The sequence below is a fragment of the Emydura macquarii genome, unplaced genomic scaffold (genome assembly GCF_026122565.2).
Source record: "Emydura macquarii macquarii isolate MOO-44397 ecotype Brisbane River unplaced genomic scaffold, CSIRO-AGI_Emac_v2 contig_3692, whole genome shotgun sequence".
Taxonomy (NCBI): domain Eukaryota; kingdom Metazoa; phylum Chordata; order Testudines; family Chelidae; genus Emydura; species Emydura macquarii.
The window spans coordinates 7,585,697-7,722,305 of record NW_027133829.1 but is presented as its reverse complement, the minus strand read 5'-3'; the positions used below and the strand labels follow the sequence as shown (position 1 = coordinate 7,722,305).

General features: G+C 42.2%; 3 protein-coding genes and 1 long non-coding RNA gene across 5 annotated transcripts; 2 read left to right on the top strand and 2 right to left on the bottom strand.

Moving 5' to 3' along the window:
* The first annotated feature begins 28,066 nt into the window (after positions 1 to 28,066).
* Positions 28,067 to 34,854, top strand: SFR1 (SWI5 dependent homologous recombination repair protein 1). Its single transcript, XM_067537000.1, has 3 exons — positions 28,067 to 28,210; positions 31,943 to 32,335; positions 33,814 to 34,854. The coding sequence occupies exons 1-3, from the start codon at positions 28,115 to 28,117 to the stop codon at positions 34,003 to 34,005; spliced, it is 681 nt and encodes a 226-aa protein (XP_067393101.1). The 5' UTR covers positions 28,067 to 28,114; the 3' UTR covers positions 34,006 to 34,854.
* Positions 34,855 to 36,081: 1,227 nt separating this feature from the next.
* CFAP43 (cilia and flagella associated protein 43) lies at positions 36,082 to 114,204 on the bottom strand. 2 transcript variants are annotated; one of them, XM_067536944.1, is made up of 39 exons: positions 114,127 to 114,204; positions 108,290 to 108,543; positions 106,385 to 106,481; positions 103,048 to 103,215; positions 100,663 to 100,813; positions 96,284 to 96,443; positions 93,485 to 93,547; positions 92,661 to 92,740; positions 91,694 to 91,825; positions 90,617 to 90,733; positions 89,309 to 89,389; positions 84,100 to 84,248; positions 82,029 to 82,132; positions 79,815 to 79,955; positions 77,604 to 77,773; positions 75,167 to 75,319; positions 74,534 to 74,664; positions 71,006 to 71,171; positions 69,892 to 70,002; positions 63,912 to 63,989; positions 61,970 to 62,095; positions 61,167 to 61,271; positions 59,593 to 59,709; positions 59,016 to 59,228; positions 53,375 to 53,581; positions 51,218 to 51,307; positions 50,317 to 50,394; positions 49,033 to 49,158; positions 47,527 to 47,646; positions 47,338 to 47,445; positions 46,177 to 46,263; positions 45,355 to 45,443; positions 44,691 to 44,898; positions 43,792 to 43,904; positions 42,936 to 43,098; positions 40,970 to 41,134; positions 38,985 to 39,065; positions 37,996 to 38,149; positions 36,082 to 37,432 (listed from the first exon to the last, which is right to left on the bottom strand). In XM_067536944.1, exons 1-39 carry the CDS (start codon positions 114,198 to 114,200, stop codon positions 37,260 to 37,262), a joined length of 5,103 nt encoding a protein of 1,700 aa, XP_067393045.1. In that variant the 5' UTR covers positions 114,201 to 114,204; the 3' UTR covers positions 36,082 to 37,259. The 2 variants fall into 2 exon arrangements, with proteins under 2 accessions (XP_067393045.1, XP_067393046.1); XM_067536945.1 differs by lacking the exons at positions 106,385 to 106,481; positions 114,127 to 114,204 and having other exon boundaries at positions 108,290 to 108,341.
* Positions 114,205 to 120,973: 6,769 nt separating this feature from the next.
* Positions 120,974 to 135,916, top strand: GSTO1 (glutathione S-transferase omega 1). The gene is made up of 6 exons (XM_067537176.1): positions 120,974 to 121,058; positions 121,915 to 122,023; positions 126,648 to 126,870; positions 128,200 to 128,301; positions 131,722 to 131,828; positions 135,624 to 135,916. Exons 1-6 carry the CDS (start codon positions 121,025 to 121,027, stop codon positions 135,775 to 135,777), a joined length of 729 nt encoding a protein of 242 aa, XP_067393277.1. The 5' UTR covers positions 120,974 to 121,024; the 3' UTR covers positions 135,778 to 135,916.
* On the bottom strand, positions 125,921 to 128,260 carry LOC137146065 (uncharacterized). Its single transcript, XR_010917825.1, has 2 exons — positions 128,147 to 128,260; positions 125,921 to 126,148 (listed from the first exon to the last, which is right to left on the bottom strand). It is a non-coding gene; the product is annotated as an uncharacterized lncRNA (long non-coding RNA).
* Positions 135,917 to 136,609: the final 693 nt, after the last annotated feature.

Below are 136,609 nucleotides of genomic sequence, written 5' to 3'. Positions count from 1 at the left end.
TGCATACAGATGTACCAAGAGTCAATGGAGCTACAGCAATTCACACCAGCTGATGATCTCACCAGAGACCCACCCTGCACCAAAAAGGATGTCATCCTCACATACGGTAAATTCACAACGATATCTGTAAACGGGCTTCCAGACTTTGCCAGGGCATGCCTGTATCCTTTTTTTCCATACACAGTGTGTGCTCAAAGATAAATGTCCTAAACTGAACTAACTGGTCTGGTTATAGTGTGCTGTTGGTTCTCTCTTCTCACAGCTTAAAGAAAACACGATACATTCATATGCTGGAAATGCGCCTGGGAGCCACATATTGTTGTCATTCTCAACTTCAAAGACATATGTATAACCCATGATGAAGATGTAATGCTTGCAAAAAATTGTTCAGGCAATTCTGTTCCTATTGACATGTTTCCCTGGGGTTTGTGGCCAGTGATTCAGACTTGATTTTGATTATAACACTGCATGTCCACACAAAGACTGTGAACAAAAGAGTAGAAGACCACACCTATATCTGTTAGCAATGGCATCTCCTAAAGTACCTCTGCTTTGCACATTCAAGCCATGGCAGCAGCTTAACCAATCAGACCTCACTCACTGATTCACTCATTGACTCAATGCCCAGAGTCCACATCTTATGCATCACTTGAGAAATTCATCATGAGTAACCTACGGCCTGAAAAGAAGCCTATCGGTGACTAGCCATGGCCTCTGGGGTACCTGGAGGAGAACACCCCCAACAAACAGTGCTAGGATACAAGAACAAGATATTCACATGGTGAAGCTGTGGTCTGCCAAAGCACAAGAGTGGAAGTGCTGGCCTATCTGCTTTCTATGTTCGTTTCTTATAGGATGTAAGATCCTTGGGGCAGGGACCTTCTTTTTTGTGCTCTGTTTGTAAAGCACCTAGCACGATGGGGCTCCTGGTCCATGACTGGGGCTCCTAATTGCTACTGCAATACAAATAAATAATAATACAGCTACATATTAATACTATGTATTACTATGTATTATACTATGTATAAATAATTATACTATACTAATACTAATATACTATGTATTAATACTATGTATTATACTATGTATAAATAATAATACATGCACAATGGGACCCTGACCTCTGGTTGGAGACCATTGGCACTACCGCAATACAAATATATAATAAATATTAATAATAGGCAACTTATCTGTAGTTATTTCTTGACTGGGGAAAGATGCTTTGGTGGCTAAAGTGCTGCCCGGTGTCTCATGGCTATAGGGCTGGCTCTGATAATATGAGCCTTAGTGTTGGAGACAAAATAGACCTGTGCTCCTTTTGGTACCCTTTGTTCTCTGTGCCACTGATTTGTGTATGTGGACAATTTGGCACATGTATGCCCTGACAGGTGTCAGGTTGCATGCTGGGATTTGGCGGTCCGAGCCAGAAGTTATCACCGATGCCATCCTGGCCTAGAGTGGCATATAGATCGGAGGTTAATAATTTCTGCACTACTTCGTGAACTAAGGGTGAGGGGCAAAACGGCACTTCCCTCGTGACCTCGGACATTCCCCAGGATGTTCCAATCTTCCACGGTGACCTTGGCGATTAGAAACCTTGCCCTGCAGCCCAGGGAATCACAGAAGCTGCCTGGGAATGCAGCGGTGAAGCAACTAAATCTGATTGCTGGGACTCTGTAATGAAGTGCAGTGGGTAAAGGTTGAGATTAACTTTCCTTCTCTTCACTGCAGGTCTTGAGTGATAAGTAGCTGCTTTCACCTTGCCTCCTTGACCAATGAGCCCCCTGCAACATGTGTTGAATGCATATGACTTTTAGCCTCCACCTATATCTAAGACATTGGTCTGAAGCCGTTAGTTACACATGATGGTCAAAATCTACCTAGTATAATTGGTCAAATAGTGAAAAAATGGATTCACAGATGTTTCCATGTATGAAAGTACAGAATCTGGTTCATGGGGTCAGATAAAACTCCTTATTCATTAGCATTTGGACAACTTCTGGTAATTTGTGAAAGTCCTTGTGAATCCCAAAAAGTTTCACCAATTTTAGCATAAGTTCTTATTAATTTCAAAAAACTGTGCCAGAAAGTGATTCTCCTGTTTAAAATGTTTCAGTCATCCAATCAGTGGACAGAAACAATACACCATATGACTTCGGCAATCAAGCGGCACAGTACAAATAAAAACAGTGACTGGAGAACAGTCAAAGTGAACATTTTGCAAAAGGACCTTCAGTCTGAAAAACTGTTTATACAAACCTTCGGTGAGCACTTAGGAGTAACTAACGTGTTTGAAGCAAATCAGGATCAGCTTGTGAAGAGTTCACTGGGTGCAAAAGGGCCTGTAACAGGATGCTGGGTGGTGATCCCCCTGGCCAGTCCCCTGTCACGCCAGACTAAGCAGCTTCAGGGCAGCAGAGCTGGTTAGCTGGGCTGTTGCCTGATCGCCTGAGGGAAAGCAGCTGTCAGCGTAGGCGGGCTGAGCATTTGCCCAGGCTTGAGTAGGTAAGGGGCAGCAGCTGCCTAGCTGACCCAGGAGGGTTTATATGCTGGCCAAGAAGGAACAAGGGAAGCAAAGAGGGGGAAGGGGTGGAAGCTCTGCCTATCTCGTTGAACAGCTCAAAGACTGCTGGCCCAAGCAAGGCACTGTAAGGTGGTGGGGATTCACATGCACCGTGTAAATAAAAGCACTGGTGACTGCAAGCTGGACGGTCTTCGAATCCTTTGTTCCCCAGAGGGGAACCAAAGCAGAGGGGCTGTGGTGGGAAACCCCTTACAGGGCCAAAATTCACAGCAAGTGTAATGGACAATTCACCAGCTCTGCTGTCTACCTAGCCGCATGCTGCAAGTGTTACTGTTGTTAAACAAACACTAGGGAGACTGTGAAACGGAAAGGCCAAATGCAACAAGATGAGTTGGACAGCAGCCTGAGATGGTACATCTCTGACAATGGTTCCCTGGGAAATAAGATGTTGAGTGTTGGAGAAATGTCCAGAGTTACACCGCCCACAGAAAACAACGAAAATCCACATTGGCAGGACACCTTCCAGAGAAAATGTGTGCCCAACCTACCTACACTCATTCGGCAGCAATGAGCTGCTCTGTTCTGACAGGGATTCTCACTGGCAGGATGGGAGATGCACGGGAGGAGAGGAGCTGTCCTTTTACATGGAATCGTGGCATTAAGTGGAGAGTTTCACAGAGAATTTTTTTTTAAATGCCCCTTTTCTGTTAATAACATGGGTTATTTTCTAGAATGGATCGGTTTTCAAAAGATGTTAGGCGCACAGGTCCCGCTGACGTTCAGTCATTTAGGCACATTTGAAAATGTCACCCCACATCTTTAATCCAAGATTAACTCTTTGAGGTACTTGTGCACTGAGAGTGAAATTCACCCCAGCGCAGAGGGCCCATGCAAGGGTCTACGCACCATAGAAGGAACAAATATATATATCCCACGCCTAGTCTGAGTACGTTGACTAGCCACGGGGAAATCCACAGGGGCAAGGGAGGAGGATTCTCCCTGTAAGCCTTTTTAAAGTGCAAAATAAGGGCGTTTCTGAAGAGCCGTGTTCCATACCACGCTCACCCCCCTGCACTGACTCTCCTAAACTTATTCCTGTACAGCAGAACCAGTTCCACTGCAGGATGGGCCCACAGCACCAGCACAGGGGGGTGCAGAACTGGCCCTCACGGAGCAGATCTCACAATGACATCGCTTTGCAGGACACACCTTTTCCTGAATCATGTGAGTGTTTTAATTTAACACAGAAACAAGTAAAAATGGAAAATAAAGTAGCTCAGATCTAAGGGAGATTTAAAAAAATACGTTCAAATGAAAAAATAAATAAACTTCAGAGTTATGGGCCCTAACATGGAAAAAGTCCAACCCCCATAATATGGCAAATGTACAGAACATACGGCATCTCTTTCATTTAATCTCCTGCCCTATTTTCACCCTGCAAGGATCCTTTCTAATACTTCTACATAAGGTACCTGCTGTTTTTGAATTCCTGGTAGAAAGCAAGTGGTGACTGAAACTCAGTCTATTTTATTAACATAGCTCTCAGCTGTGCCTCATTGTATTTAGAAAATAAATAACCTCCATGCCATACAGATTTTTCTCAGATTCCCTTGTTCTATTACCATAAATGTTTGACATCCACAAGTGCCAAGGAGCTGCCTGCTTCCCAGAAAGACAACAAGGAAAATTATCAAGGGTAGCACCAAGCAAGTTAACACAGATTTGGCAGGGTCGCTGACATGTATCATTAGTTAACAGAAAAGCCAACTTCCAATGAGTCCTCGCTGATAGTCATGGATTGCCTTAAAAACTGTTTGGCTTGGAGCGAAAGGGACCAAACACAAGAAGTCATGACAAAAATATAACAAATGGAAATAGCCTCACCCTCTCCCTGAACCTTCTGGGATTTTCAGTTGGCCATTGGAGACTGATGTTATGCAATCACTGAAGTGCGTGTCTAATAAAATGCATTTTTTTCTGTAAGTAATAAAAAAAAATTTTACAAAAAGAAAAAAGAATAGTGATTAAATATGGAAGGCCAAATTCTGCTCTTTACCTACATGTATTACTTTAGATTTATGCTGGTTTAATTGAGCTGGATTTGGTTCTATGACTGAGAAATTACGTCAGTCAGAAGAAGGGACAAAAAGACAGATTTAGAATCAAAGTAACCGTCTCTAGTATTAACAAGATATGAAACCAAATGATGGTACAACATTTCTAGCTGGTCAAAAATTTTCCATCAATATTTTCTTTCAATGGAAAATGCTTTGTGAACACATTTAAAAAAAAAAATCAAAACTTTCATTTTGGATAAAATTTTTCATTTTGTGAGGGAAAAAAATTTGTTCTCTGACTTTTTTACCTCCTCATTATCTTTTGCCAGTGAGAAAAAAGTAAGAAAGTGAGGGAGTAAGTGGGTTTTTCCCACTTCAGTGAAATTTTTTTGAAATTTTTTTTTATTTAAAAAAAATTTCAAAATTATTTTACTTTTTTTTCAACATTTCATTTAAAAAATGTTCATCTAAAAATGAAATTTTTCACAGAAAATTTCCAAGAAAATAAAAAATTTTCATGTAATGAAAAAGTGATGACATATACTTACTTTTTTTAGGCCACCTTTATTAGCTAACTTCTTCGGACCAGGTTCTGATTCTAGGCACAAAACCAGCATAATATCTCCCCCAAATGAAACGGTATGGGGCTAGACTCAGGCCTGATAGTGGATGCACCTCTCTTGAGTTTCCTGGTCTAAATTTTGTTCATTTTTCTTAGGATTGCTCTCAAGAGGAAGGGAAAGGATGGCAGAAAGCTACTTTATACCATATTTTCATTCTTTTCTAGGAGTGGCAGAGAAATAAAGACATTTTAAAAACATACAAAGATTTCATGTATGGACTTTGGGTTTGATTCGCCAGTCTGCTCCACCAGCTATATGCTGCTGCGATTCCACTGGTGTAAAACTAGCATAATTAAGTGGAGAATCAGACCCTTTTTCCCCCTCACAACCATCATCCCACATTTTGGCATCAGTTTGATTTTTGTCTTTTGAAGTTTGAAGTCTGGAGAACTTGTACTGAGACAAGGTGATACTGCGGGAGGTGGGGGGGGGCGGTTCTTGTATTATCTGTGTTGTATAAGTGGCTTGACTAGACATTGGCATGGCAGGATTGCATAAGCCTATTTTGCTTGGTGTCGGAAGGTACAGTATGTAAAGTGGTAGTGTGAAGGGGTGTTCACCCCGCACCAGCACTGAAGGGGTTACGGTGGCAAGAGAGGCAGTGATACTGATTGAGAATGACACTCACCCGGGCAGGAACAGGCAAGGGCTTCTAAGCGTAGAAATTGAGGATAGAGGGGCTGCAGTCGCACTCTCTGATACAAGGGGGAGAGTAGGTAGGGCGACCAGATAACAAATGTGAAAAATCGGGATGGGGTGCGGTATAACAGGCATCTATATAAGACAAAGCCCTGAATATCGGGACATCTGGTCACCCTAAGAGCAGACACCTGAAGAAGGCAGTGGAGGAAGCAGTCTAGAGAGGAGCAGTAAAGTCTGAGGGAGTATAGGCCTGAACTGCTGGTTTGCGGGTCCCTGGACTGGAACCCGGAGGAGAGGGCGGGCCGCTGTGGGAATGGCGCAGTCAGCGCAGTGGCTAGGGAAACTTTGTGGAAAGAGACTCTGAAGAGACCCCAAAAGGGGAGGATGATCGTGAGTTGGTCGAAGAATTGGCGCTGCAGCTCCTGACTGGCGAGAGAGAGGGCCCAGGGAGCGACTGACTGAGGCAATGGGCTGAGCGACCAATGGACATGGTGAGGATGGTGGTGAGCTTATTCCCAGATGAGCCACGAGGCGGTGGTGCTGAGCAGTAAGTAGCTGGGTACTTTTAGGATGGGACCTTAACAGTGATGGGCTAGCCCAGGCAGGTCTCATATTTTGCTCTGGACTCACCACAGAATTCATTCTGCAGAGGAGGAACTGCAGTGGGTCCAGATCTGCGAGAAGATTTCATTTTTTCTAAGCACCACCGTCGGATTTGAGGTGGCATGTTTTGTTGCAGACACCCAGTATGCCATATTGTTTGGGATCCAGGCCTCAAAATCAGTAGCCAGTGGCTCAAATTTCTTGGGACCCAAACCTGAAATGTGCTGCCTACCTGTCTCCTGAGCCGTGCTGAGTGCTCTCAGCACCCACTTTCGGCAATTCTTTTGACTGGACCTTGGAAGACAATGGACTCAAGAGTGCTGTGAGATTTCTGTCCCAGAGACTGTCCGTCTTAGCCCAGTCAGCAACCCTGTTGATTTAGGACTTGTCTACACTGGGAATTTACATCGGCCTAGCTACATCTCTCAGGGGTGTGAAAAATCCACATTGAATGGGTATTTCCTGTGATTATGTGGTAAGGCATTCATTGTCTTTTAGGGTGGGGTTCTCTACTCCACCCAGAACAAGTCAGGAAGTGAGAAATCCTGGCTGCATTACTGGGGTTGTTAGTGTTGTGTCAAGTTGAATCATTTTCTCTTGGGATTCCACTGCTGCTTTATTTCTGGGTTCGCATAAAGACTACAGGTGAAATCCATCACTACGGGTGATTTCACCCTAGAGCTGCTGCCTATTCCAGCAGATTATTCATATTACAAACCAAAGTCATTTTTAGGCAGATCTTTGTGTGATTCAATAAGGGTATTAAGCAGAGGGGGCCAGATTCTCATTCCAGAGCAAGTCTACCCTTAAAATGCTTTTGCACAGCTGCGCTGCTGTGGTGTATTAATGAAGATGCTCTAAGTTGACGGGAGAGAGCTCTCCCATTGGCATAGTTAATCCACCTCCACAAGAAGCTCTCCCACCTACACAGTGCTGTCTACCCAGGAGGTTAGATCAGTATAACTATTTCACTCAGGAGTGTGAATTTTTTACACACCTGAGCAATGTAGTTATATCAATATAGGCCTGTAGTGTAGACCAGACCTCAATTACATTAGAGTAAAGCCAGATTCTGGTGTCAGTTATAATGGCTTAAATCTGGTTTAACTCCACTGATTGTGACGTAATGGAGGATTTACACTGAGCTCAGATTTGGGCGCAGAGTGCACAGACATAGCTAAGCTTGGTCACTTTCTATAATTGTTTTAGCTGCTTTGGGCGATCCTGTGAGCTCACTCCATAATCTAACAGATTGTCTTCTTGTTTCTATTCAGATTCAGCAATTTAACTGGTTTGCTGAAAGGCGTGAATTCTTCTTGCTGACTTCTGCCGTTGCTGCACCTGCTTCTCCTGGGGCATTCAGCCTCATCTGCCATGTATAGGCTTGCAAAACCCTAGCTTCATGGCACTCCTTTATTAAAGGATACATTCCAAAGGTATAAAATATTATCATCCAATATATATGGGCAGGAGACTGGAAACCTCAGCACACAAGGTAGGACATGAGCAGTCCACCAATAGCAATTCCCGGCCCCACGGCAGAACAGTCCATGGCCCCTCTAGAAAGAGATGGCTAAGGTCCGAGTGGAAGTTTTTACTTATTTATTATGCACCATGCAGGTTCCCGGGTGGTATCTGCTACTCAGCTTCCCGGGTCCCTTGGACTCCCCAGGGAGATTTCTGATGAACCTGGAAAGCTGAGTAGCAAATACCATCTCCTCAGCCACCCGGTAACCTGCCTGGTATGTAATACATCAGCTCAGCTCAGGGGAGGGGCGGAGAGCATGAGCAGCGGGGACTTCGGAGGAAGAAGGGTGTGTGGAGGGGAGGAGGATACATATCTATCCTCCCATCTGCCTGTGCCCTTTTAAATTGCCGGTCCCCTGGGCAACCGTCCCCCTTGCCCACCCCTGGAGAGGGCCTGGACAGGAGAGATGGTCAGCGGACTCCCTGTCTGTGTCTGCATCTCATGTGGTAACTGGACATTTTATTCCTCACCACAAGCTCACACACTCCTTGGTTTTGCCTTAGGGGGACCTGTGTCTCCCACTGTACAAATATCTGCTGTAAAAATGAATTAATAGTATGAGGAGCTAGTAACATTACTTGGGTGTTGTATCCTCTATATGGAACACTCTCTTGTGACAATGGACTATGCTGCTACCACCATTCTTCTCTCCTCCTCTCCCATTTGACCTATCGAGCATCCTTTCAAATATCTAACCATCCATTGCCCTCCTCCAGCTGATTTCACATATCTTATCTCTCTCTACTTCCCTTCCTAATGGGGGTAGGAGGATGGATTTAAAGCTTAAGTAATTAATGCATTTTGAGATCATAGGAGAAAAGGTGCTACATAAATGCAAATTACAACTTACACAGTTGGGTGAACTATTGGCATTGAATAATGTATTTGTTATTTAGCCCTTTTCCTGTTCTGTTCAATTCAGCCATGTCTTTGACTATTCCTATCTTGTAAAGCATGATTGGCCATCTGATTTATATGGTATTTTTTCAGGTTCCTGAGTGGATAGATTCATAGACTTTAAGGCCAGAAGGGACTATCATGATCATCTAGTCTGAGCTCCTGCACATTGCAGGCCACAGAACCTCGCCCATCCACTCCTGTAATAGACCCATAACCTCTGGCTGAGTTACTGAAGTCATCAGATCATGATTTAAATATTTCAAGTTACAAAGGATCCACCAATTACACTAGTTTAAACCTGCAAGTGACCTGTGTCCCATACTGCAGAGGAAGGCAAAAAACCCCCAGGGTCTCTGTCAATCTGCCCTGGGGGGAAATGCTTTCCTGACACCAAATATGGTGATCACTTAGACCCTCAGCATGTGGGCAAGACCCACCAGTCGGACACCAGGGAAAGAATTCTCTGTAGTAACTCAGTGTCCCATCAAAGGCCATTGGAGATATTTGCAGCCGATCGGCACCTGCCAGCAGCAGTCTACAGGAGGATGAGTGACCCTTTAACAAACAAGAGGGAAGTTCAAGAGATTTCGAAATGGCCATGAAAATTCTTGCACATCCGAGTGATTGTGAGACTTTCGCTTTCCATGAATATTCCTGAAAACAAAAATTCACTCACGCTGTACAATTTTGAATGGCAAATGTATACAAAGAGCTGCAAAAGGTGTTGAATCGAATTCACATTTGCAAACACTCTGGGGTTTTTTTGCAGTATTTACCCAGCTCTGTTTTAGAGTGCAGTTCATTCCTGGGCAGAGAGTCAGCACAAAGCTACTGCATCACGTAAGATCTATTTTGAGGGCTTAAGTGAAGCACAGGCCTTGCGCTGAAATAACTGAATTTCACTTGCACCAAGAATAAAACAAAATCATTAACAAAGAAATTCAACCCCTTAAGTGGAGCATTCACCTCTACATAGGGGTATTTCAGTCTTCATGATTTTCTTTTATTCTTGTTAGAAGTAAAATTCAGTTATCCAAAATCCCAGGTATCACACAAAGGGACCTCAGTTGCAATGGTGATATATCTGAAAGTATGAAAATGTGTGGCTTTTCAAGCTGCTGTCTATATTTTATGGTTTAAAAAATAAATGCACGTTGTTAAATTATGAAACAGACTTGGCATAAAACAAATGGCTTTGGACTGTGCCGCAGATGATCTATGAGAAGAGATCACAATAGCAACAGCCCTTGTAAAAAAGGCTTTTAATCTGCACTGCTTGTTAAACACAAATAAAATGGAGAGTCAGGCATCTGTGGAAACTGAGTTATGGTTTTATAGCACCACACAAAAAGCTGGCCCCAGAATAAAAGAGTCAGATAAAAGTTTTAAAATATCTTTTCATGAAATGCTGCCTTCAGCACGTATACGATGGTACAAAGGACGGAAACCTTCCAAGCCTCTGTACTTGGCATTATTCAGAGCAGCAATGCAGGGACAGAGGACAGGAGAGTACCTGAATCAGCCCCTTATTTACTGCACTTTTAATTACAAGAAAATGGGGACTGCCCACCTTTAAAGCAGCGGGACACAAAGGCTCATTCAATGTTTTGCATCCTTATTCACTAATAACAATAGCACTTACACAGCACCTTTCATCTACAGATCTCAGAACACCACAGTCACACTGAGATTTTGTTATGATGCCCCAGATCATGCAGCAAGTCAGTGACAAAGCTTGTCACAGAACACGGATCCCTGAGTCCTAGTATACCAGCCTCTCCCCTAGGCTATGCTGCTTCCTTAGATCATATGATAACAACCTCCGGTCTCAAGACATGCCAAATCCATTCACCTATTCTGCTCTAGCCTGAGTTGGGAGGATCGTCTGAACCCTAAATGCCAAATCTATGAACAATACAGGAGACATCTCTCTGATCAGCACTGTGGAGGAAGTATGGTGTGGATGGCGCTGGAAGGCAATGTGCTCTGTGCTGTCTGTCATCAGTCATAAGGCCATCCAAGCATCATGGAATTGGCATGATAATCAATGCCAGACTCTGCAACTGCAGATCAAGAACAGGCAATAAAGAAGTCATACTGTAAATCATATCTGAAGGCAAGTCTGTGCTTGCTCAGGTGTAATTCCTATAGGGGATGCGTAAGCTTCTTTGTTTAGAACATATTTTTCTTCTGACATTTAAAATGAAATCAGCATTTGCAGCATAGCCTGGAAAAATATGGTGGCTGTTGAACCTCAGGACAGGTATAGCAGGAGCCCGGAGGCATTGCAAGCTTCCCGCACAAATGTTCCTCACTCTGGGGTTGAAAAGGCAGCTCAGCTTCCATGGCCCATCCAGAAGAAGAGCACTACCTACTGAAATTGCACGCATTACCTCTGGCAGCAGCTGGGACTTCCTTAATGATCTTCCATCCAAAAACAGCTGAGGCTCAACTCTGCTTAGCTGATGATATCTGACATAACTATAACCAAGATGATATGGCTACAGATTTAACATCTTGCCAGAGTAAGAGGGACAGATGCATTTTTTACTTAATAATAGGGAAGCAATGTATTATTTTACTTAGCATGGGTGCCGTCTCTCCAATCACCATGAAGATGTTGACAATAGCTTTTCTTATTCAGCATAGGGATGATTTATCAGGTTTTAGGTAGCTGCTCATACTTAGTAACATGAATTATATGAAATATAGATCAGAAATATAATCTGATTACAAGTAAATTCAATGGCTGGGCCATAGCTCTGTAGTAGGCCATAATAAACACTGGATCCAAACACTGGAAATATTCACCCTGGAAAAATCTGAACTTTTTGGCTTGAGGTCCTCTTTAGTTACGAGCCTGAGAGCTTGCCTCAAAGCCATGAAAAATGGTCAAGTTTACAAGAAGAAAAGTCTATTACGACAAGCTTGTAAATTACTAATACCAATTAAGGACACCTTGCACCACTCCTGCATATTAAAATTGTATATAAAATGTTTGCCTTTCCCTCCTTTCTTTGTACATGTTCCATAATATTTGGCTTCTGTTGCTATATAAGAATTATTATTTTTAACAGTAACATTTTCTCACAGTGCCTTTCATCTCTAAGGATCTAGTGATCATCTCTAAGGCTTTATATATGGAGATACAAATAATAGATCATGTTTGCATTTTAATTATTAAAGCACATGTGGTTCTCCTGATGTAGATGTTCCCATACTTTGATCATGCTGTCAATTCAGAGGCCCTCATAAAGCACTGATTATGCTGTTGGCGCGGAGATCCCAATCAGGTAAAATTCGCCTTGAAGCTTTTTCTGCGAAAGAACTACAGATTGGGTGCACGATGTGCAAAGCCACAGAAAACACAAGCTTACGGCTGTGATCAGAAAACTCTCTTGAAAAATCAGGTGAGCCAATCCTGAGTAAATTCTCTTTTTCTTTACATCTGGAGTAAATTATAGTCTTTCTATCATTAGAAAAAAACAGAACAAAACCTGGAAAATACTTTAAGATTGAAAGATAAAAAACACTATACAAAAGCTAAGTATCAATATTATTAATGGGTTGTTGTGAGGTTAAACTTATGGTTTCTAAAGTGATTTGTCATCCTTGGAAAAAGGGATGCATGGAAATAAAAATTCTTAGTGTCTATTCCACTTAAATGTAGAGTCCTCTTGTGTCACCACTTTGTTCCAAAAATTTCCCGAATAGAGCTCATGTGTTCCCATTCGGTGTAAAGTACATATTGCTTACATGCATAATTTGGCTAAATGTATATGAGACCCATGTCCTGCCCTCATCTTTATTTTGCCTCTGGATAGAGTGTAAAAAAAAATGTATAAATGTGGCAGTCAGTGTAGTGGTAAAAAAGAATTTTCCAAAGGTTTAACTGCGAGAGAGAGGAGGTTATTGAAAAAAAAGATAACAAGGAAATTTTGGTGACAACTTCTGAGATTTTTGGTATAAATCAGAGCTGAGTGCGGAGCTCCTTAGGTCAGATTGGTGTCATATGGCTTTGGAGTGATGCAGATAAATGTTCTCCTATTAACTTCTGCCATTTTTCAGATCCTAATCCTGACCATTACAAGTAAAAGATACTCCGAGCCTGGGATCAACCTGGCTTATTCATCTTCTTTGCATAATCCTCCTTATAGCAGGATCTCAGTTTACAAATGACCTGTCTTCCATTTTGAATTCAGAGCCAGACAGGAGGTATGTCTTCAAAACCACAGAAGAAGGAAGACAGGTAAAGAGTGATGGCTAAGGTATGACACTGTATGCACCTGCTTTCCAGCCAGCCATGAAGAGGAAAAACAGAAACTTTACCAAACACGTTGGGAAACAAAGCAGCTTTTGTTTTAGTCGTTAATAAGGACTTCCGCATCTTGTCCGTAAATAGATTATTTTTACAAACAGTCAAAAGTCTGGGTCTGAGTATCAAAAACTTTGAGGAACTCGGGTCCAGGCTTTGTGACTGGCCCCTTCTTTCCATAATGGGCAGAACCAAACCCCATAACCAAACACCCCCAAATTTCGGGACTTTCTGACCTGGGTCAGGACTTTGTGGCTTGACCCATCTCTAGCTACTTTTAAATGTCTCTCCTTGAAAAATCTCTGTTCTTACCAAGGACGCAAAAAGCTCAGCCTTTCTCAAAAGGCCAGTCCCTCATACATCTCTCTGTCTTGGAAAACTGACTTGCTGGAAACTTAGTTATTATTCAAACGTTTCCTTTCAGAATGATGCAGATTCTCATTAATTCATCTAATTCTCAAGCTCAGCTTCTGAAACCTGTGATAACATGCAGCATTCACTTATCAACATTAAAGCACCCCAGGGCCCAGCCTCACTCCACATATTATGAATTTCAAATGTTCCTGCAGGGATGAATCATGCTGGGTAAATATATTGTTATCTTAGGGTTGCCAGCCCTGTGTTGCTGTAGGATGCATTACCTCCCCAGCACCTGTGAAGGAACCACTCTCTGGCTCCTTCCTTGATAATGTCCATAATTAAAGTAATCAGCTGAAGGTTTTGTAGCTTCAGCAAATAAAGAAGTTTGCTTCACAGCATAAATTAAAGTAATCAAAAATAAATATTTGTCCATGGTTTCACAGATTAGAAATCTGCACCAAGAGAATGTCATCTCTTGTGGTCTAATGGAAAACAGAAAACTAGGGAACAAAAACATTACTATGGGAATTTAAAATAATTAAATAAATGAAGGGCCAGTGCTTGCCTAAGAACCTGATTTAGCAAGGGGCTTATGTATATCTGTAGCTTCAAGTACTTGAGGACTTCCCTTGGCTATAATGGGGACCACTCATGTGCTTAAAGCTATACACATGTTTAAGTATCCTGCTGATTTGGGGACTACATTCATAGCATCACACGGGGCTGAAAATACATCCTGGGTCTGCTTAATTGCACAGTGCTTCATGCTAATGATTGTTTTCACAAAAACGATTTGGCAGCTTTACAGAGTGCTTAAACTTGTAACTGCAGGTACAAGATATCCTGTTTTGCTGAGGAAGGGCAGGCTGTACCAAGTTATAGCAGAGCTCATTTACACCCTACTGATGGACGCTGCTTAGCTTATGGCTTCGTAAGTGTTTGTTTAACAACAAGGACATAAGTATCATGTGCTTTGATAGCGGAACCTGTCTTCTTAATATATCCAGTTTCACAATGGTGCCTTTTGCCAGGTAACAAGGCATTTCCAACGTTTAAAGCCGACTCAGCCATCAATTAATCTGCATGACCCCCATCCGTGTACCAGTGATCGGTTAGACCTCCCCCGCTGTGCACATACTGTGTGAATGAATGAAAGAACAACAGTTGGTGTAGCAAATACAGGCCAAGAATAGGGAGTTACAACAAGACAAAGAAAACAAGAAGCTGATACAAGCATTTGAAATATCATAATAAAATATTAAGAAGAAAGAGACCAGGTGGAAAGGGATGGAGTGGAAACAGAGAGCAAACAATTACTGGTACAATTGGAGCATCAGCTCATATAAAGGAGGGTGGTGAGCTGTGATTAAATCGGTTTGAAAGGGTCTCTATTAGCAGTGGGTGGTTCTCCCACATGATTTATACTTATCCTTATAGCTATTTTCAGAGCCCATGCAATTTTTTTTACTTCTCTCAAAGTTCAATACCTTTTTCTGTCAACTACTTAGCATTCACAAACAGCTCTGCGATAATAAACCAGTGGACAGAGCCCAGCACTTATGAGCCGCTCTGCAACAACAAGCCATTGTGACAGCCCAACAATGAGAATCTCATTAATAAGAGATTAAATAATAAATAATAACTCAATAATAAATGTGAAGCAATTACACTGAGGAATCAGATGTCAGAGTCAACCGTTCAAGAATTATTATAGGTAACTGAATAAGAACGTTTTTAAAAATTAGGAAAACCACCTTGGCAGTGACCTTTTAATGCAGCTCTTCAATGCTTTATCTAAAGTTTGCGAGTTAAGATCGTTTTAATAAGCTTGCTTTGAATTATTGAATATCTCACATGAAGTAAAGTCAAAGATAGACAGCTGGCTAGGTGTGGGAATCCTCCATTTGAGCATTATGTTCTGAACATACTAAGGCTTGGACACATTTTAATCTCTTTGCATTGACTTCCATAGTTGCGGACCATCTGCTGAGAACACTCTGCCCCAGCTTGTGAAAGCTTCAGCCAGGGTTCCAGCACCCACAGCATCCATATTAAGCATAGCTTCAGTGTTTCAGTGGGTCACGGATGGAGACGAGGACTCTGAGCTAGCAGTCAGATCACAGTCTATTAATGGCCTTGGTAGGACCAGGACCTTGTGGTAGATTAGGAACTGAAAGAGTGCCAGTGGTGCATGTGGAGCACTGGTGTGATGTGTTCTCATCGGTCTTTCTTGACAAAAAGGCAGGAACCTGAGTATCGTCTGAATGGCAGCTTCTGCACAGTCTACATAGTCAGCTCCAGATGGAGTGCATTGCAAAGTCTGGATCCTCCTTTCAGAAGAACAGGAACAGTCATTGAGAAATTGAAAGTGGAAGAAGATATTTCTTGCCACTGTCACTACTTGTAAAGGAGGAGAGATGAGTCCAATCAGATTACCCACACTGTATGTTATTATATTAATAATGACATACCAAACATGGGCAAAGAAGGGATAGGTAAAATGGGAAGGAGAAACAGAGAATCCAGGGACAAAAACATAAAGCAATGCTTTGGCACTGGTGCCTGATTGTATATTGATTATATTACAATTTCGTTTTCCCAGTTAGCACTCTGAAATTTGGTAGGTTGTGGTCCCAAAATCAGGCCTAGTTTTATGAGAATTACTGTTCAATTGGGAGCCCAGATGTGCATGGTTGCAGCATTCACAACTTAGGAAACTTTATAATAGTTTTATTAATACACTTAGCAAATTTACAAACACTTTAGCCCAGAGAGGCAAAGATAATAAAGAATGAGCTGAGCATCCACAGCCTTCACCGTCCCTTGCAAAAACAACCTGACGAGTTAGTTGTTATCTTCTTCATCTCCCCCCTCACCATTATCACCATCACTATAAAAGAGACGTGTCATCCACTGAGGTTTTCTGCACAACACTGTATAAAGTCTTTCATCCCCATTATATCCTGAACTGCTTTACAGAACTGAAGAAATAATAGAGGAGGGAGGGAGAAATGAAAGGTATAGATAAGGGAGAAGAGATAAGACAGAGCTTGCTTTTGATCTAAGCATTTCTAAAGCACCTCTCCCTGTAGTAGCTAGGCCCGGCTCCCTTGAGTTCATACCTAAACAGTATCAGTTTTATTGTGCCAGACAACTGGAGCTGTTGTAATGAGCCCTAGAGGCAGAGGCTGTCTCTGATGTATGACGGTTCCAACCCATTTTAAAGACTTGGTAGACCAGAACTCAGAAATGGACATGAGTCGCGAGCAGGTGCAGGCTCTGAAGCACAGGCATAATATGGTGTCTTCAGCTCAGTTCATTCAGGGTGTTGGCTGCTATATGAGTCATCAGTTGTAGATTCAGTGTGAGCTTCTCATGTAAACCCATGAAATAAGAACTGCACTACAGCAGCTTGGCGGTGATGTACACATGAAGTACTATGGCCAGCTATTAGCAGAAGAATCAGAGACAGATGAAAGTTCTTTAGATGACTGTCCCTCTATGAGTGTCTAGGCTAGGCTCACTGATCAATCCAGCATGACCCCAGCTGTCACTACATTTGTTATTGATGGGAACATGTCTTCAATTAAGGGTGATATGGCAGCGCTTGCCAGTTACTAGAGAATTCCCCTCTTCCTGTCACCGTCACATCAGTCTTCCCTGAGCTCAATTCATTCTTCATCCATATTCCAGTTTCCTTCATGCCCTGAGATAGCTAGGTCGATTGCACTTTAGAGAGTAAACACTCATACACACCGGACACAGTGTGAAATGCTTATGCTAACTCAATAAGAGGCAGTTCCAGGGTCTTAGCAGCACAAGTAACTACCATTACTGGCATGCCATATGCTGCACTCTCACTGACATCAGTCAATACAGCATATGGGCCGGCATGAAACCACTTACTTTTCAATTATTTTATTGAATGGGAGACCAGTCCTGGTCCCGCTGAAATCAACAGGAATTTTGTCGTTGACTTATTTGTCAGGAGGATCATTCCCAACGTTCAGAATAATGATAGGGGAGGTTGAGGTCTCCTTCAAATATGTGCTAATAGATTGCAAGTGCGACAGTAATGCAAATTAGTATAATTATTATAAATAATCACCTAAATCCAGTGATGCAGCCCTGAATTTCCATCTCTATTTCTATGGTGACTACCATCTGGGCTCAGGATACACATTAGGAAGGGTTTTGATCTGAATTGATAAAACAACTCAGTAGCCATTTTTCACAATTCTTTCTTTCATTTTTTAAATATGCATCAAAAGAAATTATTTTAGATATTTTGAATTTTTCTGTAGGATTTTGTGCCTGAATTTGTTGCTGAGAAGTTAAAATACGTCTAGAGATGGATGGAGCTGTCTAACGAAACTTTAGAGTATATAGCTTTTCCTGTGTTAAGTGAGAGAGCCCATTTGAAAATTAGAAGTGAAAGGAAAATTTGGACTAAATTGCTTTGGAAATAAATGTAACAAAAATGATTTAACTCATGTACACTGAAATATCCAGCCTGAAAATGAGCCATAATTTGCATAGAGAGAGCACCAAATTTCAGAGGGGAAAAACAATGAAAACTGGAAATTATCATAAATGTTCATTTGATGGGTGGGACTAGATGAGGCACCCTTATTACGGCTGCCTACCTTTGAATATTTGGTGAGTGCTGATCGTAAGCCACTAGGCCGGCTGTTACAGTACGGGCTATCAGTTCTGATACTCAGTTCCCCCCTTGGTCTGCCAGCACCTGAGTCTGTTGATTTTTAGGGCACTTATTTCTGGCTTTTACTTGAAAGAGTAACAGTAGTTTGCATCACTGCCCATAGTCATTTGGGGGGTAGTTTCTTCCAGCTGTCACTTGACAAGTAATTTTGTGTGTGCTTTTATCTGGACCTGCCCTCCGTGCTCTTATAATGAGCACATAAAAAAACAAACTAATTAATACATAGATCAGGGTTCCCAAACTTCCTTCCCTGAGGCCCAGCTCCAGCAGGCATTGGGGCCCACTATTAACACGCGTCTGTCAGGGCGAGGGGCCCCACAGGGCGTGCGCAGCCAGCGAGAAGGTGAAGGGGCCAGGCAAGTGCCACAACCAGCCCCCCGCCGACACCCTCTGACTCAGCAGCCCACTGAGTGCCTTGAACTGGTCACCTGGCGGGATGTCCCAGTCACCCACCCAGCACCCTGGCAGGCAGCACAGGCAGCCCCTGCCCAGGAATGAGGGAAAGGACTGGGGGCTGCCAGTGCCAGGCATAGGCAGGCACTCAGGCCAGGCCCGGCTGTTACCTTGATGGTCCCAATCACGATGCTGTCCAGGCAGAAACAGACAGCACCACTGAGGCCTGGTCCAGAGGGCGAGGGACTGTGGAGCTGATACTCCAGGAGGCCCAACAGCCACAGATTGCAGGGTGCAGCAGCTCGGCACAGGAACCGCCACAACCCCTCCAGCCTCTTCCAGCTGACCTGGGAGCCGCTGCCTCTTGGGGCCATCCCCTTCTCCTCACACCCCACCCTCCGCCCGGAGGCTCCACTTTGCCCTCTGCTGCCTGCCTGGGACACTGGCTGGGCTCCTCTGGGCCTAGGCGGGGGCCGTTGCTGGCCACCCCTCCACCAATGTATGCAGTGTGGGGGTGCAACACCCTCCATGCCCCCCTGCACAAACTCCACCCACGGCGGACCGTCCCGGACTGTGTCACAGCTCACCTTTGGGTTGTGGCCCACAGTTTAGGACCCTTGAAAGAAAAAAAGTGATGCGATCCCAGGCAGTGGCCTATATTTACTCTTCTCTCCCAGAAAATGTAACAGTGTGAGATTTCGTAGGAGCCATTATCTGACACCTTGGCCCCTTTTCACTTTAAATGAGCCTTCCTAGTCAGCCATTTGCATGGACACAAAACCCCCTTGAAGAACAAATCCTCAGTATGTCTCAAACAAAGGACACATGTTTTATTTTTTAAGTTTTATGACAACATGCCTTTCTATAGCCTCAGGTAAGCGATCTAGGTTTTTTGTTTTTTTTTAAATAACAGGGTGTGGATTTTTAAATCCTGCTTGCTGCTGACACTGCAGTACTGTGAGGAGATGCTTGTATACACTATGAAAATTACCCATTGCTAACTGCAGCTGAACCAATATTGGACACAGTTTGCCCTTGTTTACACTTGCTATTAAACCGTGTCCTGCACCGTTGAGTTACACCAGTTGTCAGCGAGGTATGAATTGCAAAATGTAGGCAAGACTGTAGACTGTACATACCCAAGAACAGTCTCCTTAACTAGGGATGTGAGAAGATCAAACGACTCCATGATTTCTCCATGAAAAACTCCAAAAGATTGTGCCATACAAATCTACCTGGGCATTGCTTAGATATTACAGTCATAAGTACTACCGAAATCCAAAGATAGACTGGAAGCCCCTTTATTTTATCCTCAATGAAGGACTCTGTTCTCCTGATTTTTTACCACCCTCTCCATAGGTGTCATGGTGATCTTGTTTGGCTGAGGAATGTTGGATGAGATTCCTTTCAGAGCACATTAATTCTCCTTCTACATCAATCACGAGCAACATAAAGCAGCCCCTCCCACAGAGGGTTAGCAGATCGCAAGTGTCCATCTTTCAGACCCTGATGAGATATGGTAGGAAAAAGGGCTAATGCGATCCTTGGATGCATAAGCAGGGGAATCTCATGTAGGATTAGAGCGGTTATTTTACCTATGTATTTGGCACTGATGTGACTGCTTCTGGAATCTTGTGTCCAGTGTTGGTGCCCGTAATTCAAGAAGGATGTTGATAAATTGGAGATGGTTCAGAGAAGAGCTATGAGAATGATTAAATGATAGAAAACCTGTCTTATAGTGACAGACTCAAGGAGCGCTATCTACTTAGCTTCATAAAGAGAACATTAAGGGGTGACTTGATCACAGCCTATAAATATTTACACGAGGAACAAATATTTGATAATGGGCTCTTCAAACTGGCAGAGAAAGATATAACATGATTCAAAGGCTGGAAGTTGACGCTAGACAAATTCAGACTGGAAATAAATTTTTAGCAGTGAGACCAGTTAACCATTGAAACAATTTACCAAAGGTCGTGGTAGATTCTCCATCTCTGGCAATTTTAAAATTAAGATTATTTGTCTTTTTAAAAGATGTGCTTTAGTTCAAACAGAATTATTTTGGGGGAATTCGGTGACCTGTTATACAGAAGGTCAGATTAGATGATCATAATGGTCCCTTCTGGCCTTGGAATCTATGATCAAGGAAGCAAAGAGACCAGGTTCAAGCTTGAAAGCCAATACCTTGTTTTTCATATAAGTTACCCCAGGGAATATCCACTGGGCCATCCCCCTGAAATGCCACTTTTTGTTTTTGAATAAGTTTTGAAAGCGGAATGCAAAACAAAGATTTAACATTTTCCTGGGCTGTGAATTAAAATGCAAAAGTTGCACCTTTCTTAAGAAAACCAACATCTACCGAATATCTTTAATGCAACAAGAACATGCTTAGACAATCACAAGTGTCAACTTTTCTAGGTTGGCGACTAGTTTGGGCAAGGAGTTGAGGTGAAAATGTGAAAGGTTTGAATTTTCCTAAAATGATGCTCAGTCGGTTCCCTGCCAAACACAGAAACACTGGAGGTCTGTTTATTGTTTCCCTTCCCTGTCTCTTCTTTTAAAATCTTCTAAAGACTTCAAACATGTTAATAATTTTTGGCATGACCACATTGGAGAAAATCCCACAAACACACAGAAAGAGAGGACGTAGTCTGCTGCTGCTCCCTGTTATTACCACTTGGCATCACCTACTTAGGTATTCTGAGGTAAAGCAATAACAGGAATCAGGAAGTCCATTTTAGCTGATACTTAAGATAATCCTTTCTAATCGGAGTTGCAATGCCTCACAACTACAGTAAATTACACTGTTTTTCTTTCCAGGACAGATCTCTTATGAAATTGAAGAGTAGTCTCTTATGAAAAGAAGCCCCAAACAAACTTCAAACTCAAAACAGAGAAGGTGGGATCCTGCTCTTGTGTTAGTTTTACACTGTCGTTCTATTGACCTCAGTGGAATTGCTACCCATTTACACCATTGTGAGAGCAGATTCTGGCCCACTGGGTCAAGACCTGGTATTGGTTCATTCAGTTCCATGAATGTAGCCTATAAAGTCTTCTTTTAATACACTCACTTGCATGGGTATAAACAAGTCAGAACACTTTTCAAAGAGCAAATATTATTCAGACTATGCAGCCAGTAAAAAGACAGCCCTAGGCCTACGCTGTAATGGGAAGGACTTTGGAAATTTCTGCAGCAGCTAGTGGTTCAACATATAAAAACACTCCACCTTACTGCCTCCGGTATAGAAAATATGCAGAGTGTGCAGTGTGCTTTATGTGTCAGGGTAAATCATAAGACTTTCAATAAGACTTACTGATCTCAGAAAATGAGAAAAAGGTGGGTAACCTTTGCATGGACTGGGACTTGCTGCTTGGTATTTTGAATAGCATCAACATTACCCATCAATAAGACGTAGGTGGAAGATCCTAGCTTTTTTGCCTTGCAATTGGTTTCAAGGTAGACTTTGTAATGAAGCAGGAACTTTCAGAATGCAGAATCCATGACATTCAATCTGAGTCCTCTAGATCCGGGGTCTATATTATTTACTATTACGCCCTACATATCTCACAACCATTAACTGTTTTGTATGGACAATGTAGACCCTTATACTGGAACAGAATATGGGTAATGTTCTTGTGCAATCTGTGCCAGTGTTGGAAGGTTGGTGCTTTCTTAGGAATGTAAGATTTACAAGTGAGATCATGTTCTACAGTGCTCTGAACATGTACTGCCAGATTCTGGGATTAAATCTTCGTCATTAAACTGGTATAAATTGAAAAGAGAAGAGTCTAATGCATAAAGTGCCAACTAAGTGCCAAGAGGTAGAGGAAACTGAACCAGAGGTGCATTTGCTCCCTTGTTCCTTAGGTAACAAAGCATCACTGAAGTGATTCAAGGGACATCATATTCTGCAATTAGCCCGCAAAATCATTATCATCTGGTGAAGAATGTCCTGCAAATTCACTTCATTCCTCTCTGTCTTGCGTTGCTTAAACAAAATCACTCTATTTATGAAATGGAAAAAAAAATGAAACAATAGCCACTATTTACTTCCTAATTTAGCAGTATATTGTAATGAGATGGCTCGTTGTGTCTATGTAATAGTGCCTTCTACTGGATGCAATTAGAAGGGCTCTACAATATGCCATAAACCTTATAATACTGGTAACAGATAATAAAGATTCTCCTTTAGCTCAAGTAATAGGAATCTCTCCTTTTTGAGCGGGAAGAATTTGGTTTTATTCCTCTTGCTGCCATGAAGTACTGAATAGCCATACTATCCATTAGGACACATGGTTTTATGATTCATGCCCTAGATTGGGACGTACAAAGATTGCAGTTTTGAATCAGGACCATAATACCTTTGTAGCTGCACTCCCTATCTGTGAATAGGGATAATATTTCTTTTCTCCTACCCTTTGTCTAGTCTATTTAGATTATAAACTCTTCTGGACATGCAGCTGTTTCTACTTTCCATATGCATAGGCACCTCACACAATAGAATCCGGATTTCAGTTGTAGCTACTAGGTGCTACTGTAATAATAATAAAGTGTATAATGGTTCTGCTACGTATCTATATTTTTCATGTTAGGTTCTTGTAAAATCTTAATGGAATCTTAGCAGTTAAGAGTATCTAATATCTAAAACTCTGTTCATTTTGTGCAACTGAACTACTAGCATGTTTGCACAATGAAGAGTGAATAATCTAAAAAAAGTTATTATCACTAAGATGGAAGAAGCTTTGTTGAGAACGTTGAGATATGCTATATGGTTACTGTGCATTTGAATTTCCACCAGTTGTAGGCCTAAAGAGATAGATTTTGATATATTTAAAAATATTTATTAGATTATTTTTATTGCAGATACAAGAGGCGTAGGTCACATTTTGGATTTATTAGATGTAGCAAGATCCCTTCAAATCATAAGTAAGAATTCATGTGCTTGAAGAATAACTTATCCTGCTTGAATGTGAACTTTTTTTTACTTTATGGGCTATAACATCCAGCTCTGATCTCATTGTGAGATCTACATGCAAAAGAAGAGAACAGAAGACAAGGGCAGAGATCTGTTGCATGGAATTGAAAGGACTTTATGCAGAATGCAGTGATATACAAAGTATGCGTAGTTTAGAGTCTAGTTCTGCCATTGGATGCTAACAACTGGATGCACACCTATTCTTAAATTTAGTCTGAAGTTGGGCAAGTGGAGTTCTGTTCTGGGCTATTTGCTGGAAGACCACCTCAATGTGCTCAATTTTTGGTGTGAGGAAGAGAGAGATGTATGCCCATCTCACATTAATTCCTTTTAAAAATTACTTGATCCTCTTATTTTCCCTTTACAGCCTAATTATCCATATTTTCTGCCTCTCAACACCCCTTCCCCCCCCCCCCCCCCAGTCATGCCTCTTTATTTTCAATTCTTTCATATTCTCTTTTCTTTACTCTTCACTACTCATGTTTTCATTTAGCTTTGACTTTAGGGAAATCAGATTGCTCCTGTCTTTGCCCTTTTGAACTTCTTCTCTCCTTCTTTCCATGGGATAATTTTTAGCCTCCACATGTGCACAGGTAGTGCTATCTCTTGTCTGTAAGATTCGGCCCTCACTCTGAAGGAGCAGAGACCGTCTCCCTTTGAGGCTCATTTCCAGGCAATATTTCCCTTGATTGAAGGAGACGCTCACTGAGTTTCAGTGAGATCCCTGGGACCCGTTTTGTCAATGCAATGTCCAGATAGGGCAACCAGATTCCCCCATTTTTTAGGGACAGTCCACCCGGTCCCCATTTTTCACACTTGCGATCTGGTCATCCAATCTCACCCACAATTGTGCTGGCGTTTGGGGTGAGCAATGGCCCAGCTGTGAGGCTGACTGAGCGAGCGCCCAACTGCACGACGTCGAGTGGTGACAGGGCATAACCATGCGCCTAGCCACAGGACTTGATGCTGCCACTGGCGCCAGGGCTGGGCCAGCTGCCTGGCTTGGGTGGGCAGGGGTGTGCGGGGGTCCCCACTGGTTTGGGGGGACACACTGCATGATGGTGGGGGAGGGAGTATTTTCAAAATCTCCCTCCCCATCTCCCAAATCAGCCTGGGCCAGGTAACTGTAAAACCCTCCCTCCCGTGTGGGCCCCTCTCCTGGACTCCTATCCTGGCCTCTGCCTCTGCCTCTTCCCCTCCCCTCCCTTCAATTCCCGCCCGCCCGAGCGCCGACGGTTTGTGTCTTTCCCCTCTGGCCACGCCCAACTGGGGCACTTCCCGCGCGGGACGTATGAGTTTCTCCTGCCTTCGCGCGCCCGCCCGCATTAGTGTCCCTCTCGCTGGCAGGTTTGGAGCAGTTTCTCTTTCCTTCACGCGCCCGCCCGCCCCTTCCTTCTTCCCTCCCCCACCCGCCTCAAATTCGGCTCCCCCGCCCCCTCGTATTCGGGAGCGGCGGGAGGACGAATCGCGCTCTTTTGACCCGACCGACCGACCGGCCGGCCGCAGCGGGGCGGCGCGTTGAGGAGCCTGAGGTATGGAGGGGGAAGCCCCTCTCCTCACAGCGGTGGGCGTCATCTCAGCCCCCCCCCCCTTCACGGCCGGCGGGTCAGGTCCCGGCTACGGGGGGCCAATCCGGCCCCTGCGAGCCCCCCCTCCCCGTGTACATGGCGGGAGGGGCCTGGCCCCGGCCAAATGGGGTGATTCCCCTCCCCCACCCTGCACTGGTACTGCCGGGGGGGGGGAGGGGGCTGTGCCCCGTGGTAAATGGGGTGATTCCCCCTCCCCCACCCTGCACTGTTACTGCCGGGGGGGGAGGGGGCTGTGCCCCGTGGTAAATGGGGTGATTCCCCCTCCCCCACCCTGCACTGGTACTGCCGGGGGGGCTGCGCCCTGCAGGGGATGGCAGCGGGGGGTGCCCCGTGATCAATGGGGTGATCCCCTCACCCTGCACCTGCATTGTGCTGGGGAAGGCATCCTGCTGTGTTTTGGGGGGTGGGTCCCACAGTTCTGGGTGTTAGCAGTGGGTGGGGGGAGGGGCTCCCCGGGACGTGTCCCCTGCCCCGCACAGCACAGCACAGCAGGAAGCCGGGATCAGAGGAAGTGCTGGGGGCACCGCCCCTGCCCATGGGCTCCCCCAGCGCTGAGTGAGTTTATCAGGGTGCAGAGCTCCCCGAGCGTCAAACCCTATCCACACCCAGCCCTGGTAACCTGTGTCTCTGCGGACATCTCGAAGCCGTTCACACGGCGAGCGGCCTTCCCTCCGTTGTTCAGTCAAGCACAGAAGGGCAGGGACGTGTCCCCAGCCCCACAGCCAGGCCGTGGCAGAGCTGGGAAAAAACCCTGCTCTCCTGGCTCCCCCAGTTGTTCCCTGCGCGATGGAAGAAGCTGTTTTCCTAGGTCAGAAAGGGTGTTTTTGCATGGGAACCATACGGATCCTGAGTCATGAAAGGAGGGTTCTCGCTACACAGCACAGAGTTGCAGAGAGCGATGGTGAAGTACACTTACAGACGCATGCTGACAACAGGGCATCCCTGGAAAATTTGTATTCGTAGAATAACGATTTCTTGAAGAAAAGTAACCTGCAGAAAGGCCAATAGTGGGCCATTGAATTTCAAGTTTTAAAATGTTCTGTTGCTTGTTAGTGAGAGATTTATTACTTATCTGTGAAAAATTGTATAGGTGTGATGTGGATTTTTCCTAGCCTCTTGCTTAAACCATAAAGTAACTTATCACTCTGCTATGAAAATAACTTAAGCTAGGAAGATAACTTATCACGGTTACATTCCCCAAATGCTACTGCAGTCCATTTCAGGTGTTAGCTGCTAAGACACACGCTCACTGAACTTTCATTAGTACATAAAGCCTTTTAAAAAATTAGCCTAAAATAGAATACTGTGTGCTGAATCTTGAATAACAGGATAACACTGATTTGATTTATCAGTAAGACAAATAAGGACTAATACCTTGTCTATGCAACCATGCAGACCTCACCTGGATTCCCTTGTAGCTTGCTCTTTGAGACAGTAAGGGTTTGGAGAGCTACAGGTTTGGTGCCCTCAGCCGGTGAGGAGGTAGTACCTCATGTACATCTTATACTGCTCATGTAACTTGTTTAGATGCCCTTAACTTAAAAAGGCTTCTCTATTCTGTTTCTAAACTGCTAATGTCAGTCTCCAGGCATTTGGAAGGCATAAATGATAACTTCCCAGCTGCATGTTGGGCATTAGCAGATGGGTCAGAAATGCCAAACTAAATTAAAGAGACAAGGTGCTAGCGGTAATATTTGTTATTGGACCAACTTTGGTTGTTCTTCAGAAGAAGAGCTCCTTGTGGCTCATAAGCTTGTTTCTCTCACCAACAGAAGTTGGTCCTATAAAAGATATTACCTCACTTATCTTGTCTCTCTAATATCCTTGGACTGACACAGCTACAACTACACTGCACAAACTAAATACAATGTTGTCAAATCAATGGAAAGTTGGTGTGTACTGAGAAGTGCTACTTACCATGTTAATCAATGTGCTTCCTTAAGCAAATTGGGACAGCTTTATTTTAATTTAAAAATTCCACTTGCACAAGTAATGGGGCATACGTAAAAGGATCACATTTCAAATAAGATACTAGATTATTTTCAGAGCCCAGTATATATAATTGTTTTATTTTTAAAAAAAATCTTAATGGCTTGTACAGTTGAACAATAAAATCTTGTGGCTCCTAGCAACCCTTTTATCTCTACATGAGAAATGGCCAAACTGAGGGACTGATTCTTCAAAGCCTTACACACAGGAGTAATCCTTACTCAGACGACAAGCATCTGCTCAAGCATTGCTCAAGTTTTGAAGTTGATGGGGCATTTGTTTGCTGTGACGATTATGCACATGAGTAAGATATGGCAGGATCTAGCCTTTTCTGAGCATACTATAATGGATTCCATTTCTTTATAAATGCCACTGCCTCTGCAGAGTTTGAGAGAGTTCATTAATATTGTACAAATGACAGAGGCTTATGATGGAGACAGGAAACCATATTAATTTTGTATTCTTATCTTCTTTCTACACAATACATTATCTCTAGATCCTATATGAAGAAGCAAGAGACAAATAAATAGACAGAAATACACAATAAAGGCCAAGTTTTGCCACCCTTGTACTGAGTAGTACTGCCATTTGTCCTATTGTAATCAAGAGGGTTACTCACAGAACATTTTGCTACTCAGTGGAAATGAGTTTGGCAGAATAAGGCCCTATATAAACAGATGACTTCATAAACTGAACAACTAGAAAATAGCGTAGTGTTGGCATTTTCTTACCAGGGCTTTTAACTCATCTCCCTGACCATTTGGTGATCCTGTTTCATCACATTCTAATCTTAGGCAGATGGAAAAGGACCTGACTTGTCAAGTTAGATATCTATTCTGCATATTAATATGTTTCTGTATAATTTTTACAGTAATAATCAAGTATTCTCAAGATGGAAACACCATTGTTAGACAAATCAACATCATTGTGCAGTACTCCAAAGGAGTGTGGGACACCAGCTGTCCAGAGCACTGGCTCAGGGAAACAGGTATGAAAACCTTTTATATGCCATTCCATTAGTGAAGCTTTCTGATTGTGGCTAGGTATTGCAATAACAATGATGTGCAAAACTTACTTGATGTTTGGAGGTCCATGGAATACTTTGACAGGATATGTGTGGAACAGGTTGGCCCTGCTTTGAGCAGGGGGTTGCACTAGATGACCTCCTGAGGTCCTTTCCAACCCTAATCTTCTATGATTCTATGAACAGATAGTTTATGCCCAGACTTAAAATTAATGGGTAAGGAAGGTTCTTTGTATTCTAAATATGTTGGCTTTGAACATGACATGCATCAAGTACTGAATACCCCGATTGCCAACTCAAGATGTGATAGGAACCTTATAAATACCTATAAAGATAGTCAGGACATTATTTGAATTCACATTTTTAATCCTTCCCATCTGTATAAAAGGCTCCAAGTTCCAGCTCTCTAGGTACCAGCATATGCAGAATGTTGCTGATGCTTCTGCCTGTACTTTGACACATACAGAGAAATGCTATCACATCGCTATTGCTCCCGCCCACTCTTCCAGGTCTTGTCCCCCTCTGCTTCCTCCCTTTGCTCATTTAACACTAGCTTAGTCTGTCACATCAGTCTTACTACAGTTATAACAGCCTTACCCTTTGCTGCTCCTGACATACCTTCTCATCTGTTTTCAAATTGCACCTGAAATCAAATCTGTATTATTTAACTCTAAGTTTGGAGCACAGCTTGCATGAAAAACTCTATACAAAGTGGAAATGCAGTGTATTAGGTCTGATGTTCAGCTCTACACTGCCTGTGCCTTCTCTGATGTAAGGCCCCAGCATGCACTGTATCGGTGATGTCAAGCTGACACTGGCACACTGCTAAAACATGGACCTGGCATGCCTAGGGTCAGATGGTGGTAAGCATCTTTTTAATTACATTGTTTGGATTATCCCAAAATTTTGATATTTTATAAAGATATAAAATATTAGGCAAAGATCTTCAAGAATGACTAGATTTTTGAATTCAGTGACTTCAGGTTTTCAGGAAGTGCTGAGCGCCCACCTTCTGAAATTAGGCCCTTTAAGGGTCTCAGGTTGGCCACTCTAAAATTGAGGCACTCAAAACCATAACCACTTAAAAACTGTGGCCTTGTCTTTAAAAAGCAGTTCAGTATAGAAATCTTTCTTGTCCTCAAGCCTGACACTTACTTGATTCTTCTGATGTCCATCTCTGAGGTCCAGTGATATTCAATAGCTGATGTAGTAGAAATAGGGGAAATGTAGTAGAAATAGTGGTAATGCTTGTTTCAGACAGAACAGAAATCTGAGGACTGGCTACATGGGATATTCTTTACAGCTGGAGAACTTTGACAGAGAGGAGGGTGCCTCTGTCAAAAAATTACAAATTCTGTGCTCAATATTTTAAAATTCTGCATATTTTATTTATCAAAATAATAATAAAATCACACAATTTTCAGTTATTTTGGTAATTTATTTCAAAATATCTGACAGCAACTATGTAACAATATAGACAACAAAAAAGATTCAGGAAATATTTTTTGACAAACAGATTCCTTACTAGGCATTTTAATACAGAACTTTGAGTAATACTTCATTTAACCTACAATACAGAAAAATATTTCCTGCACCCTTCAGAAGCAGTGCAAAAGCTTGGCGGAGATAGGGGTAACAGAGGAGCTAAAGAAGTAATTGCTGGGAAGGAGCCTTGGAGAGAACCTGGAGGATCATTGGGTGTGGGTGGGAGAAATATAGAACAGGTTGTTGTTGTTGTTTGAGGGTGGGGAGGAGGGATTGTTAGGGATTTGGTGAGCCTTGCCCATGCCGATGCTGGATGACCCCTAGCTTCTCCTATTCAGTCAGGCGTATCTACACAGGTCACCATGCGGCCCTGCACCCTCGCTCAGCTAGGCGTAGCTCCCTGTCTCCCTGTCCTGCCACCCACAGTCCTCATTCAGCCAGGCATAGCTGCCCCACGTCCCCATGTGGCCCTACACCCCATCTCCCTCCCCGTCCCCATGTGGCTCTGCATCCCCACTCCCATTGAGCCCTGGCTCAATGTTGTCACCCCACTAGTTCCTGTGCCAGTGCCCCAGTTTGCCCTCCACTAGGCCTTCTGAACCCAGTTTGTGTGACACCCCCCCCCCAACCAGCCCTCTGTGCTCTGCTCTGTCCTTCCCTCGCCCCCATCCCATGCCTCCTCACCTGGCCCCAAGGGCAGGGCGCTGTGAGGAAAGCAGCCTCTGTCGCCTCCCTCCCAGTGGCTGGCTGCTCCCGCCCATGAGCCAGCTGCTGTCTCTTCTGGTGCCACATCAGCCTCTGGTGGGTGAAAGGTGTAATTGCATCTTCCCTTCTTCCCGCCAGAATCAATTATTCCACAGGGGGGGGAAAAATCTGTGGGGGACATTAATTATGCGCTAGCACAGAATTCCCCCCAAAGTATATTATGTTTGCATTAGTTAACTTAAATTAGTTCCATTTCAATTAATTTAGTATGGTCTAATTCTGCCACCGCTACACATGTTGATTAGTACCTTACTGTGTAAGTAGTCCCATTTGGATTTTGAAAGCTACTCAACTTGAGTCAGGGTGGCAAAACAAGGCTCACAATAAGAATATATGTTGAATTGATTTTTAAAACAGTATTTAGACATATCAGTGTTTACTTTCAGTCAGTGAAGCAGGTTTTTTTTCATGCAGAATAGGGCTTCAAGAATTTTTCCTATTAGAAAAAACTTGAAAACCGTTTCAAAGCTCCTGTAAGCGGAATTCTATTATTTAATTTTTTTTGATTACTTACAGATTTGTTTTTCCCTTAAACAAACAAAGAAAAATAGGGGATCTGCCTTACAAATGGCTTTAAAATGCTTGACTTCCAGTGTTGTCCAGTGGAGAAAAGGATTCCTTCAGGCCTACTTTGCATCATTAACTGGTCATGAAGACAGAGGTTTTTTTTAAAAAATTTCTTATTGGTTTTTACTTTCAGAAACTTTTTGATTCATTCTTTTAAAAAAAAAATATATATAGTGATTGTACTACCTTGTATATCACTCTGTAGTTTTCCTTTAACTTTTAATTTCCCTACTTTTGGGAGTTAATGCTAGGCTTTATGTTTGGAAAGTACATAACACATTGTGGGCAATACCTGAAACTAAAAGGGAAAAAAAAATTATCAGGCTGTGCTATGGATCAAGTAGATACCTTGATTTCCCTCTAGTTCTGCAGTCTCCAGCAGTTGGTTTCCATGCTGAGATTTTTTTTAGAGTGGTGATAACATACTGACCTGTAACACTTTTCTAAAAGTACCTTGTTTCTCTCCTTGACAATTAGGTAGTTGTACTAGACAATTTCCTTACTTAAGGAAAATTCTTGTTGAGTCATTGAAGATTTCACAGGTAGTTGTGCCTGAATAAGGACAACAGGATTTGGTCTGAGAGATGAAGCCAAAAAGATTGGAGCCACAACTCTTTCTTATGTCTTGCCACTGAGTGTGTGCATGTACATATGTGAAGGGAGGAAGATAATTGCTCAGTCACATTTGTGAAATCTGTAGTGGTAATTTTGAAGATTTACAGTGGGGCTTACATATTCTGTAAAAATTGAATGGTAAACTTACTACTTACAATAAAGTCATTTCTGTTCTTACTTCTCCCAAATAATCATTTTATGTTAGCAAAAATATCACGTGATTTTTTTTAATTTTTTTTTTTGTTACTTTGTCATTTTCTTTAGCCAATGAGCACAACACTTAGGGAGCGACTAAAGAAAGCAAGACGTTCATTTAATTCCAGTTTCACTGTGGCAAAGCGCCTTAAAATAGATATTGAAGAAAAAGATTACAGTACTTCTGAAGAAGGGTCTGTGTCAACAAAAGGATCCTGTTCCAGATTACAAGATACCTGTGAAAGCCTGGCGAAGAACTGTGCTGCAAGTACAAGTTTGAATAATCCTTTACAAGAGAGACATCACTGTAGACCTGTTCAGAATTCTCCACACTCTGTGGTGTTGGGGGCTGACCTTAGTCAACAAGAACTACTGGAGGAAAAGTTAAGATTGTTGAAGCAGGTCCAAGAGAAGGAAGAGCTGCTTCGAAGACTCAGATTGGTCAAAATGTATAGATCCAAGGTAAGAAGAGTTTCTGAGGGTGTGTCTATGTCAAATCGATCTATCCAGATCGACTGAGCAGAAGTGAAGACCCACTCAATTGAGCCGGAAGTCGATCTATTAAAACCACCTCCAAAAAAGGTGTAGTGCTGTGTTGCCGGGTATGCATTTCTTGTCGGCGCAGTGCAGTGGAGACAGTGCGCTAAATGGAAGTTACAAAGTGAACAGGACTTATGCAAGCTACTCTGCATAGTTTGCGTAACTCCTGTTGCCTGCCGCCAGATTTCGCCGGCAATATAGAGCAGGCCTGAATAATGGGTAACACTATCTCAGCTCTAAATCTTTTCTCTTTTAATGTTTTTTAAATCGGGCCAGGTAGGGTGGACCTAATTTATGTAAGAGACAATGTCGGAGCAAATTTTGGTTCTGTAAAAAGACATTTTTATAAATTCCTAAAACCTGTAGAAATTAGATCTAGTCAAAAAGCAGGGAAGAAAGTTGGTTGATTTGATTTATTTATCTGTTTTCCTGTTCTTATTTTAAATTTAATTTCAAAATTAAAAAAACTGTGACCAGCTCTGATGAAAATGTTTCTATGCATGTTAGTTTAAATTCTCTTGGAGAAATATTTTAAAAAACAAATAAACATTCCTCAGTAGTGTTTTCAGTCTAAATATTGCAGCAGTGGGCTAATACTGAACCTGAAATTGAAACTGACTAGAAACCAAAATGAAAGACTATTCTGTTTTCATTATCCAAATGAAAAGAAATGCAAAAAAAGTTAAGCATAATAATGTAGCTCTTTAACCATGACTTTTAAACCTGTCTATTTAAAATATGTCTTTAACTGTTCTTGACATCTAGTTTGTCTTTTATTGTGAAAAGTGTCAGCACTTGACTTGGAGACCACCCACCAGTGCTTAGGTCTCTTGTCTACACAGACAAAATCAGATGTGTAATTTTACTAACAGTACAGCTCTACTAATAGTAACAGCAATAGAAGTGAAGCATAGACAATGTACAGGCATTTTTTTCCAACATGTTAGGTTCCTGGGTCTGAATGCTGTCAATGTGGATGCAGCCCTAGGTACTGCTGGAAGCAGTGTTTATTCACCAGATAGTACTTCTCTGCTCAATTACAGCTTAAATTTCCCACTGTTATTATGGGATGTCATAGTGCTGAAAGTTCAGAGATCTCATCTATGTGTAAATGATAAAGATCTGTGCAACTTTTTGTAGGAGATGGAGGCAAATTTCTAACTCACTTAATTATAGTCTTCATACCTAAGCTTCCCCTGTAGTTTTAAGTGGATGAGCTATTTTTTCACTTCCTGTCCTGGACAGCACCAAAACTAACTGCTGCATTCCACTTTAGAGGAGTTTGAAATTCTCTCTGTGTATAGTTTTTGATAAAGTTGTTATATAAATATCTGTAAAGTTCCAAACACTATTTTTCTATAATTTCTGCAATTCAATAAGTAACCTTTCCCCCATTTCAGAATAACCCATCAGAATTGCAGTCTTTGATAACAAAATGGAGATGCAGCACCCAGTTGATGCTTTATGAACTCCAATCAGCTTTGTCTACAGATGGCAAGAAACTGAGCCTCACTCTGTTGATAGACAATTTTGGATTAGAAGACAAGTTACTACACTACAGCAGAACAGAAGAAGACTTTACAGATATGTAATTTACAACTACAAAGGTCTCAGTTAATAAAAAAAAGTCTTCAGAAAAGATTGAATATAAACTGATTTCATCATAAGTATTAAACCATCATGATACTGTTTCAGTAGTGGATTGTTGTAAGAGTGTTCTTGTGTATGTGCTGTTAGAGGCAGTTATTTTCTGGAAAGGGTTACCTCTTATTGACTTACATGGCAGAAACTTACTCATTGAGAAAATTGCCATTAGTGGATCTGACAATGAAATCTAGTAATATTGTACTTAAAACAGCTGGCTGCATCTTATCTGATCAGCTTTATACAATACATTATCTTGTTTGATATAATGGGATCAAGTTAAGTGTTTTTTCTAGTTCTACTAAGATGTTGTGGAATTCAACACATATATTCTGAAAGTTTCTTCGATTTGCCAGTCAACTGATGTGAGCTTTCTAAGGATTAACTTCAGATGTAATCAATTTGCATATTCTCAATTACTGAAGCAATATTGAATTTTTGTACATGGCTTTATTTCTTGTGATACTAGATGCAATACATATTCTCTGGTGCTTAACAAAAACAGAACTGTGTCTAATGTATTTAAATGGTTGCATTTAATTTAACTTTTTGCAATCATTCTTCGTAAATCCCAAAGCCATTTTCTCCTTTTTACTTCTTGCCTTTTAGTTCTGATTTGTGAGTAATATTATGTTAATTTGAGATTGTGTGAGAGAAATTGATTCCCTGTTGACTGTCTCCTCCTTGACCATCCATTTATTTTAGTTGCTTCTTTCGTCACTGAATTTCTTTTTTGAAGCACTCTTCATCCAGCGTAAGTCTATAAGAACCCCAGCTGACACACATCCCTCCAGAATGCACCAAATTCATTATACACATACAGATTCCTAGTCTGCTATAACTTTCTGCTTTACTGTACGTGTGACAGTTTATGCTTCCTCAACACTGTACCTGCAGGGAAATCAGAAAAATCTGAGTTTAGAAGTAACACATTTTCATTTTGCTGTACCAGATTTCCATGATCCTGTCTATTAGGGGGCACATTAGACCTACATTTTGCAGCAGGGCCGTTGTAGGTGGAAGATATTGTTAGAAATAATCAAACAGGTTGTTCCGGGGGTGGACTGGGGAGACAGAACCCTTTATTACCTGCTCGTTCCACCTCGACGCCGTGAGTGAGCAGCGGGGGGATTACTTTACAATTCTTTTATCCATAGTAGTATGTAAATGTATACATTTTCAGCAACTCCCCAGAGACCCTTATTTGGTTACAGTGACACCTATAGAATGAATATTAACAACTACATAATGAATATAATTATACCCACCCTTGTTTGTTGTTTACAGGATTACCATACAGCGGTCAGGCACATCACCTTAAAACATAAATTTTACACTAACATTCTTTGAAGTAAAGGCATGCCAGGGGGAGAAGGAAGATAATGCTTTCTTCCCACCAAAAGGCCTTGCACAGAAATGGCGATAGACTTGTCACCTGCGCATATGGCCAGGAAGGGAGGAGAAGAAGAGAGAGAACACCAATGAACAGAAACAAGGTTTGCCCTTGCCTTGACCCCATTCCCTATAATTTAGGCCTGACCACTTGTCCAGCTTTTAACTCTTTACTCGCCTACAGATATATGGTGAATTCTACTATTAAGTGGGAATTTATATAAGCAGTATTTATTATTAAATCATTTGATAATCTGTATGGTTACTAGATGAAGAAGGGGCTGAAACAGTGGCTTGGGTAAGACGATGAGGCATCCAGAACGGAGTAGCTGACCTCCCAGGGCTCTTCAGTCATGCTAGATTGGAACTCCACTCCTGTCTCCTGAGGAGGGCTTGTAGGACTTAAGAAATCTGGGAAGAACTATGGAGAAGTCATTAGACTAATTATGAATCATAGTTAAAAATGATAAAGCAATAACAGAAGTCAGATCTAGTAGGAGGCTGCAACAGAAATCAAGAAGTTTTGATAACAAATGTAGAGTTTGCTAAACAAAGGTATTAATGCTGTTAGTGATGTCCCTTTGGAATGGGGCTCTGACTTGAGGCATATTTCCAGGGAAAAAACAATTCAGAACAGGTGGGGGGGAAAATTACAATGGCAGAAAATTCCTGTGCAGGTCCATCTTCGAGAGCGTGATAGAATTTATTAAAGGTTCCTCTTTTCCTTATCAGCTTCCCCTCTCGTTGGGGAGAAAGATGCTATGAGATGGCACACCCAAACATCTGACGTTGCATTCCACGGGCGGGGCATGTAGTAGAAACTGTAGAAGAACAGTCCAGGAGGGTAGATCTAACAAGGTTTATTTAATCTAAGGACAGCTAGATTTTTTTTTAAAATACAGTGAAGTGAAATAAAACAAGAGCAGGAATAAGAGAAACTAATAGTGATTTAAAAATGAAGAGATACCAACTTTTTAGGATTCAAAATTATTAAGTGTTGAAAACCAGTTCGTACTTCACTTACCAAGCCTGCCAAGTTCCGAGTTCAGACCTGTGTTATCATATCAATTATAGCAAGTGAAAAACAGTGCTGAGAGCATTCTCCTGTGATGTTTGCAGACCTTGATCTGTTCAGTGTGCGATGGCATCTAGTAATGAGGTGAAATCTGGGCTCCTGAACACAAGAGGTAGTAAAATGGTAGTGGTAGTAAAATGAAGTAGGAGGGTTTTTTAAATATAATGAAGGTAAAGTTCATCTAAGATACCTCTCATCATGGTATCCTGTAGAAATGATGATGAACTGTATAAGTTTGTTTTAAATAATCAGTATATATGTGATATTTCATTCTGTCCATGTATTAGTAATTTGGGGGTTTTTAACACTTTTTTTAAAGTGTTCTACTACTAAGCAATTTTGCCTCATTTTTCTTTCTCTATGTAGAGGAAATGGAAATACAGTTCAGGGTTTCTTGAATTGCTTCCATTCTTCAGCATCCTAGGAATGCGCATTGCAGACCACAAATACACAAATGTGATTGTTGTTCAAAACATCTATTTCTATATTAATAAACACGTGCTTCTATCATTAAACTATGAAATCATTGTACATTGCAGTTTATAAGAGGCACACTAAGACTGGGTATAAAATTACAAAATAGACAGCTTTCCTACTCAGTCTAGTAAAATATTTTAAAATAGTAAATAAAGGAAGAAATCAATTTTCTTTTTTTGCGAGATGTATCTATAGTAAGCAAAGGAGATAAATGCATGTGAGTTCATCATTGCTTGTGTTGCTGGAAGTACCCTTCTGCTAATATTCCATTTCAAAAAGGGCAGGAAATGTTCTCATTCTCAGCCTTTCAACTTCTGCCTGAAGAATTGAAATCTCTTGGGCCTGTTCTTTTGCAAGATCCACTAGCTGTCGTCGCTGCACGATATCCTGGTAATGCTCCTTCGCAGCTTTTTCAGAAGCCAACTGTGTGTCTGTGCAAAGCAAAACATCAGGAATAGCTCACATCAGAGAAAACGTTACCTGTTGTAGGTCTTGCCCCAGGGTGTATCTTATTTCAGTGACAATTATTGTACAGTGTGAGCTGGAGTTCTCAAAAGAGCTCATGCTTGCAAGAGCAAACATTTGTCTCCAGTGTATTGCTACTTTGTTTTGCCCAGATACAAATGCTGAGAGGAAGAGGGATGAATTAAACAGTTTTTAGAGAGGTTAAAGGCATTGTGCCAAATTCTCAGCTGATGTAAATGGAACAGTTTTATGACTTCAATGGAGTTTCACCAATTTATACTAGCAGCACTTAATTAACGAGTTACAACAGGAGCAAAAAGTCTAGACATATCCGTAGAGTACAATGGATATTGAAATGGCTCTCTTAGGCAGGGCAATGCCAGCTGTGTATCTATAACACAACAAATCTGCTGGCACTGTTTTATCCCTATATAGCTGCTGATGGAGAGTAGAACTGACCAGCTTTGGCCATATATTTTATTAATGTCCTTTACTTGTGACCTAAAGTGCACTACAACAGGTGACTCACCAGCTGCTTCAAAGATATGCCGCCTTTCTGAAACAGACACAAGCATTTCTTGCAGTTCCTGGCTGAGTCTGTGGTTTGCTTGTTCCTTTAGACAGATGCGCTTCTCCATATCTTTAAATACCTTCTGACGGTTCTTCACCTTCTTCTTGTGCAGCTGTCCATTTCCAGTTGAATAAAGCAAATATGAGACTTTATTAAAGCTGCTTGAAACTTTATATGGGAACATATCAACTAAGGCACCATATTAGGGATCAATTTGCTTTTATATTTGCCTACTTAGTACAATGAAACTTTATTTTACACAGCACCTTTCATACAAATTCTATTCCAATATTCTTTAGGGAGTTCCAATATAACCAATAGCAGACAAGAAGATGCTAAGAGGTATGGACTAGAGGGAAAGAGACTTTTAAGATGAAACTTGAAAAGAGATGGGGCAGAGATGCAGGAGTACCATCCCAGATAGCAGGAGCTACAGAGAAAAAGGCTCTTTTGCCAACTTTGGTGAGATTGTGTGAAAGAATGGAGAGGAAGATGGCAAATGCTAAAGCTGTGAGGAGGAGCAGCATAGGGAGAGAAAGAGGGCATGATGTCAGTTGTTGTATGCTGGAGCAAGTCCATAGAGGGTTTTAAAAACAAGGGCAATTTGGATGACTCAGTGAATGGGGGCCGTGCTCATGCTGCTTTGTTCGTAGGCAGGCACCACTATCCATGTGCAGGAGTTCCAGAGAGGCTAGATATGAGAAGCCTATAGAAAAGGAGGTTGCAGTACAAAAAGCAACAGGAGATGAAGACATGGAGGAAAACTTGACTAGCAGATCTGCAGACAAATGTGCAGAAACAGAGTTGGGTGTCAAGGATAATGCCAGTGTTAAGGAGAATGAGGACAATGGGAGGTCTTAGTCAAGGAGGGAGGGAAGGAGTTGTGTTGAATGAGATGGTGCTACTCACAAGTTTGTTTATTCAGTTACAGCACATTTAGGATTTACCTTATCCATCACACCAAGTGTCTGCTCCATTACTGAAACCTGTTGGGTGATGCGGCTGTCATAGTTTAGTACGCTTAGGAACTGCAGCATTAAAAAGAGAGAGAAAATCAGATTACTAGCTATAGGAGTGTTTTCCAACTGTTCCAAGATCCCAGTTTGGCGGTCATGCTATCTGAAAATTAGAAAAACATTTGTTTTAATCCTGCATAATGCAAAGCATTTCTAGGAATCATAAAATGAACGTTTCTAAAATGATGTCTGAGATGCTACTTGAATACTTAAGAACATTCTGTTCATGCACCCATGTATTCATTTATTATGTCTAGTGTTGTTAACTCTAATAAATCTCAGTATCTTAAGTGTGTCTGTTAGAAAAAGCTCTCAAACTCAGTAATCTCCAAGATTAGAGAGAGGTCTTAAAAGAAAGTCCAACTGTTTTGGTGACTGGGGCTCTGGAGGTTCAGCTCTACACAGGAAAAGCACACTTTTCCTATCCGTTCTCCCAGGGACAGAACCAGGCTGGCTAAGTCCATTTACGCTGTATTTATCAGATGTGATTTATTCCTCTTTCGCAGAGGAGAATGCAAAATGTTTCAGTATAATGTAGCTCGACAGAGGCCAACGTCCCACAGAGCCCATAAGCCTGGTTCTAACAGATGCTACCTTTGGAGAGGGAATTCTTTTTCTTTATGTAGTTCTGAGTTTTATCGTTACTTTACTTTCACAGTAATTTTTCTAGATAAGATAATTTATTAAAATTAAAGTCTTTCTCTGGGAGACACCAATAGGAAGCATATTGTTTTCAAGGTACCATGTTGTGAGGTGGGAAACATAAAATAGTCTTAAATAACTCATGACCAGTAGCTATCAGATGTTTGTAGATGAATTGTCCACTCCCTGGTTCATGTAAGTCTTTCGGGATCACTCATACAGATAGCAACGCTCTGTTAGTGATTTTGCTGCAGGAACTTTACAGCGCTGTCACCTTTTTGCTATGGTATTCTGTTTTGTTGGCATCAGGCCTAGGAGTCCCTTTGCTGCATGTCTGAAAAAGCAGCACACTAATAATGATGTTATATTTCTGAGAGATACCCAATGGGGGCACTTCTTTAAGATCAAGAATGTGTTTTATTTAAAAATGGATTCCTTACGGCTGTAAAATCCTGATTCCTTGCTTTAAGTGCCAATATTGATACTTGGGAATTTCGGACCACTTCTGCCCTCAGTTACACCTTGGCTTAACAGAATTCAAATTTTTTTAATTTAATTTTGACTATCAATTTTTTATTTTTAAGCTTTTTTTGTTTGAAGCTATTTTAATTTTCACAATAGTGGGCAATGAATTGGGGTAGGGGGTGAAGGTTAGGGAAGCACTGATTGCAGTGCTGCAAGGGGCTCCCTGCATGGCTGAGGGGCCAAAGACACCAGGTGCATGGTACGGGGGAGGCTGTGGTCGTGGTCCTGGCCCAGCAGAGCAGAGAATCCTAGCCGGGGCCATGAAGAGCACGACCTGTGGGGCAGATGACTTTGCTGCTGAATGGCTCCTTCCTGAGGACAGCCCCACATGCTCAGCTGCTGAGTGACTGAGTGGGCATAGCTGCAAGAGAGCTCCTGGCACAGTTGTGGGACCGGTGACAGCAGATCCCTGTGGGAGCTCGTTGCAGGGGAGTCTGCGCTTGCTGAGTGTTATTGATGGATTTTTTTGGGTGTGTGTGTCTATTTCTGAGTGCCAGGTGAAATCAACGTTTTCTAATGACTAACGATTTAAATTGAATCTCCCCAATCTTAATTACACCTGCACAAGTCCAAAGACTTCAGAGTTGCACAAATGTCAAAGCAAACTGTAGTTCTTAAACTAGGACAGCAATTTAACCTTGTGCTTGGTTTCCCTGTAGATGTAGGACAATCACAGAATACAAATAATGGTACAAACATGGGCAGCAGCTTTTCTCCAGATAAAATCCCAGTTTAAGAGCGTTACTTACTAGCTGGCGATCTCTTGAAACATGCAGTTTTTGAATATCCCGAGCCCTCTGGTTTAGATCTTCCATCAGCATCTTCATTTTTTTATGTTCCCATTCCAGCTGAAATATCCCTTTAGAGAAGTCTTTACTTTCCACCATGCTAGCAATTTTCTTTTCTCCTTGAGCCTGAAAATAAGAAGAGATTAATTTGAACATAATTTATGGATTATGGAATACTTTTCTCTGGACCCCCAATTCCTAATTTTAGTAGTTTTAATGTGCCACATTGCAATATTTTTCAGAGGCTGGGCTCCAGACAGTCTTCATGTCAAAAAATGCTAACTGAATGTTAGGAATCATTAGGAAAGGGATAGATAAGAAGACAGAAAATATCGTATTGCCTCTTTATAAATCCATGACATGCCCACACCTTGAATACTGCATGCAGTTCTGGTCACCCCAATTCAGAAACATACTAGAATTGGAAAAGGCACAGAGAAGGGTGATAAAAATGACTAAGGGTATGGAATAGCTTCCACATGAGGAGAGAGAAAAAAGGCTGGGACTTTTCAGCTTGGAAAAAAGATGACTAAGGGGGGTTATGATAAAGGTCTATAGAATCATGACTTGTGGAGAAAGTGAATAAGGAAGTGATATTTACTCCTTCACATAACACAAGAACCAGGGGTCACCTAATGAAATGAATAGATAGCAGGTTTAAAACAAACAGAAGGAAGTACTTCACACAATGCACTGTCAACCTGTGGAACTCATTGCTAGGGGATGTTGTGGAGGCCAAAATTTATAAGTGGGTTAAAAAAAGAATGAGAGAAGTTCCTGGAGGATAGGTCGATCAATGCCAAGATGGTCAGGCATGCAACTGCATGCTCTAGGTATCCTTAGCCTCTGACTGCTGAAGCTGGGAATGGGCAACAAGATAGATCACTCATTGGTGGCCTTATTCTGTTCATTCCTGCTGAAGCACCTGGCATTGGCCACTGTTGGAAGACAGGATACTGGGCTTAGCTGGACCATTGGTCTGACCCAGTATGTCCGTACTTGTGTGTGTCTTTTGCTGATACTTTAAGACTATTGCCTCAGTCTTGTACCACAGATGAGAGTGAAACAAATCAGGGTCAATACCCGTCCGTTCTCCCACTTGACATAAGTGTTATGGCCCAGGTTTTTAAAGGTATTTAAAGCTCAGCCTTGTAATGCCTAACTGATTTAGGAGCCTGTCTCATTCTCAAAGGTGGTTTAGGCTCCTAAATTCCATCAACTGTCAATGGGATATTAACTCAAGTGCCTAAATTCTTTCTGGAAATGATATTGAGGCTCCTAAATCAGGCAGGTATTGCATTGGTGAGTGTTGCAATGCCTAAATACTTTTTAAAATCTGGGCCTAAGCATTTTTCCTCTACAATACATGAACTTGTCCCAGTGTCAAGTATTTGACAGTTACTATGGAAGGTTGTATGTAGTAGCAAAAAAAAAGCAAATTTTTATGCAGCTGGGATGCCAAGAAAATAACCATTAATATATGAAAAATGAAATGTGCCATGTATGATCCCACAATTTCACCTTTATATAAAAGGAGAATTGCCATTTTTGAAAGTTTCACTGTACCCCAACGTTCAGTGACCTGACATGACTGCACAGTTGGGGAGTATAGGAGTGGTGTATAGGATATTAATTCTCTATTTACAGCATGTACTTAAGGGATCTAGCGCTTAAAGAGGCTGCCTTTCCACCAGTCAGGACTCCAGTGATCAGTGCTCTGTACAGTAGCCTTTCTATTAGAGATGTTCCACAACTCATAATCGCTTCAAGGACCTTTCAAAACAAACGTTACAACTGATATATGGCAATGAATTAAAAGAGACTAAATCACATATGACAGAGATGTCAAACTAGCTAAAAACTGCAATTTTCAAAGGAAAATCCATTCATTTAAAGCCCTTAATTTCCTCCAGAAAATTTAAATTACCCGGATTGTGCAATTCAGTTCTTCAATAACACTCTTGTGAATGAGAATAGCATCAGTGTAATCTGGAATTAGCTCAGCAGCACTCTCCAATTCCACCTGTCCTTGTTTAAGAAGAAATTGGATATTCAAATCCAATTGAAATCTCATCTTCTCCTCCCGTAGCCTAAAATTGCAGAAAACCAATAGCAGTTTTTAGTAATTGATAAAATGTTTGTATTTTAAATCTTCTCTATGATCAGAGGGTAACAGAAAGATTAGGAAATCATCTGAAAACCAGAAAGGGTCACTGCAATTTTCATAACTCTTGTGTTTGGTAATGACCAAATGTATGTTTCAGCAAGGGTTTGCTCCCTCACATCCTGTTTTCTTCTATTTGCTCCTACAGTGATTGCTTTGCATGTGACATCCTACTTCTTTCCATACAGACTGTGTTTTGTCTTCACTGCCAGGTCCAGCAGAAGTTATAAGGGAGAAAGCCCTTACTAAACAAACAAAAACCTTAGCAATAATTGTAAAGGAAACACGGAAATCTCCCCCCACCCCAGCCAAGTACATTTCTTTTTGTTTAAATTATATTCTTGGCATTTGTTCTGGAATAACACTTCCATCTCAATGGTGGTGAGAACCAGATGGTGTAGCAGCAGACAGCATAATAAAAATAAAGCATTACAGGTCTGAACCTATCATTGAAGTCAAGGTTCTTTCAGAACTGGGCTCTACATCTCTTAGATGAGTTTTAGAGAGAAATGTGATACAGAACAGAGCTGTACACTTCTGCACTAGAGAATTTAATTCTATGTCAGAAGAGTGCTAAAGTGTAGGTGAATATGAATGTAAGAATAATAAGCAAAATTACATATTGAGTTCATTTAAAATTTTGTCAATGTCCATCCTTATCTTCTCATCATCATCCATTCTTTTCTGGAGAAAGGCCTGCATCTCCGCCAGCGTCAGGGCTTTCCGTTTCACCTAAGCAAAAACATCACAATTACTTGAACACACTGAACTTTGCAAATGTAGAGGAAAACCTTTTATGGTAGACAGACTTTTTCTCATTCTTCACAAGAACAGATTTTTAAAAGATGTATGAGGAAACAAGTTACCTTCCTATCTCCCGTTAAAGTCCATGCAAGTCCATAGTGATAATCCTTACCAGCTCTTCAGAAGTTTACCCCTTACTGATGCATATTTTGTTCCTATGAAAGGAAGGTCTCATTTCCTTCTCACTTCAGCAAAGCAAAACAGAACTTAGTTACATCTTTGGATATTTAAGGATATTAAACTAAATGAATGATATAACAGGGCCTTCTATCAACATATTGTTAGGATTTGCTCTTGATGCTTTAGGAAGGAAGAAGCACTCATCAAGGTAAACAAATGCAGCAGATTTACGTGAAGGTTACAGATGCAGAATGGTATAAAATACCTTGATGGTTTGCTTTTGTTTTGGTGGGGATAGGGGAGGAGAATGAGGAGGGATTCTTTGAGACTGCTCCAACTTCCCAGCCATCTTCTCTGGAGGAGAGCAGGATGTGGCTTCCTTGGAAGTCATTCATACTGCTCTGAGTCTGCTGGAAGGGGAAGCTTTGCTAAAGAGTGATGAGTGTTCAGCTCACTCACAGATCACCTACACTGTGCTGCCACTTGCCCAGCTCTCAGAACTTGATGCTCTGAGTTAAGATCCCAGAGCATCAGAGAATATTCCAAGCAGTAAATCAATAGCAAAATAAATCTGATGGAAATCATTTGACGTACCAGCTGTTCGCTTTCCACTTTTGTTCGTCTAGCCAAACAGAAACGTTCCCAGACAGGCAGGTCTAACCCCTCAGGCATGTTTTCAGGGTCATCCATTTCATCTATGGCTTTCATTAAATGGGCAAGTGCCTCTTTATAAGCTCTGGCTGAGCCTGGCCGATCTCCATAAGGGTTAGCAGTGTCAAGGTGCATCTTGATCTTCTGGGCTCTGGTGTCATCAACCATGGCAAAAATAAATATTTTATCTTTGTTCTTACATGCTGCATAGAAAAAGGCCTTGTAGCACTAGAAATACTTCATACCAGTGTCTTAATCTCTTGCAGTGTGCAACCAGAAAATATTATTTACAAAATATAAAAAGGCATGTTTTTGGGTGGTTATTTATGAATTATTCTGATCACATTTTAAATAGCATATGTGATGTGAGGAGACGAGAAGATTGCTTAAAAATGTCTGTCATAGTCATCCATATGATAATTGATCATCAACAATAGTTAATGACCATTGTCATTACAGAGATGCAGTTTTAAAAGCAATTTAGTAATCAATGGCCTACTGCTAACTAAGATACTTCACAGAGCTTAGAAAATAGTATCTCCCTTCCCATCAGGAAGGTAAAAATAATAACTTGTAGAAAATGGTTTGAGTCAACGGGGAATTTTACCTTGGTCGACGTTTGTAAAGTTTGAAAAGATGATCAACATGATGTGCAGGAACATCAGAAAATTCTTTTCTAAAGCCACGTTCCAGAATCTAGCAGGAAAAAAACCAAAAAACATCAGCATGCACATATTCTAGAAATACAGAATAGTGATGAATCATGCTAAAAGGTGCTAGGTGGGACTGGGCTATTTCATAGATTGCCTCTCTCAGAGATGACAATTTACCACGTCTGCTGGTGCTTTTTAAAAACCAGAGAAGTGTCTACAAAAAGTGAGACTAGCCGGTTAAGTATAAATAGTGGTCTTGGCACTGTGCAAGAGACACCACCCTTGCCCCCAAGAAACTTACTAAAGCCTTGATCCAGCCAAGAACTTAAGCATGTGCTTAACTTTTAGCATGTGAGTACGCCCATTCACTTCAGTGTTAGAATCATAGAGTTGGAAGGGACCTCAGGAGGTCATCTAGTCCAACCCCCTGCTCAAAGCAGGACTAACCTCAGCTATATCATCCCAGCGAGGGTTTTGTCAAGCCGCAGCTTAAAAACCTCTAAAGATGGAGATTCCACCACCTCCCTAGGTAACCCATTCCAGTGCTTCACCACCCTCCTAGTGAAAAACTTTTTCCTAATGTCCAACCTAGACCTCCCCCTGCAATTTGACCTAATGTCCAACCTAGACCTCCCCCCTGCATCAATCTGTATGGAACTACTCACATGCTTAAGTGTGCTGTTGAACGGGGGCCTAAATATTGTACATTCTGGAGGAGGTTTAGTACTGAACCCCTTAATATTCTTTCTGCAGTTGTATCTGACTAGAACTCTTACTTTGTCTTCAGCTGCTAAGTTGTCATAGGTTTCTCTGTAAGCATCAACTTGTGCTCGTGCAGTCTGGACCGCCTCTGCAGTACTGAGCTGTAACAAAAGCAAATGGATTTCATAAAGGAACTAAAAATAAGCTGTTGGAATGCTATTCAGACATATTACATGTGCTGAAGAGACATACTTTCTCAGCTTAAGATACAACAATTGGGTTAAATTCACCTCTGGTGTAATGAGCCTCTAAGCAGATACCACACAGACAGTACTCAATATGTCATGTGTCTGTATTGGATTCCTGCAATGCTTTCTAAATGGGGCTACCTGTAAAGACCACTTAGAAGAGTCAGCAGGTGCAAAATTTAGCTACCCAACTGCTTAATGAGATTGGTCATAAGAAGCACATTATTCAAGTGCTCTGTAGACTGCAATGGCTTCCTGTGCAATTCTGGGTGCAATATAATGTGTTGGTAGTGGTCCTGAGCTATCTGAGAGTCTACCTCTCTTTCTGAATAGCATGACAGGGGAGATCATCTAATGCAAGAGGTCCCTAGGTTTGCATGTCTGTAGAGCTGGTCCAATGACAGATTAACAGATGTGCTTCCAGGACAAAGCAGTCAGAATTTTCATCATAAAACACTTGTAGCGCTGTATATACTTTGTATAAGTCCAGAAATGTTTGTTTTTAACTCCAGTCACTATGTTGGCTTACACATGGCTCATCAGTGGTGGGAAAACCCCAACAACTTCAGTTTCAGGAAATTAATTCACATTTTTCCCAATTTACCACTTTCTTCTTTAAGAAAGACAGCAACATTAGATATCCTTTTGTGCAGGTTTTTGTAGCAAAGGCATTATCAGTGCTACCAGACAAGTTACTGACTGCCACTGGATACTAAAATATGGTGTATTTGACAGATAGTAGCATGATCTCTTCAGGGTACGGAGATTTACACAAGTAATTCCAGACAAGCTGAGAGAAGTATATAGCCAGGAAGATGTGCCTTTATAATAGGAGTCTTCTGCCACCCTTTTAAAAAAAGAAACAGATCAATGGCTGTGCAAATCATGGGGGAATTGTTTGTGGCAGCTTGGGCAACATTTTTATTTGCAAAGAGCAGGTTCCAATAGAAAACGGTTGGAGCCTTTTAGTCCAAGTACTGTCCTCACCTTCTCCTTCCGCTTCTTCTCAAGGAAGTGATTCAGCCCCGCTTCTCTTGTGCTCAGCTCTTCATCCAACAGCAAAGAGTAAAGGAGGTTGTTTATTTTGAGTTCCTCCTGTAGAAAAATTGCAAGGAGAAAGATCAGCACTCTTACTGCTTGGAGGTGAAGATGAAAAGTCCAAGATCTCTGCCTTACCTGGTATATGACCATCTCTGACTTAACTTTCCGCTCAAAGAGCTTGCTCACAGTGTCATCAAAAGTTTGTGTTGTTTCCTGAATGGAGGTTTGAAGTTTCTTCAATTCAGTTTCTAGGGTCTGAGGGGGAATGGGAAGAAGGAGTATTAAAGTTACAAGAATGAGCATGTTTTTAAAAGTGGGAGTGGGCGGAGGGTGCTCAGATAGTGGGCACTCTGGAGTAAGAATTGTCCTTGTGTTCTGTGTTTGTACCTTACCACCCTGGTCCATTCTACCACAATACAAATAAAGAAGAAGAGGAATATAATACAGTGATAAGACATATCTAGAAAACAGAGACTAGAAAAATGGACAATGACTCATTTATTTACATCATTAGGTAAAGACCATTCCCCTTCAGAAGCCATGAGTGTCAGCATGTCTCTTCTGCTTGCGTGGAAATCCAAGGCTTATCAGAACATAAATTTTAGTTATGTTGGTCTGACAATATAGTAATGATAAAAGGGACTATCTTGTGAGGTGCTGAGTTCCTTTAATTCCTGTTGGAGTTAATGGGAGATGAGAATAATATCCAAACCTAGTCATTTAAATCAAAACTTTACAGTGCATGGCTACAGGTTTTTTGGTTTTGTTTTTAAAGAGCGATTATGTAAAATAGCTTTGACCATTGACTTGCAATGAAACTGAGGAGCCTAAGTCATTTTAAAAAAATGGGACTCTGGAACCTAAGTCACTTAGGCATTACGGAAAATATTACCCAAAGATCCGTTTTTATTCCTGTTGGCACTATTGAGCTGACAAAGCTGTTTCAGAATTAGCTAGGTTCATTTTTCATCATCAACAAATTAAGCTAAATTCTGGGGAATCATTACATTAGTGATAATATTACAGGCAGAAAGAGCCCAGATTTGTTTAAACCAGGCATGATGGGTACTGGAGTGCTCAGCCCCTCATAGGATCAAACCCTTTTTTCCCACCATCACGTAAAAGCTGTATTTAAGTGAAAACCATCCGAGAGACTACGTTGTAAGACAGTACGAAAAAAAGCATCTATCAGCCAAAAGGGCCCAACAAGTGACATATTTGGAATGATGGTGTTGCATGACTGACTGTTACACTGCGCAAATTCCTCTTTGAAGGACAAAAATTGTGAGATTATGTGCATCTGATATCCATATTCCCTGCAGCTCTAATGGAATTCTAAACACCTTTCTGGAAATATTGTAAATTTGTGATAGAAAGTGATAAAGCAGTTTCATCTGACATGGAATGTGCTAATTATCACAAGTAAATGTCACCTTTCCTGCTTTAAATTGGGGCTTGTACAATGCCACAGGTGACTGTTACTTTTTAACACTTATTGGCAATTTTTATTTTATTAAAATAAATCTTGATTTTTTCCCCCTTAAGAAAGCCAGAGGTCACTTCAATAAATCACGAGAAAGATCAGAAACTTTGAGTTTAAGGACACTGAACAAAATCACTCCTTTTCTCATGTTATTTTACCTTTCTGTATTTTTCCCTTTCTTCATTCAGCTCCTTAACTTTTTTCTCATATTCCTTGAATACTTTCTTTTCTTCTTCATTCCAAAGTGCATCAGGTTTGGAAATAAAAGGAGGTGGTGGAATCTCCTGAAGATATCAAAACAGCCATACAATTCATGAGCTACATCAATACTCCATTAAAGAACATTGAGGAAAAGAACCTACAGCATTGGCAATGCCAGTAATAAACCTTTCGACGTTTATTGTGAGCTTCATCTTAGTAGCAGCGGGAAGAATTACACAAGCCTTGGGCCCAAGGCTTCTCTTCTACTTTGATCTGGCCCTATTTTATGTTCCTTGACTCCCTGGAGTAATGCCAGTGCTGAATCTGCAGCATCTGCATGGCTGGAGCACTAACTACACTTCCTAGCAGCATCAATGGTCGTGGTGTGTGTAACGTGGCTATTTTTGCTTTCATTCTCTCTCAGAAAATCATTAGATACAATAAAATACAGGTGCAATTTTACAGCAAGCTCAGTAATACTACTATCGCTAAAAGATCAACCAGTTTTTCCAATTATAAATCCCTTGACTAACTCCTAAGCCAAGATAAACTTTCATTTCCTGAAAATACAGCAGCTTGGGTTTAATTTTACCTTTTCACACTGGGGCACGATTTTACTTTAACAGCAGATGTCTTTCCCCTTTATTATTGCACCAGGCTTCCTTTGCTGAAGGAGATAGGGTGAAGCAGCCTCTTCCAAGGTTAAGGTCAAAACCCTTTTATGAAATGGCCATGAAAGAAGTAAATACCAAGTTGGGCACCTATAGTGTCACCTCTGAATCAAATGAAGCCAATACACTAAATTCCTATGGTCACCTCTGAATCTGGGTCTCCTAGAATCCTCTGATTTGAAAGGGAACTATAGGGGATTGATCCTCTCATCCATTCTCCTGTACTGTGGAAGGATTGATTCAATGTTCCTAACTCATCCCTGTTAGCAAGGTGTAGTCTCACCTGGAATATATCCAGTTATAACAATTCCATAGCCTCTCAGGTTATCTTGCTTAACTCCTTTACTAGAAATATTAGCACTGCTATTTATACAAAAATACAAAGATTTCCTCTTTCAACACGATTCTTATGACAAAACATTTTTCAGGACTGGTGATTAAAGCAAATGGTCACCCTTTCTGCCCTTTTTTAATTCTTGGAATTGTAGTTAGACTGCAAAAATGGTGACTTTTATTCAGTTCTAGTCACTACAACTGTTACTTTAATCATATGACAGAAACACAACTCACTATTTTCAAAATGTCTTCCTTTTTGACTTCTAGGACCCCACCCATCATGTCGTAAAGGGCACGCTGTCTTGCACTGTCCTGGAAAAGATAACAAATGAAAAGAAAATGCTGCAGAACCAGGGTATGTGGGTAGGTCAGGAAGGGATGATGGAGCCTTTCACCTCTAGGGCCAGTTAGAATCTGTGATGTGTTGCTAGTGAATGAAATGCTGTTTGTTGAACTATCTGAAATAAACTAGCAGTCTCAGTCTGATTCTTGGTGGACAGATGCTCATATACCAAATAACTATCACTACAATTGGCATTCTAGTTGTTTCAAAAGGGAGGGTCAGGGGATGCATAGGCATGACCTACTTACTCACTCTTATTAGGTAGTCAAGGTGTTGGCAGGTTAGCACGAGGGAGTGTTCCAGTGTCAATGCCTATGTTATAGTTAGTCTGTGGCCAGATCTTTCTTCAGGACTGTCACAGATATATACTTTTTAAAGCCAGAAGGGACCATTGTGATCATCTAGTCGACTCCTGCATAGCAAGGCCAAAAAGCCTCAACCCAAAATTTCTGTAATCAAGCCCGTACCTTTTGACTGAACTAGAGTATATCTTTTAGAAAGATATCCAGTCTTAAATCCGTCAATCTGACACCTTTCACCAACACGAAATATTTTTTTAAAATAGCACCCCATCTTAAACCCTTCCTTCCTCCATAAGATCTCTATTTAGTTCCAATTGTAAAGGATAGTGAGGGAAATGGACTGTAATATATTTAACTATAATTGCAATAATTCTTCAATGCTATCTTAGTCGAATGTACCAATACAAAATTAACATTATTAAACAAAATTGAGAATGGAATATTTAGCAAGGAAAATACTGCTTCACCAAATACTGCTTCACCAATGTACCAGAGCAGCAAGACGTCTTTCCATTTCAATCTTAGCCATCGCCTCCGCTTTCGCTTTCTGCTCTGGGGTAAGGTATTTTTCAACTTTAATCTGTGAAGAAAAAAGACAACTCAGGTTTTCCTCTGGGTAGATTCTTTCACAGAACTGACAATGAATTTTTAGAAAAACATATGGGCTAGTGTGCTTAATTCTTCATGTCGCTGCTGTACAATAATACTCTTCAAAGCATTCACTCTCTTGTGAATATGCAGTACAGATTTATCTGAGCATAGTCCAAAAGCCATGTTTAAACTAATAAAACATAAACTCTTCCCATTTATTCTGCTGTAGGTTGTGTTTTGTGTGTTATGCATCTGGGTTTTCTGGTGTTGGAATGGAGGGGATTGGTACATCTCCCTCATCTAATCTATCGAAGACCACACTACTAACATTACTCCCTTGTATCCCTTCACCGACTCCTCTATCTGCTGTAGATTCAAACTCCCCGTGTCTTCACCGTCAAGGTTTGTAGAAGTCTGCCTCCAGTTATAGTGTAACTATCTATATATAGATAACATCAAAAGGCTCAAGTTCTGTTCTAGATCTAGAACCCATGAACTCTGTGTACATTCTACATTTGGCAAAAATACCATCACTAGTATGTACGTTGCACAAAAACAAGGTAATGGCATATGTATTTCCACTACTGACATGATATAGACGAATGTATGAACCTGAAATGAAAGAGGATCCTGCAACCAGATTGCATTTTGTGAAGGAAAACAGAGAGAGGGAAAGTGTGGATCAGATGACGAGAGTAGCATGTGCCAGGAATTCTGTGATGATTCATAACTTGCTAACTGAATTTAGAGGTACTATGCGATCTGTGCTTTGTCACCAAGGTGATAGATAGTAGCACCTGCAAAAACTGCCTATTTGGGATAAATTCAGACACTGTACAAAAGGGCAGGTGACTGCATTCCTTACATCGGCTGTTGGCTGTCATTCTTGTCAATTTGGAGCCGTGAATTGAACAAGAAAGCCGGGCAGTTAGAGCCCAGCTGCCCCTCCGCTCTCCTGGAGAGCTGAGTGGCTAGACACCCACTCCCAGCCAGAAGCAGGCCGAGAAGCCCTGGACAGCTGGACCCGCTCCCAGTCTGTGCAGCCTGTGGGGCAGCTGGGCTCCTGTCATGGAGCTGCCAGCAGAGCTCAGAGATTGGGCTGTCAGCTCCTCACACTGCCCCTCTTAAGTCAGTGGAATTGCTCCTGGTGAGGTCGCATGCCACTGACCCAAAGGGGGTAGTGTGGACATTAGCCACTGCAGTAATTAATGCACAGGTCGACTTATCTTTGTAGTGTAAACAAGGCCTAAACTGTCCTCTCTCTGCCACGGAGATGTTCCCTCCAGGTCAGGATTGAGGCATGTTGTCTAGGCAGGGTAACTGTATGAGTTACTACTGGCCATGCCATGCTGTATGTGTTCTATGGATACACAGAAGGCTTTGTTTCCCAGAGGTGTTAGTCTAGCATCTTTACAAGCACTAAATTTAACTTCAGAGATTTTTACACATTTCTTTCCACTTCTATAGACAGAATTATTCAGAATCTTCCACCAAAACCTGGAAAATCCACAGTAATGCAGAGTAAAAAAAGGGTCAATGTGTACATGGACAGTCGGTTTTATGGCTATTTTCTTTACCAGTGGTGCCCAAACTTTTCCTGTCACGTTCCCCTTACCAGCAATGGAATCGGTCCGCATCCCCCCATTATAGCACAGTTGGCTCAGCAGAGGAGCTTGGGCTGAAGGTGGAGCTGGGGGCAGACCTGGGGATGAGAGAGGAACTGGGGCTAGAGGCAGAGCTGCCCTGGGGGTGGAGAGGGAATGAAGGCAGAGCTGGGCTGGGGTCGGAGCTGGGAGCGGAGCGGAGCTGCAGCTGGGCCTGGATCTAGCATTTGAGGGGGCGGAGCTGCGGCTGGCTTTCCCTCCCTGCCCCCTGTGGAGGCTGGCGCGGGCCCCACTGTGTGCCCCCTGAATGTTCCTCTGCATTTCCCTAGGGAGGCATGCCCCACAGTTTGGAGATCACTGCTCTATACTGACATAATGGCTTGAAATGAGGGAGAACCAGAGAACTAAGTTTGCACAAGTGGATAAAAGGGAATGATTTATTTTTCAGATACCTCTGAATCCTGGACAGTGAGAGCTCGCTTTGGTATCTCATCATCTGTAAGAGCTGGCTCCCAGACCTCCTCCTGGAGTTCAAGCTGTTCCACAATTTCTTGGATCCTCAAGTTTCTTTCCTTTACACGTGCAATCTCCTGCTCCTTCTGTCGAGCAACGGTGTCAAACTCCTTATTAAAGGCAGTTTTCACTGTGTAAATGATGTCCTGAAATACCACACAAGGAAATGGCAACACTGGACTGTCACATCCTTCTTGACTGGATACCACTCGCCAACCCATCAGAAGACAGAAAAGCAAGTGTGTGCGTATAAACTAGCACACCTCCTTCAGAATAACCCTAACGGCAAAATTCAAGCTTTATTACGCATGTGAATGCTAACTGAGATAGGAAAACTGGCAGACAGAACTAAAACTTATTTCTTCTGATTTCCTAGAACTATTCCATTCCTTTTCTGATACCTCTTTTCCATCTGGCAAAGCTGCTGTTGTAAACAACACTCTCTTTGTCAAAAAAAGATTTAAAAAAATTGGGCAGACATTGGTTTCTAACCTGTGCACTGACTGACGCAAGATTCCAGAAGAAAAAAACATATGTGAATGTTTGATTAGAAATTATCATAATGCATACATGCAAGGGTGGAGAGTTTAGGTTGTGTGTACAATCTTCATTTTATTTCCTGATTTTTGAATGCTGTAGTCTGCAAACTTGAAGTTGCTCCTGAATGGAACAGCATTACATAATTCATATCCATGCACATAAAGTACCAATGAAATTCGTAAGTATTTCAAGTGTGTGAAACAAAGCAGAGTCCCAATAATGATTTTAAAAAGCCTGTATTCTAAGTGAATGAATTCTTTCTTCAGTCTATATAATTTATCCCAATGAAAAGAACTGGATTATCAAGAGGAAAAACATGCATCTCTCTTGTTATGCCTATTACACTAGAATGAAACATAATCAGTGGTTGAATTAGGCTATTAAAAATGCATGTTTCAAGATGCCTACCCATATATAATTGTATTCGCTTGTGTAACCTATTTCTGGCATAATCAGTAATAAAGCTGTATGGCAGATGAGATGCAATGCAGCAGAAAGGGAAAAAACCTGCTGCACTCATTTACCAGGTAGCCATATAACACATGGCAAGCTCACTACTTTCTGCTGATTTGAATGATTTCTGCATGCCAGATTTGTACATTGGTATGGATTGAAATGGAGCTGATCTTCCATTGAGTCTTGAGTATTTTTGTATGCCAAATGTCAAGGCTCAAGAATGGCATGAACTTTGATTTCACACTGCTGTTCAGCGTAGCAAGGAGGACAAAGATACACAGGAAGTTCATGTTATTGCAACCCGAAATGATAAAGTTGGTTTCTTTGTATTTCCCATTAATACTGTGCCTTGCATCCCAAAGGATCCCAAAATTGCCATATAAACTATGCCTCTGATTCTGCAATCTGACCGATGCATGTAGAGCCTTTCACCCGTGCAGAGTTCCACTGAAGCTAATGGGGCTCTGCGTGGCTCCAGGGGTCAACTCATGCAGATTGGATTGTGGATTCTGAGCCTGGATACTGAGCCAGTGAAATTCAGTGACCTTCATGGGGGAGGAAGGAGACCATGTGGTGCAGAGTACGTTGCAAAACAGTCAAGGAGTATGGAAAAATTCTGGTCAAGGACACTGAGATAACTGCACTTACACAGTGGGATCTCTGAAGTCCACATAAAACAGAAAAGACCTTATGTTTTAAAGGGTTCATCCAAAAAATAAATGTTCCCTCTGGTTCTTCTCCCACCTACTTTAAATGCCAAGAGTATTTACTGATACCATGTTTTACAAATGCAGGACTGAAGAGCTCGGCTATCATTTGCAGTCCTGATCAGCTCTGAATAGGTAACACCTTAAGAGCTCAGTTACAACATACAGCTCAGACCAGGCAATGCTGAATGCGTTACAGCATCACAACGCCACCCTGGCACATGACAGATCATTGTAACAAAATATAAACTGGCCATGATAGCAGGAATGAGGAGTGTGATGGGAGTGAGGGGAAACTATATTTTTACTAGATTCAGAGATTCCAAGGCCAGAAAGGACCACTGTGATCATCTAGTCTGACCTCCTGCATAACACAAGCCACAGAACTTCCCCAAAATAATTCCTAGAGCGGATCTTTTAGAAAAGGCAGCCAATCTTGATTTTACAATTGTAAATGATGGAGAATCCACCACACCTTTGCTACCAGTCTATCAACTCATAAAAAACGTACCGATTATACACCATTAAGGACAACAAATCATTACATGTTTAAAGTAAACATTTTGATGCTACTGTGCTCATTTTTACATTCACTATTGTACACCTACAAATTACTCACAGTATGTCACATACTTACAGACACAGCACTAGTGTAGATGAGTGACTGTCACAACACACTGAAGCACATGGCCTGGCAGCTAAGTCATGGTGGGTGGCCTGCTAAGTGCAGGCCAGAGCAGAAGGCCCTGATTTTTAGAGTCCTGCCCCTCTTCTTAAGCATGGTGGATCCTGGCTGCTGCCTCCTTGCTGATCTCCCGTCCCCGTGGCTGTAGCAGGGAAACTGCACAGGTCCTGTAGCCCAGTGCGCTCCACCTGGGTCCCTAGGCAGTGATTCCCTTCTGCAGCCAGGGGGACAGGAGCTCCGTGCTCTCCTCCCTCTGGCTCCAGCAAGGACCCCAGCCCCTAGGGATCCAGGCTGATCTCCCATCCCTTTGGGCCACGGATTGGGAACCACTGGGTTAATCACTTTCACTATTAACAATTTACCCCTTATTTCCAGTCTGAATATGTCTAGCTTCAACTTCCAACCACTGGATCCTGTTGTACCTTTCTCTGCCTGACTGAAGAGTTCATTATTAAATATTTGTTCCCCACATAGATTGTTATAGACTGTAATCAGATTACCCCTTCACCTTCTCTTTGTTCAGCTAAATAGATTGAGCTATTTGAGCCTATCATGAAAAGGCATATTTTCTAATCCTTTAATCATTCTCATGGCTCTTCTCTGAACCCTCTCCAATTGATCAATATCCTTCTTGAATTAAGGGCATGAAAACTGGACAGTATTCCAGTAGCAGGTGCACCAGTGCCAAATACAGAGGTAAAATAACCTCTCTACCCCTACTCAAGATTCACCTGTTTATGCATCCCAGGATAGCATTAGCTCTTTTGGCCATAGCATCACATTAGGAGCCACGTTCAGCTGATTATCTAGCACAGCCTCCAAATCTTTTTCAGAGTCACTGCTTCCCAGGATAGAGTCCACATGCTAGAAGTTCAGCTTACATTCTTTGTTTCTATACATGTGAATACATTTACATTTTGCTATATTAAAACATACATTGTTTGCTTGAGATCCAGACTGCTCTGAATCAGTGACCTGTACTCTTCATTATTTAACACTGCTCTAGTTTTCTGCATCGGCAAACTTTATCAGTGATATTTTCTTCCAGGTCATTGATAAAAATGTTAAATAGCATAGAGCATTACGGAGCCTGACTGGAAACAAACCTGCTCAATGATTAACAGAGGGAGAAGTGGGGGGGCAGGGATAGGATACAGAGTGACTTAGACAAATTTGAGGATTGGGCCAAAAGAAATCTGATGAGGTTCAACAAGGACAAGTGCAGAGTTCTGCACTTAGGACAGAAGAATCCCATGCACAGCTATAGACTGGGGACTGACTGGCTAGACAGCAGTTCTGCTGAAAAGGACCTGGGGGTTACAGTGGACAAGAAACTGGATATGAGGCAACAGTGTGCCCTTATTACCAAGAAGACTAAGGGCATATTGGGCTGCATTAGTAGGAGCATTGCCAGCAGATTGAGGGAAGTGATTATTCCCCTCTATTTGGCATTGGTGAGGCCTCATTTGGAGTATTGTGTCCAGTTTTAGGCCCCCCACTACAGAAAGGACGTGGACAAATTCGAAAGAGTCCAGCGGAAGGCAACAAAAATGATTAGGGGGCTGAAGCACATGACTTATGAAGAGAGGCTGAGGGAACTAGGCTTGTGTAGTCTGCAGAAGAGAAGAATGAGGGGGGATTTGATAGCAGCCTTTAACTACCTGAAAGGGGTTCCAGGGAGGATAGAACTAGGCTGCTCTCAGTGGTAGTAGATGACAGAACTAGGAGCAATGGCCTCAAGTTGCAGTGGGGGAGGTCTAGATTGGATATTAGTAAAAACTTTTTCACTTGGAGGGTGGTGAAGCACTGGAATGGGTTACCTAGGGAGGTGGTGGAATCTCTATCCTTAGAGGTTTTTGAGGTGCGGCTTGGCAAAGCCCTGGCTGGGATGGTTTAGTTGGGGTTGTTCAGGCTTTCAGCAGGGGGTTGGACTAGATGACCTCCTGAGGTCCCTTCCAACCCTAATTTGCTATGATTCCCCATTTAGAATTACATTTTGATACACATCAGTTAGCCAGTTTTTAATCCATATAATGTATTCCATGTTAATTTTATATTGTTATAGTTTTTTAAACAAAATGTTATATGCTACCAAGTCAAACACCTTAGTGAAATCTAAGTATATTACATCAACATGATTGCCTTTATCAACCAACCTTGTAATTTCATCAAAAAAGCAAGTTAGTTTGATAGGATCTGTTGTCCATAAACTCATGTTGATTTGCATTAATTACATTACCCTCCTTTAATGTTTTATTAATCAAGTCCCATATCAGCCACTCTATTGCCCTGCCCAGGATCAATGTCAGGCTGACAGGCTTATAATTTCCCAAGTCATCCCATTTATCCTATTTTAAAACATGCACATTAGTTTTTTTCCAGTCTTCTGGAATTTCCCTGGCACTCCAAGACTAGTTGAAAAGCATCATTAATAGTCTAGCAAGCTCCTCAGCCAGCAATTTTAAAACTTTGGATGCAAATTATCTGGACAGGCTGATCTTAAAAAAATCTAACTTTAGTAGCTTCTATTTAGCATCCTCCAGATATACTAGTGGAATGGAAAGAGTGTTTTCATCGCCATATGATGAGACTGTATAATCTGTTTTCCCCCAAATATAGAACAGAAATCTTTATTGAACACTGTTGCTTTTTTTGCATTATTATTGATAATTCTACCATTTCCATCTAGTAAGAAAACCATATCATTATCACGTTCTCTTTGTTCCTAATATATTTTAAAAAGTCCTTCTTATTCCCTTACCTCTGCGAGCGATAGATTCCTCCTTGTGTCCCTTTGCTTCCCTTATCGATTTTCTACAATTCCTAGCTTATGATTTATATTCGTTACTATCAACTTCCCCTTTCTTCCATTTGCTATATATTATGTTTTAATTTTTTAGAGCTACCTTCGCTTCCCCTCTAAACCAGATCAGTGTTTTAACCGGCACAACTTTCTCCCTCAGTTGTGAGATTGTGCTTTTTTGGGCAGCTAGTAAGGTATTCTTAAAGAACAGAGATATCTAGGGATTGAAATAAGGGTGGAGTAATGATCTGGAAGGAAAAGGAAATCAGTGTATTTCATTCAGCAGAAGAGTATATTACTGACAGAGAATCTAATAGCAATTTTGATTGGCTGAGAACCTGTACATGTGGTAGTATCAATGCAGCAACACAAATGTATGAAGAGGTCACCTGCAGTAATATGATTTGGTTAATCTTCTCCTCCCTGGTGTGCAGGTCCATTTGGTAGTATAAGATGGATGTGTCTCCCCCGTACTGAGCACTCAGGCTCCCAATCAGTGAATTGGAGGTGCTCTCATCAGTCACAGGCTCTTCTTCCACCTTCTCCCCTTCCTCCTTAGGTGGTACAGCCTGAGCCTGGAACTCAACAATCTCCTTCCGAATCTGAATATCCAAAAACACAGCAGATCAATTAACTGTATGAATTATCTCAGAACCATTTGAGTACAAAAGACCCCTTAGTCCTTTCATTTATCGCTTATAGAATTCCTACAAGTAATCAGTTTAAGAGGTCCAATTCTGCAGTTTACCCTTAGTTCAATGATCAAGATGAAATGGCTTAAAATAAAATATATTTTGTACTGAAATAAATGCTGCCTTTTGTTTTTGTTTCTTCTTCTAAGTTTTATCTGGGCTACCAATGGAGCTTATAAACAAACATCTACTTGTTTAAGCATAGCTAAAGATGTCCATGAAGAAGGCCCGGAGTTAAAATATTTTCCTATGGGATGGGGGTGTGAGATTGTACCTTAAGATCAGCTGACTCAATCTTCTTTAACTGCAAGACCCTTTCCAAGGTTTCCAACTCCTCTTCACTGCGTTTTTTCATTGGATAATTTGTCACCTTATAGGGTGCGTGGAAGCACTTGTGAAATGAGAAAAAAAGCCCAGAATAAAAGTTACCCAGTTAAAACACCATTCAGTTCAGCTGATCTCCAACAAGGTGATAAACACTTACAGTGACTCTGCTTTATTGCTATGAATAAAATTGAGGTGTAATCACGAGTAAGGGTATGATTCTGTCATGGAAGTCACAGATTCCATGATTTTCAGGGACCTCTGTGACTTCCGCAGTGGCAGGGTTGGAGCAGTAGCAGCCCCAGGGCTGAAGCAGCAACGGGGGAAGGGATACTTAGATCAGCCCCTATGGCAGGAGCAGCAGTGGGGCTGGACCAGCCATGGGGCTGAGCAGCAGCCCCCAATGGCTCCCCCAGCAGTGCTCCCACTGTTAGTCTCCCTCCCCAGGGTACCTTTAGTAAAAGTTAGCGACAAGTTGTGGGCTTCTGTGAATTTTTGTTTATTGCCTGTGACCTGTACCTGATTTTTACTAAAAAATACCTGTGACAGAATCTTAATCTTAATCATAAATAAAAAAATATTGGAAGGTCTTTAGAAGTTAAAAAAGTTGATTAAATGTCTTTTAAATAAACAATAAAATAAAACCACTCAAGAATCTGACCCAGAATAGAGGTTTAGGTTTGCCCCATCCTCAGGATCTTCCACTGTGTTTCTTTGTCTGATCATTTTCCTTCTGTTTAGTTTATAGGCTCAGCCAGGTTGGGATTTGCCTTTCATTGTGTTTCTAGCAGCACTTAACAAATAATAAAAATATAATAGCAATTAGCCTGGGTAATGCTAAGCTATTTCAGAAGGTACTTGTTCTAGCAAGCTGCATAAAGGAATTCTGTAACCAAGTGGAATTACAGGGTTCCTTATTTGCAAATCAACACCCAATGCTCCTCCAGCTCAGAGCTGTACAGTTCTCCAACCTCTGGGGAAAATATTGAAGTGTTTGTATGTAGAGCTGGGTAAAAGTTTTCACAGAAATACTTTATTCACTGAAAAATGCAGTTTTGGTTGACTCAAAATTATTTGCAAATTTTACCTGATAATTTTGACTGAGAAAAGTTTTTCAGGCCAACCTTCAGAAAAAATGAGTGAGTAGATTACAGTTGATTCACATAATACACATTAAAAACAGACAAGGAACAAAAGTAAATTTAGTTGTACATGAATAGAGGAAATACCATTTTCTAGCACATTATTAGAAGTGTGTAAATAGATTCAAATTTGACTCCACACCTTCTATCTCGCAAGTGAGTGCCTTACCCATTGGATTATACAGTTGTTCTCATGCACTATCCCTTTGGCCTAATGAATATTTAAGCATTTATACAAAGTGGAACAGGTTCAACAGGAGAGATTGAGAGCAACCCCCATCACGATAACCTAGAGCCTGGTAGTTAGGCCGCTCACCTCAATACCTTTGTGGGTCACAAACTCTAGGGGAAAGGTAGGAAATAAAGTGGTAGTAGAAGTTACCTTAATTGCACGGCCTTTTATGGACATGGAGTCCCAGCATTCTGTTTTGATGATGTCACGCAAATAGCACTTGGCTAGATTCTCCATCTCAATCTCCTTCCTTACCTTCAGGATTTAGGGTGCGTGGGGGGGAGGGGAGGGATAGAGGAAGAAGGATGTTATGCAAAATTAAGCAATTTTCAATGGGTCTCTGAAGTAAACATCACAGATGTTCTGCAATATTACTAGTACTCAGCACTTATAGACTGTAGCACTTTGAATCTTCAAAACACACTGTAAATATTAAACTAACATTTTACAGAAGAAAAAAGAAGAGAGGTAAAGTGACATGCCTAAAGTCGCTGTGGAGTGTCAGGGCTTAGAACTCAGTAGTTCCTGGCACAGACCATATTCTCTACATACATCTGGTTTTTAACTGCAAGCTATGTTTGGTACATAGGAGTCTGTCAGTAGAAACTAGCAAACTAAAGCCTAGGAATAATTATATTTAGTACAACGATAAATAAGTATGGAAAGATGTAGCTGCTATGTAATATGTCTTCACCAGAATTGCTGTCCTATATTCCACTGCTGAATATTTTTAAATAACCAACCAGATCAGTTCATTTCAAGGAGATTCTTTCTAATGTTATTTATTTATTTACAGTTGGGCAAACACATTTATTCTGTTTCTTAATTTAACACCTTACAAACTTTTCTGCTTGCATTTTCTCCTTTCGTGCTATCTCTCCTGTGCTTCCACCTCATACTCTCTTCCTTTTCACTCCTATAATTTTAAATATTTTCACCCTTTTCTATCATACCCTGGCCACTTCTTGTTCACTCTCCATGTGCAGCCTTTCCTGTTCTTCGATGTCCAGATTGAATTCCTGCTGGTCCAGTTTCTCAATATCAGGCACCTGTTCATTTTCATACATCATTTCCTGAATCTGAATTTTGTTTAAAAAATACAAGGAGCAAAAGTAAATTCATCTGAACATGAATAGAAGGAATACTATTTTCTAGCACATTATTAGAACTGTGCATCAGATTCTTCCTTTGAAGAATGATTACTTATTTTACAGTACTCTCAGTCTTCTGGCTGGGAGCATTTAAAAGAAATAGTTTATTTGCATTTTTGTACAGTTGTTTTAATTTATGTAACTTGAATACCTTTCATAACATGAGTATGAGTTTGCTAACTTTCTAAAGAGAGATTAGTACAGCGAAAATCACTTATGTAAATGTTATTTATAATAAATATCCATTTCTTTGATTTGACAGCAGGTATTTTTAAAGAGACACTGTCAATGGTGACAGACTCAAAATTTAACCAATCGTAAAATGAAACTCTCTTGCAAATCTTGATCCTGAATTATCAGTATTGTTATCTACATTTTACACATGGAGAGCTAAGCCACAGACATGTAGTGACTTGCCCAAGATCACAGAATAGGAGTGGCAGAGCTAGGAATAGAACTCAGATTTCCCAATTCCCAGTCCAGCGCTTAGCCACTGAATCAAAGGGCCTGTACAATTGAATTAAAATATGGACTATTGTTCAAATTCAGCAGTGCACTTTAGGTCATGCTTAACTTTAAGCACCTACTTAAATCCATCCTTGCCAGCAAAGCACTCAAGCCTTAATGCAGTGAAGCATCCCTATTCAGAAAAGGCATTTAAATATGTACTTAGCTTTAGCATGTATTTAAGTCCCTGTGAAGTCAAAGTTATACTTTAAGTGAACTTTAAATTAAGCATGTGCTCAAGTACTTTCCTGAATCAGGGCCCTTAGGGTGTGTCTACACTTTGAGTTTGGGGTGTGATTCCCAGCTTGAGGAGAAATACTCACACTCTGATCAAGTTAGCATGTTAAAAATAGAGTGTAGCCACAGCAGTGCATGCGCCAGGAAGGACTAGTCACTCCGGGTATGAGCCTTGGGTCTCAGGCAGGTACGTACTCAGGGCAGCTAGCTCCTCCCACTGTTTGTGCTGCTATGGCTACACTCTATTTTTAGCATACTAGCTTGATCAGAGCTAGCATAAGTATGTCTCCGAGCTGGGAATCACACTCCCAGTTTGAAGTGCAGACGTCATATACCCTTAGTTTGATTACAGTCAGAAACCTACTTAGGCGCTTTGCTGAATCCAGGACTATGATGCTGGACAATGCACAGCCAAAAAAATGTAGGGTGATTGTTTCAGGACCAAATTTTCAAGGTGCTGAGTTTCTAGTGTCTTTAACTCCCATGTACATCAATAGGAGCTAACAGTGCTGAATGCTCCAGAGGAGAAAGGTATCCACTTGCCATGTAGGGGCCTTTGTTTGCAGGATTCATTTCTATCTTAGCACCCTAACTGTTCCCAGCCTGGGAAGTCAGGCAGTGATGTGCACTACTGAACCAAACTAAATGCCAGCTAGTAAGGCATTGCCTTACACACAGCAGCCTGGAGCGGAGAGCAGCTTCTGTGAGTGGGTGGTGAGAGGACATGCAGGGGCCAGTGCACTAGGAGAAGCAATCTGCACAAGATTTAGGGCTGGCACAAATTACTTCCCTTTTGAAGTAAAGGGGAAATTCAAGTCTGGTTCCTGGCATGCTCCTAGTGCAGTGCACCTATATGCTGCACCTTGCTCAGGCCTTGTGGCCAAGCCCAATGAAGCCTAGAGCTGGTAGGTGTTATTTTAGTGCCCATGGAAGCAAACTAAAAGTGGCAGGTGGAACCAGTTTCCTTGGAAGCAATTTGTGAATGGTCTCAAACACTCACTGTTTTACGGAGCTTTTTAATTCCTTTTTTCAGCTCTTTCCTCTTGTCAGCAAACTTCTGGACCTCTTTTTTGATGGCCTGGGGTGCAATAAATATATGATTGAAGGAAGAAAGTGGAGGAGGAGAACAAGAAAAGAAATGAAATGACTAAACAGAATATTATCTATTGAGGAAACAAATCATGTAACCCCCCAATGGGATTATTGATTGCAAACAATACCCAATCGTCTTGTTGGGACCAATTCTGTAACTCTTATTCACAGGAATAATCCTAACTCACAGAAGAACTCCTCCTGACGTTAACGGGATTGCTCATGGCAGCAAAGATTTTTTTGCCTGGGGCATCCTAAACTATCAGACTCGTCTCTCAGGTGGTGGGCGAGGGAACCTCATACATAGGATGGGCTGTTCTGAATATATCGAATAAGCAGCCATGGACCTAATGTTGTGAATAATGATAATTACCTGTCCACATAAAAAAGCATTACTTATCAAAACAATCCCGATACAAAAATCTGTCATAACTAGTCAATTGGGAGGAGACTATGGCCTTTTGGAATCAAGTTGACAATGAATGAGTTTGAATGGAAATATACCAGTGGTGGACCAAACCCAGGAAGGAGTTCACCACCTGAAACAGGAGATTTGAAGTGTTAAAATTTAAACCAGAATTGAGTGCTGGAATATAAGAACCATGTGGGACACTGGGAAACCGAGTCAAACAGTCAGAAAAATGACTCGGTTTAATACTAGTATTCCTGAAGTGAGCAAAATGAGAGGATATCACAGTAAGGCAAGATGACATTCACATACAGTAGGAACACTCCTTGACAAAAAGGCAACACAAGTTTACACCAGTCAATTCACACATTATAAGAGCATGTTGTATTACAAACATGCTGAAATAACTATCATCCAGTGTTACGCACCTACCACGATCATGTTGGACAAGTAAAAGACATTCTACAGCAAGGTGCAGGATGTGCTAAACTAGGTTTATGCTTATGATGTTGTTCTGGTTATGGGTGATACGAATGCTCAAGTTGGTTTTGACAACCCTGGATACAAACATTTTACACAGTGAAAACCAGGAATTAAGGGGCAGCTAAACAACAGCAAAAGATTCATTCAACTGTGCAGCATGTATAATCTGTGCTTTTGGTGGACACTCGTAGGAAACACAAACTAACACGGAAGTCAAATAATGAAATTACCGAGAAACAACTGGATGACATTGCCATCAGCAGACAGTGGAGAGGATCATTGCTGGCTATTCGATCTTTTACAAGTGCTGATGTAGGAAGTTACCACTATCTTGTCATCTGAACAGTTAGAATAAAGCTGAAAATAGACAAGCTAAGAATAAAAGAGAGATGGTATTTGATGTGAAGAAACTGTTTGACCCAGAAATCAGGAAGGATTTTAAAATCCAGCTCCTAAGGGGATTTCAGGAGTGGTGGTTAATGAATCATGATATACTGCAACAATGAGCTCTCTTTAAAGATGTCTGCTGGGAAGCTGCCACAACTTCACAAAAAAGAGTGGATACAACCAGGCGCATGGAAACTGACTGAGGAAAGAAAAGCCTGAAAAAAGAGGCAAGTATAGGCAACATGACAAGAAGAACAATGTACACTACAACAGGAATATGTATAGAAAGATAAAGACATAAAGAAGTTATGTTGGATAGATAAGAAAGAATGGCTTGATAAAAAACAAAAGTAGCCGAAGAAGCATCAGTGAGAGGTGACTAAAACAATTTCAGATGTGTAGGCAATTTTTCATCACGGTTGCAGAGTCTCAGTGGTATTGTAAAATCAAAAGATGAAAAATTGTTAACAAGGGAAGTAAAACAAAAGAAATGATGGTGAAAACATTTTAATGAAATACTTAACCAGCCAAAGCCAATGATACTAATCGATGGAGTCAAAGAAGGTGAAGAATTAAATATGCCACTGCTAGAAATTTCAGAAGCAGAAATAGAGGAAATAATTAGGCAGCTGAAAAATGGCAAAGCACCCGATCAAGATAAGACCACTGCAGAAATGCTTAAAGCTAGGGAGGATGTGGTACTACATGAAATGAATAAACTTTCTAATACAGTTTGGGAGAAAATAATTCTATCCAGATGATTGGAAGAAAGGTGTGATCTATAAATTACCAACAAAAGGTGTGCAATAACTGGAGAGAAATAACACTACTCTGAGTATGTGGAAAAGTGTTCTGTAGTGTACAATTGAACAGAATCAAACTGAATATAGATGAAAATTTGCAAAATGAGCAAGTCAAAAAAACAACTACAAAAATCAAACCATGTCTAGATCACATCTCTATCCTCAGATGATTGATTGAGAAAGGTCTTACCAAAGAAAATTAGTCTTGAATGTTATAGATTTAACCAAAGCTTTTGACTGCATTCATTCAGAGTCACTATGGAAGATCTTGAGACAATATGGGCTTCCTAGAAAGATAGTGTCACCTGTCACGATGCTGTATGAAGGTTCAAAATACTGTGTAAGGACAGAAAGTGGAGAGACTGATAGGTTTGATATTATCACTGAAGTTTGGTGATGTTGCATTTTATCACCCCTTCTTTTCTGCATTGTGATAGATTACATGATGCAAAGAGCAACATCAAAGGAAGATACAGGAGTTATGTGGAATAGAGTAAAACTTCAAGATCTGAACTTTGCAGATGACATTGTTCTGTTGGACACAAGTGATGGTGCCATGAAAATGACTACCATCAATGTCAAACGTGAGTCTGCCAAACTAGGATTAAGATTCAGCCAAAAGAAAATGAAAGTCATGATTGCTGAAAAAGGCTGAAAAATGATGGTGCACAGATGATTGATAGTGAAAAGTTAACAAGCATGTATATCTTGGAGGCACAATCAGTGCTGACAGGCAATTTCATAAGGAGGTAGAAGGAAGAAGTGGAGCTTTTTCAAGATTCGCTAATATCTGGAAAAATAAGGAGATCCACACAAGAACCAAGACATAGTTATATAATGTCACTGTGATACCCACATTGTTATATGCTTCTCATGGGCTGTGGGTGAAGCTTCCTCTCAGTGAGGCTAGCTCCCCATCCCACCTCTTTTGCCTGTGGCCCTGCGCACACTCCATGCCCACCCCGCTCCAGGCCTCGTTCAGCCCCTTCCTTGCTTGCAACGTGCATCCTTCCTCTCTTTTCAACCTCCTGCTTCTGAAACTTGGCAAATGCCAGAAGCTCACAACAGTTGGGGTTGGACTAGATGGGGGTTGGACCAGATGACCTCCTGAGGTCCCTCCCAACCCTAATATTCTATGAACAGGAAATTTAACACATTCCACCAGAAATATTTGTGGAGAATACTTGGTGACCGCTGGCAGGATAAAGTAACTAACACTGATATATTACAAAAGACTGGTCAACTGACTGTATAGACACTGATTTGAGAAAGAAGACTGATGTGGTTTGAAAATGTACAAATGTAAAAAAAAATGTATTCCTAGACAAGCCCTTGACTAGATACCACCTGGCAGAAGATGGAAAAAAGGAAGACAAGAGATGACATAAGAAAACTATTGAGAAAGATGCCATTGCCATGGAAACAAATTATGATGGAGTAAGAAACAGGACATTTAACATACAGAGGTGGAAACGCTCGGCTGCTTCGGATGTCAGAAGATACAGAAGCATCTAATATAATCTAATAATCTAAGGTTTTAGAACCAGGTCCCTTTAGCATAACCTAGCCTTGTACTAGTGGATTCTAAAGGAAACAAAAATTTCCTCTGGACTAATTAAAAAGTGAAGTGAATTAACGGATCATATCCATTCTGGAAGCTATGGTGGCCTTTTGGGTTCTATAGTTTTGTAGATTGATCACTTAGAGGAAATTTTACAATTCCTCTGCACCTGAGCAACTCTGGAATTTGCTCCCTCCTTCCTCTTCTCCAAAGTGGATTCACAAGTTTACACAGCCCAATTGCTATTAATAGCAACTGGGTTGTGTAATCCTGTTGTCAGATGGACTCCATAATCTCAAGCCCTCAATCAGCCCTATGAGGAACAGTGCTCTTTCCTGAGATCACCCAGGAAGACAATGATATATGCCAGGCATTTCCTTTGCTTTCTCCCCTCACCTCACCTGAAAGCATCCATGATACATAGAGCCATAGCTTACGTAAGGATCATTCAACAGCCACATATTTATGTCTTTGAAAAATATACACACGAACAATAAAATCAGCAGTTACCAAGGTCACGAAGTTCTATATCTGTTCTTTTCCTACCCGTAGGCCTGCAAGGCATTTCTGTTTGTTCGTTTTTTTAAAAATGGACCTTCCTTTGCATAGGGGAGTACTCCAACCTTCGCCTAGAACAACCCCAGAGTCTTTCAGATTTACCTCACAATCCTAAATATTGATTTAACGATGCAGTGAAATTCAGTGTGATGGCTTTTGGGAAGAAGGGAGCTCATTTGCTTGGTTTCTGATACTGATCCATTTGTGCAAGTTTCTGACTCATATTTTTAAAATATCTTTCTGGGCTTTGGCAAAATCAGCCTGCTGCTGAATGGTTTCAGTTGTCATAGAGTCTTATTTATTATTTGTGTGATGCTGTATGAAGTATGGATGATCATTTATAACATTATTGATACCATTATTACAAGATTGCAATGAATTTTATAAGATATGTCATGTAAAGGTATCAATGGAAAAGTTATGATTTGCTAAATATGATACCCTGATCTATATGTATATATCATCTTTGTACTGTAGGTTCTGAATATGTGTGATACAGCTGCAACTAAAACTTGTGCTGTGCTACTAGCTGACACCCTCAACAGACTAGCATCAGCATTGTCCAGCCTGCTTGAGGGCCATCAAGGGCAATCAGCTATACAATGGCCCAGGGAGAGAAGCCAGAGACTATGCCCATGAGTCATCAGGATAGGTAGGGACATGCTTATAGACAGGGGCGTCCAAGTGCTTTTCCATGCCCATGTACTGTGAGCTGTGTTTGGGATAAGGCACATAGCAAAGAATATAAAAGGAGCCACAACATCTCCATCTTGTCTTCATTTTTGCTTCTTACCACTGGATCAACTTCTCTACAATTGAAGCTTTGAAACAAAGGACTGACAGACCCATCCAGATACTGGATGTACTCCAGAGGAACTGTACAAGACAAAAAACTCCCCAGTACTGCCGAGAATGTGATATATATGGACTTTGGAGTCAGTTGTATGTATCTGATTGCTTTGATCATGCAACATCTCTCTTCTTGTTTGTTTCTTTTATAATAAACCTTTAGTTTTAGATACTAAAGGATTGGCTGGCAGTGTGGTATTTTGGGTAAGATCCAAACATAGTATTGATCTGGTAATGTGGCTGCCCCTTTGGGGATCAGGAGAACATTTTATAAAGAGTATAGAGTTTTAAATAACTTAGGTCTTACTGGACCTAGTTGTTGACTGGGGAGCCAGAGACTGAAATGCAATAAAGGGGGCTGTGTATTTCTTTTTGGGGCTTCTTGATAACCAGTGTGGGGAATCAAAAGCGCTATTTGTGACTGGTTGGTGAATCTAACTTCAGTATTAGCCATAAATATTTGATATATTCATTGGGAGAATCTGCTCTCCTTTTTACAGCCTGCCCTGATCCTGGCATTGTCAGGTAGGCTATCCTATGCACATACGGATCACAATTTGTACTGCAGTGATGTGCAGAGGCCCATTGTGCTAGCCACTGTTCAAACATATAACAAAGAAACAGTCCTTGTCCCAAAAAGCTTATACTCTTGAGCCAAGATTTTCAAAAGCGATTAGTGACTTTGGGTACCCAACTTTTGACACCTTTAAGGGGCCTGATTTCCAGAAAGTGCGGAGTAGTCGCTCTCTGGAAATTAGGTCCCAAAAAGTGAGGCATCCAAAATCATAGTCATTTTTTAATATTTTGGCCCTGGTTGATGCCCGTTCTATAAAAATACCTTCTGTGCTTTCTGGCTGATCCAGGTCATTTCATCAGTACTGGCTACGTTCAGGTCAGGGTAGCTATCTTCATCTGTCACCTCCACTTTTGGCTTCCTCTGGAGTGTTTCCTGAAATTAAAATTTTAAGACAGGTATTTACACAGACCCATTTCCACAATGCCTCGTTCAGACAATACATATTCTACTCAATCCTTTATTCATACTTCACACCTTTTACAAAAGCTGCCTCAAATATGAATATTCAGAGAAAAGAAGAAAAAAATTAAGATTGCAGATTAAAGAATTCAGATAAATTCCTCAGGAGTCCTTCATCAGAAAATGAAATACAATGTTCTTCTCATCCTTTCAGCAACTGTTGTGTTAGGGCCTGAATCTGCAGACCCTTTCATCATGCATAATCCTGTTCACTCCAATGGTAATATGTACTTTAGTAAGCATGAAACCTGGAAAAACTGTTTTACATCATCACAATAAAAATAAGTCTGACTTTAACACATCCAATTTTCTATGGCAGATTTGAAAAGACCTAGTGAAATCTAAGAACATGTGAACGCCTTGTTCCTTAAAACTATTTTCATGAGAATTCTATCCCAGAAGTAAAATAATTAAACGATGACTACGTAATCTCAGGGTTTTTTTCTCCTTTCTCGTAGAAGCTCTCCTAGGGACAGATCACCATGTCAGAATACTCATAGACTCGTAGACTCTAAGGTCAGAAGGGATCAATATGATCATCTAATCTGACCTCCTGCACAATGCAGGCCATAGAACCTCACCCACCCATTCCTGTAATAAACCTATAACCTATAACTGGGTTATTAAAGTCCTCAAATCATGATTTAAAGACTTTAAGATATAGAGAATTCACCAGCAAGTGAGCTGTGCCCCATGCTACAGAGGAAGGCAAAAAAAACCCAGAGCCGTTGCCAATCTGCCCTGGGGGAAAATTCAATACACTTATTCAATAAGTCAATGAATTCAATAAACAATAAACTTTATAAATTTGTAATGGTGGATCAAATTTCATCTCAAGAATTGACTATCAAATCTTTTTTTCTCTGTTCCTTTTAAGATAAGAATTTTTTGTTCCAATTTTTAAAAAGTTTAAGACCTGAGATTCCATTTCCAAGGGTGATTCCAGTTGGGACTCTGAAGCAAAGTTCCACTCTGCCATGGACTTTAAAACAATATTTTCGTTGTAAATGGAGTTGTTCAGAACGGTGAGAATGAGCTGCCAATGAGCAGTAGCTTCCTTAATTTCATCCTCTCCAGTCCTGCTGATAAAAAGGGGAAACTGACATGTTTTCCTGTGTATTATGGAAAAGCTGGAAGAATCTGAAACTTTTTATTACAGTATATTAAGCTGATCGAAACATGGAGCTTCTGTCCCACAGGAAATTCCAATACAGATATTTCGACATTTGTTTTCACCCTGAAGTGGGACAAAAGGTCAAACCATTGAAATTTTTCACAGCATTAAAACTTCTGAAAAATTACAATTTGGAAATGTCAAAACATTTTTAATCAAAATGAAACGTTTAAACATTTCCAAATTGAAAAGTTTTGTTTCAGGTTGGGTCAACATTAATCTTTGCATCCTGCCTCTGCGGTGCCTCATAGGACTTATAGTGGGAATTATAGTTCCAGATCCCTCATAACTCCACTCCACACTATGGGCTCTGCTCCCCGGCTGGACTTCACCTCCCATGATACATTGTGGTCTCTCCCTGTGGCTGAGCCACTGTGGTGCCTCATAGGACTTACATGAGATCATGTAAGTATGGCTCCAGGAAGCCTCTCCCAAGTGGCCTATTTGGGGCTGGCTGGCAGAAAGCCCATATGTATGGTAATCACTGGCATGAAAGGAGATCTCTCTATGTCACTACTATCCCTACCACTCTCTACACATATCTTAAGTGCATCCATGGAGTGAACAGAGAGGCTCTCGGTGCTGGGTTGAATTTCAACCTAAATCTTTAATGACAGAATCATAAAAATATAGGGCTGGAAGGGGACTTCAGAGAACATCTAAGGCAATCCCCACTGCCTTCCCCACCCTCAGGCCCCAACTGCCTCCCCATGCTTCTCAGCCATCCCCCCAATGTCCCTAGGCCCTGCTGCCTCCCCACACTATTGTCCTGAACTCCCTTCTGTGCACCCCAGGTGGACTCCTAACACTTACTAGAGGCTGTGGGTGAGGAAGGGAAGCAGGCTTCTCTGTGCCCCCTCTGGCAGAGCTGTGCTGCCAGCCCGGCTTCCCTGCTCTGGGCGCCTCTAGTGAGGCTCAGCTGGAGTGCTAGCTGCGGTGCCTTTCCAGGCATGTCCCTTCAGCCACGCTCAGCCCAACTCCCACCCTGGCAGAAAGGGGTGAGAATGGGCTCAGGGGAGGGTATCCCAGAGCAGGAGGTTGAGGCAGAAGCTGGGGGCGGTGGCAGAGATGATTATTGGGGGGCCTGTGCCCCTGCTTGCCCCCCTTTGTGCAACCCATAGTTTTTCCTAATATCTAACCTAAATCTCTCTTGCTGCAGATTAAGCCCATTACTTCTTGTTCTATCTTCAATGGACATGGAAAATAACTGATCACTCTATTCTTTACAACAGCGCTCTACATATTTGAAGACTGTTATCAGATCATCCCTCAGTTTTCTTTTCTCAAGACTAAACATACCCAGTTTTATTGACCTTCCCTCACTCGTTAGGTTTTCTAAATCTTTTATCCTTTTTGTTGCTCTCTTCTGGACTCTCTATAATTTGTTCACAGCTTTCTTATAGTGTGGCTTCCAAACTGGACCCAATACTCCAGCTGAGGCCTCATCATTGCTGAGTAGAGCAGGACAATTACTTCCCACGTCTTTCATTCAACAGTCCTGTTAATATGCCCCAGAAAGATATTAATCTTTTTCACAATTGCATCACACTGTTGGGTCATTCAATTTGTGATCCACTATAAACCTCCCATCCTTTTCAGCAGGACTACCTCCTACACAGTTATTCCCCATTTTGTATTTGTTCGTTTGATTTCTCCTTCTAAAGTGTTGTACTTTATACTTGTCTTTATTGAATTTCATCTTGTTGATTTCAGACCAATTCTCCGATTTATTTAGGTCATTTTGAATTCTAATCCTTTCTGCCAAAGTGCTTGCAATCTCTCCCAGCTTGGTGTCGTCTGCAAATTTTATAAGCATACACCCCATTCTGTTATTCAAGACATCAATGAAAATGTTGAACAGTACCTAACCCAAGACAGGCCCCTGTGGCATACCACTAGATAAGTCTTCCCAGTTTAACAGCAAATCATTGATAACTATGCTCTTAGTATGGTCTTTCAACCAAGTGTGTACCCACCCTATAGTAATTTCATCTAGAACACATTTCTCTAGTTTTCTTATTAGAATGTCATGTGGGACTATGTAAAAAGCCTTACTATCAACATACAACATAATCAGCTTATATCACATATTCAGCTATCCCCCTATCTACTAGGCCAATAACTTTTCCACTGTAACCTTTCAACACTACTACATGCTTCCTTCTAAAGCTTAGTTACAACCACATATTATTACAACCAGTTAAGTAAACTCATCTCTATACACATTCCTATTCAACTGTATCACAAGGTCTCAAGAAAGGGGGTCAAGTTTTTATAGGTTACAGCTACCCTCCGTTTCTTTATGGATAGATAGAATGGGGATCGCAAAGCTTTTTTCTGTAGTGATATAGGGTCAAGGACCAATGAACTATAGTATTGTATCTTGAAATTTTTATTTGTTTTAATGCTGATAAAGGACTCAGATTTACAGCATAGGAGTAAGAAGTTTTCAGGAGGGATATGGCAAAATTAAATATGATTCTCAGTATTTATTTTTAAGTCCTAACAGTTTATTCAGGGCTGTACAAGACAAAAATATTAAGACAGCTCCTGCCCAGAGGTCTTGTAGTCTAGAAAACAGTCAAAAGACGGACAACATGCACTGGGGAAGCAGACACCCAACATGTAGAGGAACTAGTCACTATGTGTGTGTATATAATCTTAATGATTTTATATTCTTAACGATCTGTTGGGAATATCTCTAGGATGAGAGGAAGTGAAGTCAATATCCAAAGCCCATTCAATCCTTGGCCTCTCTTGTGTGACTGTCGAGAAGGAGCCTCAATACGTTTCTGTGAAACAACATCTGTTTTCAATTTCCACCACAGGAAAGAAACCACTTTTCTAATATTTATTCTGGAATAATCTAAAAATGGCTTAAGACCAATTATCTCCTAAAAGGTAACATTTCTTTCATTTTTTTTCTTTTTATTTACTCTTATGAATCAAAGTCTGTCTTCCCTGAGTTTTATATTTTAGCCTTAACTAGATAACTATACATCTAAGACCTGAACAGAGTCCTAAGGCTGAACTGCAGCATAGCTGGATGGATCAGCTTAGTCAAGTGATTTCAGATGATTAAACTGCCCAGGTCTGGTAACCACAGCCTACTGCTGTTAGGTTGTGTACTATCTGTCTGTACAGAAGATATTAAAACTAACTTTTGCATAATAAAACAGATTGCCTAAAGCCTTTAACTGCATGCAGAAACTGGTGTATTTGGGCACCAGTATTTACATCATCAGTATAATTGGTTCATTTTATACATACTTCCATTTCAAGCACACAAGGGTACCATCATCTACGCCACTGACAAGTATGAACTGGCCAGTCAATGAAAATGCCAAGGATCCAATTCCCTCTCCTTGGTATGAATGGCAATGCTCCCGAGCAACTGTTTCCTGAAAGAGTTACAGAAACAATATCAGGTCAGGAATATGTCACTAAATTCTGTTAACAGGCTCCCTTGTTTAAAACGCTCCCTTGTATTAGGATAAAACTTTATCCAAAATGTCATTAAGGAGTGTAAAAACCACTAGAATGTGTGGTTTTAAAAGTTGGGCCCACTTTTGACTCAGGCCTTGGAATAAGCTCCTAGGGCTGAACCATTAGGTTGATTTCTCAGATGTCATGATACATAGCAAAATTATCTACTGTAGATGTACTGTAGAAGAATGTAAGCAGCAAATGGTCTCGCACACACAACCTCTGAAAAGAAAAGCATCCATCATAAAAGTAAACATCAGACTAGTCAATTGTATAATCCAATTTCCTTTTCTCTTTAAGTCGAGCAAGTATTTTTCTGTACCAATTTATATTTGCTTTCATTACACTGATCCATGTGGTTACTCCCCACTTCTCTGATCAACATAGGTTTAATGAGGCTAATGCACTGATGCCTACCAAAGTAACAGCATCATGGATAAACAATACTCCATCCTTAGCCACTGATGCCAGCTGCTGGCTGTTGGGTGACAAATGGAGGAACCCTGGCACAAACTGGTTGCTTGGAATCTTCTTCTCTGATAAAATAATTGACATGTCTCTCCATGTTTTCTGTAAACCAAACAAAATATCAAACAGCAATTGAGATGATGGAAGTATCAACAGCTAGCTATATAAAACTGACTGATAATGCTGGCAGGTACAAGCAGGTTGTCGGAATATCTTTCACATATGTTGCCATTTGTAAGAGGTATGGGCTTGTGTGGGGTACCAGTGCTATGCTGATAATAGGTTATCTCACCCTCTCTATGTTATACTTAGAAATAAACAGCAGGATTTTATTTAGGGGATAAGGCAGTATGCTGTGTTTATTATAAATATAGAAAAGAAAAACATTTTAAAAAACAATTGCTTAAAACACACTTTTTTTTTTATACATACAGAGTTCTACAAGAGGGATATAATTACCAGTTTTTTGTTGCTCGTGCTGAATCACTGGCCATGTAATTCAGGCATGAGATTGGAGCCAGGCCCTTGTCGGTTGCGACACGATGCTTTTTGGGGTATGCAGAATGAGCCTAAAGTCCAGGGGTTTTTTCCCCACTTTTATACTTATCCATCCCCATTTGGGTCTATGGATTTTGTCATGTTAGATAGTTTCCTTGTTTGATGTAATCATCAATTACGTTTGAAGTTGTAAGTGTGACAACTTTCTTATTATTTTTTTTATTCCTGTCTTACACTTCGTCTTGTTTTCGTCCTTGGGTGATAACTCCCCTGTTTTCCGGGGGTTATTAGATTTTTGGCCATCTGGGTTGTAAAAGTTCTTAGAACAAAGACATTTTATTTTCTCTCCCTCCTGCCTTCGAAGGCTGAGAGCACTGTCTCAGGAATTATTTTCTTGCCGTTTTATTTTAACACTCAAACTGCATTTATTTCTTATTTATACTTACTAAAAATTATTACATTTTTATTTTATTTTATTGATGCCATTTTTATTTTTACCTTATTTACTAACTTAATAAAATCCTTATACTTACACCAATTTTACTAACACCATTTTACTAAAAAGAAAATACAAGGAATCTTCTTTGCCCTCTCACTGCCCCATGATTTACACATCAACCCATGTTTTTTATACGCATTGGGCACTTCTTTTTACTTGTAAATTATTCCAATCAGATTTCAGGATGTTTTCAAACATTTCTCCATAGATGTTTACAAGCAGGGCTTCAGTGTGTCATAAACGTTAAATCACAAAATGTTTAGGCAGGATGCACCCCCTCATATGTTCACAGGCAGTCAATTATCATAGTGGAGCCTGGAGTGTTATGAACAATCATGTGTTTGGAACATCCTTATTTGTAATGCTTATGCCCGGTCTTGTTCTCTTTTCCAGTGTGAGGATTTAACTCTTAAGTTTTAAATATGTTTCCATGGTCTGGGCCTGCTTGGTTCAGCCTACATCACAGTACTCATAGTGCTGGGGCCTACCTCTAGTTTCGGAAGGGGGAATGGTAGATATTTTAGGAGTTGCGATCATTGGAGGTACCTGAGCAGGAGCCCGTCATCTTAAAAAGAAAGAGCCTGCCAACCAGGCTTTCTTCATGAGGAGCCCTCAGTTTTGGGATTCACTCTCCCACTTAGTCTTAAATAGCACAAATCTGTTGACCCTCAGGGCATATTAGATAAGAGAATCCATCTCTTTCCCCAGGGCTTTGGGTTGGTTGGGATGTGCGGAGGGCTGGTGTTTGTGGGTGAAGTGGGCTATTTTTGTGGAGGAAGGGGTTGAAATTTTCACTTTTGGATGATTATTTTCTGGGTTGGCAGGATCTATTTATATGTGTAAACCTATCTGAAAAGCCACCTAGAGACCTGGACATGCACCTTTTCATGTATCATACAGATCCAAATAAATATTGCAGAAATCTGAAACTGAGCACCTCAGAACTACTTGAAATTGAGACAGACAGAAATTATGCAGATTGGCTCAGGAAGGAAATGAAGAGAGCGGCACATTCCCTAGATATCCATGGATTCAGAGGCCTAATGTCTAGTTCTTGCTCTTGAGAAAGAATTCAAAGAACAGGTGTCAGCCATTCTGCAGGTTTGTACCATTTTCAGAATATTGCCACACTGTGGTCATCGCTCTGGCGTGCTGATCTAATGCCTGGGATACACCTCAGGTGTTGAGTACTGCAGTGAGCACAATGCAGGTGCCATATAGGATCGATCTATTTTACTTTAAGCTAGTGGAGAATGATGCAATTTGCTAGGTGTCAGGTATAAGAGCTAGGTAGAAGAGATTTTGCATACTTGCTGCTGTGCTCATGCCATCCATTTCCTGTGTTGACAAGATTACAATATTTTACCTCCACCCAAAAAACAGCATCACCTTTTTGGTGAGATGGTATTTGCAGATGAAAGGTGCATGGTTGCAGTAGCCATACACGATGTCATCTTTCTGTCTCACTGCTGAAGACAGGGGGTATTCTAGTTCATACTGGTGCTTCTGAATGACACTGTTCTTTAGCAGTCCTCTTTCATCAATACACTCGTCATTGTCTATAGGATTGAAAGAGACAAGATGGAAGAGAGATAACTGATACAAGGGCAGATATTCCACCTTTAAAAATACAATGGTAGTTGTGAAAACCATAAGCCAATTTTAACGTATCAGCTAATCTCAGCAGGGAGAGAGTGTGGTCTAATGTTTCAAGCAGGGGACTGGGAGTCAGGAATCTCAGCTTTATCACTGACTCTGGATGACCTTGGCTAAATCACGTAGGCCCAGATTTTCACAAGAACATCTCCGTTTTTTGGCTCCCCAACGTGAGACACCTATAATAGGGCTTGATTTTCAGAGGACATGAGCACCCACAACTCCAGCTGCAGTCCATGGAACTTGCAGGTGGCGAACACCTCTGAAAAATAAGGCCCAACTTTAAGTGTTTAAAATTGGGCACCCACAACACCCAACATGAGTGGACATTTAAAGAAATATTGGCCTCAGTATCTGTGCCTTAGTGAAAGTAACTGGGTAAAGTGTAGTACTAACAAGTTTCTTTTACAATTTAGATTTACGTGATAAGAAAGTCTTGCATTCCATTTCCTTACCACTTTACATAACAAAGCCTTCTCCACAAAAGGTTTTGCTAGCAATTCATGCATAGACATAAGTAAAATGACAGCATTGTTGTACAAAAGCCCCATTTTGACTGTTATGTTATAGGGTTTATACACCATAAAACCACCAAGCTAGATGGCATGATTGACAGTCCCTAGCTGGGAGAGTCCCAGAATGTAAACTGCAGATTTTGACTACATATCAAGACTGTGGAGGAAGCTTGATAGAGCACCAGTCTGCAACATGCTTAGCTTAAGCCAGTCCATTAAAACCCTTTCACAGCCACTGAATTAATTTTCAAATTTTAAGAAAAATGTGATTAAGAATGTGTATTTTTCTAGAAATATCTGTCTCTATCTTTTAATTCATATGTACATTCAATTAAGGCTCAATGATTAGTCTTGTCATTTTGCATCCAATTCTTGGAGTCTGTGGTACTTGAAAGAAGTGAGCTGCTTTAAAAATGTTGTAACTTCAAGGATACCACAGGAATTCCACAAACACATGAAATTCCTATGGGCTGTGTTATGCAGGAAGTCATACTAGATGACTTTAATGATTCCTGATGGTCATAAAAATATGTGAAGCTACAAAAAAAAAAAAAAAAAAAAATCACTGATATTCCAATGTTGACCATTTTATAAATGCTCACATAGATAAATTACGGCCAGGATACATTCTGAAAACTCTTTTTGGATTGCTGTTCAGTTTACTGAAGGTCTAATCTCCTCCTCCCTTCCTCCAAATCATCAGTTTCCCCTTCAGTGTGATGGCCCAATATGTGCTCTGTTGAGAATCCACGACTGTAGAGATCTAGGGCCAGATCCTCAGCTGGGGAATGGAGCTAAGCTGATTTACAATGGCAGAGAATACTAAAATCTGCCTATAAAGTAAATCCTAGTTCCCTCCTGCCCTCAGCACTGTTCTTTGGTTTCACACCATGTTTCTTTGTAATATTTTTAAATGAGAACACAAGTTAAGTTTTTTTTTTTAAATTGTTGGGTTTTTTGCTATGCACTTTTATCTAGTGGTGCTCTGGGAAACAGACAGTTATTATTATTATTTGTTAATGTATTAAACTCTGACATTTTCATTATTAAAATACCTTCAATCCATAGTAATTTACTGAAGGACTGGTCAGATTAAATTCTCTCTCCCACCCTCCTCTCCTTCTGCTGCCCTATGGACATCTCACTGTTGCGTGGTGGCAACATAATAGCGGAGGTAAATCACAATCACCTCACTTCTTTCTTGCCTCCTGCACGCCTCAATTCATTTGCATACTGCAGTGCTATTTGATTAAATGAATCAGCTGAGTAAGGGAAGCCTACAGACAATCATACTAGAAATGATACAGTGGGAAGGTATATAGATTAGATAAATAAAACAGATTAGAGTGGTAGTGCTTTGTTCAAGGGACAACATTAGTGGGCACGCGACTCAAAGAAATGTCACACAAGGAGTGTATTTCAGTTTTACCTATTGTGATTGCTGAAGGCAGACAAAAGATTTCCAGTCTTGCTCTTTTGGTCTCTGGTGGACAAAGAAGTGCCATCACCTCAACTAATTCACTATCCACATCATAAATTGCAGAAAGGCCTAGGACTGCACTACTCATCACTGAAAGCAGATGGAAGACAACACTTAGGCCAGTTATTGCATCAAATTGTATTTGTTCCTGCTGGGATCCCATGCAAAGCACATTGGGGAATGATGATTGAGAACATGTCATAACATAATCATAAATCATATTGCACTTGCACTTAAGTGACTTTATTTAAATTGAGAAAATTGGCACAATTGGAGCCTGATTTTGCAAAATACCAAATACCCACAATTCCAAAAGAAATCAATAGGAGTGAAATTCTGAGATTTAAGATGATCTGATATGTTAAACGACCTCAAATCTGAGCATTAACAATTCTGGAGAGATGCTGCTGATAATCACTGGGTGAAACATGACTGGGCATGGAAACGTCAGCTAGCCATATCTGGACAGTGATGATGCAAATTTTGCAATTATTCCAGGGGATGTCAATTTAGACCAAATCGAATTCTCAGGGATGTTGCAATCAATGAAACTTCATATATGATCCATCCAAATGCTACCCTGGAATTCAAATAAAATTAATATACCAGCACAACATATTTTAGACTCAAAATTAAGACATGAATACACACCACTAATAACATTAATAAAATCAATGTATTATATACATATAAGGTTTCAACTCTCAGAAGGATCCTTTTCATGAGTTAAAGTAAATAAAGAACCAACTCAAAGACATATGGAGGAAATTTCATCTGTAACCTTGAACTAATTGCTTACTTAGACTTAAAAAGGATTTAAGCACCTGCTTAACTTGAAGCACATGCTTAAGTGCTGAACAGGGACAGAGTAAAGCATGTGCTTAAGTGTTCTGCTGAATTGGGGCCTTGATGCTTTATGAACAGACACAGTTAATATGGCCAGTCTGCAAAGGGTTGTGTTTGCTTATTACATATGGCTAATCCTTATTAAAAATCATCCTTCATAGCAAAAGAAAAAAAAAAAGGGAAGCAAGTCTATATCAGGCTGAGATCAACTCACACTGAACATTTCAGCTTAAGTGCAGGGTAAAGGTGAATGAAGCAAAGCATTAAATCAGAGTTCATCACTGAAATAAGAGCATTATGCCTACATTTATCTTCATCACTGGTGAATTAGACTTTGCTGTTAGCATTTGAGAACAGTGGGAACAGAGTTTAAACAGTGTACACTTGAAATCCTCCATTCTATCATTTCATCTTTTTCAGTATCAATCAGCAAAACTAGCAGTTCCACCAGTCCCCATGGTCAAGTGATGTATGATGGACCTTTGGGATAGTGCTCAGTACTTGGACATAGGATAGCCAGACTTGCTATCAGTCCCAGTCCCTCACTTACTGGACCAAAAGGGGCTAGGAGTGGTTTGCTGGCACCATTCTCATATTCTTGGGCAGGTAGTTGGAGTAAATGCTTTATTCTGCTCATCAGTAACACCTCTGGCCTATGATAGGGAAGACACACTGGTGGGAACCAAAATTAAAGGAAAAAAAGGTTAGGGCCAGGCCAAACTAGGTGGGAACAAGACTTTTACACACAATTCTTCTGAATCAAAATTAAAGTCAGTGAGAGAGGCTGTCATAGCAGCAAATATACTTAAACTGTTGGAGCCTTGGATGGCACTGGCAGGATGCTCAAGGCTTATATCTGAAGTTGCAAGTGTAGTATACGTATAGCCTGAGGCAAAGGTATCTAGGTTATGGAGGAAGCTCTCAGAATACAGGCTTTAAAACTGCAATAAACGCTGTAATTTAACTGTATCTTCTAAAGTGTATTAGTTCAGAAGAGTGCTGTAGTTTGATAAGGTGCCAAATACAAAGGACTACTGCACCTCAGAGACTGTTGTAGACAGTCACCAGAAAAACAAAAAAATGCAACAAGATGGCATTTATGAGGAAAAAATACATAGCACCATATTCAGAAGTAAAGTGACCAGTGCTGCAATCCTTCACCCCAATTCCATCCTTGTATTAAAAACTTTAGTTTCTAAATAACATCTATTAAAGAAAAGCTTCAAAAATTAAGTTTTGCCACCATTTAAAACTATTACTAAAGGCACCTAATGAAAATACAATGTAATGAATATTACATTCTGTTACATATATTACCTAAGTATCCAAGAACCTGGAATAATTTTGAGGGTCGGGCATCTAAAATAAAGATATGTCCTTCTGCAGCTCCTGTTATGAGGTACTGACCACCCTGATCATATCTAGACAAAACAGAATTCCACTTAAATACAGTTTTTGTCCGTGACAGTCTAATCACGGTATTTCACTTGAAACAATTCAATACAAAAGACCACATTCTGCTCTGAGTTACTTTCATGTAACCCTGCTGAATTCAGTGGGGTCCGTGCTGTAACAGAGATTTAGCCTGTAGAGTTTACTCAGCTAGGGTCTGATCCATAGCCGGTTGAAATCAAAGGGAGTCTGCTATTTATTTCAGTGGTCTTTGATATAAACCTAGTAATATTACACAATAGCTTATTTTAGTTACATTACTAAATCTCTCATTCCTTTTAGTCCATCTCTTTTTCAGACTTCTAACCAGACTTCATATATTATATGCTCTCTGTTTCTGTGGTATTGATGCACCTTTGAAATCAATTACTCAATATGTGAATTGTTAATGTTTTATTTAGAGATAATAATGAAGAGATATCACACATGATTTTTCAAGTAATAGGTTTTTTATGGTTTAACAGATTCAGTGTAATCCTATTTATTAAAATGTTAAAGTAGATTAATGATGATCTCTACTGATCACTATTAAATGATTACATTTATTGAAATCCACCAATATAAAAGCACTAGTGCTAACTGTCTAGGAATAATTACATTTGTTAAATGTTAACAAAATAATAATAAATAGTACTAGAAACATCTAGCATGTGAGAAAGAATAGCTCAAAGCTTTAAGCATCAAGTTTGAGATGCCTCCATTTCCTGGAACCACAGGTTTGAATCACTGCAGGACTGATTCACCCCTTCATCCTCCCAAGTTAGATACATCGAGTTCCATGTAATTACAATGTGTGGTGATCTGTCAGATAGGACCTTATAAACTAATATCTTTCCTGCTCGTTGTGGAATTTTTCATAAGAATATGGGTTTATTTCATTGCCCTCAGCCAAAGTCCTTCTCCACCTACTACTGTGGAGTGCAGTGGTTCCCAACCTTTTAGGCTTAAGGGCCGCAAATATAATTTTTTACAACCCTGAAGGGCCACCACTCTATCAGCTCATAAAAATGTATTGACGTACACACCATTAAGGACTGCAAATCACTACATATTTAAAGGAAACATTTTGATGCTACTGTGCTCATTTTTACATTCACTATTTTACACCTACAAATTACTCGCAGTATGTCACATACTTACAGACAAAGCACTAGTGTAGATGAGTGACTGTCACTACACACTGAAACACATGGACTGGCAGCTAAGTCACGGTGGGTGGCCTGCTAAGTGCAGGCCAAACCATAAGGCACTACAGCCAGATGGAAGGAGTTCAGTGAGGAGGCTGCCTCCTTACTGATCTCGCATCCTGTAGCCCGGTGTGCTCCAACTGGGTCCCTAGGCAGTGGCTCCCTTCTGCAGCCAGGGGGACGGATGATCAGTACTCCTCCCCCTCTGGCTCCAACAGGGACTCCAGCGCCTATGGACCCAGGCGGAGCACTTTGCCTGGCTCCCTACAACAGCCAAGGGGAGAGGAGTGCTGATCTCCCGTCCCCTTGGCTGCAGCAAGGGTCCTTAGGCAGCAGATTCTTTCTGCAGCCAGCGGGAGAGGAGCCATGGGCCACTTTGAAAGACCCTCTGGGCCACTTTTGGCCCCCGGGCCACAGGTCGGAAGCCAGAGGTGTAGTGTGTCTGCACCTGCTGTCCACCTGGTTGTTGCACTCCATTCCAGGCAGAGGTCGCTGCATTCAACAATGAAGTGATGCCTACATGTCTATATCTGTAAATCACTTTTGGATGCTACAGGATGACGGGTACCACAGCATGTTATATTGTCATCCATTATTCTTTTCATGAATCTAGTCCACAGTGTCTCATCTGACATTCACAATGTTCTTGACTTGAGGAACATGGAACAAATTGTAAATAGACTTTTCAACAGACACATTGCTCAGGCTACCTGCTGACAATACCCTGCACTCTGCTACTACATACTTACAGTAGATGGTGAACAGGTAAGTTGGAAAGAAGAACTCTGTGAACCACACGTGGCGTTTCAACTTTGGTAACATCAATGAAATAGACATGACCCACTTTGGTCCCCACAGCAACACTGTAGGAGGAGGGGCAGCAAACCATAGCAGTTGCCTAGTTAAACAATAAAATACACTTAATTATATCATGACATCTTACTATGCAACTTGCTTTACTATGCAAAGTTTCCTCCAATCTGAAAAACAGCAACAAGTGATCTATGTAAAGAAAATTCTGACTTGGTCAGGGTCACAAAAAAATCCATTAAAATATTATGCGCTTTCTTTCCCGTGAATGTCCTACTAGAAAGATCCTTAAAGACCATCCTCATTCCCATCCAATGGTCTACACACCCCTATCCTCAAGGCCTATCATCATATCCACAATCAGGCAGTGTTCTTCTAAATGAGAGGTTGGATGATGGGTAGAGTTGGTCAGAGAAAGTTTTTTCATCCCATGAAAAATTTTGAGATTTCAAAATAAAACATTTCATCCCAAATCGGGACCACGGGGACATAATGTGCAGCTTGCCCAGCAATTCCAGTCCAGGAAAGCAAGTGATTGGGACTCAAACCTGAGCCTCCTTTATAGCAGTACAACCTGTATAGCAGTCCAACAGATTAGTACTAGGCTGATGCAAGAATATAAAACAATTTAACTGAGATTTGAAGATTCTTTTAATGCAAAAAGCAAAAACTCAGTTGTAAAATATTAAACATTTTAAAATCAAAATTGTAGCTCAGTATGACCAGAGAGAATAATTAAGGATCCATAGTGAAAGCAAGGAATTTAATATTCTGCCCAGTGAGTAAATGAATTTGTTAATGTTTGAAATGGGTTAAGTAACACTTTTCTTGGAGCAGTTCCTGTGAATGGGTAAACAAATAGTTCATGCAAGGAGTTTCCTAGTACAATCAAATCATCAGACCCTTTGCGACAGTCAAGGGCTGTGGGGCAAAGATGCTACAGGGCTTGGTTTAAATTAAATATCAGGAGAGAAATATACAAGTAAAAATAATAAACACAGCTATAGAAAAGAATAAAAATTGGATTAGTTGGTTAAACTGTCACAGTATTTTGTTGTATGATAACTTTACACATGAACTTACATGATTTTCAACCTGAATCATCTGACATAATATTTTAACCTGAGATCCAGGCAAAATTGTGGTGCTATATATCAGTCTTTAAAAAGATGAATGTAAAAAGTGGAATTATTCAAAAACAAATTCAGAACATATCTAATATACACAGTTGTGTTTAAAGGAAAGGAAGTGTTCTCTAATGTCTAGAACATGGGACACCTAGGTTCTGCTCCTGGCTCTGCTAACAACGTGTTGGACATACTTAACCTTTCTGCGCTACCGTTTTCCCAGGTGTAAAATCCAGGCACTGGGGAGACATCAGTAATGCCTATAAATCACTTTAACACCCTCAGATTGAAGGTGCTGTGTAAACACAAGCTTTTTGTTTTTCATTTAGTACAGAATACACCTCATAGAATCATAGAAGATTAGGGATGGAAGGGACCTCAGGAGGTCATCTATTCCAAAGCAACACCATCCCCAACTAAATCAGTGGTTCTTAAAGTGGGGGGCGGGCCCCCCTAAGTGGGCACGAGATGGATCATGGGGGGCACGGAGCAGGGGATAGAGCCGGTCCAGCTCCACGCTCCCCAGAGACGGAAGCAGCTGCCGCCCACCTCCTGCAGCAGCGGCGGGCTGCTGGGCATGGTCCCTGCGCTGCTGCTGCCCTTGCGCTGCTCCTGCAGCTGCTGCCCCTGCTTCCTGCACTGCTGCCAGTGCTCGCTGCTTCCCATGTTGCTGTACCATGCTCCCCGCTTCCCGTGCTGTAAGCCCTGTTTTTTTGCTGAAAGGGACGGTTTCGGGGGTGGGGAGAGCGATCGTTAGGGCCTACAGCACAGGAAGTACCCCCCTAACAATCGCCCCCCTTTCCCCAGAACCCTCCCTTTCAGGAAAAAAACAGGGCCTGCAGCGCGGGAAGCGTCTCTGTTTTTTTCTGAAAGGCCCCCCCCCTTTCAGAAGGGAGAAAGGGGGGCGTGATTCAGGGGAAGGAGGTGCACCGCAGTAATTAGGTCGCTTTTGCATGTCCACATTACCCTCCTTGTGTCAGTGGTGTGTGTCCTCACCAGGAGCGCTTACACCCATTTAATTGTCAATGTGGGGCACTGTGGGATGGCTTCTGAAATGCTGCAACAGGCAATGAATTGACCTAACTACATCAACCTACATGCTATGCCTCTCGTGGAAGTGGAGTTATAAAGTTGGTGTGGTAGGTGAGTTACATTGGTAGGAGTCACATTTTCGTGTAGATACTTACAGAGCTAGGTCAACGTAAGGGGCCTTATCTCGACCTCACTCTGTAGTGTAGACCAGTTCTTTGATAAATAAAGATTATTCAAAGAGCAAAAAAAAATTGGTCTAGGAAATTGTACAAAGAGTAAAAATGCCTCAGTATTAGAGAGACAAGGTGGGTGAGGTAATATCTTTTATTGGACCAACTTCTGTTGGTGAGAGAGAAGCTTTCAAGCTACACAGAGCTCTGCTTCAGGTCTGGGAAAGGAACTCCCAGCATCACAGCAAAATGCATGGTGGAACAAATTGTTCAGAATCAGTAGTTAGCACATATTGTAAGGGCCATTCAAAGTAGAGTGGCCCGTTAACACCTCTGCAGTCATACAACCAAAAGAGGGGGTTAGTGGGTTACAGACTCTTGTAATAAGCCATAAATCCACTCCAACATCCCTGTTCAGTCCATGATTTTTGGTGTCTAGCTGAGTAATGAATTTAAGTTCCCAGTCCCATCTTTTAAAAGTGTGCAGATTTCCTTTGATGATGAGGACTGAGAGGTCAGATATAGAGTCATCATTTTGTGAAAGTGTTCACCCACAGGTAATACGATGTTTTTGTCTTTTATGATTTTCCTGTGTGAGTTCATTCGAGAGCATAGTGATTGTCTGGTTTTATGCACACAATTGTTATTGAGCCATTTAGTGCACTGGATGAGGTATACCACAAGTTGAGATAGGCATGTATAGGATCTATGGATCTTGAAAGGTGTGTTGTGGGGGTGTTGATCATTGTAGCAGTGGAGATATGTCTGCAGTTTTGCATCTGTTCTGCTAGCAGGGTCTGGTGTCTTTTCGAGTTGGTGTGTTCTGGTCTGTGGGGAGCTTGCTTTTGATGATGAGCTTGGAGAAGTTGAGAGGTTGTTTGAAGGCCAGAAATGGGGATTCAGAAAAGATTTCTTTCAGGATGGGGTCCCGATCAAGTATGGGTTGTAGTTGATGATATCCCTTATGGGATCCAGTGTGGGGTGATAAGTGACAACTAGTGTTGTGCAGTCAGGGATGATTTTATGTGGGTATACTTGGAAATCTGAAATATTTGTGGTTAAGGTAAAATTTAGATGCATGTTATTTGAAAATATTTGCCTAGAGATACACCATGAGGGCTCTAAGTTCAGACATGCTGCTCTTTCTTTTGCTCTAACCTAAGGCATAATGGGGAATTGTTAAGTTTTTAACATTTTAACATTTTTTAAAAAGTGAATCTCTCTCCAATCCCTTTTATTTTGTTGTTTAATGACAATGAACAAACTTTCATCAAAGATCTGCTAAACCAGTTCTATTGCACGTACTGCTCTGGGGTGAAAAATATTCCAGATGATTTTTCTTTCTGTAATTTGTAAGTATCAACCACCAAATAGTATATCTATGCTTCAATATTTAATCTGTGAAAAAAGCATATTTTCTTGGAACTGGTGTGATTTTAGTGTTTTGTACATACGGTAAGGGGTGTTTTGGGCATGTTCCTAGCAGAGCACTGGCTTGAAATTTTTTAATCTCTACTAGAATATTTTATTAATTAATTTTTATTGTTAGTGACAGAGGTAGTTATTTTCAGTAGCACCCACACTGTATATATAAGCTTCCCAAACTGAAAATGAAAGCAGGGCCCCTACCCAAAGGATCTTTGTATCAAATTAGTTCATTCAACATTTTTTATTTAAAAGTGAATCGTAAAGTTGGTTGGTTGGTTTGATTTTTTTAAAGACCAAAAGAGCTTTGTAAGGTTTCAAAAGAGTCAAAATAGCTATTGTTAAAATGTAATTAACAGTGTACTGTATTTTAACAAAGTTAGAGGCAATTATGACCTTGAGATTCTAATGAAGTGGGACTGGAGATTTCCTAGTTTCTCTGCCAGAAAACATAACATCAAGCATGAAACAAAGATCTGAATTCAACTCTAAATCCTGTCATTCTTTGGTTATCAGCAAGAATTCTGGTTATTCTTTACAAGAACAGCATTTCTTTTGGTTAACAAAAACTTCTTCTAAAGTGTCATGAAATCCACTGCTCTGAGTGAAAATGATTAAGATCCTGATCACTGAAGACCAAAGCAAACATGAAGCCTTTATTACTCATAACCATTTGGGAATATTATTTTAAATTAAATTTTAAAAGATTTATAATTTCCTTTCCTTGGTCTTCTTAGTCAAGACTGTCATGGAACAGTTCAGCTGAATGGTGGACAAGGCTAGACTATTGCTGATTAATAGTTTTGAGTTTTCAGATATTTTGTAAAATATGGCCAGCTAGAGTCAAGTGAAATGCACTAGCTGTTCCTCAGCTGGTGTAAGTCAGCACAGTCCATAAAGCCCCCATATTTTGCAGATGGAGAAACTGAGGCACAAATTGGTGATGTGCACAAAGTCATCCAGCAGGCCATTGGCAGAGCCAGAAATAGAACCAAGATCTCCTGAATTTCAGTCTAGTACTCTATTCACTAGACTAAACCAAACCTGAAGAGACTTCTGGTTTTTTGCAATGGAGGATCCTGGGAGATAGCACAGAGCTAAACTAGGTGAAGCGACTGAAAATTATTGAGATACCAACACAACCAATGTTTTAAAAATTACGTTCTTTAAACCATATAAAAATGTGGCCATCTGTGTAGTTGTGGGCCTGGGCATGAGATCCCTGAATCTGTGCGATCTTTATGATCCACTGGGCTTTTCAGAAACACATTTTTCAGCACTATTAAATTGGTAAATCTTAGGCATTTTTGGTATATATTTTTCAAAAATCTATTCTCAATTTTTTTATTCGTTGTCTTTTCTTAGTTTAAATCTAAATTTCCAATAATTTGTACCTGTGTATTCAGGCAGAGCTTGCTGATGCAGGTTCCATCCTCCAGCAGCCAAACATGCACTTCCCCTGAAATTGCTGCAGACTGTTAAAGAAGAACAGACTGATTAGAGTGGAAAAAATGGACTGGAAGTGGGCAGTGGCTTTCTATGGAAAATAAACCAGGCTGATGACTGGCCATACCAGCTCAAGAGATGGTGGTTTAGCTCTGAATGATCACAGCAGCGTCACACACAGTGCTAATAGTCAAATTCTTTGAAAGGTACATCTATACTGGGAAAATTTGTAAGCATTTTTGCACATCAGCATAGCTCCAATGATAGTGCTCTGAGCAGGATTAGATAATGCACTGGTAAGATATGAGCCTGATCTATACTAGCACTTACACCCATTTTAGCCAGCAGTGCAGAAAAATGCTCACAATTTTTCCTGGTAAATGTATCTGAAAGAGAGTCCTTGGTCTTTGGACAAGAAAAGACTTACGTCATAAACACGCTCAGCACCTTGCCTCTAATGATTTAGATCTTCAGAGTACTGTACAAATATGAACTAATTAACTCTTATAATTCCCCTTGGAGGCAAGTAATGACTATCATCCCTATGCTAAAAATGAGGAGACCTGCACAGGCAATTCATCAGCACCTCAAGGCTCCTTTATGCTGGCTCTCTGGGGACATCCCTGGCAGGTGAAGAATCAGTGTAGCAGGCGGGACACTATATCCTGCAGAAGTCCCTAGCATAAGGGGAATGTCAGGGTGTTTCCATGATGAAGGAGGCATAGCCAGGGCACTGCTATGCCCTGGCTGTGGACAGCTGGGCATAGGATAGACAGTCTCTCAGGCTGCTCTAACCTGCACTGAGGGCTGAAGAGGCCAGTGGGATTCCCAGCACAGGTGTGGTGCTAAGGTGCCAGAAAGCCACCTCCTTCAATTTCCATTCTCTGTACTGAGCCCACCTCCAGCACTGTTATGAACTTGACCCATATGGAGTGACTTTTCCAAGGCCACATAATGAATCAATAGGAGAGCCCATATTAGAGTTTAGCAATCCATGGCTTAACCACATTGCTTCTAAGAACCCAAGGCTAGAGTCTGATCTCCATGACACTAACCTAGATCTGCAATAACTCCACTCACTTTAATGGAGTTACTCTGGATCTACACTGATGTAACTAAATATCAGAATATGAGCCCCAGTCTCTGCAGCACATCTGCTTCTATGCTCTGTATGTCGTCATAGCAGCATTTTGGTTACCTGTTATTCCTATTCAGGATAATCACTATTATGTAAAACAAAGGAGAGAGTTCCTCACCACACAATATTTGTTCCCTGGAGTAAGGAAATCAGCTGACAGGAAATGATCATTGCATGCATCCAAAAGTTTGATGACTTCCTCATTCTGAGAAGGTTTGTAGACATAGACTGATCCCTGACAAACATAAATGATAATCCATCATTTGGTTATAAAGCATTCAGTAAAAGTCCTCAACCACATCAACAAAACACTCCCCATCTTTCTGAACTTTGCTCTTTGAACATTTACAGCTGCCTCTGAACTGAAGAAAAAGACTCAGCTGATATAAATCAATATAGTTCCCCTAAAGTTAGTGAACTATTTCAGAAAATGACTGAAATAGAATTAAAGCAGACTCTATTTTTTTATTTCAACAACCAATAAAGCATTTTAAAACAAAGTAATATGCCCTCAAAGAGGCTTAAATCTGAACATCTCAAAGCATTTAGGAAATATTTATTAATTAATCCTCATGGCACCCTAGTGAGGTAAGCATGCAATATTATAATCATTTTACACAAGGGGAAACAAAGGCACAGAGAGGATGAGTGTGAATGACCACAGTCACTATGATAGTGCTAGGAACAGAACTCAGAAATCCTGATTTGCAGTCTTTTGCTCTCTCCTCTTACCCAGGATATTATTTTTTTCTCTCCTGTGCTATGGTTTTCACATTAAAAATATCAAAACCTTTGTAGAATTAAAAAAAAAGCCAACTAAAATGATACAAGGACTGGAAAATATGACTTCTCAGGAGAGAGAGAACATACATTTTCCTCTTCCTTTTCTGAGGGAATTTAATTATTCCCTTAGGCCTCAATCCTGTACAGATTTATGTACATGCTTCAAGTAGTCCCATTGGCTTCAATACTTCAGTGCTCACCAGTAAGTCACAGAATCATACATAAGAGTCAGGTAAAAATTATATGGTACAATCCACCATCTCCCTCTCTCTCTCACACACACACGCACACACACATACTGGACCAAATTCACCTCTGGTGTAATGCCATTGACTTTAGTGGGGTTACACTAGGGATGAATTTAGCTCAGTAAATAAAAGTATTTACATAATACTGTTATCACATACTGTACCTTGTCTGTTTCTACTAGTAATGTGTTGTAGTCAGGGGAGAAAACGAGGCTGGTTATAGGTTCTGATACATCAAGGCAATCTTCCATCTGATAGTGTGTGCCTTTGATTTGGTAACAGTGCACAATGCCATCCTAAACAGAAGAGAGAAACAGAAATACAAATCAGAACTAGACAACTTATCCTAAACAGTTACAGCAAAACTGCACTGTGAGAATATATGAGAAACCTTGTGGGAACAGCGAAGTCATGATTCCACTGAGTTCTCTCATCGTTGTTTTTATTAACTTTTAACTTACCCATGTGTATGGGACACCTAGACTGAAATACTGCAGGATGCCAGAAATGAAGAGAAGCTAAAACATTTCTTAAAAACCTAGACTTGAAAATAATTCAAGTTTAATTGCAGGGAAATAAATTCTGTTATCAGCTGCACTATGTACCCCCATTTGATTTCACTGAAAATGCACAGGAGTAACACAAGCAGAATTTGGCCTACTGAGTTTTTGTTAAAGCATAACCAAGAAAGGTATCATGAAGTTATGTCATACATAAAAGCAGAGTTGGACTTCTGAGCACAAAGCAACTGGGCAGTTATCTTGGAAATTCTCTTTCTCCTTTTCCATTCTATGTCTTTCACCTTCTCCCCCATCTCTTTACAACCTTTGAAGAGTTCTCCAGGGGAAAGCTCTTTATCAGCTGCCTACTGTTGTTAAACACTGGGAGCTTACTCACTACTTACTTATTAGACTATGAAAAAATGGATTCCTCCCCTCCAGATTGCTTGTCCCAGATCTTAAACAGCAAAACATGTGCAAGAGAGATATTGTCTAGTCCTACAGCTCTTTGCTTCTTCTCACTTCTCCTCACGCTAGGACTCTGTGAGCACATTTCACATTTTCACTTGAACATGTTTCGGTTTGGGTTTTCTCACAATAGGCCTGGTTCAGGGAATGATGGATGCCTTACACTTCCAGCTGCATATAGTCCATCCTTATGATATGCCATGGCAAGCAAAACAGGTTTTTGCGTTCCCTTCCGTTTGTGTTCTGGAAAAGCAAAAACAACATAACATAATGTTTTAAAAAACGGCTTAGCTCTTAAATATCTCAGTGAATGTACTGTTTGTGAAAGATGCCAGACTGGAAACCGTAGAGGCTGCAAAAACTACAGCACAGACAGCACAGTTAACTCCACATTCCCCAGCAATGTGCCTCAACCTTAATTTGAGACGGATTATATTTATTGGTAAGGAAGTAGCTCAATCTAGCAAGGAGAAGGCCAGTTAGTGTCAGTTGTGGTTGTGACTTTTGTGATGTAGACACCTGTCCACTACAAACTGAACTGACATTATCAATTTATTTTGCATAGGCCAGTAAACAGTCACCAAGACATAACAGATTTTTTTAAAGTTCCCCAATAGTAATTGAGAAAGAGTGCCTAACACAATGTTTGTGCTATATAAGCAACAAATCATTTTCAGTGGTTCTAAATAAAATGTAGGGGCCTGAGTATGCTTTCACATCAGTGTAAACTAGAATTAACACAAACCAAATAAGTCCAGTTTCATTGTCTTTGTGAAGGCTGTCAAAATGGCTTTCCATTAGTACCAATTATGTTGATGATTTTTGTGATGTAAACATCTGACTCATGCCATTAACTTATCTGAATATCAGTATCCTTCTAGCCAGTGCTCTACCTGGGCTGGATTTGTATTGACATGTATTATGACTCCCAGCAGCCACTGGTGCTGCCTAAAAAAATCAATTAACTTCTTTTAAACAAGTGAATACCTTCCTTTTGAAAAGCATCCTCAGAAAGAAGTGATAAGGATCGAAATGTTGTTCGCCTCTGTTCTGCATAAAGAAAAAGAAACAAATTAAAGTGTCAATTATATTTCATTTAGCTAATATATGAATGTTGCTGTGACACTGGCAGACTGGTCAACTGGTGTATGACACATAACAACTTAACAGAAGACACTGAAATGGTAAACAGGGCCATTCCTTTAGATAGTTATCTAAGTCATGTTAAGTAGACTCGAATCTTTAACATGTTTGCCTGTATTGCTAGAGAATCAAGAGTAGATGGTAATTATTTTTGTCTATGTTTACCTATATCTTGTTAGATGTTTAACATTATGATCTAATTAGCTTGTAGATGCTAAAATTCTGTTCCTGTCTCATAATGCTTCATTACTGTATTCTATTGTTCAGAGATCAAAAGAGGATATTATCATTTAGATAGGATTTGTGGTGTAATAATATTATTGTTCTCATTTCTCTTTGAAACTTGTAATTCCACACAGTAAACTACCTGTGAACTATTTTAATAATTTGAATGGCTATGACTTGATGTATTGTCTGAGAAAGGATCCATTGAATAGAGATCAAACTGTCAGCTCACTTTCATCAGAGCCCATGTGGTAGGATTACCTGTCAGCATGCTGCTGGCTTCAACTATAAAAGCAACTTCAGGCCTGATTCTTTTTATCTCAGGTCTGCTTAAACTTTGACAGGGAAAGTTTAAGCCACAAGACTGAGGTCTCCAGGTTTACTTTGGATTTACCCTGGAATTCTCATGGAAGAACTTGAACAAACTACATCTGAACTGCCTATCGGACTATAAGCTTTTAAATTGATTCCAGAAAGACTTTTACAAATCAGCAGCCTCACCATCTCTGCTATAAAACTGATCTAAAAACTTTACACACATTTGTATGTACATTGATCTCTTAACCATATATACATCTCTTTCTTTTTTTTAATAAATCTTAAATTGAATTAATAAGGATTGGCTGTAAGTGTGTATTTGGGTGAGATCTGACATGCTTATTGACCTGGGGGGAACATGTCCGGTCTTTTGGGATTGGTAGAACTTTAAGCATGATGAAGAAAATTTTCAGTAATCTCGCAGTATATTAGATTTGGCTTTCTGGATGGGAGCCAAAGACTGGATTGCTTAAAGGCATTTTGGCTTCTTGGTAGCCAGTGGGTATTACAGAAGCTGTTTGGTTGCTGGCTTGGTGAATCTAATTATAATAAACCACCAGTTTTGGGGATTGTCTCCGCTATTTCTTGCAGTTTGCCCTGAGTAAGCATTCTCAGTATGGCCTCTACAGGTACCACGGTCACAGTTGCACTTATGGGCCAGCTATCGTTTAGTACACTGAACACAGAGCTAGGAATCAGGAGACCTGGGTTCTTTTTCTGTCTCTGCCAATTAATTCATCTATGTGACTGTGGGCAAGTCACAATGTTTCTGTGGCTCAGTTACCCCATCTGTAAAATGGGAACAACCATCATAGAAATATAGGACTGGAAGGAACCTCAACAGGTCATCTAGTCCAGTCCCTTCAGTGAGGCAGTACTAAATATTTTCTAGACATCCCTGACAGGTCTCCGCCTACCATTTTGAGATCTATGGATGGAAATCAGTATACATTGTACTGCAAAGTAGTATTTACAACTTAGGTTCTCTTATTTGATTAATCTATGACAGAGGAACTTCATCTACCCCAAAAATGTCCAGCTGAAATGTGGCAACTGTTACAGGGATTGATTCAACATGTGCTTAATGTTCTTTTATTCAATGGGACTTCAGCATATGCTTAAAATTGAGCATGTAATTATGTGCTTTGATAAGCAGAGATGGTTGTAATCACATACTTTAAGTTAAGCATGTGCTTAAGTACTTTGTGAATTGTGGCCTAAGAGCATGCACCATCGCTATACAATAGTTTAGAACAGGAAGCAAAGAAGAACACCATAGCCAGCTGAAACCCCAAAAGGTGCCACTGAATTGATAAAACCCAAGTTTTTCTTGGAGAACATCAAATACTTACCTTACTTGACTTGTGACAATGACAGGATCACAGCGAAGGGTTTAAACAGCACTGTTTGTTAAAAAAGTGATAACTCTCCATATCTGGATTAATCACCACATTTTAAGTGAGGTGCAATACTTTGGGAAGGCAGGAATTCTCTGTGAAGCCTTAAAAATATATTGTATTATCCTGAATTGCATACTCCTTGAGACAAAGGCTGACCTTCTCTATGGACTTGTTAGAATAGGAACTTGAGGAATCATGTTAGCTAACGTAATGCTAACCACAACTCAGCAGTAAGTGCAGACAATAACTGGCATGTTTTCCATGTCTGTAACTACAGGGTTAGCATGAATAGATGGCACAGCTTTCCCTGTCTACACTGACTGCAAAGTTGTGTTAAGTATCATGTTAATTAACATGATTCCTCAAGGTCATGTTCTAACACAACCCAATTCTCTAGTGAAGGCAATCCCTAGGTTTTGTGCGACATCAAACATGTTGTTGGTGCTCAGTACATTAATAAACAATAATAATACCAGGCTGTATATGCCTGGCCTACTAATGGGTTTGCATCAGTTCTGTAAGGTTGCTAATAAGATCTGAGCTATCAGTATGATTGTTTAAGACCAAATAGCATTGAAGTATTTCTAGTTTTTTTTGCCTGAGGAAAAAGATGTTGATGTTAATGGAAAAGAGAAGAAAACCACATACAAAGAGATACATGGACTTTCTATAAAAACCCCTCAGTGCAGCTCTTTCTTACCTTTAGGGTCTTGGGGAGGTTTGTGATGAAGACGAGAAGTTTTGAGTGTCTCAATATTAACTGCCAAAAAATGTCCCTCTTCACAGCCCATATACAGGTCAGATGTTGCAGTCCAACAGTGGATGGTAGGGTGGACTGAAGGTTGGATGTCATCTTTAGGCTTCAATATAAAAATCAGCAAGCTTCCGTTAAAAGTGGCAAACATTTGTATTCATAAATATGTAGATTCAGAGATTTTAAGGCCAAAAGTTAGCAGTAGATCATCTAGTGTGACCTCCCATATAATGTGGGCCAGAAAATTTCACCTACTTACGTCTTTATTGAGCCTGTTAACTTGTGTTTGACTAAAGCGTATCTTCCAGAAAGAATCCAGTCTTGATTTTAAGATATCAAAATAGGGAGAATCCATCACTTCCCCTGGTTGTTTGTTCCAATGATTAATCACCCTCACTGTTAAAATATTGTGCCATATTTCTAATTTTAATTTGTCTGGGTTTAATTTCCAGCAATTGGTTCTTGTTATGCCTTTCTCCACTAGAATAAAGAGCCGTTTAGTATCTGGTATCTTCTCCCATTGAAGGTACTCATACACTGTAATCAAGTCACCTCTCAATCTTCTTTTTGATAAACTAACCTGACTGAGCTCTTTAAGTATCTCACTGTCTCTCCAACCCTTGAATTATTTTTGTGTCTCTTTTCTGCACCCTCTCCAATTTTTCAACATATGAAACTACATTTTTAAAATGTGGAGACCAGAACAGGATGCAGTATTCTTGTATCAGTCTCATCAATGCTGTCTACAGAAGTAAAATCATCTCTCTACCACTACTCACTACTACCCTGTTTACACATCCAAGGATTGCATAGCCCTTTTAGCCGCACCATTGCCCTGGGTGCTCATGTTGAGTTGCTTGTCCACCTAAATCCTCTTCAGAGTCAGTGCTTTCCAGGATACATTCCTCCATTCTGTAAATATAGCTTTCATTTTTATACCCAGACATATGATCTTGCATTTGGCTGTATTAAAACGCATTTTGTTTGCATGGGCACAGCTTATCATGCGATCCAGACCGCTGTTAAATTACCTTGTGCTCATCTTTATTTACCATTTTGCCTGTCTTTGTGTCATCTGCAAATCAGTTCTGGGCACATCTCTATCAGACTTCCTATTCAAGCTTGGGCAAGTCACTTATCTTCTCCATACCTAAGATTCCCACCTACAAAATGGGGATAATAGTACTTCCCTACCTCACAGGAGCTCAGATGCTATGGTAATGAGGGTCATACAAGGATGGATGAATGGACAAAGGGTGAGGGGATATTGCTAAACTGAAATGAATTCAGTGAAAAACAACAAAGACCATTAGGTAAACAGATTTAAGAGGAAATATTAAAAAAATTAAATATTAATAGCTTGGATAAGTGGTGATTAAATGAGTGATAGTAGCTGGAATCCCACACTCCAGGTAATGCAATGGAAAATCAGATCCAATAAGTCTACAAGAATTTGAAAGGTGTAAGCATGAAGGAAGGAAAAGTATTTAATAGAATACAATGGATTATAGCTAATTGTAGTGGGATAAATGAAGAAAGCAAATTTAAAGAGAATAGCAGGAGAAGCTTCCTGGCAGTGATATATATTACCTATGAGATAAATCCTCCAAAGAAGTTGCAAAAGCCCCATTGCTTAGCACATTAACAGCTGATCTTCACAGAACACTAGCCTATGTAAAATAGGGACTAATCCTATGCTGTCAGAGAGATGGACAAAAATGATCTAAGAGATCTTTTTCATCTCTAGTTTCAATGGACGGTAAGAATTGTTAATCCTTGGGTGCTTGCCTAATTCTACATTGGTCAATGATTACCTGCCTAACCAAAATCCACTGTTGTTTCAACTGTATAAAGGTAACATTCTTCACTTCTTGTCCAAAACTCTTATGAAGAATTACTGAGAGCTATTGTAATAGCAATCACATCCCACCCCAAAAGTAGCTGCATTTTAGTGGTGGATGAAGTAATGTGTATAGTCTGTAATTCTACAAAACACCTAGAGTCTTGCAAAAGGCTCTATAGGAAGTGGAAAGATGGATGTTCTTGTGCTGGAAATAAAGGATTGAGAGTCAGAAGTACCTGAGTTTTATTTCCAAGATCTGCCAGAGACTCTCTCTGTGATTTTGGTTAAATCACTTTCTCTCTCAAATGGGATATTTATCTACCTCAAAGGTGTGTTGTCGGATTCAATCCATTAATCTCTATGAAGCACGCTGAGGGAAGATGCTTCAGAAATACAGTGGACTAATATTTATTTCATAAATCAAATAAGAATAATAAACTCTAGTATTATGCTAGTGATTCTATAATGAAATGGTCATTATATCATCCAGATATATATTTCATATAGGTATTTTTACATATTTTATGTCCACACATCTTTTTTGCAAGATAGTAGCTGAGTTACTCTGACTCAGAGGCTTCCTGTGTAAGTCCAGGCGGGCATCTGTTGTAATGTCCATTTCTAATCATTGTCACGACTCTACATATGTTATAGGCACAGAGTGCTAATTTCAGAATGGGACCATGTATAACTCTTACACATGTACATCCAGGACAAGGGAGTCACAGGAAGCACTCCCATTTGCGGTTTGTGTTGTGAAATTATGCAATAATTCATAAGCTTTCTAAAGCTCTGTTCCTTTAAATAGCGCACTCTACAGGAAAAGCCCAGAATCCTGGACATGAAATGTTTTGTGGAAAGCTGATGGCATCTAACAGTGCATGGCGACAAAGAGGAGCCATGTTTAGATACCAAGTCTGAGCAATTGCATAAAACTCAGGGTCTTAGCTATAAGAGATATTGAAACAGAAAATATCTCCTTGCGCAAGAAGAGAGAGGGTTAAAAACTTCACACTGATGCCCCATTTTGGCAACACTTGGTTACCACTCCAGCTACAACAACATATTCTGAAGCACAGTTCGAACATGTGGGTGTCCATAAATATAAATATTTAGAATATCCTTTCCTCTGATTCAGACACAGCGACAAAGGACATAAATCTTCCTTTTTGTTGAATCCTGTCAGGACCTGGAATATTTTCTCGAGGGCATGCTCCTGCTCCTTTTGAATTCAACTGAAAAACCTCACACTGACTTAAATTAGAGGAGGAAGATGTCCTTGTTGATTGAATGAGCATACAAGGTAGTAGAGAGGAAAAAAATTCCTTAGTATTTATCAAAGTGAGACATTTGTGCTTTTCTGAAGATGACTTTCTGGTCTTGATCAATGGGAGAAGGTCTTACAGGCTAGACAAATCACTTTCAACTCCAGAAGCTTATGTGGAAGTTTTTATCTCCAACAGAGCCCAGAAGCCCTAAAAGGCTGGAGAACAAGGTGACCATTGCAGCCCACCAACGGTAAATATTACTGTAGATGGTAAGGGAAGAAAGAAAAGAATTCCTTGGTGAGCACATTATCTTCATCTTCTGCACAGTGCCACTTAAGTTAGCGAATGTCCAAAGTTGATGCTGGACTTACATATTGACAGACTTAGTCAACTGGGCCTGAGGAGCCTCCCCCATCAGTACGTGTATGTGAGACTCTCCCACTCCTGCAGCTCTTCTGGAGGGTATCAGCGCCCAACAAGCACCATTTTTTAATTTTTCTGATTGAAGGAAACCCGTGCTATTTGCTAATTTAACTAACTAGAAAGAAAATAGCCCCAAAGGGCAAAATTAAAAGAAATCAGTGAGGAAAGCATTGAGGACAGTGTTTGTGATTCAAGCTCTCTGCTGTCACAATGGAACTGAAGCATGGGTGAGGACCCCCCATTCCCCTTTTATATCTTCAAAGTGTGGGGCGCGCCCCCCTGAGGGGCATGGAGGAATGTTGTGGGGGACATGGGAGCCCTCACCACCCTACTGTGGGGCTCCCAGCAGGAGTCTCCGCTGCCCTTCCATGGGGCTCCCAATGGAGAGCCCCTGCCACCATGGGACTGAGAGTGGGGAAGCTCCACCTTCCTGGGGCTCCCAGCTCAGAAGCCCCACCACTCCGCCACAGCTGGGGGTGGGGGAGAGCAGGAGGCGCAGACAGGAGTAAGTGTGGGTACACGATAAAACGTTTGGGGACCACTGGGCTTTACCGACCCTGATGTGATTTATCTGGGAGAATAGATGTTTCAAACCTGATGTGTAAAATAGTAAGCCATCCCTGAGATTATAATGCTAATATGCGTTTCATAAACATTGCTGAGAGAATAGACCCCTTTCCTAGACTGAGCTAGTTTAATAGGCTTTCAATGTATGAATTTTGCTCACATCTGTCAGTATGCTTACAATAAGAACACTTTGTATTAACGGCTAGATGCCGAATTGTAATTACCCTGAATGTTTCTGCTTCATCCCCTGCCAGCCCAGCAATGGCTGAAATTGGCAACACAGGACCGTAGTAGAGGTCTTGGATATCAGGATGTGAAAAAAAGACATCCTGGTTATACATCAGTGACCCATCTTCAGTAGGGAGTCTGACAGGCCTGCAAAAAGAAACACAGAAAGTAAACGCTGATACATAGCTGGGAAGTATGTTTTCAAAACCTGGAGACTCTGACCCTTTGTTGATGTTCTACTACAAAGACTTTACCTCTATTACAACAATGAAAGATTGATGTAGACAACCATTTTACATGGTATATACTGTTGCAATAAAGAGTAATAGGCCTGGTCCACACTGAAAAGTTACACCAGCATAGCTATGTCGATCGGGAATGTGAAAAAACACACACCCCCACCAAGCAATGTAGCTATAACAGCAAAATCCCCAGTGTAGGTGCAGCTATGTACATGGAAGAGGCTTTCGTTGACATAGCTAACTTCATTCAGGGAGGCAGTGTTCCTACAGTGACTCCTTCTGTCAGTGTAGGTTGAGTCTATGCTATGGGGCTAAGAGGACATAGCTGTGCCAGGACAGCTATGCCAATATAGTCTCTGTAGTGTAGACATACCCACAGTCTTTTTACTACAGGAGAGGTAAGGTCTGCTCACAGAACTAGGAGCTGTGAACTTCTGCATTCTAGCCCAACATCTACTTCAGACACTGATTCCTTTTTGTCTTGGGCAAGTAACTTAACCACTCTGGGAGTATGTCTACACTGCAATAAAAGACCAGAGGCAGCGAGTCTCAGAGCTCAAGTCAAATGACTCAGGATCATGGTGCTTTGGTTGTGGGGCTAAATATAACAGTGCAGAAGTTTGAACTCAGGCCTGAGCTCCAGAACCCCGGGAGGGGGGAGGGTCTCAGAACCTGGGCTTCAACCCGAGCAACTATACTGCTATTGTTAGGCCTGCAGCCTGAACCCCACGAACCTGAGTCAGTTGAACCATGCTCCAAGACTTGCTGCTGCTTGTTTTTTATTGCATTATAGTCACACCCTAGGTCTCTGTCTTCCCCTTCTGTAGTTTGGGGTTAATAATTACCCACCTAGCAGAGAGTTGTGAAGATTCATTGTCAATGTTTGAAAAGTGCTTTAAAGATGAAAAATGTTCTAAATATTATTCTCCTATTGCATTCTAAGTGGCATTCAGAAAGTGTCTCTTGTGTGTGACCACCAATCAGACAGCAGAGCACCTATTAAAATGTAGAAGGGAAGGTGAGTATGCGGCAGTTTGGGGAATATGCTGATTTATGACTCAATGACATTTTATGTTAAATTTTACAAATAAATAAAAATCCCTCAATCAAAATTCACTTCCTGCTGACTGGAGTGAAGAGAGGTACAAATATATTTAAATATATCATCCGGTGTAAACTTTATAGTGATAAAAATAAAAAAGAATCCAACTTCATTTTCAGATCCCACATTAAAGACTGGTCTACATTTACATGTTTTACCAGCATAACTATGTCAGTGAGGGGTGTGATGTTTTGCTGATGTAGTCATGTTGATAAAAGCCTCAGCATAGATTCAGTTATAATGATATAAAGTTACATGGTATCAGTATAGCTTATTTCAATTCTGAACTGCAATAAACTATACTAGTATAAGCACTTTTATACATCCACACAAGAGAAGGTTTGCTGCTTTACCAGTATAGTTTAACCAGTATAGTTAAAGCAGCAAAACAATTAAGTGTAGACAAGCCCTGAGTCTGCAGTGCTGGGTGAATTACACTGAGTTAGAAAAATCATTTTTGGATTTGTAAACTCTCCATGCAAGATATGAAAATCACAGAGACAGCAAACATTGGACCTCACATGGGATTTTTTGCAGAGCCAGTCTGTGAGCACATCTGTACTTTAAAACAGATACATTCCACTTTATTAAATTATCTTTGCCAGCAAGAAACCCTGTCCAAACATGGTAATCCCATGCAACAGCAGCAGTGCAAGATCCCCTACGTTGCCCTATCAATATTCCTGAGTCCTGTTATGGCAGAGCCATCTGTAGGAGTGGGAAGATGGTCCTATCTCTGTGTGCATATTCAATCCTGGACTTCTTTAGCAAAGACTGCTACCAAATCTGCCCATTCATATGAACTTTAGTGGTGGTTGTAATCTGGACGCCTGAGCGCTAGGAAATGGGATCACAAATTCAACACACATAAATATACAGACAGACAGTTAAAATTCTTATTGGTTGTGATTTAAAGGGTTGTCAGTTAATCTTAATTGAATCATAGTCTTTGTAAACTGATATAGATCAAGGATCCTAGACACTAAAATAAAGTGAACTCTCTAGTTTCCTTTTGACCTATAAAGTGTGTTACTTACTTTGACTTAAGATGATGTTCTTGATCATTCCTTTCAATATTCCAGATAGTAAGTGAGCTTTCAGTGGACAAACAAAGTTGGTGCCAGCTCATGGGGTTAAAACTCATAGAAGTCACTTTCACACCTGGTTGAGATTTACTGCACAAAAGGATATTTTCTTGCCAATCCCTTCAAAAAGGAGATTAAAGAAACAAGTATGAAGTCACAAAATTCAGAATGACCATTTGGGTTTGATCCTGAGAAGTGCTGATTGACAGTCATGGCAGCAGGAATCTGGTACCTTGTCACAGACAAAAACCTTTTACTGTCAATCCAGTTAATTCCACTTAGTGGGAATGACAAAAGAAGCTGAATAATCAGTCATATGTCAAATGAATATTGTTCAGAACTGACATTGCTACTAACTAAAAAAACACTGAAAGAATATGCAAAACAAACATGTCAGCAAGTCCTGCTGTGCATCATAGGCAGCTATGTTTTGTGGACAGGGCCCTGGGCTGGGAGTCAGGAGACCTGGGTTCTATTTATTATTTGTGTGATTCTGAACAAGTCACTTCCCTTCCCCCACCTCTGTGCCTCAGTCTTCCTATCTGTAAATGGGGTCAATAATGGTTACAGGCATCTGTAAAAGAGCTTTAAGATGTATGGATAAAAATGCTATAATTATTATAGGTAAGAAGGTAAACATTTGTGTTTTCACATGCTATCCTTCGGATTCTTAGCATCTTTGGAGGAGAACTGTCAGCATCATTTGTTAATTTTCTGAACAACACATTTGACGCTAACTTATTAAAATTTACAATTTAAAAATATATTGATAAAGCATGTCACAAGAACATGGAGTTGGAATTACAGCTTTATTATATACAACTAAGATTGGATTAAAGAAGAACTCTAGCATGTACATGCTACTATAAATGGGTTTAGTATAATCCTGCTGGTCTAGCTTGTGACAAATTCATTCACTGATATTGACCAGGATGCAAGAAAATGATTAACATTAATATCACACTGCAAAAATGGGTTTGGGGGAAAAAATAAAACATGACTTAAGGGTTCTTATCTTGATGCACAAGTATTAACACATGTTTAGTAGCTCCCATTAATATTAAAGGAAGTCAGAAGGTGAAATTCTGGTATAAAAAGATATTAATGTAGTTCTCTCCCTAAAGATTTGTCAGTGTGTTCTGATACGTAGCAAGCAGTGCCAAGATTCTTTTGTAATAGCTAATTTACTAAGATATGAAGTGATACAGTGCATGTGTCTGAAAAAGCATCTGGCAATGAGCCATTGCTTTGAACAGAACAGAAGAAAGATCTAGGGATAAAATGTCTCCCATGAAAAGCAGTTTTTCATTATCCACAAGCCTTCTATACTTCAAGCCCAGGCTAACCTTAAAAAAACTCTTTTATGTATACATAGCAAACAATTTGAGGATTACAATACAGATAGAGACATTGCACAAACATCATATTGAAATTGCAGAACAATACTAAAAATATTCTGCTCTCTTTTATCCTGTAAAATATTATTTCTGTGTACCCGAAGTAGAATGAATGCACACTGATGGGTAATTAGACTGCATAGATGAAGACCCTGATCCAACAATGAGCTCCACACAGGTGCACAGAATGTAGTTCATTGCAGGACCAAAGCCTAGTATTGTAACATCCTGTTATTTTTATTACATTGTTTCAGACTTGAATTGTGGGTCATTCCATTGGGACAATTAGCTGCTGGGAGTCAAATTCATTCTGAGGTCACTTTGCTGATTAAATAAACTTAAAACAGATGGCCTTAGAAAGTTCCAGTACTTGGAAAGGTTCCACTATTTCTAGTGGAATTCCCTATTTTAAAGATACGGAATCTCTCTAGGAACGACAGAATATTTCAAACCTGTGGAACTTTTAAAGGCATGAACTGGGTCAACCATGTTAGTTGTGTTCTGAATGGTGATTGTTCATGCCTTGTAGCCTGTACGCTCTATAGGACAGAGAGTCTGTTGTCTGGTGCGCTTTGTCTGTTGTAAAAAAGCATGTTTAGGCCTAACTCCTGAGCTGCAGTGCACATCTAGAGTATGTGGTGAATATTATTTTTCTCCACTGGGGGCTGAGAAGAGGAATCATTATTACTATTTATTATACTTCAATCCTAAGGTGGCAGTTGCCTTCTCACCCCACACATGCCCCTGTACAGACAACTGTCTCTATGGACTGAGCTGTACACAGGATGGAGACTTCATGTGCATGTCTGCTTGGCCACCCCATAATCCTTCCTCCCCAACTGGTACTGAAGAATTGTGCAGGTTCCACTGCTAGAGAAACCAGCCCAGAAACAAAAGGTAGGGGCAGGATTTAACTCATGAAGAACAACTTAAAAAATAAATCATGACTTCTATTTTCATTATCCTCAACCTATCTCACCATATATCTTTTCACAGCACTGAAGCTGGAAATAATCAGACCAGGTGGCCCAAACACATCATGTAGTGCTATTGTTTGGCACAGCTATGAAAGCGACCTGGGTTCAAGTACTAGTCCAGGTCTCTTCATTCCAAAGCAGGGAGTGCTGTGGAAATTGAACCTGCTGAGGTGATTGCATGGACAATAAAAGAGTGGTGGGGTCTTTAAATCCCCTTTCCTGTTCTGAGCTGGAAGCTGTGACAAGAGTGGTGGTGTTTTAAAAAGAGAGAAACTGGGAATTCTCAGGGATTTGACAGGAGTGCTGAGGCTTCTTGAGGGAAAACAAATACATTGCATTTACATACTTTATATCCCCAATCTGCTTTATAGACTTTATCATAATCTTCATATGAGCCCTGTGAAGTTATTAAGATCCATTTTACAGAGGGAATAACTGAGTAGGGATGTTAAATGGCTTGCCACAACCATGAGGGAGTCAGCAACAGCATTAAAACTCAGAAGTTCCTGGCTACCAGCCCTGTGATCTGGCTAGCAGGCACCTTTCTCTCAAAATTACTGCTGCAGCCAGCTTCCAGGACTGTTCACATAATTAAGTGGTGTAAATGGCTTATTTTCCTGTTACAAGTACATGAAAATGTAAAATCTTGAAGAAAACAGTCTTGAAATTAGCTGTGGCAAAAGAACAATAAATCTCATATGAGGTTTTCCACACTACTGAGTTAAAGGCAATTCTGGCAGAGAATGTTTGCAGGCAGTGGCAGACCAGAGAGGAGAGGAAGGAGGAACCTAAAGCATCATTTGGCCTTACCTGTTTCTCTTGGCAAGTCAGTGAATTTAAGCTCTACTCAAGAAGTGCACATACAAAAACTTTCATCTAAGGTACCCAGCACTAAGGAACACATCTGATACTTACCATACTGAAAGAGCAAATTCTGGGACTGAAGAGTAACTGGCCAGATATGGACCTGTGTAACTGAATGCAAGTAAAGAGTAGTCCAGCTGAGCCTGCCCTAAAATATAAAATTAATAGCAAGGATTTTAGTCAGCCTTAGGCTTCACTTTGGACAACCACAGGCCTGATGCTTTGCTCCATCCCTGCGAATTCACTTTGATTTGATCATACAAAGACAATTTTCATTATGGTTTCTAAGAAAAAACAAAAACAGGATGTAAAACAGCTTGGATAGTTCTATTCTAGAAAAGAAATAATCCTCACAGATATTGATGTCCACTCACCCCTTCAATCCCAGCCAATACATTATTGTCCCCTATGTAACATTCTCCTGGAGTTTCCATCTAGTTTTATTAATACTTTGCGCTTCTAAAGTGCTTTCCCTCCAACAATCTCAAAGTGCTTTACAAAAATTAATTTATTCATTACTTCCTCCATACAGTAGTGAAGTATTTATGACCTCATTCAACAGACTGGGAAACTGAGGCACAGAGAGATTAAGTGACTTGCCCAAGATCACACAGGAAGACTGTGGAACAGGCAATAATATAAACCACATTTCCTAACTCCCAATCCTTAACATCACCTGAGATGTCTAAAGCAACAGGTTTCCACCACTTTCCTTAGGGGCCTGCTCCAGTTTAATAAATCTCATTGGTAGGAATTTTTTCCCATTATTCAGTCTCTGTTTTCCCTTAATTAATTTCATCCCATTAAAGCCTTCCACTCCTTCTTTGGTGTTTACATTTCTTAAATGTTTGTTACCATACTCCCCTTCAGTTGTTGTTAACTAACATACATATATATGTTCTTATCAACAGGTTGACTCTGTGTATGGCACAGCAAATTTAAGGAAGAATCTTTAGGCTTTTAGACTTAAGGCTTAAGCAAAATACACTTCTCTAGCTGGAGGAAGGCAGCCCTTTGCCTGCTGTTTTTGCATTTTAAAGGGTTTAGCTGACTCAGTCATATTTCTATAGTTTTAAAGAATCCATTGTGAGGACAGACAGACTGACATCATTCAAGTGATTAACTCAGCCCATGAGGTACTCTACTCCAGAATAATATATCCAGCAATAAAACTAGTAAGAAGTGGCTAAACCAATTTTTCTTTCTATGGAATAAGAAATATAAAGTCTTCTTAGGAAACAGTCAGGATAGGACAACATTAAAAACCAACTTCTTCAGAAGCAGATACCTTAAAAAACCAAATTCAATTAGAACTTCTTTGTCTACTGAGAAAATCCTTGTGCATGTTTCTTTAAGTGTCTTATTCAGAAGGAAAAGATCAACTATGAATACAATGTATTTTAATCAAGCTGCTAGCACTGATGAATCAGTCAGTCCCTGTTCCTAGTGAAATCCATTGCAAAGATCCCATTGATTCCCATGGATGCAGCATTAGTCCTTAATAGTGCCCTTATCATTCGGCTCTTTGCCACTCTTGCAAATTTAATGGGATTTCAGTGGATCTAAGGCAGGGTAATTGATTATTTTTTGTCAAGGTCCAAATTTCTTGGTCAAGGTGTAATCAAGGTCCAGACTCCAGAGAAAATAATACAAAAATAATAACAATAATGGTAATAATAAGTAAATCAAAAGATTTTAAAAGCATCTGGTGGTTTGGATTTGGCCCACGGTCTGCCTATTGACTATCCCTGAGCTAAGGGCTGCAGATCTGAGTCTTTATCTGAAAGCTATACAGGGATCTATACAGTGGCTTCCTTCATCTCTCCTGTCATTAAATATCTTTCTGCCATGCTATTTTTAAGAGGTTTCTATTCTTACCAAAATGCCCTTCACAAGCTAGTGATTTAGTATTTGTTTTACTGGAATAGGAACAGGGAGGGAAATCCCCATCACTACCTTTTATTTCTGATCGTTTAACCAGTCCTGGAAACGTGTAGATATAGATGACAGGATGTAGCTTCTGGTCTGAAAAAGCCACCACTTGACTGTTCCCATTCACTGCAAAAGCTCCCACGTGACCATTCTTACACTTCAGCACTGTCTTCTTCTTTGTTTCAATGTCAACAAAAAGGATGTAGTTGCCAGAGGGGTAGCAGATAGTCTTGTTATTGACAAAACCAACATTCCTGTTTGTGAATCCCTGAACCCATCTTTGGGGAAAAACAAGTGAAAAACAAGTGAGCATTAGACACTGAACATAAACACATTTTAAAAATACGAAACAAAACAAAACATGAAAAAAGAGAATGGCAGCAAATGAAAATTATACTGACCCAAGGCCTGGGACTTGCTATGTTCAGCCCTGGATCACCGTCAAAAAACCCACCACTAAGGCTGAGGGCCAGAGACAGTTTCAGGATCCAATACCGTGAATTATTAGACCAACATTTCTCAAAGCATGGGGCATGCCCAACTTGGGGAGGCAAAAAGGACTAGCAAGAGGAGCTTGGGCAAATGTCTAAATTTTTCTTTAGTTTCAGATTTTCACTTAAAAAATCTGCCTGGTTTACACACAGCTTTTGTAACCATTTCTGTTAAGGGTGTGATTTTCTACTGATGATGAAAAGGTGTAGATGCAGTTATACCAGTATAAAGGTGCCAGAGTAATATAACTTAGGTCCGCTCTACACTGAAAAATTTGCCAGCATGACTACATGGGCTAGGAGTGTGAAAAAAAATCACACCACAACAGTGACATAGTTTGCTAGCAAAAAAAAATCCTGTATAGGCACAGCTATACCGTCAGGAGTCCGTTTACTGATATAGCTTATGTCAGAGAGGCAGGGCCAGTTCTAGGGACAGGCGAGCTGGGCAGTCTCTCTGAGCATCAACTTCCAGGGGGGCACTGTATAGCTGTGCCACTCGGCTTTGGGGATTGGCTTGGGTTGGCCTCTTGGGGCAAAAATGTTTTCTTCTGTGGCCAGCAAAACAGATAGGACTGCTCCTGCAGGGAGAGGCAGGACTCCTATTACTGGTATCAGCTGCATCTCCACTAGACAGAGGACTTGCTCTTACAGCTATACAGGCAAAGCCTTTGTAGTTAGACTAGCTCTTACTGCCCTGCCCTCACAGGAATAAGTTATAGAGGTATAAAGCACCTTCACCCCAGCATAACTGTGTCCACACTAGGGTGGTTATACCACTTCAACTATATCAGCATAGTTTAAGTGGTTCAGCTTTTGAGTGCAAACAAGCCCTTAGTCTTTAGCTTTCTTACAATAAGAGAGAAAACATTCAAAACCTGATCCAATTGTAACTGATGCAACAATATCTGACTGAATTTACATACAGCCCGAAACAATAGCTCTACTGCCCCATTCATTTCAATGCATACTAACTCAAATGCCAATGACACTTTAAATGTCTACCTTGTTAAGTATGTCACAGGGTGGGGTCTGGAAAGATGCATAAATTAAGGAGGATAGAATTGTTTTCATTTTCCTGAAGGGGGTGCGTGTTAAGCTTTTAAAAGTTTGGGTAGTACCGTACTAGAACTATAAATATATACCTTATACTTGTGATCTTCAGCCTGTTTTGTCACAAGCCTTTGTGACAGATTGGCAGAAAAGTATCCCTCACTGTCCCATTAACCCTTTGTGTAGTACCTTCTACAGTTAGCACCTTTTCTCCTTTCTTCTGTCCCTAATCTTTCCTTCTCTTCTGTCCTTTTCTAAGTCTTTTTTCTGATTATCACGTCTGTGAATTTTTCTACTTTCTATTTTCTTTTTCTGTAGTGGGTTTTTTTTTTTTTTTTTGGCAGGGTTGGGGTGGAGGAAGGCTCTCTTCCCCTTCCTTCCTCCCCATGATGTCTCTCTCTTACTCTTTGCCCCACTCACCAGAGGGCTATCTGCTGTTTGAGAAGATTGGGGGTGCTCATTTGTGGCTTGCTAGGGGATCGCCACATGCTCACAAGATGAGCTGAGCACCATGGCAACAGAGAGAGATGTTAAGCTGGTGAGCTCCTTCCTGAGCCCTCTACACATGCACCAGATGCCTGGCTTGCCAGGGCAGGTTGGCAGACCTGTAATGAATACGCAAGAGGACCAGTAGCTCACTTTTATCCAGCATTGGTTCTGGGCCAATGAACAAAAAGGACCTTTTGATGTCTATACACAGAAAAAAACTCACAAAAACTTCTCTGAAACATATATGCAGACACAAAGTTACTATGATAGCACTACAATTTATGCTTATAAAACATACAAGTATCACACTTCACAATCAGACCAGACTGTGAGCTGCCAAATTCAGGTCAAAAACTGCAAACAAGTTCAGTTTCAGTAAAAGGAGGTGACTGAGCTGGTCAGAAATTTTCTAATGGAATGTTTTCCTGTCAGAAAATGCCGATTCAGCAAATGTGCAACATTTCATGGCAATATGCTGTTCTCCATAAAACTTTGTTAAAAAAAAATGGAATGGAGTGTTCTGATAAGGTCTTTCCATTTTGATCTTTCCAGGACAGAATGTTTTGATGTTCCATTGCAAAACTACTTTTCATTTGAATTTTTTATATCGTATAATATAAAATAAAATAAAAATAAGTCAAAATTGGAACAAAACACTTCAATTTTATTTAAACTAAAACAATTGGAATTTTGTTTCATAGACATTTTCAAAAGTTTTTGTTTTAATTCCAGTTCAGAATGAAAAAAAAAATTCAGAATCAAAAAGTCTTTGTGATGTGGAAAATCCTATTCCCATACAGCTCTAGAGGTCACCTCAAGTCTCTTGAGTGACCTACTCAGACTGAACGTTGGACCACACTGGCCAGCTTCAGAGATAAAGGAATATTACTATTTAAGGATCAGAAGGGTTGTGGCTGCAATGTGAGGCTTTTGAGAGAGAAGATAATAAAGGATTACATGATTATCTCCTCCAATAAGTGCTGCAGTTAACTGCAGGCTCTGCTTCCAAATATTAGTAGTGGTAGATGATCTCATGGCTGAGATACTCGAAGCAGTAGAGGGGATTTAAACACTTATTTTCCATTAAATTAAACAGAAAAATGTGTCTAAATGCCTTGGAAATCTCAACCAATATACACGTGGAATGGATTAATTTGACTGTAACTCATTTTTGCTCAAATCCAGAAAGGATGTTGTGGGATTGGCATATACTTTGAGAGAAGGAAAATTTTCACTGCATAGAGGTGGGACAATTGGGGATCAAAAAATTGCAAATCTCTGGTCTGCAAGTTAAATTAATCTGGCAGGGACAGGGAGGGAAGGAGATAAAGAGGTTGAGAGCCACTGGGGTAGGAAACAACAGAGTTGAGGTGATATGGACAGGTTAGGGAAATTTCGTGAATTTGGCCTGAGGGGCTTTAGACAGGATGGACTGAGGGAGGGGGACAGATTGAGTATGCGGGTTCAGGGGTGGGGAGCAACAGGTGACATAGGAGCTGAGATTGAGTGGGAGCCTCTGAGGAGTGAGGTACTTGGGGCTCAAGGGAATGTGTGAGGAGTGGGGTACATGGGATTTGATGGGGATGGAGCTCTGAGTAGGGTACATGGAGGTTAATGAGGGTGAAGCTGTGGAGCTTGGGGTAGATGGGATTGAGGTACATGGGGTTAATGGGGTCAGGCTGAGAGGAGTTCAGGGGTGGGGTATGTGAGGTTTGATGGGAAGGGGCTGACAGGGTCAGGCTGGGTATATAAGGGTTAATGGGGGCCTAATGGGTATAGTACATGGGGGTTAATGAGGAAGGGTTAAAGGGTGGGGTACATGTGGTTAACAAGGGGACCGAGAGGCTTGGAAGCAGGGTAAAAGGGTGGGGCTGACAGGCTCAGGGGCAGAGTACAAGGAGTTTAAAAGGTGGGGCTGAGGGATTCAGGAGCAAGGAATTTGGGGTTAATAAGGTGGGCTGAGGGGCAGGGCATATGGTGAACAATGGAAGCTCAGGGACAGGGCATGAGGCAGGCTACATGGGAATTAATGGGGAATTTTGAAGGCAGGGCACATGGGGGGTTTAGGGCACATGGAGGTTAATGGGTGGGGTTGAGGGATTTGGGACTGGCATACATGGGGGATAATAGAGGGCTGGGGACTCTAGGGCAGAGCACATAAGAGTTAATGTGGGGCTGGGCACATGGTGGAGATTGGAGGCTGAGGGCAGAAAATATGGGGTTAATGCTGGGGTGGGGCACATGGAGGTTAATGGGTGGGGATGGGGCTCAGGGACAGGGCACATGGGGGACTGGGGTGGGACACATGGGGTGTGCAGGGTTTGTGGGCAGGCCCCATGGGGTTAATGGGTGCGGCTGGGTGCAGGACACATCTTGGAACGAATGGGGGGCTGAGGAGCTCAGGGGCAGGACACATGGAGATTAATAGGGTAACTGGAGGCAGGGCACGTGGGGGTTAACGGGTGAGGACAGGGCATATGGGGACGGGGCATAGGTGCCTGCAGGGCAGGCCACATGTGGAGTTGGGGGAGTTTAGGAGCTGAGGGCAGGGCAGGGCAGGGCATAGGAGGGTTAACAGGGTAGCAGGAGGGTGAGGCACCTGAGGGGCTGGAGGACAGGGGACAAGGGGGCGGAGCACACGGGGATTGCGGGTCTGGGGGCGGGGCACACGGGGATTGGGGGCGGGGCACATAGGGGTTGGGGGGCTGGTGGCGGGGCACACGGGGATTGGGGGCGGGGCACATAGGGGTTGGGGGGCTGGTGGCGGGGCACACGGGGATTGGGGCCGGGGCACATAGGGGTTGGGGGGCTGGTGGCGGGGCACACGGGGATTGGGGGCGGGGCACATAGGGGTTGGGGGCTGGTGGCGGGGCACACGGGGATTGGGGGCGGGGCACATAGGGGTTGGGGGCTGGTGGCGGGGCACACGGGGATTGGGGGCGGGGCACATAGGGGTTGGGGGGCTGGTGGCGGGGCACACGGGGATTGGGGCCGGGGCACATAGGGGTTGGGGGGCTGGTGGCGGGGCACACGGGGATTGGGGGCGGGGCACATAGGGGTTGGGGGCTGGGGGCGGGGCACACGGGGATTGGGGGCGGGGCACATAGGGGTTGGGGGGCTGGTGGCGGGGCACACGGGGATTGGGGGCGGGGCACATAGGGGTTGGGGGGCTGGTGGCGGGGCACACGGGGATTGGGGCCGGGGCACATAGGGGTTGGGGGGCTGGTGGCGGGGCACACGGGGATTGGGGCCGGGGCACATAGGGGTTGGGGGCTGGGGGCGGGGCACACGGGGATTGGGGGCGGGGCACATAGGGGTTGGGGGCTGGGGGCGGGGCACACGGGGATTGGGGGCGGGGCACATAGGGGTTGGGGGGCTGGTGGCGGGGCACACGGGGATTGGGGGCGGGGCACATAGGGGTTGGGGGCTTGGCGGGGCACACGGGGATTGGGGGCGGGGCACATAGGGGTTGGGGGGCTGGTGGCGGGGCACACGGGGATTGGGGCCGGGGCACATAGGGGTTGGGGGGCTGGTGGCGGGGCACACGGGGATTGGGGCCGGGGCACATAGGGGTTGGGGGCTGGTGGCGGGGCACACGGGGATTGGGGCCGGGGCACATAGGGGTTGGGGGCTGGTGGCGGGGCACACGGGGATTGGGGCCGGGGCACATAGGGGTTGGGGGCTGGTGGCGGGGCACACGGGGATTGGGGCCGGGGCACATAGGGGTTGGGGGGCTGGTGGCGGGGCACACGGGGACTGGGGGCACAAGAGGCTCGGGGGCTGTCAGGGCCGGCGCAGGCGGGCGGGCTACGAGCGGCCTCCCCCCACCTCACTTCCAGGTCGGCTCCTCCGGCGAGGCGGCGGCGGCCGCTGTCCCCCCCATTCTCCGCTTCGGACTGCATAGCCCCGACCCCAAAACAGCCGTAACTGAGTCCGCTCCACCCCTACCCGCCGCAGCGTTTACATCGGTCTCCTAGGAACAAGAACAGCCTCCGCCATTGGCTATTGGGGTGCTTCCTCCGTTCGCCTGCCTCCGAACGTGCAGCTGATTGGTTAAACGCTCGATGCGGGCGCCAACCAATGAGCGAGCGGGTGCCATTTAGTTTTGAGAGAGCGGGAGTGTTGGGACTTCTCATTGTGGGCTGCTTCAGAGCCCTGGATCTGCCCCTCCCCCCCATTTACCCTCTCCTATGGGGGCGGGGCAGCTTTGCACAGCAGCAGAGCTGAGAAATGAGGAGTAACAGGGACAAAACAGAACCAGTTTGGGTCAGGATCACTTTGGATTGTAAATTGCAATGGGTAGCTCTCAACCCAGAGGGTGGAACAATCAGCCCACAGCTGTGGCCCATGTGACATCCCCTGGGCCATAGAGGTGGTATATATATGGGGTGGGGTGCATGCATCCACACAACAGGTAGAGACCTGCCTATGTGGCTCACAATGGTACATGGGTTGAGACTTCACTGGTCTATTGGGATAGGTTTAGGGGTCTGTTGTAGAACCCCAGGTTGAGGGTCACACTTGGGTGTGGATAGAGAGCTTGCTAATAGTATTTAGGCTATAAATACTATTAGGAATTGTGCCCTAATGGGAGACTTTAACTTCACTGTGAAGATAGTAATTATAGTGGTAGGGCCCAGTGATTCCTGGATGTGATAGAGGACGGTTTTCTTCAAATCATCACTGAACCAACAAGAGGTGGTGTAAGTTAAACCAGGTGTCGGTAAGTAGTGAGGCCATCTTAAAAGAGCTGGTCATAGGAAATAACCTTGGATTGAATGATCGTGAGTTCTGTCTAAATGAAATGGAAGGATAAGCAAAATCTGATGATCATCTTGTGTTTTTTTTATTTGAAAAGGGCAACTTTGGGGAATCTAACAGAATTAGATAAAGATGTTAACCAGACTAAGAGCTCAAGAACTTAAATATAAAGGAGGCTTGGAATTTCTTCAGTTAAACAAAAATTGAAATTTGCAATCCAAGCAATGGGAAAGAACTTGTGGGGGAAGGCCCAGCTGCATGAATAACCACTGCAAAAAGATTAGGAGTTACCAGAGAGCCTATAGGGAATGAAAAAGACTTCATAAGGAATGAAATTGATCAGCAAAAAAAGCTAGAGGTCAGAAAATGTGGGAACAAAGTTACAATTGCTAAAAGTCAAGCTGAATTAGCTGTTGCCAATGAAATTAAAATGAATAATAAAATGCTTTGTTAATTATATAAATAAGAAGTGAATAAGGAAGGATGAGTTTGTGTCACTGGATGGGGAAGGAGACTAAAGCTAATGTAGGTATGGCCCAAAATGTAAACTAATTCTTTGCCCCATGTACCTCAATAAGTCCTCTAATCATCAGAAGAGGGAGGTTCAGGATCAGCCTCCTAACAGAAGTTTTGGGGGCAAATAATAATTAGTTTTTAGAGAGAGCTGGACAAGTGTATGAAGGCAACTGTACAATGAGGTTGCTTGTTTTGGTCTCCTTCCTCTGAAGCATCAGAAATGGTGGTGGCTAGAGATGGCACATTAGATGAGGTAGGGCCAGTGCTCTGAGGTGGTGCCAAGCCTTCTGTCTCTTGGTTGCTTGATTGGCTCATTCTTGCTCACATGCTCAGAGTGTAACTCATCACCACATGTTGGGTTGGGAAGGAATTTTCCCCCAAGGCAGATTGGCAGTGACCTGGGAGGGTTTGTTTTTTTTTTGCCTTCCTCTGCAGGGTGTGGGTGCAGGTCTCTTGCCAGGATTATCTAGATGTATCTCACTTAATCATTTTCCTGCTATTGCAAGGGCCTTGGGCATTGATGCACCTGGGTCCCTCACCTCTTTCCCTGTGGTACATAATACCCTAGTCTCCTGTGGGCTGTAATACTTTGATTTCAGTTGTTGGGTTTAGAGTGTGGGTGCTAGGTGGTGTTGATGGCCTGTGATATACAAGAGGTCAGACTAGATGACCTTCCAGCCTTCAAGTCTATCATCCACCCACCTCAGCACTCACCTGATATCAACTCCCCATGTCTAACACCCACCTTAGCACCCATTTGATATCAACCCCATTGACCCTCACCTCTACCAGCCATCAGCTAACCCCACTGCAACGCCCATCTGATATCACCCCCCATCACCTCTTCCACCCAGCCACTCACTCACTTCAACCCCCACCTGCTATGTCCTCCCCTAAATCTGTCCTCACCTCTACCAGCCATTAGTTAACTGCACCACCACCCCTCCCCCCAGCAATCACCTGATATCAAAGCCACCCATCCACCTCTGCCAACCACCCAGCTCCACTGGTATCAACCCTCACCCCCAACTCAGCATCCATCTAGTATCAACCCCAGCCCACCTTTAACTTCGTTCCTGTCTATTATCAAACCTCTCTACTTCTGTCCTTCCCCCACCTTCGCCAGGCCCCCCGCCCCACCCTGCTGAGGGTGATGCATTTTTTCTCAGTGCTGGAGCTCAGTAACTAGGCAGTGAGGCCCATGTACTAGGTTAGCAATTGTGGGGAGGGGGAACCCTTCCCAGAACGTTAGCAACAAATCTATCAAAAAGTGACTTTGACGATGATCCTGCAGTCCTTACTCAGGCAGCATTCACTGCTGGTTGAAGGGAGTATCTTTGCAGTCCATACTGCACCATCCACCTGCATTGTAACCTAGCTAATTATTACCCACTGCTAATTTTCTTGCATCCTCCAGACACTGGATTGCTCCAGTGTGCAGAGGTGGATAAGAAAGCTTAAGCATTCTTTCTCTTCCAGCACTATTGATTATTGTTCCAAGCGGGCACATGCACACTTGCTTCCTTTCTCATTCAGAGCGTGATTTAGCATGTCTTTCATCTAGATAGATAGTTACATAGAATATTTTACATCGTTTTCCTTTTGTGAGATACTTTATCCAGGGGAATTTTGTTTGGAAAAATGTGGTGGTGATTCTAATGTTTCAAACAAAGAGCTGCTGAAAAATTAACCACTGGAGGGCAGATAAGTGGAAACATTTAAAATTTTTATCTACATATTTATGTGGCTTTCATCATTGTAGCATCTTCAGAACCTCCCAAGTATTTTGACAGCAGTATCAATAATAATCTCTCTCCTTTCATAGGACTGTCCTGGGAGATCATGACCACAGGGGCTATACCATAGAGGGTAACAGGGACCAATCTCACGGAGGGCTCTGAATATCATGACAGAGACTCCAAACTGGATTTTAGGCAGTGGGAGCAGAGAGCAGAGCACTGGGGTTATGTGATCAGTGTTGCTAAGCAGAGAAGTTACTGCATTATGTGCCAGATGGAGCTATTTCAGGGTGTGTGGCCTCATTCCTAGATACAAATCAGATTAGGTGTCAGAAACATTCCTTTGTTATCCACAGTGAAAAATAATATGAACAGATGGTTATTGCAATGTCATGCTGAGCTATGCATCTAGACTTGTACTGTCCAAACCCTGGAATTCATCATTATCCAGATTGGGCATTGGGTCTGAGTTCTGTCCCCAAGCGTGGCATGGACTGCTCCTGCCTTGTCTTCTTGCCCTGTGTGTAGGTGAATCCTTTATAGAGAATACCACAGACTGCATTTTGAGGGGGCCCTTTCATCCTACAGTATTTTAAAACTTTATGCATAACGCCATTGAAATGGAGTGGTCTTTGTGGTGGAGGGCACCAACAAAGAGCACAGAGGAAGGACACTGCACAACAGAGAAGGAGAGAGCATGGAAATTCTGCCCCAGGACAGCAGGGCAAACTTCCTTACCAAGAGTGCCATGATGTTGTCCATTCAGATCACTCAGTAAACTGCATAATACTTGGACAGGATGAGGAGGAGCTTTGCTCACTATATTGAGACTTGGTGCAGGGATTTCAGGGAGTTGGCTAAGTGTTCAGACCTGAGGCTAAAATGGCTAACCGAGCCCCCCAGGCTAGGAGATCTGTCACATACCATACTCAGTTTCCTAGGGTGCCAGCACTGGGTGTCATCATCAAAGCATTTGGACAGAGGGTGTTATCATGTGCAGATCTTCTGGTGTTGCATTGTGTATATGGGTCCTACTTGTCCTTCCTTCAGTTACCTGCTATGGGTTACCAGAGTGCCTATATCCTCCTTAATTACTACACCCCTCCTCCTTGCATCCTGATCAGCCAGATTATTTAAGTGAGTCACTACTTCCATAACCAAAGGGGATAGTGACAGTTCCCTATTTAACTCTGTCCCTGTAGGAGGTAAATAAGGGCACTCAGAGGAAAACAGAAATGTCCCCTAAGAAATTATTAATTTTGGTAGCTGGGATATTAGGTGTTTTTGCCTGAGAATCTCCAGGAAAAGCAGAGGTCACAGCAAAGGCTGTTGGCAAGGAACAGGACATGCTTGGGCAATACACGCCACTCCCTGATAGTATACACCACTCCCTGGAGCAAAGTTAGATAACCACACAGCAACACTGACTTAGCAAAAATTCAGGCAGTTGATTCAATGCCAACCTTAGGGTTCATTAGGCCAATAAAGTATCAAATCATGCTTTTATCAGCATGGATCACCTCTCTGCTGACTGTTTCTCATGCTCTTTGGCCACAAAAGAGATGAGAGATCGGTCATCATGAGGGGGCATATCTAGGGTTAATGGTAAAACAAAACAAGAGTTTGATAGTCCCATTGTGCATCCTAAGAACTAGACGGTGTCAAATAGGCACAGTCCTGAACTGAGGGCAGGTTCACAATGCCCCCGGGGTAGGGACTGCACCTCTGCCTCATTTTACCAGAGGGATGGACTGCACTTCTGGCTGGCCCTTCCCTGAATAACAGGGGGGGAAGACTCTTTATGCTCCCTTCACCTTTATTTTGCACCCACATAAGGGCCAGGCAGTCTGGCTGGGAATGTCCTTACTCTGAAAGGGTAGGAAAAACGTGAATACTTCTATGTTCTGCTGGAGAACTGGGATCATAGGATCTCTTCCTCCCCCCCGCCCAATCCATAGTTTGTGCAATTCAGGTCCTGCTGTGACTTATGTTTGTGTCAGGTGTGCTCACCTTAACCATGCATTAAACAAATTACAGGAGTTCATAAGAAGCAGGCCCCCGTGCAGCAACAGCTGTGGCAGAGGCTGGTGAGTTCCATGAGGCATTGTCAAGCCAGCACTGGTGTGAAGCCCAGCGTCCATTGTGCCCCTCTTTTATTTTCATCTTGAAGGGGAGGGTTCTATCTGAATCGCAGGCTGCTGGAAGCATCAGTGGTTCTTCCCTTCCCATCCAGCAAGTCTGTCCATACATTCCATTGCAGTGATGGGGCCAATACAGGAATTTTGCCTTCGGGTGCCCATTTAACTTGGAAAGTCATCTGGGGCTGATTTCGTGGCTCCCTGGCATAGACAGAACAGGATAAAGGAAATTAAAAAGAATTTAGCAGTGTCTGGGTCAGTGTCAGCACAGGATGGGATAGAATTATATTAGATGGCAGGGTGAGCACTGGCTTATCCATTCTGACCTCCTGCATCTTGAGAGAACTATTCACTCCCCTTAAAGCCTGAGCCAAGTTTTTCTTGAATATCCCAGCCATAATAGTGCCGCAGCTACCTTCCTTGATAAACACAGACCAATGGCATTTACTGTTAGGAAGATCTCAAAGCACATTACAACCGCGATAAGCATTAATAGCCTTGATTTACAGATGGGGAAGCTGAGTCAAGGAGAGGCAAAGCGACTTGCCTAATGTCAGGCAGCCAATTAATGCATGAGCCAGGACTAGATTGCAGGTCTCTTGGCTCCTACTCTCCTGTATCACAGCTCACTGCCTACTAGCTCTGCTCCCCAGTTCAGCCCCAGGCTGCCTTCACTGCCCCCACGTACTTCCCTCACTGTCTCTAGTGTAGGCCTGAGTTCCTCTAGGGATAACGTCTGCTCTTGGTGTGCCTGCGGCAGTGAGTTCTGCTGCTCCCCCTCTGCCTTTTCCTCAGGGATATTTCTGTGACCACCCCTCCCCTTGCTGTGTGTATGGGGGGATGAATCCGCTGCTCCCCCTTTTGCTGATTGGGGTGTGTGAATCTGCTGCTCCCCCTCTGCCTGGTTGCGTCTGTGAATCTGCTTCCCCCTTGCCTGATTGTGTGTGTGTGAATCTGCTCCCCCCTTGCCTGATTTTGTGTGTGTGTGTGTGTGTGAATCTGCTCCCCCCTTGCCTGATTTGTGTGTGTGTGTGTGTGTGTGTGTGTGTGTGTGTGTGTGTGAGTGAATCTGCTCCCCCCTTGCCTGATTGTGTGTGTGTGTGTGTGTGTGAGTGAATCTGCTTCCCCCCTTGCCTGATTGTGTGTGTGTGTGTGTGTGTGTGTGTGTGTGTGTGTGAGTGAATCTGCTTCCCCTTGCCTGATTGTGTGTGTGTGAATCTGCTCCCCCCTTGCCTGATTGTGTGTTTGTGTGAATCTGCTCCCCCCCCCTTACCAGGTTGTGTGTGTGTGTGAATCTACTTCCCCCCCTTGCCTGGGTGTGTGTGTGTGTGTGTGTGTGTGTGTGTGTGTATGAACTCCCCCCGCCCCCTGTCCCCGTCCCCGTCCGGGTGCGGAAGCGGGGCAGTTTCTGCTCCTTGCCCTGTAACTGGCTCGCTGAGCACCAGGGGGAGGGACTGACCCGGCGCGGAGCCGGGCTCTTAAGCCAGCGGCCGCCGTGGGCCGGCAGCAGTAGCTCTTGTGTCGCCAGTGCGGGCAGGAAGCGCCGAGCCGAGCGCGCCGCGCCGCGTGGCCATGGCCGAGAAGGGAGCGCGGAGCTTGGGAAAAGGTGGGCGGGCGCCGGCAGGGCTGCGAGACGCCTGGCTCGGCTCGGCTCGTCCTGGCTCGGCCGCTCTGCGGGCCCGGGGCCCCCGCGCTGCGTCCTCGCCCAGGCGGTGCTGGGGGCAAGGCGGGGGCGGTGATCTCCCGGCTCGGACTCGTCGGGGGTTGCAGTGCACGCCGCAGCGCTGCTTTCCTGGCTGTGACTGGTGCACAGACCAGCCCCTCGCCTGTCTCTTCTCCCCTCCTGCCTGCAGCGTCTGGTTGGGGTGTCCCGGGCGGGGGAGAAGTCCCCTCCATGCACCCTGCTCTGCTGCATCCCCCCGGGGGCCTGCCTGTACCCGGCTCTGGTGGGCAGGCTTGCACACCCCTTCCCTGCCCCGGCTCCGGGCGTGCTCTCTGCTCAGGCGGGGGGAGGCTGTCCTGGTGTCTTGCACGGGCTGTGTGCCGTCCTCTGCAAGGAGGTGACACCGTGGGAGACTTGTCTCAGGCTGCTGGGAGGCATGATATGCAGGAGAGCAGCTCTATAAAGCCAGAATGTCTGTTCTTGTACTGCCCTGGAAAACTGATTCACCCCATGGCCTTCACCGCAGACTGAAACCTGATTTATTTTCTCCAGGAGCCTCTTACAGAATGAGGGGTTACCAGGAGAAACTCTTACAAGACACTGTTACCATGGGAAAATCAAGTATTCCAAGCTCTGTATGAAGAGCAACTGCTACTTTGAGAACACGCCCCCCCCCGCCCCCTTTTTTTCCCTCCTTGCCCCAGGCCCCTGGTTTTTCTTTTTTTAAAACCTCCTGTTAAGAGGAAGCCTGTAATTTTGTAGGTGAACGCCTAGACTAACTAACATAACTCTCTTGTAGGAAGCATTGCTCCAGGCCCTGTCCCCGAGGGATTGATCCGGGTCTACAGCATGCGCTTCTGTCCCTTTGCACAGAGAACACGGCTCGTCTTGAAGGCCAAAGGAATTAAGTAAGAACACATAACGCTAAGGTGGTGGTCTCATTGGTATCTAAGGGCTAGGGGCTGAAGATTTTTTTTTTTTTTTTCCCCCTACTGCTTTCTCTGCTGTGACTTTTTTTGTTTTTGTAAAGCTGTTTTGGCTTAAGCACGATGGTCTCCCATAGTTTACCAAGCTTAACAGGATGAATCAAATAGCTGGTACTCTTACTACCTATAACCTATTTAAAAGGATCAACTGAAAATCCAGGAAATCTTTAAAAATAAACAAAAAATCCAAAAAACTTCAAGTATAGTCTGTACTCAAAACTGTTTCTAAGTTGTTTCCCAGCCAGCTATTGTGGGGCTCCATTCAAATTTCCAGTTTTTATTGAAAAGAATGTTTTCACCTCCCCTGCTGCTGTGCGAAGGCCTGCCCAAGGGAGAAAGCACAAAGTATCAAAGGCACAAAGTAAGCTAATTAGAAAAATCCACAAGTAAATTTCTTGTTTTTCAGTTACAGTAATTTTGTGTGGTCTTTGTAGCAATAGCAGATAAACCCTATCTCAAAAGTGTGTATTTAATCATTTTGTATGTCTTTATTTAATGGAAATCGAGCAGCAAAATCCTGAAAAACATAACTCTCAGCCTGATCACTGTATACCACTGGGGGGAGTGGTAGATACCCTGCAAGGTAGGGATAGGATACAGAGTGACCTAAACAAACTGGAGGATTGGGCCAAAAGAAATCTAATGAGGTTCAACAAAGAAAAGTGCAGAGTCCTCCACTTAGGAAGAAAGAATCCCATGCACAGCTATAGACTGGGGACCGACGAGCTGGGCAGCAGCTCTGCAGAAAAGGACCTGGGGGTAACAGTGGATAAAAAGCTGGATATGAGTCAGCAGTGTGCCCTGGTTGTCAAGAAGGCCAATGGCATATTGGGCTGCATTAGGAGGGGCATTGCTAGCAGGTCACGGGAAGTGATTATTCCCCTCTATTCGGCATTGGTGAGGCCGCATTTAGAATATTGTGTCCAGTTTTGGGCCCCCCAATACAAAAAGGATGTGGACAAGTTGGAGAGAGTCCAGCGGAGGGCAACAAAAATGATTAGGGGGCTGGAGCACAAGACTTATGAGGAGAGGCTGAGGGAACTGGGCTTGTTTAGTCTGCAAAAGAGAAGAGTGAGGGGGGATTTGATAGCGGCCTTTAACTACCTGAAAGGGGGTTCTAGGGAGGATGGGGCTAGGCTGTTCTCGGTGGTGGCAGATGACAGAACAAGGAGCAATGGTCTCAAGTTGCAGGGAGGGAGGTCTAGGTTGGACATTAGGAAAAAGTTTTTTTACTAGGAGGGTGGTGAAGCACTGGAATGGGTTACCTAGGGAGGTGGTGGAATCTCCATCCTTAGAGGTTTTTAAGCTGCGGCTTGACAAAGCCCTGGTTGGGATGATATAGCAGAGGTAATCCTGCTTTGAGCAGGGGGTTGGACTAGATGACCTCCTGAGGTCCCTTCCAACTCTAATATTCTATGATTCTATGATTCTATGATTCTATATTTTCTCTGGTTTATCACTCATTCAGATATAGCATGTTCATGATTTCTATAGTAAATGTACTTGTGTTCATGGTTTCTTTTAAAAAAAGATGTTGCATTTCTATAGCTTCCCCTGGATCCTTTGATAAACTTTTAATAGTCCCTTTTAAATAGGGAATTATTTATTCCTTGTTACAAGTGATTAAGCACATGACTAAGCTTGCAGTTAGTAAGTGGTCTGACCTCTGTTTGATTGCTGAGTCACTCCTGGTCCCCAAATCTAACTACGTTACATAGGCCAGCGTTGGATTTCAAATTCTCATTGGTTAAGCATTCCTTCCCCCATCACTTTGCAGTCTTTCTCTGATTCTTTCAGAGACCTAAATGCAGTAAAGCCGCACAGTCTACCTACCTATTTTCCTATACAGAAGACAACCTAAGTAACTTGCACCCATTTGGTCTCTTCTGAATTTTTTTGGTATTTTGTATGTGTAAGTTTTTGTTTTTGTATGTGGTGGTTGCTTCTTGTGTAACATAACTTTGTCCTTTGATTGGAGTCCAGCTATGTTGAGTGTCGTTAGGCATGTGCAATCCTTGTGGTCTGAATCTGTGGTTGGGAACCTTTTCTATAACAGAATATTAGTCAGGAGTGTTTTTGGCTGTATTCAGTGTTGTAGCTGTGTCGGTCCCAGCATATTAGAGAGACAGGGTGGGGGAGGTGATAGCTTTCATTGAACCAGCTGGAAGACCAGCTTTTGGGCCGAGGTTAGTCCTGATTTGAGCAGGGGGTTGGACTAGATGACCTCCTGAGTTCCCTTCCAACTCTAATATTCTATGGTTCTACAGACAGCTCTTCTGTCCTAGACCTAAGAGCTTTGTGTAGCTCAAAATCTTGTCTCTCCAACAGAAGTTGGTCCAATAAAAGATATTACCTGACCCACCAGGTCTCGAATAGTTTTTGTGGCAGTTAAATAGATCAACTTGTAGCTTTGTATATTTATCTAATACCCAAAAGAGCACCAGAAACTCTGCAGCACAGACTATCATCTTCCATGGCTGTAAAGGGCTTACAGTGGAAGATGGTGATCCTGCAAACTGCTGTGTGCAGGTATCCTGTGCAGAGTCTCTGCAGTCTGTAGGGCTCTGCCTTGGAGCAGGGGTTTATCTTCAGGAACAGTTTGCAGGACCAGGAACTGCATGATCATGCAGATACAAGACTGCCCAAAGGGTTGGGGGAGGAATACTGGGATCAGATCATGAATTTTCCACCTTGGGGTTTGTCTGTATTGTCTGTTTAGCATTTAACTTGAGTTAGGTGATATGCTTAATTGGAAACTCGACACAAATTTTGTTCTGGGAGACTGGTACGTGGTAATATGGCCATTCCATATATGTATGTTTTTTTGTCCCCGTGTACAAGTGAGTTAAGCAACTCAAGTTAAGAATTAAGCAACTCTTTGTCTTAGCCACAGGTTAAGAATAGACGCACTGAATAGAAGGGAAACAGACTAAGGTCAGAGTAAAATTCAGTTGCAGGTTGTTACTCCAGAATGTGAATCACTCCTCCTTCCTCCTGTGAGCTTCCTAGACTTGTATGTGGCATGGGCACATGCAGTCTAAATTGGAACTCTATTTTAGTTGGGTTTACCTGCCTTTAACATTGTCACCTCTTACGTGGATGTGATTAAGCTGGGGTTCTGCCTATACCCCTTCTGAACTGTGGATGGTTTTATGAAATCGTGTCATGAAATGGCTGTGTCATCCAAAGCCTATATGTGTGTGGGTCCACCCTGAGTGAGCAGCATTGCGTCATGTCTCTGTCGGGCCAGAGAAAATGGTGAGCGAGCAGCACTCTCCATGGCCTATTCAAAGTAATGCATCTTGCGCAATGGATCTGGCCTTGCTGGGGGAAGGTGCTTCTTCCTCTTACGTGAATGGGGGGATTGGGCGGGGGCAGGGTGGCGGAATGTAATGGAACTTTCCATTTAGCAGAGCAGCACAAGAGAAGCAGGTGACCCCAGCTAGAGTCTTTTAAATGACCTCATAAGGGTGGGGAGGGAGGAGAGCCATTTTACACTGTACTAAGATGAGAGAGTCTGCTGCAGGGGCAGGATAGGCAAGCGGTTGGAGGATCCTGCCTGCCTGACAGACAGAAGACAGATGATCCTCCAAGGGAAAGGTGAGCTAGTGTGGGCCATTGCATTTGGGAGCTGAGTGTTTTTGTATAAGCTGTACTCTTCTCAGCTTTATCTGCTCAGTGAAGGGCATAGAGATTAGACTGGGCCATGTGTATACGTGCCAATTGCTCCAGAACTGCTGCATGCTTGGAGCTGGGTAAACTGGAAGTGTTGTCATACGTTGGGAGAGGAGTTCTGGGGGAGGAGTTGGTTTATGTACCAGGAAGTCTAGGCACAGCATTGACACTTCAGAGGGCTAGGCAGTTGGACAGCTTGGAGTAGGGTGCCAGATAGAAGGGCTGGGCCCTGAGCATGCCCAAGGACACAGATTGAGGCAGACTGGACGCCATTCAGGCTCCAGGAGCTCAAAGGCCCCTAGGGATTCAGCATGGGAGAGGCTTGGATTCCCCCGCACAGTAGTCCAAAGTGGGTGTCCAGCAATGGGTGATCTGTAAGAGTGCACAGCGGCTGTTAGTTGTTCACCCAGGCTTTCAGGGTGTGCTATAATTCCATTCTTTGTGCTACTGTCCTGACGTCTTGCATTTCTGGTACACCTGCCTGCCATTGCTCTGGCCAAAGGCAAATCTGCTTCATTCTCTTGCTTGTCGGGCTGAACTGGCGATGAGACTGGGTGGGGCAGTATTTGCTTTATCCTGGTATTTGGGTAGGTACGTTATTTTCTTTACTAAAGGAGAGCTCTTGTCTTCCTCTTGCCCTGCTGGGCTCTTTATTCTTAGTGTGTGAAGTTCCATATTAGAAGCCCTGGAAAGTGAAGACCTGTCATTCTGTCAGGGCTTCAAGAAAGGAGGTAAATCAATGGGGATGTTCTCCTGGTTCTCTCTCTTGTCTCAGTATTGTCCGGTTGGTTGGTTAGTTAACAATGAACTATTGCTTTATTTGATGTTACTGGAGCAGACTAATAAAACTGATCTTGCTTTGTGTCTTCAGCCATGAAATAGTTAATGTCAATCTGAAAAACAAACCTGACTGGCTCTTTGAGAAAAATCCCTTTGGGTTGGTACCTATTCTGGAGACCAGCAAGGGTCAGCTGATCTATGAATCTCCAATCACGTGTGATTATTTGGATGAAGCATATCCTGGGAAGAAGCTGCTACCTACAGACCCATATGAGCGAGCGTATCAAAAGATGCTCTTGGAAAGATTCTCCAAGGTACAGTGTGATCAGGAAGGGGCGGTGTAACCTGCTTCAGTGCAGCACTCGTATTGTGCATGGCTTTGTAGAGACTTTTTTAGGATGGCTCTTGTCTCTAATAAAATCACTTTTTAAATGTAAGAGCCATTTGCTGATCCAGAACACTGCTAAGCTGTCTATCTCTGCCAGCATTTGAAAGACAGAAAAAGGAACATGAGGTTAAAGCAGAAGATCTTTTAAGCTAGTTGAATCTGTAGGACTGAGTGCAGAATGGGGAAACAATGGCATTCAGTTAAGGGGGTTAGCAGATCAGTCTTAAGGCTTGTCTTCACGGCACAGCAAAGTGTACCAGAGCTGTGGGGGTTTTGTTCTTTTTTAAAAGCGCTCTAAGGTGCTGTGCTCTGACTGCCCCATATAAACCCTGTGGGCATGCTTTGAAAAGTACCTAGTTTGCATTAATATAGTCCTGTTTCAGATTACATTAAACGTGAATGAGGTAGCTTCTGGAGTGTGCCAGCAGGGTCTACATGGGACAGTTAGTGCCCTATAAATCATACCTGTGTGGTGTACTTTGCCATGCGATATAGACAAACCACAGGCAAAGAAGGCAAACTGGGTGAATGCTTGCATCACTGCCACTCATATCCTTAACTCTAGGATAATTCTTTAAAGTATGGGTCTTTAAGCCGCTGGAAGCCAAAAAGAAGCTTTAAAATAACTAAACTTGGCTAATATTTGGTGCGAGTTACAATACGATCACCTGCCTTCTCTGGCAAGTACTAAACTACAAAATTATTGGAGATACACTATTAGTGGCCTAGACTGCCTTTTTTTTTAAAAAAAGTATGTGTCAATCTCACTGTCTCTTTAATACACTTTCCTAGTAACATTGATTAGAATTTTAGAAGAATCCTTAGAAAGGAATGTCAGTTTGCATTTCACCATTTTTATTATTGGCTCTTTTTGGCACCATAGTCAGCTTGAACAATGGAAGGACTAGTGAGCTTCCCTCTTCCGACTCTCCTGCATTATTACAATCCTTCAGTGCTAGCATTTAAATTCTCTTTTGCAACCTGTGTTTTCTCTGAAACACAAAGAACACGTCTGTCGCTGTTAGGCTGTATGTAGTGTGGTGTGTGCATGTGTCTGTCTTTTTAGCAAAACCTAAATTTAAGCATGAAGGCCCAGATCCTGAAAGGGGTTTAAGGCACTTAACTTCCATTGATTCCAGATACCTTTTAAGGATGAGGGCTGAAGTGACTTGTGGGTATCCCTGTAATGAGAGAGAACCTGCCTTCTGCAAGGAGGTCAAGCTCTCAATAACTTTGTCTTCTCTGGTTTGTTCAGTTACCGCCTCTCGCCCACAAACATCTCCTGGCCGTTAAAAATGGGGAGGACAGTTCAGCGCTGAAAGCAGAGATCAGTGAAAAGCTGGATAAATTTGAGGAGGTAAGAAATGGAGCACTCTCTGGTAGGGTGACCAACTGTCCTGCAAATCATAGGAGAGTCCCACAATTGGATACTCTGTGCAATTGTTTCAGGATGTGGGACAATGTCCAACAAAATATGGAATTGGGGGTGGCAGTTGTGGGCGTGGGGGGGGGGGGAGGAGAAGGGGCCTTGTGTGGAAGGGGGTGGGTTGTTTACCTTGCTAGCTACTAAATGCAGAATTTAGTTACACGTGGTGGTTTAACTGTCTACAGCTTCCCAAAACTGGCTATTTTGCTCCAGGGTAAAATCAGCGCTCTTGGTTACATTGAAGGGACTTATTTCAATTTTGCCATGTCCCACAAATGAGATCATGCTGTCCTGAAACTGGACTCATGTCAGTTGTTCACCCTACTCTCTGGTGTGGAATAAAAGCACCAAAATGGAAGTCCTCTTTTGCACACGGGGCTGATTGTCACTTGGAAATCCTTGAGACCGGAAGAATACAGGACTTATTTCAGCCTGTTTAAAAAATGGAAAATGAGTGGTCCTGTTTACGCTGATGGGTGGCATAGAAAACTCCCAACAGCTAAGCATGACAGTTTAAATTCGAGCTAAATTGGAAACTCGGTAGTAGACTTCATAGAGGATTTTGTTCCTCACCCTTCTCAAGTGCTGACCCCCTCTGCTGTGGTTCTATGTATATCCTGCCTTCCTAGGACGGAAGCAGCAGATTCTAAGAGCAGTCAGGCTTTGGGTCGTTCGAACCATCTCTGGTACGTTAGCAGGTCCAAAGCCAGGCCCACCTGACCGTTGTTTCTTTGCTGTAACTCTAAGATCAGTACAACTATATTGGGGGATCAGGTTGACCTTTATTTTTCTTTAGTATCGGGCACCTTCTGTCCTACTACTAGCAATTATCCTTTCTCCCTGCGCATTCCCATGTAATATAATCCCTTCACTGTGGAGGTGGTGACTGAGTGGTTAAGGCATTTGAATCATGACGCTCCTGAGTTCAAATCTCACTTGATCTCTCACTCCAGTGGTACCTGATCTGTTAAGTTAAGGTAGTCAAAGGTGGCTGGATGTGATGCTGGCCACATCACTCCATTACATGCTGCTGGGTGTGAAAACAGATGTGCCTTCGCCATGTCAGCCTGAGAAGCCATTGTCTCAGGGGAACATCGCAAAAATCCAGCTGTGTGCCATGTTGTTACAATTGTGCACCTCCATCAACTTCAGTGGAGCTGCAACAGGTGGCTTCGGCTGTATATTAAGAGATTGAAATTCGGTTTTACTTCAAGTGCTGTATTCTGTTAACCAGAACAGCTGCCCGGTCATTCTTTGGATAAGATGGCTGCCCTCTGCCGATGACATTCACACCTTCCCTCAGGCTGTGGGGTGACTCCTAAAATAGAGTTGTTTGAATGGATGAACTCCTTTGCTGCTTTGGTCAAAGGAGTGTGATCTTCTAGAAATAAAGCAACCAAAAAAAAACTAGCTGGTCATCTGATTGGGATGAAAAGAGGGGACTGAATGTTCAACAGCAAAACCAAAAACCATGCTTCGCTCTCCTTGAGCAAGCCGCAGCATCTCAGCGTGCTTCTCCTCTGTTCTGAACCTCCCATAGCTCAGACTTCAGTCACTGCCTCTTTGCCTTCAACTTCAGCTAATGACTTGTCTGGATGACACTAGAGTATCCCTGTCCCTCTAATACCTGTCTGTCCCGTCAGCTTAGCTACACTAACATCCCACTCTCAAATGCTTCAAACATTGAATTCCTCTCGAGTAAAGCCTTTCATCTGTGTGTGACTGATCAGAGTCGAGCTAAAATACTGACAGGTGATGTCTGGTTCTTGTGGACAGCTGCTTCCTATGGGACTTCTTGCAAAACAAATGCACTGAGAAGTAAAGAACTACGCTTCCCTTCCGCACCCATTTCCAACCCTGCTGTGAGATGCCTGCTGCTATGAAAGACAGATCCTGAAGGATTTTCTAGATATGTGGATTAGCAAGTAATGGGGAGTCCCTCTCACTGTTGCAGTGATTTAAATTCCAGTCTGAGCTATAGAAGATAAGGATCCAGCCATGCAAAATCTATTCAGCCTCTTTCCAAGAGCTGTTAGTCACAGAAGCATGAAATGTATTGAAGTGTCCTGTCTCCTACTCACCACTGCCCACCAGAGGGAGCCATGTTCACGTCTTTATGAAACTACTAACATCTGGTTATTTTCTGTCCTGCATCTGGTGACTAAAGCAGCTGCTCAGATGTTTGCTGAATGATGGTTTGAGGCTTTTAATAGATTTTTTTCTCCTCCTCCCCACCACAAATAAGCAATGTAAAGCAGACCTGAAGAATCTGGAGGAAGTTTGTCATTAAGGTTGTCTGAAAGAGCCCCTCAGAGTACTAACTCGGGAGGAAGGCTGAATAGATTCTGATTCTGACCTGATTACTACTAATTTAGTGTGTAAGTTCTAGTTATGGAGCAAAACCCCATTGTGCTAGGTGCTGTACAAACAGCTTTGTCCACTCCTCATTCTACCAAATTCATAAGAATGTCACACAAGGTTCTGTATATGGATAAAGCCTAGGTGGGTTAGGGACCTTGCTGCAAATCCAGGTCTGATACTTAAAGATCCTACCAAAGTAGGCCCCAGAGAAGGGCAGATTGCTTTACAAACACAAGTTAGCCTCCTCTCTATCTGAAATTAGAGATTGGCATGTGAGTCTGTTGCTGCACCTGTAAACTGGTGACAATCGGTTTACACTGCACTAGGGTTTTGATAGTTGTGGATCAGTGTTGCTGTGGGAACAGTGCATCCCCCTGCTTTTGAGCTGCAGGACTCCACTCTTGTGACTGAGGGTGGACTCTGGCACAGGTCTAAGAATGACAATGACGTGGTGGAATTGTATTCACAAGCTACCTGAATTTGGGGATTCAGTGAAAATAGAAACACAGCTGAAATCCTTATGCCCTCATTCAACCAGTCTTTTTGTGTAGCTGAAGTGTGTGTGTGTGTGTACACACACACACTTTAAATAAAGGTTTTTAAAAACATAAAATGCACCTGGGTTGCCATATCTGTCTTGGTTCCTCCACAACCTGTAAACTAGCAATTCTGGTAACTGCCCCCAACTGCCAGCACAGCCACCTGGGTCCTGAGAAGATTGTTGTTCATGATTTGTGAACTCTTCTTGCATTTAAGGTAAAATAGAATCCAACTTGCAGCATGTGATGTATCTAACCTAATATTGGAGCTGCTTTAGTAACTGGCTCCTTAAGAATGATTAATTTAGATAAGGAGGTGCCATTTCTGCATGCATTCTCCTGTAGATCTCCTCCTCGGTTCTTGCTTTCCACTACAGCATGTTTTGATTTTTTTGTAGGGCTTTTCCATGCAACTTTTTAAATGTTAAATGCTGCATCTTGTCCTCTGCAGATTTTAGCCAGTCACAAGACTGTGTTCTATGGCGGGGACTCTGTGTCCATGATTGATTACATGATATGGCCTTGGTTTGAACGACTGGAATTCTTCCAATTCCATGAGTAAGTACTTGAATGTTTTATGGACCTTTACATATTTTCAAGTGGTGTATTACAGCTTTTAATTAACTTTGAATTACCCCATCCAGGAACACTCCTGCTTAGAGAGTGTGACTGGCATGTGTAAATCCTCCAGACAGGAACGGGGCAGGGTAATGGGTTATATGGGAGAGGGAGAGGGGGGGGCGTAGTAAGGCTGTAGCCCATTACGAGAGCTCTTAAGGACTGGGACCCCATTGTGTAGTGCTGTATGAACCCGAATAAAGAGTCCCTGAAGGCACCTCACCCTATTGGAAACAAGCTCTCCCAAAGTTAAGACCGCCTAGTAATGGAACTAGCCCCACAAAGTGAGCTGGCCTCTGTCTGTCATAGGGGTTTCCCAGGCACTGGTTACCCTAGTATCTGAGCAACTCACAGCTCTTTTTAAATCTGTTATACCCTCACAACACTCCTAGAAGGTAGGGAAGTTGCGTTATCCCCTTTTGGCATATGGGGAACGGAGTGACTTCCTCAGGGTTAAACAGGAAGTCTGTGGTAGGAGGATTGGGTCAGTTCCCTGCTCTAAGCTCCAGGCTTGCCCCTAAATCCTTCCTCAAAGAGCAACGAGCCCCCAGGATCTGAACTCTTGACCTCAGGCACCAAAAGCAAAGGCCAAAGCTGTAGGCTGTGTGGCAGATGGCTGGCTTCCCTCTAGTGGGTCTCACGCTTTCCTGCCTGTAGTGGGTCAGGAAGTTGCCAGTCACCCCATCTTCCCAGGGGAGGGGGTGGGGACCCAGGCCCACCCGCTCCTCCGGGTCCCAGCCCAGGGGCTCTATGAGAAGCAGCTATGCGCTGCTGGCACTGCTTTCCAAACTGCGCACACTTCCCCTGGGCTAATTTCCCCCTCCTTCAGTCTTATGGCTTCTTGAGCCGGTACCTTCCTCCTGGCTGCTCCACCACGGAACTCTGCTCTCCAGTCCGCAGCACAGCGCCTTCCTCCAGCTTGTGCACGGACGGTTTGGCGCAGAGGGCTTTTATGAAGCACCTGGCTGGTCCTTAATTGGCCTCAGCTGCTCCTAATTGCCCCCTAATGGCTCTGAGTTAGTCAGCAGGGAACAGAGCCCTGAGCATTCTGGGGCTCTCACATCTCTGGTCCAGCACTCACCTACTGCCCTCTGCCCTGGGTATATCACAGCTGCCAAGCGTCTCCTATGTGATCACTGGGATGTGCAGCTGGTGTCAGTATTGCCTCCCTCCACTTTTAGGGAGAAGTGCTGTTTTTAAATGAACAAGTCAGGCAGTAAGAGCGGAGTTCAGCCCAATGGGACACACTGTGCAGAGGCAGGGTTAGACTTTTAATACTAGCTGACTTGGAAATTGCAAACTACTGTGCAGAATATGCAGGTAGGAGAGCGTGCCAGCAAACAATGGCTATTGTTCTAGCTCTCCTGTGGTAGAGCTGAGTGATAGCTACTAGGATGTGGATTTTAAGCCACGTGGCTGAGACGGTTACAATCCCATGGCATGTCTTGAGGGACCATATTGTATCATTGTGGGCCAGGGATTGTAGACAACTCCAGGAGGGAGGGTTATCGCAGCTCCTCTAGGAACTAAAAACATGTGGGGGGGACACCCCTAGATTAAATTAAAGTGAATCACAGAGGTGTTTACAATCTACAGAGCAGTAGCACCCTCTGGGGAGGCATCAGAGTTCACTCACTGCTAGTAGCACCTCCTGCTGGTAGTAGCCAAGGCCTTTGCATGGTCCCACCTCTTGCTGTTGCTTCCCTGGGCTGCTGCTTCTCTCTCTGGGTTTGCCAGCCTCCCAATAATAATAATTAATAATAATGCTGCTGCTTTCCTGCAGCCCCCTGTCTGCTGCCAGCTACCTGGCTTTATACAGGCCACACTTGTTCCTCCACAGCTGAACCTGCTTCTAATTAGTTCCCAGCTCCCTGGCTCTTCCTCCAGGTACAGCCTGTGGAGTTAATTGGCCGCCCTGGCCATTTTAACCCCTCCCAGTACTGTTGCAGCATTTAAACTGACTTGGGGCTGTCTTTCTGACCCGGCAAACAGACAAGACCTTCTTATGGAGGGTTAGAAAGACTTTGGCCCGGGGAGAGGGGTGTGTGGTTTTGTTCTTCTTCTGTAATACTTTTATCTTAAGATGAAATCTCCCTCATTTAGAGGGAGTGAGCGAGCTGCCCGGTAACTTGTAATGGCGGGCAGCATGCTGTTCGTAGCTGTCTGAGAGAAGGCAACACAGGCACTGTCTGTAGTCCCAGCAAGCCAGTCTGCCTCTCTTACTATAAGGCAGGAAGGTGTGCAGCCTTAATAACCCCCCCACTCGGAAGGGAGTGGACCAGGGTCTCTGCTCAGAGACCAGAGATGGCTGGTGACCTGAGACTGGGCACTCCTGGAGTGGAGAAGGGAGGGACGGATACAGGTGCATTTACCCTGAAACAGTGACCAGTCATTAGCCAGTGGTAACATAAACTGGGTAACTTGATGTGGCCAACAAAATGTAGGGGCAGAATGGGCTCAGGGGTTGGCAAGAAGGGAGGTTTATTGAGATGCGGGGGGTGACCATCATGATGGACACACACAAGAAGCCGATGTAATGTGAATAGCTTCCACCCCATCAAAACACATGCTGTGGCCAGTGGCAGGGGCTGGAAGGGGGTGTCATCGAACTTCTAAAGCAGGGGTAGTGACTAGGTAGCCCGTGGTCCAAATCCGACCTGCCAGAGGCTTTTCACTGGACTGTGGGTTGTGCTGGGACTCGGGGCTTCAGTCCCTGCTGGCGTGCCTGGTGGGGCTCTTTTTAGGAAGGGTGTGGGGACCCCTGCCCCCCTGAGTTACAAGTCAACCCCAGGTGCCTGCTGGGACTCCTGCTGTCAGCCCTGCAGGAGCAGAGCTCTATTTAGGGAGGGCAGGGGGCACCTGCCTCCCTGAGTTGTGTGTCCGCCTTGGGCACCAGCTCCCACAGGCGCGTGGCCAGTCACTCCTCTACCCACACTGGCTCCCAGAGTTTCATGGTCCAGTCAAAAGCCTCTGGCGGTCTGGATTTTGCCCACAGTCCACTTCTTGTTTAATCCTGCAGTAGGCCCTGGGTATGTTACACGGCACTGTACATGATGGTTGAAGAGGGGCACTTGCCATGTGACACATTGTTTCTCTGGAGTCCGGACCTTGACCAAGAAATCTGGACCTTGAGAAAAAAATATTTGAGCACCCCTGTTCTAAAGGATGGTGGGTACCTCACACAAGGAGCATTTGCTTCTCTCTTAGAGCAGGCACATCCAGCAGCAGTGTCTATGCATCCTCGGTTATACAAAGAAGACTTGATGATAGCCTTAAAGGATGTGTCTGCTCTGCATTTTAAATTCATGGCAGCAACCCTCGGAGCCCAGGTCTACAGACTCTGGCCCAAGCCATGGCACTGAAAGCAGCTGTGTAGACAGGTGGCCATGGGCTCTGAAGCCTGGGGTGGGGGTTGGGTTTCAGAACCCGAGATCTGGGCTGAGCCCAAAATGTCTGCACAGCTTCTCTTAGCGCTGGAGCACAAACCCAAGTCTGTCGCCCCAGGCTGTGAGACTCAGTGCTGTGTGGTTTGAAATGCAGTGTAGACGTCCCTAGAGATGCCCTCCTCTCTGCTCTATGGCCTGAAATGTATTTCCTCTCTGGTTTTGAGTATAACCTTGTGGGAGGGAGAAGGCGAAACCAACAGTAACGTAGAACCTCGTTAAATGTTCAGCTTCCGTGATGTGCTCTCCATTTCCCCTCGGCTCATATGATGTTTCTTTCCTGTCCCCATAGCTGTCTGCAGCACAGCCCGAAGCTCAGGCGCTGGGTGGAAGCCATGAAGGAGGATCCTGCTGTCCAGGCTACGATGACTGACTCGCAGATGCTCAAAGGCTTTTTTGAGCAGTATGTAAAGAACAGTCCTGAGGCCTGTGACTATGGGCTGTGAGGTGCGGGTGGGCATCTATGCATCACAGCTGCAGCGGCTGTACCGCATTTGGTTTGGGGGGGAAAGGGGGTTGTGGAGTGTGCAGTTCTGTGCTTGCATTTTAAAATGCAAATAAATCTGTTTAGGAAAGGAAGAGAAACCTCCTTTGAGCTGCCTTCTTTCCTGGTTTAGTTGGGGATGGGGAGCGAATTGGGGGTTTAAACAGACCCTGGGAAGAAACTGGCTAAAACACAGACCATGCTGTGGGCAGGATTTGAAATCCAGTGGGGTTCCCGCACACAGGTTCAAGTCCAACGCCTTAACCACTCAGCCATCACAGTTGCGCCTTCTTTCCTGGTGAGCGGAAGTTGCTGGCCTTGGGCAGGAGATAAGAGGTCACCAGCAGTGGTATGCATGTCTGGACCACATCACTGACTGACGTAGATGTAACCCTCCTCCTTTGTCTAGTGTGGTGCCTGGTTGCTTTATGGTTTGATTTTTTTGTTATCCTGGTACTTTAACAGTAAAATAAGAAAACTATATGGTAATTCCCTCCTCCTTCGGCTGAATGCTGCAAGCACAGAACTGGATGGGCATGGCGTCCGTGCCTAAGGTACCTGTTGCCTCAAGCCCATCTTTCACGACACAGACTGTGGAAGAGTGATGTGTGTGTGTGTGTAATGGGAAGGAGTTAGGTTCAGCTGCCCAATGCAAGTTGCTCTCTCTTGACAATGCAGTTTCCAGTTAAGATGCAGGTATCCAGGTCTAAAAACTATGGGGTTTCATAGTGCAAGTCTCACGGGAAAGGAATGTGTCAGACCTGGAAGCGTTTGAATTTATGAACCCACCCACA

What these genes read in the sequence shown, in the direction of transcription:
- SFR1 (XM_067537000.1), top strand. Translation starts at nt 28,115, where the DNA reads ATGGAAACACCATTGTTAGACAAATCAACATCATTGTGCAGTACTCCA. An exon ending in GCACTGGCTCAGGGAAACAG is followed by an intron (nt 28,211 to 31,942) that starts GTATGAAAACCT and finishes CATTTTCTTTAG; the next exon opens with CCAATGAGCACAACACTTAG. An exon ending in TCAAAATGTATAGATCCAAG is followed by an intron (nt 32,336 to 33,813) that starts GTAAGAAGAGTT and finishes CCCCCATTTCAG; the next exon opens with AATAACCCATCAGAATTGCA.
- CFAP43 (XM_067536944.1), bottom strand. Translation starts at nt 114,200, where the DNA reads ATGCAGTCCGAAGCGGAGAATGGGGGGGACAGCGGCCGCCGCCGCCTC. An exon ending in GAACATCATCTTAAGTCAAA is followed by an intron (nt 100,814 to 103,047) that starts GTAAGTAACACA and finishes TTCTTTTTGCAG; the next exon opens with GCCTGTCAGACTCCCTACTG. An exon ending in TCACTGTCCAGGATTCAGAG is followed by an intron (nt 51,308 to 53,374) that starts GTATCTGAAAAA and finishes TTTTCTTCACAG; the next exon opens with ATTAAAGTTGAAAAATACCT.
- GSTO1 (XM_067537176.1), top strand. Translation starts at nt 121,025, where the DNA reads ATGGCCGAGAAGGGAGCGCGGAGCTTGGGAAAAG. An exon ending in TCTTGGAAAGATTCTCCAAG is followed by an intron (nt 126,871 to 128,199) that starts GTACAGTGTGAT and finishes TGGTTTGTTCAG; the next exon opens with TTACCGCCTCTCGCCCACAA. An exon ending in AGCTGGATAAATTTGAGGAG is followed by an intron (nt 128,302 to 131,721) that starts GTAAGAAATGGA and finishes TGTCCTCTGCAG; the next exon opens with ATTTTAGCCAGTCACAAGAC.